We start from the raw sequence: 124797 nt of genomic DNA on the forward strand, positions 1-124797 counted from the left end.
TCATAAACACATTTTAATGCAAAATGAACAAATCAACCATCAGTCGATTCAAGATGAGCATCAGCGGTTTTCTAGTGGAAAAACCATCGAAGAGCTTGTCAGGCAAGCAGTTATCTCAAAGTGGGCACTCTTTTTTAAATGAAACGTTAAAACTATAAATCCTCTTCAAGCCATTGTCCCTGCCTGGACTCTGGCAGTTGTACAGCAATCTCTCTTATGGACAGATCAATTTAGGTGACCAAGGGGACTGGATGAAAAGCATGCTGTGATCGTATCTGTGATCACTGTGACCTCACTCACACATGTCCTCCTGACGCATTAGGTTACCACTCTGGTTCATAATACTCGGTTGTAATACTCTGCTATCCAGATTGGTGTCAGTGATTAGTAAAATAACATACAGTCTAGGGTATAGCTGTAGACAGACTTGCCTCATCAAACTTATGTGATGTTTTTACTATGCAAATTCTCTAAATAATGTTATGGTGATCACTGGAAGTAATGAACCTGCTTTGCTGCTTTCTCTAGCTGCTTGGTGTGCATCCAAAATGGCACCCTATTCCTTACATAGTGCACTACAATCAAATCAAATGTATTTATATAGCCCTTCGTACATCAGCTGATATCTCAAAGGGCTGTACAGAAACCCAGCCTAAAACCCCAAACAGCAAGCAATGCAGGTGTAGAAGCACGGTGGCTAGGAAAAACTCCCTAGAAAGGCAGGAACCTAGGAAGAAACCTAGAGAGGAACCAGGCTATGAGGGGTGGCCAGTCCTCTTCTGGCTGTGCCGGGTGGAGATTATAACAGAACATGGCCAAGGTGTTTAAATGTTCATAAATGACCAGCAAGGTCAAATAATAATAATCACAGTAGTTGTCGAGGGTGCAGCAAGTCAGCACCTCAGGAGTAAATGTCAGTTGGCTTTTCATAGCCGATAATTAAGAGTATCTCTACCACTCCTGCTGTCTCTAGAGAGTTGAAAACAGCAGTTCTGGGACAGGTAGCACGTCCGGTGAACAGGTGAGGATTCCATAGCCGCAGGCAGAACAGTTGAAACTGGAGCAGCAGCACGGCCAGGTGGACTGGGAACAGCAAGGAGTCATCATGCCAGGTAGTCCTGAGGTATGGTCCTAGGGCTCAGGTCCTCGGAGAGAGAGAATTAGAGAGAGCATACTTAAATTCACACAGGACACCGGTTAAGACAGGAGAAGTACTCCAGATATAACAAACTGACCCCCCCCCCCCCCCAAGTACTGGAGGCTGAGACAGGAGGGGTCAGGAGACACTGTGGCCCCATCCGATGATACCCCCGGACAAGGCCAAACAGGAAGGATATAACCCCACCCACTTTCCCAAAGCACATCCCCCACACCACTAGAGGGATATCTTCAACCACCAACTTACCATCCTGAGACAAGGCCGAGTATAGCCCACAAATATCTACAATGGCACCCTATTCCTTACATAGTGCACTACAATGGGAATAGTGTGCTATGTGGGACGTTACCTTGGAGTTGATCCTCCCGCCGACACGTCCATCAATATTAACGGTGAATTATAATTACTGAAGACCACAAGAGCAAAGCAGCTAAACTCTTCTTAATTGCTGAAGGCCACAAGGGCAGAGCAGCTAAACTCCTCTCCTGTCTGACTAGATGCAGGGAAGTCAATCATGTGAGTGAAAAGATGGGATTATGTTCTAGCTCAGGAAATATATTATTGGTTTCTTCTGAGGTTTTTGCCGTATATTGATGACCATAAGATAAGTCTCAAAAGGATTGATTCACTGAATAGACTGGAGCCAACAAGTATTACTTAGATTATTATAAAAGGCATGTACATACATTTCAGCTTTCCATTTTTAATTAACTTTTCTAAAAACATAATTCCACTTTAACATCATGGGCTATTGTGTGTGTGTGGATCAGCGACACAATCTAAATGGAATCCATTTTAATTTCGGGCTATACACAAAATGTAGAAAGTGCAGACTTTCTGAAGTATTCAGTACATGCTATCTGAATTCAGACCTTTCTAAAGTATTCAGTACATGCTATCTGAATTCAGACCTTTCTGAAGTATTCAGTACATGCTATCTGAATTCAGACCTTTCTGAAGTATTCAGTACATGCTATCTGAATTCAGACCTTTCTGAAGTATTCAGTACATGCTATCTGAATTCAGACTTTCTGAAGTATTCAGTACATGCTATCTGAATTCAGACCATTCTGAAGTATTCAGTACATGCTATCTGAATTCAGACCTTTCTGAAGTATTCAGTAGATGTTATCTGAATTCAGACCTTTCTGAAGTATTCAGTACATGCTATCTGAATTCAGACCTTTCTGAAGTATTCAGTACATGCTATCTGAATTCAGACCTTTCTGAAGTATTCAGTACATGCTATCTGAATTCAGACCTTTCTGAAGTATTCAGTACATGCTATCTGAATTCAGACCTTTCTGAAGTATTCAGTACATGCTATCTGAATTCAGACCTTTCTGAAGTATTCAGTACATGCTATCTGAATTCAGACCTTTCTGAAGTATTCAGTACATGCTATCTGAATTCAGACTTTCTGAAGTATTCAGTACATGCTATCTGAATTCAGACCTTTCTGAAGTATTCAGTACATGCTATCTGAATTCAGACCTTTCTGAAGTATTCAGTAGATGTTATCTGAATTCAGACCTTTCTGAAGTATTCAGTACATGCTATCTGAATTCAGACCTTTCTGAAGTATTCAGTACATGCTATCTGAATTCAGACCTTTCTGAAGTATTCAGTACATGCTATCTGAATTCAGACCTTTCTGAAGTATTCAGTACATGTTATCTGAATTCAGACCTTTCTGAAGTATTCAGTACATGCTATCTGAATTCAGACTTGACTCTGGGCCCATCCATATTCCAACGAGCCTTTCAATGGAAGCACATTATTCAGACATGGACTTGCACTGGCATTGCTTATCATAACATAAATTGCAGTTGTCAGAGGTCAGAGGAAACTAATATTTAGTTTCCTATCGATGTAATGCTCTTAACAAGTTTGTCTCTTCAAAGAGGATCATACTCGACCTACAGTTGATAAATGACTTATTCCGTGTGCGACATTATTCAATGACCGTCCATACATTTGATTACACACCCAAATAAAAGGTGTAGATGACAATGACGCATTTCCTGACTTTAAATCTCAACATGAAATCAGCATTGTTCATGTCAAACACTGAAGACTAGTTAAGTAGGCATATATATATATCTATATCCTGGTTTAACGTTTGGCAAAGTGCTATATTACCCATCCCTGAACTCTTTTCCTTGCAGTCTGAGGTGAACATTACTTATGTGTTATTTTGGGCACCCCCCCCTCCCCTCTCCTCCAAATGCGCTCCCTGCCACAGATATAAAACTCACAGGATGCTTGCTGCCAAACACAGTTGCGAGCACAGAACAGTCATTCAACGAAAAACCATCTCCAGTCTTCACAACATAAAGTGAGTAAAAAGCACTTTTCTATTGCTGACTATTTGCCTTTTTATAGACTTCCAGGATTTTTGTAAAGTTGCTCTTGATTGAATTACTAAAGAAAATATTTGTCCTCTGGAAAACCTTGTTTTCTGCACATTCAAAATATAAGAGTTGGTTAATATTTTTTCAGTTGGTTATTAAAGATGATGGAATATTGTTTTGGATAACAAGGTGTCGTTGGCTTTATGGTTCATTTTATAAGTTATTACGCACAGTAGCAAATAAAAATAATTGCATTTTATTGGCTACAATATGAACTAAGGACAGGAGCGTAGTCACAGTGCATTTGTTTTCTAGTTTGTTTCTTTTGTGTGTTTTAGATGCGCGCTAACGCAGCGATGTCTCTGGGTATGCTGGCCGTGTACTTGCTGATATGCATGTCCAATCTGATGGCCGCGTATCCATCCAAACCCGTCATTCCCGCAGAAGATGCGCCTGGCGAGGACTTCGCCAAGTACTTCTCTGCACTCAGACACTACATCAACCAAATCACTCGACAGCGGTGAGTTCTCCATCTGGTGAGGGTGAAGGTACAGCACATGATGAAGATTATTATTTGGAGTAAACAATGAAAGGCATACATTAAACAAGATGTGCATTTGATCCCAGAAGATAACACTTGAAAAACACATCTCCAAAGTGGTTCTGATGCTTCTGTTTTTGTTGCCTTTCACCTAATATCTGTATTTCATATAAGGTTTAACTTTCTAAATGTTTTCCTTTTTATTTGTACTCGTTACCTCTCTCTCAGGTATGGGAAAAGATCCAGCCCTGATATGGTGTTCTCTGACCTGCTACAGAGGGAGAGCACAGAGAGCGTCCCACTAGCAAGCTATGGAAGGTGGGTGTAAAAACATACCGAGGATACCGATATACCTGTCCCCAGAATGATCAGCTTTAGACATCCTCTTTTTGGGGGTGAGGATTAGTAGCCTAAATCTAATCCATTCTTGTTTCAAGTAGTTTCATACTGTCAGAGATGCTGTTCCTCATTGTTTATTGGGCCACTATAACCTATAGGCTATAGTATATTGTGCATTTGAGAGTAACAGACACAGCAATAGTCAATGACTTATTAGTCAATGGACCAATATAATAATGGACCAACGTTTATGAACACTTTGCTTGTGTCTCCTGACAGATATGAGGATCTACCGTTGTGGTGGTGAAGCCAGTGTATTATGGACTTCCATACCAGTCCCTTTCAACAACAACACACTGCCTGTTTGTCACAGCACCACAACAACACCACACTGCCTGTTGGTCACAGCACCACAACAACACCACAACAACACCACACTGCCTGTTGGTCACCGACTCGACCTGGACTTTAATGGATATCTACAGCCTGCATGCAACCACCTCCCTGTCTGTCTGTCATAGTAGAAGTGTCCTGTACATATGTTACTTTCTCCTTTTGTGCATCACACTGTACTGTAAACCAAAATAAACATTTACTGGTTGGATCAAATACATCATATAAAGTACCTTGGATCAATGTTTTAGAATGTGACTCTGTTTTAAGTATATAAACAAGAAAATCCTAGGACTCCAGAATCAGAAAGTAAGCAAAGTGGTCTTTCTTAAAGAAAAACATTTCTAGTGTGTTTTTTTTTTAAACACTTATTGGATACTAGTTGTTCCTGCCACAACCAGGACGAGGACCTACACCTAGAACCAGTGCTGCACAGGGTTCTCTTTGTTCCCACAGGTTTTACTAAGATATACTGCCCTCTTCTGGACTGGCCTTAGTACTCTGACACCATTATACTCCAGCTTGGACTGTAGCCTTCAAACAGCTGTCTGGGGTGAGAGGTGAGAATAACAAGCTATTAATTCTGTCCATTATTTCAATGTGTAACATTGTTAATCTTTCACTGGTCTGTGTGGATTTTGATTGTGTACAATCGTTCTATATAACAGCACCTTGCCTAACGTGAAAACAGATTTTAAGGTGTAGAATCATTAAGTGGCCTGGGATCCCTATGGATCCCTGGTCGAAAGTAGTTCACTATGGAATAGGGCGCGATTTGGGACACTGACCTGGTTACCTCCAAAGGGACATGAGATAATGAGATCTGGTGCATGAACCCAGTTACCTAACTCTGTACTAAATGGCACCCTCTGTAGTGCACTATTTATCGCCTGGTAGGGTACCACTTGGGACTAAGTCCTGTTTTAGAAGATAGAACAGTCCCTGCATACTAATGGGTTCATTGTTCTAGAATGCTCAAATGTAACACAAGGTTATGTCCCAAATTGGCACCCTGTTCTCTATATTGTGGACTACTTTTGACCAGGGCTCAGTAGTGCACTATGTATGGAATAGGGTGCCAATTTGAGATGTAGACATACAGTAGGATTCTTTATGTTGACGGCCAGATAATCATGTCAGGTCATATGTTATGTCTTTGGCTGTACTGAATAAATAGGATACTGCTGTCTCTGGTTTTTAATGCTTATTTATTTCACAAGGAGTATGAATGTGTAACAGTGGCTAGTCATGTTGTGTAACTAACATAGGGCTTTTACGTCCCAAATGGCACCCTATTCCCTATATAGTGCTCTACTTTTGACCAGGACCCATAGTGGGCTTTACTATATAGGGTGCCATTTGAGATGTTTATGTGTGGGTTAAAACGGTTTGTGGAGCGCAGGAGACCCAGATGATCATAGTCGATGTCAAATGCAGAATCTATAATTTATGAAATAATTACTCCTATTGAAAACTATATGAACAGAAAAGAGCAAGTCTGAAGTTCTCACACCGATATCTGTAGTACGTTAAACGAGTGGGTGGGAACTACATTAACTAGCTCCTCGTCTCTAAAAGTGGACTTCGAGATCAAGCGTCATTCGGCGGCATGTCTCCAGGACAGGAGTCGACTGTTGCGCGCAAGGAAAAGTAGCCTCGTCTGGGGTGCAGGGAACCTATGGAGACTTGAAAGTCTGACAGAAGGACACGGAGAACGTCAGGTAAAGTCATACATTTTTTTTATGACCATCTTCTTCGAAACCGCATGAGGGGCTTAGTGCCACGAAAAGGGGTTCAAATAGCGAAACGCAAGTCAGGTTAGCAATCCACTCACCGTTCTGGCAACACTCGCTAGCTAGCTAACACTAGCTGGATCCAGTCAGGCTGGGACTCCGTTGATTGCTAGCAAGCTAATAATAACACGCTAGCTACCACTGCTAACCTAACAAAGAGCATATTTCTAGGCTAGATTTGAACTAGTTGGCTAGCTAAGCCAGATATCCAGTTAGATTGTTATGCCACAAGTTATGACGTGGAATTGTGCCAAATGCTCCGCTGTTATTTTGTTTAGCTCTAAATAGCTCAAATACAAATTTAGTTTAATTGACCATAAAAGTGGTTGTATTTGCTTGATACCTAACGGGACAGTTTACTAATAAAGTTAGCAAACCACAAGGAAGGTGTCCCATGCGACCTCTCATCTGCTCGGTCTCAGCCGAACGGGAAACCAAAAATGTCTGCACGTGTTCCGCAGCCCGCACAGGAAGCTAGCTGATAGTGTGTGTGCCTTACTCTAACGAGTTGTGTGTGTGCCTTACTCTAACGAGGTGTGAGTCCCAAATGTGTTATTTGGAGTGTAACTCGTGTGTTTGTGAGATATGTGTTGGCTTTCTGGAAGGTTCCACGTGTTGAGCTGTAAGGGTCAGACATGTTAGACACATTGAGAAAGAACACTCTAGTGTCAACAATGGAGAGAGTAGTCAAATGTTTTGCTTTGCATGGATCGGGCCTTTTTTTTGTTGGCTATGTGTAGTTAGTTACCCTATACATTATTCTGTCAGTGCCGGCTTGCTCACACAATGAGCCCATCATTTCACCACGACTTGGACGTTTCCATTGCCACAATGAATGATAAAACAGATTGTCCCATCTAACAACTTTGGATACCTCGTGGTGTCCCAAATGATACCCAATTCGCTACATAGTACACTAGGTGGCCTGGTCAAACTTGGCGTCACTGTACAGGGAAAGGGTTTCAGGTGGGACGGATGTCTTTTTATTTTTAATGCCTTTATTTGGGAGACGTGATCTGTTTTGGATCAACAGTAAAACACAGACCAGAAATGGTCATGCCGAATTTGGACCTCTTCCTGTAATCAGTGTGTTTTTTTGTTCTTCATTCCTGTGGTAGTGTTCAAATCCTTGTTTGCGTCTGAGGTTGAGCTATATACATCTTTCAACTTTAAAAAGCCTTATGAAATGGTGTAAAGCTGAGGGGGCGGTCCAGGAGACAGACGGGTGGCTTATTCAATGGAGTACAGTAGTACGATCCTTCAGATAGGAAAGCATACTTTTCTATTGAAATGGTCTGTAACATTACACTGAAGCACTCTCCTGAATAAGCCTCTGGTCTGACAGTGAAACCCATTCATCCCTGTAGCCTGCTGCTTATTATATGGGGTGGCAGGGTAGCCTAGTGGTTAGAGCGTTGGACTAGTAACCGGAAGTTCATATCCCCGAGCTGACATGGTACAAATCTGTCGTTCTGCCCCTGAACAGGCAGTTAACCCACTTTTCCTAGGCCGTCATTGAAAATAAGAGTTTGTTCTTAACTGCCTTCCCCATGGTCCCTGGCTGCGTCCCTTCACCCGGGTACTTAGCTTGGTCCCTTTCCTTAGTTGAGTCCCTGGTCTGGTCCTTTCCCCCTGGTCCCTGGCTGGTCTGGTCCTTTCCCCCTGGTCCCTGGCTGGGACGCTGGCCTGGTCCTTTCCCCCTGGTCCCTGGCTGGGACGCTGGCTGGCTTCAGGGTTTAATTGAGGTGTTGGAGAATCCAGAGAATTTCAGCCTCTGTGGGAATGCTGCTGGCGAGAGCAGCAGTGTGTATCACACCCTGGTTGTCTCCCAAATGGCAAAGGGTGCTATTTGGGAGACAACCAGCGTGTGAATTCTGATTCCCTCTGAAGTGTGTAGTCAGTGTGTACTGCACTCATTCACTCCCCCTCACATACAGTATTTGAAAAGGAATGGACTGGTGTGAACCTGGAGTCCTCCGTTGAAACAATAACAAAGTGGCCCACCCCGCCTCGGGTTTGTTCAGACGCTGAGGGAAGAGCCTGGATAAATGTAACCACTCTCAAATGCATAGACAGAGCTATGGATGCAAAGACTGACCATCCATGATATCAACATTATAGGTTTAACCATGTTTTGAGGCTATACAGTGTTTGTTTCCATTTACATTGTTTACAAACATTGGGAGTTTATATTTTTGTGTTCTGATGGGGGTACAACAGGTGAACTAAGCTCATGAGACACAAGTTAGCCTATATTCTTCAAGAATCAATGTGTGTATATAGCATTCATTTAGAAGTCAACAAATGAATGTAGCAACTAAGGATTCTAGCTTTAAGGAATATGGTGGATATAATCCCCTCTCAAATTCATGCTTAAACCCATCCAGCGCTCTAATTTAAACCCACATAAAAAAATACCACACTTTACTATGTAATACTATAGTACTTACTATAGAATTCTGTAGTAAAACTTAGTATACTACATACTGTAGTAGTACAATTCCCTCGATCATGTGTAGTACTTAGTATAGAATTGTGTAGTATAGTGTACAATGCTGTAATACATATTAAGGTATTATCCACACAAAAAAACACTAGTAAATACTACAGTATTTAATTTGCATATACCCTGCCCATTTCCCCCTCCCCCATATCACAATTTGTGCCACCCGTAAGTCAGAAACCTACATGACAAGTACAAAGCATATAATGTGTTCCCTTTGGTTATAGAAAAGAGTAGAAGCTCTGAACTCCCCGTTCAGAACCCAGTCCTACCTATCTACAGGTTATCTGCTCTTTTAGTCTTTCTCCAGTATTTTTCCTCAAGGAGAAAGCTCCCCACTTCTGTCTCAAAGATAAACAAAAACACTTCAGTAAATACTACATACAGTAATGTCCCCAAAAACACTTCAGAAAATACTACAATATACTACAGTCTGCAAAAAACACTACAGTAATTACTGTTTCTATATAATACAAATACTACAGGATTTGTACTATAGTAAACTGTAAACACTACAGTATATATTAATGTTGGGCGATACCCTGATTTTCATACCGTCATATTGATTCTGTACTGTTTACTATAGTAAACAGGGATTTATTTGACACAGATTTATTGTAGTTAGTTAATAAGCAGTGGTGTAGGCACTCACCCTCAGTCCAGTGTGCGGGGGTGTATGTATGTCCAGCGTGCGGGGGTGTATGTATGTCCAGTGTGCGGGGGTTGGGGCCCCAACCCCAAAATAAGTCATTTTTTAAAACGGTATTGAAAATCATACTGTCAATATTTTGAAATACCCCGGTATATCGCCCAAGACTAGTAGTGTTTTTGCAACACTACAGTGAATACTACAGTATTCCTACCATAGTATACACTATAGTATTTATTTCATGTGGGAACCCACAAGGTGGAGTGAGTTAAGTACACACACCTCAGGGAGAAGGCCTGGGTAGAGAATCTGGATGGTTTGAATGTTCGCTTTAAATGCTACTGATCCCCGTGGTGATGAAAACCAACCTGACAAATATAGGCCACACAATGATACCAGGGACTTGGCAGCTCTGGAGTTGACTACTTGCACTCTTGACCTCTAGGGTAATCAACATAATGCGATTAATGCTTTTCAGTCCCCCCCCCCCAGACCGGTATGACCACATGACTTTCTTTGTCCAATCAGAAAGCACACACTAAGAGTGAGGAATGAAAGCCCTCTGGAGTGGCAGTAATCTGACCAAATGGAAACTGTTGAACATTACAGCATGTTGTCTACAGCAAGACTAAAATGGTTGGACTATTGTCCTTTAAAGGTCGACGCGGCCATTTCAGATGAGTCACTCTGAAGCTATTTAAGTTGGAAAGCAAGCATTTCAGGTTAGCTAGCAATCCCGTATTATTGGGCATTGGGTAATAAATAACAAGGTGTTGTCTCCCTGTGTTCCTTTTCAGGTTCTTCTGTGTTGCCACAGGCAGGCAGGCAGGCCACCAGATGACTGGTGTGTACTGGGAGTAGGGCTTTCAGCCGCTGCGCTGCGTTGGAGCACAATTCACAGGTGAGTGTCAGAGGTTCACTTCCTGCTTTACTACTTCCATTCTTCTGTCACGTACGTCCACCCCTTTTTTTTTAACACTGATTGGTTAAACATTAATCTATGTTTGAAACAATGCTCCCTTCATGAGGATGTCTGAGTAACTAAGGTGTGAAGAGGGACAACAATGTGTCTGTTGTGGAAATGTCTTTTCTGCTGTGTGTGTCCATCCATCTGGACAACCCAGCCACAGTGTGTTTGATTAGGCCAGTTTGTACTCTGCTCTGTCCCGACAGTGGGGTTGGATCGGGCAGTTTGTACTCTCCTCTGTCTGGACAGCGGGTTGGTTCGGCCAGTTTGTACTCTCCTCTGTCTGGACAGTGGGGTTGGTTCGGCCAGTTTGTACTCTCCTCTGTCTGGACAGTGGGGTTGGTTCGGCCAGTTTGTACTCTCCTCTGTCTGGACAGTGGGGTTGGTTAGGCCAGTTTGTACTCTCCTCTGTCCGGACAGTGGGGTTGGTTAGGCCAGTTTGTACTCTCCTCTGTCCGGACAGTGGGGTTGGTTAGGCCAGTTTGTACTCTCCTCTGTCCGGACAGTGGGGTTGGTTAGGCCAGTTTGTACTCTCCTCTGTCCTGACAGTGGGGTTGGTTAGGCCAGTTTGTACTCTCCTCTGTCTGGACAGTGGGGTTGGTTAGGCCAGTTTGTACTCTTTTCCCTTTATAGGGAACTACTTCTGACCAGGGCTCATAAGGTGCTTTTTGGGGCACAACCTTTATCCAGGAGGAGTGGGGGAGAAACCCATCCTCTCCACCAAGACTTTGAAACTATGTAAAAAAAAAAAGAGTGATCAATGTTGTTGTTAACATCCTGGTTGGTAGCTGATGAAGTGGAAACCCTTTGGGTCCCCTACCCTCTCCAGCCTTCCAGGTGCTGTGTTGTCTGTGAGTCTGCCTGAGGTGAGGGCAGACAGACTGGTTTTGATATAGGGTGAAGTTGCCCTTAGACACTCATCTTGGAACAGTTTAGCATTTTCCCCCACTAATGGTTAAGGTTAGGATTGGAGGCTGAGAAGCCTATCATAGATCTGTACCTAGGGGAAAGTTCATCCTGTAGTGTTATTGTTCCTTTCAAATGTCTCTCAAAAACATATTATTTACAAGGTGTTATAATGAATGGGCTGCTGTTGTTTGCATTGTGGCTACATGGGGTTTGTTTACATGTCAGATTGTTGTATAATACACCTGAGGATACCACACCTTAGGAACACCTGACCTAATATTGAGTCTCGAAGGATCATAGGGGTTTAAAGGGTGTGTCTCAGTCACCAGATCTCAACCCAATTTCAACACTTATGGAAGATTCTGGAGCGGCGCCTGAGACTGTGTTTTCCACCACCTTTATCAATACACCAAATGATGGAATTTCTCATGGAAGAATGGTGTCACATCCCTCGAATAGAGTTCAAGATACTTGTAGAATCTTTGCCTTGGTGCATTGAAGCTGTTCTGTTGGCTCGTGGTGCCCAACGCCCTAATTTGGGCTTTCCTTTATTTTGTTACCTCTATGTTAGTGTGTGCAAGTCAAAGTCCTTGTGATTCTGTCATGATGTTTCTTGTGAAGATTAGAACGTAGACCAGAGAAAGCTGTCAGTAGGCTGTGACAAGCCTTGGTTTGAGTGTTTCACCAGTAACCACTTATAGGCTTGAATTGGGAAACGGTTCTGTTCTCTTATATAGTTAATGTTGGAGACATCTACCAGTGGGACCTGTCAATGTCTGTCCCAAATGGCACCCTATTCCCTATATAGTGCACTATGATGGGTCTTGGTCAAAAGTAGTGCACTATAAAGGGAATAGGATGCCATTTGGAACTTCTCCATTGTTTTAGCGAGTTGCTTGTTGGGGTTATGGAAATGAAGGCTTTTCGTACTGAATCACTCCATTGATGGTCGCTTACCGCTCCAGTTGTTTCACCCTTGTTATGCCGGGTATTTTACATCAAGACCCTACATTTGTGTTTGATCTTGATTTTTTGGGAATTTGTCACTGTGCACTCATTAATATCCAAATCAAATGTTGTTACCATAGAAGTTAAAATAGACAGTTTAAAGGGCCGTGACGTGTTTCATCAACATCCATCTTGAATTATACAAAGGGTGGATCTAATCCTGAATGCTGGTTGGTTAAAACTGCATTCCACCCGGTGTCTATTCCATAAGTTACCACCGGCTAAATCTATGACTTTAAATTGAATCTGTTCTTTCTGACTACACAATCCACTGTTTCATCAGCCCAGCCAGGCAATTTATAAACTTAACCTCCACTATAAAAAGTATGTAGACATTATCTCGCGTTTCTTTTAGGCTAACATTTAGTTTACAACAGTGGGTATTTGTATAAACCTCGCTGTCTGTCTCTCCGACATTTAAATATTGAAACAATGTAATATCCAGCTGTCCCATAGTAATGAAGGAGTCGGGACGAGACAGGAGGCAGCTTTTCTCAGCCAGTCGAAATCATGAATCAGCTGGCATCATTTTTATGGTTTGTTCGTTCTAAATGTTCTATTGCCATACTGGCTGACAACGTTCTTATCCCTTGCTTGCTTGCTAGCCAACTACGGATAACTTACAATCAGGTCAAACAGCAAAGGAGATGCATTTGCATTTGTTTAAGCTGTTTTCTAGTGATTGGATACATCCAATGCGCTAATGAGGCGTGATTTCACCTGGCATAGAAAATGTGTTCTCTTGTCAGGACACTGTTGTTCATAGGAGCTAGGCAACAGCACAGCTAACACAATCACATCAAACTGAAGCTGGAAAGACTGGAAACTAGCTGCTCTTTGTTTCATTTGACATTTTTTCAATTGACATTTCTTTTTGTGCGTGTATATACACTGCTCAAAAAAATAAAGGGAACACTTAAACAACACAATGTAATTCCAAGTCAATCACACTTCTGTGAAATCAAACTGTCCACTTAGGAAGCAACACTGATTGACAATAAATTTCACATGCTGTTGTGCAAATGGAATAGACAACAGGTGGAAATTATAGGCAATTAGCAAGACACCCCCAATAAAGGAGTGGTTCTGCAGACCACTTCTCAGTTCCTATGCTTCCTGGCTGATGTTTTGGTCACTTTTGAATGCTGGCGGTGCTTTCACTCTAGTGGTAGCATGAGACGGAGTCTACAACCCACACAAGTGGCTCAGGTAGTGCAGCTCATCCAGGATGGCACATCAATGCGAGCTGTGGCAATAAGGTTTGCTGTGCCTGTCAGCGTAGTGTCCAGAGCATGGAGGGGCTACCAGGAGACAGGCCAGTACATCAGGAGACGTGGAGGAGGCCGTAGGAGGGCAACAACCCAGCAGCAGGACCGCTACCTCCGCCTTTGTGCAAGGATGAGCAGGAGGAGCACTGCCAGAGCCCTGCATAATGACCTCCAGCAGGCCACAAATGTGCATGTGTCTGCTCAAACGGTCAGAAACAGACTCCATGAGGGTGGTATGAGGGCCCGACGTCCACAGGTGGGGGTTGTGCTTACAGCCCAACACAGTGCAGGACGCTTTTCATTTGCCAGAGATTGGCAAATTCGCCACTGGCGCCCTGTGCTCTTCACAGAGGAAAGCAGGTTCACACTGAGCACATGTGACAGACGTGACAGTCTGGAGATGCCGTGGAGAACATTCTGCTGCCTGCAACATCCTCCAGCATGACCGGTTTGGCGGTGGGTCAGTCATGGTGTGGGGTGGCATTTCTTTGGGGGGCCGCACAGCCCTCCATGTGCTCGCCAGAGGTCGCCTGACTGCCATTAGGTACCGAGATGAGATCCTCAGACCCCTTGTGAGACCATATGCTGGTGCGGATGGCCCTGGGTTCCTCCTAATACAAGACCATGCTAGACCTCATGTGGCTGGAGTGTGTCAGCAGTTCCTGCAAGAGGAAGGCATTGATGCTATGGACTGGCCCGCCCATTCCCCAGACCTGAATCCAATTGAGCACATCTGGGACACCACCTCATCAGGAGCATGCCCAGGCGTTGTAGGGAGGTCATACAGGCATGTGGAGGCCACACCCACACTACTGAGCCTCATTATGACTTGTTTTAAGGACATTACATCAAAGTTGGATCAGCCTGTAGTGTGGTTTTCCACTTTAATTTTGAGTGTCACTCCAAATCCAGACCTCCATGGGTTGATAAATTTGATTTCCATTGATAATGTGTGATTATGTTGTCCGCACATTCAACTATGTAAAGAAAAAAGTATTTAATAAGAATATTTCATTCATTCAGATCCAGGACGTGTTATTTTAGTGTTCCCTTTATTTTTTGAGCAGTGTATATATGTATGTAAAAAATGATGCCAGCTGATTCATGATTTCAACTGGCTGAGAAATGCTGCCTGCCTCCCTGTTTGTCTCGTGTGGACTCGTTTATTACTATGGGACAGCTGGCGGTCGAATTTGAATATTGAAAACATTTAGCAAATGCTCAGAGAGACAGACAGGAAGGTTTATATAAATCTCTGCTGTTGAAAACTAAATGTTAGTCTAAAATAAATGGTAGATAATGTCTAGATGCTTTTTATAGTGGAGATCAACTTTATAAATTACCTGGCTGGGCTGATGAGACAGTGGATTCAGCAGTCAGATGGAACAGAGTAAATAGGCATTTTAACTTCATAGATTTAGCCAGTGGTAACTTGTGGAATAGACACAGGCTGGAATGTGTTTCAGGATTAGACCGACTCGTTGTATAAAACTAGACATGATCGCCTGGTCTTCCCGATATCTACTAAGGTGTGAGACAGGCCGTTCATACAAGGACCTGTACATACAGTGCATTTGGAAAGTATTCAGACCCCTTGACCTTTTCCACGTTTTGTTACATTACAGCCTTATTCTAAATATATATATATTTTTTTTAAATTATCAATCTTTAAAAAAAATTTTTAATGTAACCTAACTAGGCAAATCAGTTAAGAACAAAAATGAAATATCACATTCACATACACTACCGTTCAAAAGTTTGGGGTCACTTAGAAGGCCCTTGTTTTTGAAAGAAAATCATATTTTTTTTGTCCATATAACATTAAATTGATCAGAAATACAGTGTAGACATTGTTAATGTTGTAAATGACTATTGTAGCTGGAAACGGCTGATTTTCTTTTTTATGGAATATCTACGTAGGGGTACAGAGGCCCATTATCAGCAACCATCACCCCTGTGTTCCAATGGCACGTTGTTAGCTAATCCAAGTTTATAATTTTAAAAGGCTACTTGATCATTAGAAAACCCTTTTGGAATTATGTTAGCACAGCTGAAAACTGCTGATTTAAAGAAACAATAAAACTGGCCTTCTTTAGACTAGTTGTGTCTGGCGCATCAGCATTTGTGGGTGCGATTACAGGCTAAAAATGGCCAGAAACAAATACATTTTCTTCTGAAATTCATCACTTTTCTTGTTCTAAGAAATGAAGGCTATTCCATGTGAGAAATTGCCAAGAAACTGAAGATCTCGTAAAATGCTGTGTACCATTCCCTTCACAGAGCAGCGCAAACTGGCTCTAACCAGAATAGAAAGAGGGGTGAGAGGCCCCGGTGCACAACTGAGCAAGAGGACAAGTACATTAGTGTCTAGTTTGAGAAACAGACGCCTCACAAGTCCTCAACTGCCAGCTTCATTAAATAGTACCCACAAAACACCAGTCTCAACGTCAACAGTGAAGAGGCGACTCCAGGATGCTGACCTTCTAGGCAGAGTTGCAAAGAAAAAGCCTGATGCTGCCGCCACCATGCTTCACCATATGGATGGTGCCAGGTTTCCTCCAGATGTGACGCTTGGCAATCAGGCCAAACAGTTTTGGTTTAATCAGACCAGAGAATCTTCGCCTTTACAGTGCAAAAGTATTCATCCCCCTTGGCGTTTTTTCCTATTTTTGTTGAATTTCAACCTGTAATTTAAATACATTTTTATTTGGATTTAATGTAATGTACATACACAAAATAGTCCAAATTGGTGAAGTGAAATGAAAAAAATAACTTATTTAAAAAAGAAAGAAAAAGTGGTGTGGTGTGTACAAATATATTCACCCCTTTGCTTTGAAGCCCCTAAATAAGATCTGGTGAAACCAATTACCTTCAGAAGTCTCACAATTAGTTAAAGTCCACCTGTGTGCAATCTGTGTCACAGAGTCTGCAACACCACAAAGCAAGGGGCACCACCAAGCAAGCGGGGCCATGAAGACCAAGGAGCTCTCCAAACAGGTCAGGGATAACGTTGTGGAGAAGTACAGATCAGGGTTGGGTTATAAAAATAAAAAAATCCCTAAACTTTACATCCCACGGAGCACCATTTAAATCCATTATTAAAAAATGGAGAGAATATGGCACCACGACAAACCTGCCAAAAGAGGGCCGCCCACCTAAACTCACGGACCAGGCAAGGAGGGCATTAATCAGAGGGGCAACAAAGAGACCAAAGATAACCCTGAAGGAGCTACAAAGCTCCACAGTGGAGATTGGAGTATCTGTTCATAGGACCACTTTAAGCCGTACACTCCACAGAGCTGGGCTTTACGGAAGAGTGGCCAGAAAAAATACATTGCTTAAAGAAAAAAATAGGCAAACACGTTTGGTGTTCACCAAAAGGCATGTAGGAGACTCCCCAGACATATGGAAGAAGGTACATTGGTCAGATGAGGCAATTTTTTGGGGATTTTTCGCCATCAATGAAAATGCTATGTCTGGTGCAAACCCCACACCTCTCATCACCCCGACGTCACCATCCCCACAGTGAAGCGTGGTGGTGGCAGCATCATGCTGTGGGAATGTTTTTCAACCTCCACTGGTCAGAATGATGGATGGCGCTAAATACCGGGAAATTCTTGAGGGAATCCTGTTTAAGTCTTCCAGAGATTTGAGACTGGGACAGAGGTTCACCTTCCATCAGGGCAATTACCCTAAGCATACTGCTAATGCAACAATCGACTGGTTTAAAGGGAAACATTTAAATGTCTTGGAATGACCTGGTCAAAGCCCAGACCTCAATCCAATTTAGGATCTGTGGTATGACTTAGATTGCACCAGTGGAACCCATCCAACTTGAAGGAGCTGGAGCAGTTTTGCCTTGAAGAATGAGCAAAAATCCCAGTGGCTAGATGTGTCAAGCAAGTTGAGACATACCCCAAGAGACTTGTAGCTGTAATTGCTGCAAAAGGTGGCTCTACAAAATATTGACTTTGGGGGGGTGAATAGTTATGCACGCTCAAGTTTTAGTTTTTTTGCGTGTCTTAATTCTTGTTTGTTTCATAATAAAAAAATATTTTGCATCTTCAAAGTGTTGTGTAAATCAAGTGATACAAACCACAAAAAACTCTATTTTAATTCCAGGTTTTAAGGCAACAAAATGGGGAAAATGCCAAGGGGGGTGAATACTTTCGCAAGCCACTGTAGGGGCCTTTTGGCAAACTCTAAACGGGCTGTCATGTGCCTTTTTCTTGATGAGTGACTTCCGTCTGGCCTGTCCACCATAAAGGCCTGATTGGTGGAGTGCTGTAGAGATAGTCACTCTGAGAACCTTCCAGAAGGACAACTATCAGGTTCTTTGTCACGTCCCTGACCAAGGCCCTTCTCCCCCGATTGCTCAGTTTGTCCGGGCGGCCAACTCTAGGAAGAGTCTTGGTGGCTCCAAGCTTCTTCCATTTTCAAGAATGATGGAGGCCACTGTGTTCTTGGGGATCTTCAATGCTGCAGACATTTTTTGGTACCCTTCCCCCAGATCTGTGTCTCAACACAATCCTGTCTCAGAGCTATACGGACAATTCCTTCGACCTCATGGCTTGGTTTTTGATCTGACATGCACTGTCAACTGTGGGACCTTTTATATAGACAGGTGTGTGTGTGTGGCTTTCCAATCAATTGAAATTACCATTGGTAGAATCCAATCAAGTTGTAGAAACATCTCAAGGATGATCAATGGAAACAGGATGCACCTGACCTCAATTTCAAGTCTCATAGCAAAGGGTCTGAATACTTATGTAAAGAAGGTATTTCTGTTTTTTAGTTGTAATAAATTGACAAACATTTCTCAGCCTGTTTATGGTTTATTGTGTGTAGATTGATGAGGAAAGGAAATAAATATGTAATCAATTTTAGAATAAGTCTGTAACGTAACAACGTGGACGAAGTGAATGGTTGTGAATACTTTCTGATTGCACTGTAGCTAGACATGACCGCCTGGTCTTCCTGGTAGCTAACTAGGTCAGACAGGAAGTCTCACCATCAGTGCACATTTACAAACATTCTCTAGTCAGAACATTCTGGTTTGATGTGTGTTCTTATGTACCAAATATGCCAGGTGTTGTTGTGGGGGAAGGCCAGAGGGGGGAGGAATATTTTTTTTTTATCCCTACGTGGAGCAGACGTTCGCTACCAAGTTTCTGCCGTATCACGACAACAGTCTAGGTTATCAGTGCTGATGTTTGGGAGTCTCTGCCATGTACATAGGCTTACATTACGTGGTCTTCTGATTGCAAGTCTGCATAGAACTATTAATTTTGTGGATATAAAAATAGTATTTTTATTTTATTTTTTTTAAACATTTTGTGTTTTTCCTCCAGCCATGCAGCAGGTGCTGGATAACCTGAGAGACATGCCTCCCACCACGGGGGCCAAAGACATCGACCTCCTCTTCCTCAAGGGAATCATAGAGAGCCCCATAGTCCGCTCCCTCGCCAAGGTAACATACACACTCCATCTTATCATCAGTTAAGAGAGGGGAGAGGAAGAGGCACTCAGTGCCACCATATAAATGTCTCCTCCGTCTTGTCAGAACGGACTGTGCCAATAACGGCCATGAGTCAAACAACAGCAGTCTGGAACGTTTTGGCCACGAGTGTTTGAATGTATGGTATGGCCAATTAGCCAGCCAGTCTGCCAGTACACGGCGCAACTGGCCAGCAATTATAGTTGCTTGCAACCGAGTTGTTTGTTGGTTGCTTGGGGAAACACCCCCCCTGCAACCAATAAGCATCTCATCTGCAACTTGGTTGAATCCAGTTCAAACTTTGTGCAACTAGTTGCAAGCAACAGCCAATCAAAACAAACACTTTTGTCACATGATCCATTTGAAGGTTTGGAATTCCGACCCAATTGTCATGTCAACACAGCTGTTCGTGCTGCGCAGAACAACCCGCAATCAGGGTTGACAGAACAGAGACTAACACAACAGGAATTGTATACAAGTTATTTGTACATGCTTTAGCAGTCAATACATGTAATTTCGAAGAGAAGCCAAACCTCTCCTTGACCAGTTTCAACTGAAATTGTCCACCATGAACTGGTTAGCTCGTTGTTAACTAGCTAGGTGTTGGTGTTTGCCGTGTCATTTTGGCTAGCTAGCTGTGTTGGTGTTTGCCATGTCCTTTAGGCTAACTAGCTAAATTGTACAGGCTGCATTTCTACGGTGTCCTTGCTGTCACTATAACCAAACCGTTGGGTGAACACATTAGTGAAACCACGACATAATGCAGCAGATGACATGGGTTGAGTTTAGAATTCTCAAACCATCCGCTTCAATTTGATTGGCTGTTGCTTGCAATTTTAATCACATTTGAGTTGCTTCATGTAACCAACCGCAAAGTTGCTTGAGATTACGTCACTTGCAACTGCAACTAGAATTGCGTTAAAGTGGCTTTGTGTAAGTAACCCCAGCCTAAGTCTCGGTGGTTACTGCCGGGTGCATGGGGTTAACAGCTGCACATCTATGTTTAACACTGCAGTGAAATGTCATCTACAACGTGTTTCAGAGGGCCAGCCATGTCACAGAGTCTGTAGAGGCCAGGGGCCTAATGCCTCATTTATAAACCGCAGTGGTGTTAAAGTACTTAAGTATAAATACTTTACAATTGAAGCAGTTTTTGTGGGTGTCTGTCCTTTACTTTAAAACCGGTTTCTGCACCTGGGCTGTATGGGTGAGAGGGAGTGTGGACAGTACACTGTGCAGTTGTCCCTTGGTCGTATTTGATTCTATTTTTTCCACTTTTGTAGTGGTGTAAAGTATTTTTACTAAAGTTTTTTGGGGGTGAATCTGTACTATAGTAATCATATTTTTTGACTAATTTTACTTCATTACATTCCTAAAATGTCTTTACTTATTACTCCATACATTTTCCATGACACCCAAAAGTACTCATTATGTTTTGAATGCTTAGTAGGACAGGAAAATTATCTAATTGACAATTGACTTATCAAGAGAACATTCCTGGTCATCCCTACTGCCTCTGATCTGGGGGACGCACTAAACAGAGAATATCCCTGGTCATCCCTACTGCCTCTGATCTGGAGGACTCACTAAACAGAGAACATCCCTGGTCATCCCTACTGCCTCTGATCTGGGGGACTCACTAAACAGAGAATATCCCTGGTCATCCCTACTGCCTCTGATCTGGGGGACTCACTAAACAGAGAACATCCTTGGTCATCCCTACTGCCTCTGATCTGGGGGACTCACTAAACAGAGAACATCCCTGGTCATCCTTACTGCCTCTAATCTGGAGGACTCACTAAACAGAGAACATCCTTGGTCATCCCTACTGCCTCTGATCTGGTGGACTCACTAAACAGAGAACATCCCTGGTCATCCCTACTGCCTCTGATCTGGCAAACTCACTAAACAGAGAACATCATTGGTCATCCCTACTGCCTCTGATCTGGTGGACTCACTAAACAGAGAACATCCCTGGTCATCCCTACTGCCTCTGATCTGGCGGACTCACTAAACAGAGAACATCCCTGGTCATCCCTACTGCCTCTGATCTGGAGGACACACTAAACAGAGAACATCCCTGGTCATCCCTACTGCCTCTGATCTGGAGGACTCACTAAACAGAGAACATCCCTGGTCATCCCTACTGCCTCTGATCTGGAGGACACACTAAACACATCTTTGAAATGCAAGAGAAAGGCCATAAGGAGTAGTGTGTTTGTTTGTTGTGACATGCTGACATCTGGTGGACATTTTACACTAGGTTTTTCTTTTCACAGGGAAACTGACCAGGGCACGCATAAATTAAATCAGGATTTATTTCTACAGCATGGAATGCAACACAATGTGCTTCATAGGAAAAAAACAAACAAATAAAACCTGAAATATTTCATATTTACTACACAACAAATGAAAGAACAACAATAACTGACCGACTAAAAAGCACCCCAAGGAAAAGCTCAACTTAAAAGCTGTTTTAAGATCTCTTTTACATATGTCCACAGTTTCAGCCCCCCTCAGGTTCTCTGGCAGGCTGTTCCAGAGGCTGGGGGCAGAATAACTGGTCCTGGGCGTTGGGATAGTTAAAACCTGAACTAAATACTGTGTGTATTAATGTGTGTCTCTGCAGGCCCATGAGAGGCTGGCGGATGTGAAGCTGGAGGCTGTGAGAGACAACAACCAGCAGCTGGTCTCAGAGATCCTAGACTCCCTCACAGGACTGAGTAGTAGAGACGCCTCCGCTGAGGAACTAACCAACATCCTCCAGGAACCACACTTCAAGGTACCCAAACACACACACAGTACCGTTGAGTTGTTAGAGCTAGCCTGAAAGTAGACTAGAGAATGACTGTCCTGTCAGAGCTGTTTACAGCAACAATCACCATATTACTCCTGAAGTCTCTGCCTCGCTGTCTCTGCCTCGCTGTCTCTGTCTCTCTGCCTCGCTGTCTCTGTCTCTCTGCCTCGCTGTCTCTGCCTCGCTGTCTCTGTCTCTCTGCCTCGCTGTCTCTGCCTCACTGTCTCTGTCTCTCTGCCTCGCTGTCTCTGCCTCGCTGTCTCTGTCTCTCTGCCTCGCTGTCTCTGCCTCTCTCTCTCTCTCTCAAGATTCAATTAATTTCTATTTGCTTTATTGTCATTATGTAACAATGTACATGTTGCCAAAGTTTTCTTTGGAGATTTAACATTATTATTATAATAATAATAATCTCTCTCTCTCTGGTTGGAACTACACTACATGGTCAAAAGTATGTGGACACGTGCTCGTCGAACATCTCATTCCAAAATCACAGGCATTAATATGGATTTGGTTCCCCTTTGCTGCTATATCAGCCTTCACTCTTCTGGGAATTCTTTCCACTAGATGTTAGAACATTACTGCAGGGATTTGCTTCTATTCAGCCACAAGACCATTAGTGATGTCAGCACTGATGTTGGGTGATTAGGCCTGGCTCGCAGTCGGGGTTCCAATTCAACCCAAAGGTGTTATATGGGGTTGAGGTCAGGGCTCTGTGCAGGCCAGTCATGTTCTTCCACACAGATCTTGACAAATGATTTCTGCGTGGACCTCGCTTTGTGCACAGGGGCATTGCCATGCTGAAACAGGAAAGGGCCTTCCCCCAAACTGTTGCCACAAAGTTGGAAACACAGAATTGTCTAGAATGTCATTGTATGCTGTAGCGTTAAGTTTTCCCTTCAATGGAACTAAGGGGCCCGAACCATGAAAAACAGCCCCAGACCATTATTCCTCCTCCACAAAACTTTACAGTTGTCGCTATGCATTGGGACAGGTAGTGTTCTCCTGGCATCCGCCAAATCCAGATTCGTCTGTCAGACTGCCAGATGGTGAAACGTGATTCATCTTTTAAGAGAGTGATTGTTCACTGCTCCAGAGTCTAATGGCGGTGAGCTTTACACCACTCCAGCCGACGCTTGGCATTGCGCATGGTGATATCAGGCTTGTGTGCGGCCATGGCAACCCATTTCATGAAGCTCCCGACGAACAGTTCTTGTGCTGACGTTGCTTCCAGAGGCAGTTTGGAACTCAGTAGTGAGTGTTTCCTTTATTTAACTAGGCAAGCCGGTTAAGAAAAAAAATCTTATTTTCAATGACGGCCTAGGAACAATGGGTTAGATTTGTACCTTGTCAGCTCAGGGATTTGAACTTGCAACCTTCCGGTTACTAGTCCAACGCTCTAACCACTAGGCTACCCTGCCGCCCCAACCAAGGACAGGCGGTCTTTACACGCTTCAGCACTCGGCGGTCTCGTTCTGTGAGCTTGTGGCCTACCACTTCGCGGCTGAGACGTTGTTGCTCCTAGACGTTTCCACTTCACAATAACAGCATTTAAAAGTTGACCGGGGGGCAGCTCCGGCAGAGCAGACATTTGACGAACTGACTTCCTATGACGGTGCCACGTTTAAAGTAACTGAGCTCTTCAGTAAGGCCATTCTACTGCCAATGTTTGTCTATGGAGATTGCATGGCGGTGTGCTCGATTCTATAGACCTGTCAGCAACGGGTGTGGCTGAAATAGCTGTATCCACTCATTTGAAGGGGTGTCCACATACTTTTGTGTACAGTATCGATCAGTCAGGCAGGACACAATGTGGGCTTTCTGATGGTGTCAAGTTACCTCGATATTACTAAAGGTGTCCTGTAGGGGTCTATTTTGGGACCTGTCCTCTTTGCTATTTATATACGGTCTATCTGCAAAAACCTGTAACATTCATCTGTATGCAGATGACACTGTTGTGTACGCTAATGGCCTTACGGCTGACCAGACTGCAGTCTGATTTTGTCACCTAGCAGAAAGTCCTTGTTGATTTTTAAAATTGGTACTTCATGCATTACAAACTAAATGTATGATGTTTTGTAATTCTCGTAGAAATACTTGAGATGGTTTACACATTTATGCATTGGATGGTTCTTTCATCGAGCAGGTTCCTGCCTAATAAATATCTGGGCTTTTGGATTGAAAATAATTTGACCCGGATGAGCTAGTTTTAAAGGAAAAATTCCACCACAAAACTATATTTTAGTATCTGTTTCATTAGTCCATTGTTGACATCGTCCCAAAAGGTTTTCAAGATATGTAACTTTCAAAATACATAACTCATCCCTGTATGATGCATTTACCATCACATGGTTCTGTATGTCACTGGACTAATGAAACAAATACCAAAAGAAGCTGAGATTTTAAAGTAGTCTTCTTTTTATATAAATAGATTATGTCTCTCCCTAAACAGCAGGAAGGAGATTGTACAGTCAACTCCTTCTGCCAGTTCTTGACTACGGTGACACCATTCATGGGAGTGTAGCAGCCACTAATCTTAAACCATTGGATGTCGTCAGTCTACCGTGGCGCCCTTCACTTTATCACAGGTGACACCATTCATGGGAGTGTAGCAGCCACTAATCTTAAACCATTGGATGCCGTCAGTCTACCGTAGCACCCTTCACTTTATCACAGGTGACACCATTCATGGGAGTGTAGCAGCCACTAATCTTAAACCATTGGATGCCGTCAGTCTACCGTAGCATCCTTCACTTTATCACAGGTGACAGTTTTAATATGCATCACTGCATCCTGTATCAGAAGGTTGGCTGCTCCTCCTTAAAGTCCTGTACATCACTTCATTACTGTCTTTCTGTTGACAAAGCTCTACTATACAAGCTTCTGATGCTCCTCACGTCACTGTTAAAACCCGTTCACAGGGATGGTGAACCCTCGAGGTTCCACTAGTACGTACCGATTTAGAAAAGCCTTCAGAACGTCATACATATTGACTCTCTGGTGCCTCTACGGCAGTTAGAGCTGTGACTCTCTGGTGCCTCTACGGCAGTTAGAGCTGTGACTCTCTGGTGCCTCTACGGCAGTTAGAGCTGTGACTCTCTGGTGCCTCTACGGCAGCTAGAGCTGTGACTCTCTGGTGCCTCTACGGCAGTTAGAGCTGTGACTCTCTGGTGCCTCTACGGCAGTTAGAGCTGTGACTCTCTGGTGCCTCTACGGCAGTTAGAGCTGTGACTCTCTGGTGCCTCTATTGCAGTTAGAGCTGTGACTCTCTGATGCCTCTACGGCAGTTAGAGCTGTGACTCTCTGGTGCCTCTACGGCAGTTAGAGCTGTGACTCTCTGGTGCCTCTACGGCAGTTAGAGCTGTGACTCTCTGGTGCCTCTACGGCAGTTAGAGCTGTGACTCTCTGGTGCCTCTACGGCAGTTAGAGCTGTGACTCTCTGGTGCCTCTACGGTAGTTAGAGCTGTGACTCTCTGGTGCCTCTACGGCAGTTAGAGCTGTGACTCTCTGGTGCCTCTATGGCAGTTAGAGCTGTGACTCTCTGGTGCCTCTACGGCAGTTAGAGCTGTGACTCTCTGGTGCCTCTATGGCAGTTAGAGCTGTGACTCTCTGGTGCCTCTATGGCAGTTAGAGCTGTGACTCTCTGGTGCCTCTATGGCAGTTAGAGCTGTGACTCTCTGGTGCCTCTATGGCAGTTAGAGCTGTGACTCTCTGGTGCCTCTATGGCAGTTAGAGCTGTGACTCTCTGGTGCCTCTATGGCAGTTAGAGCTGTGACTCTCTGGTGCCTCTATGGCAGTTAGAGCTGTGGCTCTCTGGTGCCTCTACGGCAGTTAGAGCTGTGGCTCTCTGGTGCCTCTACGGCAGTTAGTGCTGTGACTCTCTGGTGCCTCTACGGCAGTTAGAGCTGTGGCTTTCTGGTGCCTCTACGGCAGTTAGAGCTGTGGCTCTCTGGTGCCTCTACGGCAGTTAGAGCTGTGACTCTCTGGTGCCTCTACGGCAGTTAGAGCTGTGACTCTCTGGTGCCTCTACGGCAGTTAGAGCTGTGACTCTCTGGTGCCTCTATGGCAGTTAGAGCTGTGACTCTTTGGTGCCTCTATGGCAGTTAGAGCTGTGACTCTCTGGTGCCTCTACGGCAGCTAGAGCTGTGACTCTCTGGTGCCTCTATGGCAGTTAGAGCTGTAATACTGAATGTGTTTAAGGAGAACTGTTTGGATTGAATCATTGTTTTTGTGGTGTTGGAAGCTGTTGTGTTAATTTTTATTATTATTATTATTGTTATTAAGAAATTGTTTTCCTCAGGGCACCATTGTAAATGAGACCCTGGTATCAATTGGTTATAATAATCTGTCTTTGACTCTCTCTCTCTGCCTCTGCTACTTGCCCCTCCTAGAGATAAAAAAAAAAAAATTGCCTATTCTGTCTGGACCAATGAGAAACTGCGGCCTGAGGGGGGCTATGTCCCTGGTCCAATGGGAGTGGAGGGGTCAAGTGGGGGAGGTAGACGCACATTTCTGGGTTAGGGAGTTCTATCATGTGTGAACCAGATCTGCACTGATGCATGTTACTGCTCTCTCGGTCTCTCTGTCTCTCTCGGTCTCTCTGTCTCTGTCTCTCGGTCTCTCTGTCTCTGTCTCCCGGTCTCTCGGTCTTTCTGTCTCTGTTTTTCTCTCTGTCTCCCTCTGTTTCTTTCTATCTCTGTCTCTCTGTCCCTGTTTCTGTCTCTGTGTGTGTGTCAGATATTCATCCTGTGATATGGCTGCTCTGCAGGTGAGAACTTAACAGTCTTGTTCCTCCTTTCCTTCCTGTGGGACTGATTCATGATTGTATTTCCTGCATGCTACATTTGGTCTTAAACATGCACTGGTTGTGAAGAAGTGTGGTCTACTTGTGAAGAAGAGCTGTGATTGGTTCATATACACTGGAGGGGCAGTTACCCAGTAGGTTGTGTGTTTCTCTCTTGTCAGTTGGTAGTAAATCAATGAGTGTTGCTGCTTGACTACGACATGATGAAATAGTGTTGTTGAGGAGGAGGGTGTGGAGACAGCTCTGTGTGATATGTTGAGGAGGAGGGTGTGGAGACGGCTCTGTGTGATGTGTTGAGGAGGAGGGTGTGGAGACGGCTCTGTGTGATATGTGGATGATGAGGGTGTGGAGACAGGTCTGTGTGATATGTTGAGGAGGAGGGTGTGGAGACAGGTCTGTGTGATGTGTTGAGGAGGAGGGTGTGGAGACGGCTCTGTGTGATATGTTGAGGAGGAGGGTGTGGAGACAGGTCTGTGTGATATGTGGAGGAGGAGGGTGTGGAGACAGGTCTGTGTGATATGTTGAGGAGGAGGGTGTGGAGACACGTCTGTGTGATGTGTGGAGGAGGAGGGTGTGGAGACAGGTCTGCGTGATGTGTTGAGGAGGAGGGTGTGGAGACAGGTCTGTGTGATATGTTGAGGAGGAGGGTGTGGAGACAGGTCTGTGTGATGTGTGGAGGAGGAGGGTGTGGAGACAGGTCTGTGTGATATGTTGAGGAGGAGGGTGTGGAGACAGGTCTGTGTGATATGTTGAGGAGGAGGGTGTGGAGACAGGTCTGTGTGATGTGTGGAGGAGGAGGGTGTGGAGACAGGTCTGTGTGATGTGTTGAGGAGGAGGGTGTGGAGACAGGTCTGTGTGAAGTGTTGAGGAGGAGGGTGTGGAGACAGCTCTGTGTGATGTGTTGAGGAGGAGGGTGTGGAGACCGCTCTGTGTGATGTGTTAAGGAGGAGGGTGTGGAGACAGCTCTGTGTGATGTGTTGAGGAGGAGGGTGTGGAGACAGGTCTGTGTGATGTGTTGAGGAGGAGGGTGTGGAGACAGGTCTGTGTGATGTGTTGAGGAGGAGGGTGTGGAGACAGGTCTGTGTGATATGTGGAGGAGGAGGGTGTGGAGACAGGTCTGTGTGATGTGTTGAGGAGGAGGGTGTGGAGACAGGTCTGTGTGATATGTGGAGGATGAGGGTGTGGAGACAGGTTTGTACTTGATTAACAGTGTCACGTCCTTCCCTGTCCTTGTCCCTTACCGGGCTGCAACCAGGGATCCTCTGCCTCACAAACAAACATGACCACACACTTGACAATGTCTTAGCAGAACGGCTCTATAGAAATGTGAGCCATTGTTTTCATTTTTTTCTAGCGTGAGTGGGGACGTGTTCAGCTGGGGAGTGAGGTTACGAATCCAACTGTTTTACACTGTTTCCTTTCTGTGTGGTGATGTTTTTTCCTCGTTGGCTTAGTGTTCTACTGTTTTACACTGTTTCCTTTCTGTGTGGTGATGTTTTTTCCTCGTTGGCTTAGTGTTCTACTGTTTTACCCTGTTTCCTTTCTGTGTGGTGATGTTTTTTCCTCGTTGGCTTAGTGTTCTACTGTTTTACACTGTTTCCTTTCTGTGTGGTGATGTTTTTTCCTCGTTGGCTTCTACTGGAATAATACAATCACTCTTCAATAATCATGTCTCCCTCTCTCCTCCAGTCTCTCTCCTCCAGTCCCTCTCCTCCAGTCTCTCTCCTCCAGTCCCTCTCCTCCAGTCCCTCTCCTCCAGTCTCTCTCCTCCAGTCTCTCTCCTCCAGTCCCTCTCCTCCAGTCCCTCTCCTCCAGTCTCTCTCCTCCAGTCTCTCTCTCCTCCAGTCCCTCTCCTCCAGTCTCTCTCCTCCAGTCTCTCTCCTCCAGTCTCTCTCCTCCAGTCTCTCTCCTCCAGTCCCTCTCCTCCAGTCTCTCTCCTCCAGTCTCTCTCCTCCAGTCTCTCTCCTCCAGTCTCTCTCCTCCAGTCTCTCTCCTCCAGTCTCTCTCCTCCAGTCTCTCTCCTCCAGTCCCTCTCCTCCAGTCTCTCTCCTCCAGTCTCTCTCCTCCAGTCTCTCTCCTCCAGTCTCTCTCCTCCAGTCTCTCTCCTCCAGTCTCTCTCCTCCAGTCTCTCTCCTCCAGTCCCTCTCCTCCAGTCTCTCTCCTCCAGTCTCTCTCCTCCAGTCTCTCTCCTCCAGTCCCTCTCCTCCAGTCCCTCTCCTCCAGTCTCTCTCCTCCAGTCTCTCTCCTCCAGTCTCTCTCCTCCAGTCTCTCTCCTCCAGTCTCTCTCCTCCAGTCTCTCTCCTCCAGTCCCTCTCCTCCAGTCCCTCTCCTCCAGTCTCTCTCCTCCAGTCTCTCTCCTCCAGTCTCTCTCCTCCAGCCTCTCTCCTCCAGTCTCTCTCCTCCAGTGTCTCTCTCCTCCAGTCTCTCTCTCCTCCAGTCTCTCTCCTCCAGTCTCTCTCCTCCAGTCTCTCTCCTCCAGTCCCTCTCCTCCAGTCTCTCTCCTCCAGTCTCTCTCCTCCAGTCTCTCTCCTCCAGTCTCTCTCCTCCAGTCTCTCTCCTCCAGTCTCTCTCCTCCAGTCTCTCTCCTCCAGTCTCTCTCCTCCAGTCTCTCTCCACCAGTCTCTCTCCTCCAGTCCCTCTCCTCCAGTCTCTCTCCTCCAGTCTCTCTCCTCCAGTCTCTCTCCTCCAGTCTCTCTCCTCCAGTCTCTCTCCTCCAGTCCCTCTCCTCCAGTCCCTCTCCTCCAGTCTCTCTCCTCCAGTCTCTCTCCTCCAGTCTCTCTCCTCCAGTCCCTCTCCTCCAGTCTCTCTCCTCCAGTCCCTCTCCTCCAGTCTCTCTCCTCCAGTCCCTCTCCTCCAGTCTCTCTCCTCCAGTCCCTCTCCTCCAGTCCCTCTCCTCCAGTCTCTCTCCTCCAGTCTCTCTCCTCCAGTCTCTCTCCTCCAGTCTCTCTCTCCTCCAGTCTCTCTCCTCCAGTCCCTCTCCTCCAGTCTCTCTCCTCCAGTCTCTCTCCTCCAGTCTCTCTCCTCCAGTCCCTCTCCTCCAGTCCCTCTCCTCCAGTCTCTCTCCTCCAGTCTCTCTCCTCCAGTCTCTCTCCTCCAGTCTCTCTCTCCTCCAGTCTCTCTCTCCTCCAGTCTCTCTCCTCCAGCCTCTCTCCTCCAGTCTCTCTCCTCCAGTCTCTCTCCTCCAGTCCCTCTCCTCCAGTCCCTCTCCTCCAGTCTCTCTCCTCCAGTCTCTCTCCTCCAGTCTCTCTCCTCCAGTCTCTCTCCTCCAGTCCCTCTCCTCCAGTCTCTCTCCTCCAGTCTCTCTCCTCCAGTCTCTCTCCTCCAGTCCCTCTCCTCCAGTCTCTCTCCTCCAGTCTCTCTCCTCCAGTCTCTCTCCTCCAGTCTCTCTCCTCCAGTCCCTCTCCTCCAGTCTCTCTCCTCCAGTCTCTCTCCTCCAGTCTCTCTCCTCCAGTCTCTCTCCTCCAGTCTCTCTCCTCCAGTCCCTCTCCTCCAGTCTCTCTCCTCCAGTCTCTCTCCTCCAGTCTCTCTCCTCCAGTCTCTCTCCTCCAGCCTCTCTCCTCCAGCCTCTCTCCTCCAGCCTCTCTCCTCCAGTCTCTCTCCTCCAGTCTCTCTCCTCCAGTCTCTCTCCTCCAGTCTCTCTCCTCCAGTCCCTCTCCTCCAGTCTCTCTCCTCCAGTCTCTCTCCTCCAGTCTCTCTCCTCCAGTCCCTCTCCTCCAGTCTCTCTCCTCCAGTCTCTCTCCTCCAGTCCCTCTCCTCCAGTCCCTCTCCTCCAGTCTCTCTCCTCCAGTCTCTCTCCTCCAGTCTCTCTCCTCCAGTCTCTCTCCTCCAGTCCCTCTCCTCCAGTCTCTCTCCTCCAGTCTCTCTCCTCCAGTCTCTCTCCTCCAGTCTCTCTCCTCCAGTCTCTCTCCTCCAGCCTCTCTCCTCCAGTCTCTCTCCTCCAGTCTCTCTCCTCCAGTCCCTCTCCTCCAGTCCCTCTCCTCCAGTCTCTCTCCTCCAGTCTCTCTCCTCCAGTCTCTCTCCTCCAGTCTCTCTCCTCCAGTCTCTCTCCTCCAGTCTCTCTCCTCCAGTCTCTCTCCTCCAGTCTCTCTCCTCCAGTCCCTCTCCTCCAGTCCCTCTCCTCCAGTCTCTCTCCTCCAGTCTCTCTCCTCCAGTCTCTCTCCTCCAGTCTCTCTCCTCCAGTCTCTCTCCTCCAGTCTCTCTCCTCCAGTCTCTCTCCTCCAGTCCCTCTCCTCCAGTCTCTCTCCTCCAGTCTCTCTCCTCCAGTCTCTCTCCTCCAGTCTCTCTCCTCCAGTCTCTCTCCTCCAGTCCCTCTCCTCCAGTCTCTCTCCTCCAGTCTCTCTCCTCCAGTCTCTCTCCTCCAGTCTCTCTCCTCCAGTCTCTCTCCTCCAGTCCCTCTCCTCCAGTCTCTCTCCTCCAGTCTCTCTCCTCCAGTCTCTCTCCTCCAGTCTCTCTCCTCCAGTCTCTCTCCTCCAGTCTCTCTCCTCCAGTCCCTCTCCTCCAGTCTCTCTCCTCCAGTCTCTCTCCTCCAGTCTCTCTCCTCCAGTCCCTCTCCTCCAGTCTCTCTCCTCCAGTCTCTCTCCTCCAGTCTCTCTCCTCCAGTCTCTCTCCTCCAGTCTCTCTCCTCCAGTCCCTCTCCTCCAGTCTCTCTCCTCCAGTCTCTCTCCTCCAGTCTCTCTCCTCCAGTCTCTCTCCTCCAGTCTCTCTCCTCCAGCCTCTCTCCTCCAGTCTCTCTCCTCCAGTCTCTCTCCTCCAGTCTCTCTCCTCCAGTCTCTCTCCTCCAGTCTCTCTCCTCCAGTCCCTCTCCTCCAGTCTCTCTCCTCCAGTCTCTCTCCTCCAGTCTCTCTCCTCCAGTCTCTCTCCTCCAGTCTCTCTCCTCCAGTCTCTCTCCTCCAGTCCCTCTCCTCCAGTCCCTCTCCTCCAGTCCCTCTCCTCCAGTCCCTCTCCTCCAGTCTCTCTCCTCCAGTCTCTCTCCTCCAGTCTCTCTCCTCCAGTCTCTCTCCTCCAGTCCCTCTCCTCCAGTCTCTCTCCTCCAGTCTCTCTCCTCCAGTCTCTCTCCTCCAGTCTCTCTCCTCCAGCCTCTCTCCTCCAGTCTCTCTCCTCCAGTCTCTCTCCTCCAGTCTCTCTCCTCCAGTCCCTCTCCTCCAGTCTCTCTCCTCCAGTCTCTCTCCTCCAGTCTCTCTCCTCCAGTCTCTCTCCTCCAGTCTCTCTCCTCCAGTCTCTCTCCTCCAGTCTCTCTCCTCCAGTCTCTCTCCTCCAGTCTCTCTCCTCCAGTCTCTCTCCTCCAGTCCCTCTCCTCCAGTCCCTCTCCTCCAGTCTCTCTCCTCCAGTCTCTCTCCTCCAGTCTCTCTCCTCCAGTCTCTCTCCTCCAGTCTCTCTCCTCCAGTCTCTCTCCTCCAGTCTCTCTCCTCCAGTCTCTCTCCCCCAGTCTCTCTCCCCCAGTCTCTCTCCCCCAGTCTCTCTCCTCCAGTCTCTCTCCTCCAGTCTCTCTCCCCCAGTCTCTCTCCTCCAGTCTCTCTCCTCCAGTCTCTCTCTCCTCCAGTCTCTCTCCTCCAGTCTCTCTCCTCCAGTCTCTCTCCCCCAGTCTCTCTCCTCCAGTCTCTCTCTCCTCCAGTCTCTCTCTCCTCCAGTCTCTCTCCTCCAGTCTCTCTCCTCCAGTCCCTCTCCTCCAGTCCCTCTCCTCCAGTCCCTCTCCTCCAGTCTCTCTCCTCCAGTCTCTCTCCTCCAGTCTCTCTCCTCCAGTCTCTCTCCTCCAGTCTCTCTCCTCCAGTCTCTCTCCCCCAGTCTCTCTCCTCCAGTCTCTCTCCTTTCCAGTCTCTCTCCTTTCCAGTCTCTCTCCTCCAGTCTCTCTCCTCCAGTCTCTCTCCTCCAGTCTCTCTCCTCCAGTCTCTCTCCTCCAGTCTCTCTCCTCCAGTCCCTCTCCTCCAGTCTCTCTCCTCCAGTCTCTCTCCTCCAGTCTCTCTCCTCCAGTCTCTCTCCTCCAGTCTCTCTCCTCCAGTCTCTCTCCTCCAGTCTCTCTCCTCCAGTCTCTCTCCTCCAGTCCCTCTCCTCCAGTCTCTCTCCTCCAGTCTCTCTCCTCCAGTCTCTCTCCTCCAGTCTCTCTCCTCCAGTCTCTCTCCTCCAGTCCCTCTCCTCCAGTCCCTCTCCTCCAGTCTCTCTCCTCCAGTCTCTCTCCTCCAGTCTCTCTCCTCCAGTCTCTCTCCTCCAGTCTCTCTCCTCCAGTCTCTCTCCTCCAGTCTCTCTCCTCCAGTCTCTCTCCTCCAGTCCCTCTCCTCCAGTCTCTCTCCTCCAGTCCCTCTCCTCCAGTCTCTCTCCTCCAGTCTCTCTCCTCCAGTCTCTCTCCTCCAGTCTCTCTCCTCCAGTCCCTCTCCTCCAGTCCCTCTCCTCCAGTCTCTCTCCTCCAGTCTCTCTCCTCCAGTCTCTCTCTCCTCCAGTCTCTCTCTCCTCCAGTCTCTCTCTCCTCCAGTCTCTCTCTCCTCCAGTCTCTCTCTCCTCCAGTCTCTCTCTCCTCCAGTCTCTCTCTCCTCCAGTCTCTCTCTCCTCCAGTCTCTCTCTCCTCCAGTCTCTCTCCTTTCCAGTCTCTCTCTTCTTTCCAGTCTCTGATCAAGGCCCATGACAAGGTGGCAGCTAACTGTCTCTCTCTGTTTTTCTCTCTCTCTCCAGTCTCTGATTGAGGCCCATGACAAGGTGGCAGCTAACTGTCTCTCTCTGTTTTTCTCTCTCTCTCCAGTCTCTGATTGTGGCCCATGACAAGGTGGCAGCTAACTGTCTCTCTCTCTCTCCAGTCTCTGATTGTGGCCCATGACAAGGTGGCAGCTAACTGTCTCTCTCTCTCTCCAGTCTCTGATTGAGGCCCATGACAAGGTGGCAGCTAACTGTCTCTCTCTCTCTCCAGTCTCTGATTGAGGCCCATGACAAGGTGGCAGCTAACTGTCTCTCTCTCGCTCCAGTCTCTGATTGAGGCCCATGACAAGGTGGCAGCTAACTGTCTCTCTGTTTCTCTCTCTCTCCAGTCTTTGATTGAGGCCCATGACAAGGTGGCAGCTAAATGTTATGAGATGCCGTCGGAGGTGAACAGTAATGCCATGGCGACCGGCCCCCTCATGCCCGCCGACGCTGTCAGGATAATTGGCATTCAGAAGAAGGCTGGCGAACCACTGGTGAGTTAATGACTGAGTCACAAATGGCACCCTATTCCTTATATAGTGCACTACTTTTGACCAGGGACCAATAGCCGGGCTCCGGTCAATAGTGGTGCACTATGTAGGGAACAGGGTACCATTTAGGACGTCGTCTCAGACATTACCAATCAATCTGCAAGATCTGGGTGACTGTTCATAGTTTGTAGTTAGCAGGTTAGGTACATGGAATATTTAAATCCCTTCTCATGCATTAACCTCCTCTCTCTGTCTCTGTCTCTCTCTCATTCTCTCAATCCCCCTCTCTTCCTCTTCTCCTCCTCAGGGCGTGACGTTCAGGGTGGAACGCGGGGAGCTGGTGATTGCCAGGATCCTGCACGGCAGTATGATCGACCGGCAGGGCATGCTGCACGCGGGCGACGTGATCAGGGAGGTGAACGGGCGCGAGGTGGGCAGCGATCCCAAGGAGCTGCTGGAGCTGCTGAGGGACTGCCAGGGGGGCGTCACCCTCAAGATCCTGCCCAGCTACCGCGACACTCCAGCACCCCCACAGGTGAGAACAGGGTCATATTTATTAGTGAACCGTAGCAAAATGTTTTACAACAGAAAACAAAAATGTTTCTTGTTGGCCAGATTTCAGGTAGGTCCCTCAGTGTCAGTTAGCTTCCATTCACATCCTAATGACAACAACATGGGTGGCTAATCATCCTCCTCTTGGAGGGACATTGGGAATGTAGAGTTTTTGCAGCAACACACCCGATTCAGTTCATTGAGGTGATTCAGCCGATTAGTAGAGTCAGATGTGTTAAAGCAGGGCTGGACCAAAAGCCTGCCCCAACAAGTAACTCTTCAGGAAGAGGGCTGGTTCCCCACTAGGTCAGAGGGGCTGTAATAATGATACTGTTAGATATTAGGAGGAGGGCTGGTTCCCCACTAGGTCAGAGGGGCTGTAATAATGATACTGTTAGATATTAGGAGGAGGACTGGTTCCCCACTAGGTCAGAGAGGCTGTAATAATGATACTGTTAGATATTAGGAGGAGGGCTGGTTCCCCACTAGGTCAGAGAGGCTGTAATAATGATACTGTTAGATATTAGGAGGACGTCTGGTTCCCCACTAGGTCAGAGGGGCTGTAATAATGATACTGTTAGATATTAGGAGGAGGACTGGTTCCCCACTAGGTCAGAGAGGCTGTAATAATGATACTGTTAGATATTAGGAGGACGGCTGGTTCCCCACTAGGTCAGAGGGGCTGTAATAATGATACTGTTAGATATTAGGAGGAGGGCTGGTTCCCCACTAGGTCAGAGAGGCTGTAATAATGATACTGTTAAATATTAGGAGGATGGCTGGTTCCCCACTAGGTCAGAGGGGCTGTAATAATGATACTGTTAGATATTAGAAAGACCATGCCCCTATCTCCTATTAAGAACCTGTTTCTGCACCTGGGCTGTACAGGTCAGAGGAAGTGTGTACAGTACATACACTGCAGTTGTCTCTTGGTCGTATTTGATTTTTGCTTTAGCAGTGTAGATTATGTTTTGGGGGGGAATCTGTACTTTACTATTGATGTTTTTGACAACTTTAACTTCACTGCATTCTTAAAGAAAATATGTACTTTTTACTCCAAACATTTCCCCTGACACCCAGAAAGTACTTGTTACATTTCAAATGCTTAGCAGGAAAAAGGTCCAATTCACACACTTCCCAACTGCCTCTGATCGGGCAGACTTGCTCATCACAAATGCTTAGCAGGACAGGAAATGGTCCCATTCACACACTTCCCAACTGCCTCTGATCTGGCAGACTTGCTCATCACAAATGCTTAGCAGGACAGGAAATGGTCCCATTCACACACTTCCCAACTGCCTCTGATCTGGCAGACTTGCTCATCACAAATGCTTAGCAGGACAGGAAATGGTCCCATTCACACACTTCCCAACTGCCTCTGATCTGGCAGACTTGCTCATCACAAATGCTTAGCAGGACAGGAAATGGTCCCATTCACACACTTCCCAACTGCCTCTGATCTGGCAGACTTGCTCATCACAAATGCTTAGCAGGACAGGAAATGGTCCAATTCACACACTTCCCAACTGCCTCTGATCTGGCAGACTTGCTCATCACAAATGCTTCATTTGTAAAGGATGTCTGAGTGTTGGAGTGTGCCCCTGGCTAGCCGTACATTTACAGAACAAGAACCTGGTGCTGTCTGCTTTTCTATAGTAACAAATCATTTGAAATGATTTATACTTTTACATTTTGATACTTTAAGTATATTTTAGCAATTACATTTCATTTTGATACATGTTTATAACCAAACACTTCGACTCAAGTAGAATTTTACTGGGTGACTTACTTGAGTCATTTTCTATGAAGTTATCTATGACTTTCCATCACTGTGTTTTTGAACCTGTCAGGGTGGTTGAGGGGGAGACGGGGTTGACCTGGTCCTAACCCAGAATGACAGGGCACGCAGCTGGAACTGTTACCCTGCCTGGGACACACTGGTCCTATTAATACACTTCATGGGATAACTGGGGCACTGAGGAGAGGGAGGGAGAGAGGGAGGAGGGAGAGAGGAGAGGAGGAGGAGGGAGAGAGGAGAGGAGGAGGAGGGGGGAGAGAGTGTATGAAAGAGAAAGAAAGCCTATCTGGGACAGGGCTCTCCAACCCTGTTCCTGGAGAGATACAGTCCCGTAGGACAGGGCTCTCCAACCCTGTTCCTGGAGAGATACAGTCCCGTAGGGCAGGGCTCTCCAACCCTGTTCCTGGAGAGATACAGTCCCGTAGGACAGGGCTCTCCAACCCTGTTCCTGGAGAGATACAGTCCCGTAGGGCAGGGCTCTCCAACCCTGTTCCTGGAGAGATACAGTCCCGTAGGGCAGGGCTCTCCAACCCTGTTCCTGGAGAGATACAGTCCCGTAGGGCAGGGCTCTCCAACCCTGTTCCTGGAGAGATACAGTCCCGTAGGACAGGGCTCTCCAACCCTGTTCCTGGAGAGATACAGTCCCGTAGGGCAGGGCTCTCCAACCCTGTTTCTGGAGAGATACAGTCCCGTAGGGCAGGGCTCTCCAACCCTGTTCCTGGAGAGATACAGTCCCGTAGGACAGGGCTCTCCAACCCTGTTCCTGGAGAGATACAGTCCCGTAGGACAGGGCTCTCCAACCCTGTTCCTGGAGAGATACAGTCCCGTAGGGCAGGGCTCTCCAACCCTGTTCCTGGAGAGATACAGTCCCGTAGGACAGGGCTCTCCAACCCTGTTCCTGGAGAGATACAGTCCCGTAGGACAGGGCTCTCCAACCCTGTTCCTGGAGAGATACAGTCCCGTAGGACAGGGCTCTCCAACCCTGTTCCTGGAGAGATACAGTCCCGTAGTACAGGGCTCTCCAACCCTGTTCCTGGAGAGATGCAGTCTTGTAGATTGTTTGTTTCTCTCTGTAGGTTCTCACAGTACAGACTGTAGAGCATTGGGCTGTTGGTGATTTACAATCTGAAGATGTTGTTGTTAAACACCCCTCCTATTTCCTTTTTTCTACCTGAAGCTGTAACTATGGTAACACAGACCTTGTTTTCTAGGTGCACCTGAAACCCCACTTTAACTACAGCCCAGCCACAGACAACCTGATCCCCTGTAAGGAGGCTGGCCTGGCCTTCTCTAAAGGAGATGTTTTGCACATTGTCAACAGAGAGGACCCTAACTGGTGGCAGGTAGGTACTGCTGACCACAGAACAGCCCTTAGCTGTGTGTTATTCATCCATAATCCACAGGTCCTCATGCCTTACTGCTCAACTATATGGCTCTGCTACTACTTTCAGAGGAACGTTCTCTTAGACTCAGGGTTGAATTACTTTCCCACATCCACCCCTAGGCACTTGATCTGAAACAACTGGATGGAGAGATGCAGTGTAAGCAATATGGTAATAGGTCCGTGCTCCATCTTGCCTTCTGATTGGCTAGGTGGACATTTTAATTAGTGATGCACGATAAATCGGAATCAGCCGATATTAGCTAAAAATGCCAACGCCACGTAAAATGTAGCGCTACACGTGCAACACAGCATTCCTAACCTAGCCCACAATGTCTTCTGTGTGGATGGAGCAGTCAACAAGTCCAGCAGTCATTTGAAAGAGTAAGAACATTTCAGAGAGACAACTCAAAGGTGAAATCCATTAGTGGCAAGATAATGGAATTCATTGCCCTTGACCATCAACCGTTCTCTGTCGTGGATGATGTTGGCTTTCGCCGACTGGTTGAGCACCGGTACACACTACCAAGTGTGCTGTTGTTCAGATGTTGCCCTACCGGAGTTACATAGTAATGGCTTCACCACATGCTATGGAACACCGTTTGGGTCTTTTCGTGTCAAATAAGATACACGTCAAATAACACTTCCACAATAACACTATTTGATAATAACACTATTTGATTAATTAAATAAGCTTTTAATTTGCCATGTAAAATAATACCGTTCTATTGGAGAATGTTGTGTGTTCTGAGTTTACAAGCCAAGCACCACCACTACTATCAGTAGCACTGTCAAAGCTGTACAAGGTTCTGAGTTTACAAGCCAAGCACCACCACTACTACCAGTAGCACTGTCAAAGCTGTACAAGGTTCTGAGTTTACAAGCCAAGCACCACCACTACTACCAGTAGCACTGTCAAAGCTGTACAAGGTTCTGAGTTTACAAGCCAAGCACCACCACTACTATCAGTAGCACTGTCAAAGCTGTACAAGGTTCTGAGTTTACAAGCCAAGCACCACCACTACTATCAGTAGCACTGTCAAAGCTGTACAAGAAAAGTCTGCAAACACCGGCCACGAACGATGTGTTTACAATACCGCGTTGGTAATAAAGCATCATTTGTTCAACCGCAACTTCTGGGGCAGCTAGCTTTAGCTTGGTGCCTAGCTAGCACCAGTACAACCAGCCTGAAAACAATGACCAGTAGAACCTGCTGTCAATTTTTCTATTCTTAGCGATGATTTAGGAATCCTTGTGAGTAAGTATTAGCTAGGTAGTCTCTTGTTGTTCCCCTATTGAAATTGAACTTCAGTTAGCCAGCGACCTAACCTTGTTTCCCATAGCTATATTATAAGCAGCCAGCTAGCTAGTGAGTCTCAACGGGACCGGGTTATTTGCTGTGAAGCTAGCCGCAATAAGGATTAGGCACAATAGAGGAATTTGCGGTTTGCCTTCAAAATAAAAGTACCTCTTTGAAAGTGATGCAGAAGGTTACAATTGGTGGAATCATGCCATATTTCGACTAGATAATGTTAAACAAGATTGGAATGTGGAGCAATGAAATGGGGTATCAGTTTACTCGGTGACACCCACAGAACACAACTGTGAAGTTGTGAAGAGTTTACGCAAATATTAGCGTTGTAGCTCTTATCGCGGGACGTAGCTCTTATCGCGGGACTGTGACTGTGTGAAATCATCTCCACAGTCAGCCTATTGTGTGTGTTGACATTCATATTGCACTGTACCTAAGGATTGGGGATCAATGAAATGGGGTATCGGTCTACTCAATACCCAATATATTTTTTCCTAATGTCCTCCTCAGTTATCAGACTCCAAAACATCCACACAGTATAGGTTGACAATAAATGTGGCTCAATTCGCAGTTGTTTCAGAGTCCCGCAATAAGAGCTAATGTTCTCTGGGCGTCACGGAGTAGACTGATACCCCATGTCATTGATCCACAATCCATTGGTAAGGCTGTACAGTGAAATAAGTATGCCCACAATGCAATTCTAAAGTATTTTATTTATTTTTTATTTTACCTTTATTTAACTAGGCAAGTCAGTTAAGAACAAATTTAAGAAGATATCGGACATCGGCCAAAAATGTAATATCGGTGCGTCATTACTTTTACTCATATTGCTTCCAGCTGTCCTAACTCCCCGGCCCTAACTCCCCGGCCCTAACTCCCCGGCCCTGACCACCCTAATGGAATAGGGGCTAGGATTCCATTTCTGACTTTAATTTACAAAACAATAACTGATCCTTAGGAGTAGAGCAAGAGAAACAGGAAGTAGCATGTCTCTGACCTCACATCCTGTCCCTCAGGCAGTCAACATTGTGGGAGGAGCCACAGGACTGATCCCCAGTCAGTTCTTGGAGGAGAAGAGGAAGGCCTTTGTGAGGAGAGAATGGAATGGATCAGGTACATTTCTGACTGTAAAGTGACATTGGGTGTTTTGAAAAGTGCTTCAAATGTAATTATTATTATTATTACGTAGTTAGACTTCTTTACACCCGCCTATATAACTCAACACTGCCTGGTTCAACTAAGGTGAAATGGAATTGTAACACACATCTTTATACTCAACAAAGTACTGACATCTACCCCAAAATTGTATCTTCTTCCCACCTGTTTGTGTCCCAAATGGATCCCTTTACCCTATATAGTGAAAGGTAGTGTACTATATACACATAGCCTCTATACCCATCACAGTTTATTTCTCAAATTATCACATTTGGCAGCAAACTGCCATGAAAGTATAGGCTGAATCCACACTCTAATAAATACCCCCCTCACCCACTACTTACCCTCTACTTGTGTCCACAACTCAGACGTACTTAGGAAATATGTTTACTCTGGTGCCCTCTTGTGGTTCAGTGAACTTTTAATGTGTTTTGTTCCTCCCAGGTGTTCTCTGTGGGACATTAACAGGAAAGAAGAAGAAGAAGAAGATGATGTACCTGATGTCCAAGAATGCAGGTGAGTTCAGCAGCCATTAGACCTCTCTGATCCAGCCGTTAGACCTCTCTGATCCAGCTGTTAGACCTCTCTGATCCAGCCGTTAGACCTCTCTGATCCAGCCGTTAGACCTCTCTGATCCAGCCGTTAGACCTCTCTGATCCAGCCGTTAGACCTCTCTGATCCAGCCGTTAGACCTCTCTGATCCAGCCGTTAGACCTCTCTGATCCAGCCGTTAGACCTCTCTGATCCAGCCGTTAGACCTCTCTGATCCAGCCGTTAGACCTCTCTGATCCAGCCGTTAGACCTCTCTGATCCAGCCGTTAGACCTCTCTGATCCAGCCGTTAGACCTCTCTGATCCAGCCGTTAGACCTCTCTGATCCAGCCGTTAGACCTCTCTGATCCAGCCGTTAGACCTCTCTGATCCAGCCGTTAGACCTCTCTGATCCAGCCGTTAGACCTCTCTGATCCAGCCGTTAGACCTCTCTGATCCAGCCGTTAGACCTCTCTGATCCAGCCGTTAGACCTCTCTGATCCAGCCGTTAGACCTCTCTGATCCAGCCGTTAGACCTCTCTGATCCAGCAGTTAGACCTCTCTGATCCAGCCGTTAGACCTCTCTGATCCAGCCGTTAGACCTCTCTGATCCAGCCGTTAGACCTCTCTGATCCAGCCGTTAGACCTCTCTGTTCTTGCTCTAGCGGGCTTCAGTTCACCATGTGGGTGGTGTTATACTGATAACAGTAGTGGGGGTTGTTATACTGATAACAGTAGTGGGCAGTGTTATACTGATAACAGTAGTGGGGGTTGTTATACTGATAACAGTAGTGGGTGGTGTTATACTGATAACAGTAGTGGGCGTTGTTATACTGATAACAGTAGTGGGCGGTGTTATACTGATAACAGTAGTGGGCGGTGTTATACTGATAACAGTAGTGGGCGGTGTTATACTGATAACAGTAGTGGGCGGTGTTATACTGATAACAGTAGTGGGCGGTGTTATACTGATAACAGTAGTGGGCGGTGTTATACTGATAACAGTAGTGGGCGGTGTTATACTGATAACAGTAGTGGGCGGTGTTATACTGATAACAGTAGTGGGCGGTGTTATACTGATAACAGTAGTGGGCGGTGTTATACTGATAACAGTAGTGGGCGGTGTTATACTGATAACAGTAGTGGGCGGTGTTATACTGATAACAGTAGTGGGCGGTGTTATACTGATAACAGTAGTGGGCGGTGTTATACTGATAACAGTAGTGGGCGGTGTTATACTGATAACAGTAGTGGGCGGTGTTATACTGATAACAGTAGTGGGCGGTGTTATACTGATAACAGTAGTGGGCGGTGTTATACTGATAACAGTAGTGGGCGGTGTTATACTGATAACAGTAGTGGGCGGTGTTATACTGATAACAGTAGTGGGTGTTGTTATACTGATAACAGTAGTGGGTGGTGTTATACTGATAACAGTAGTGGGTGGTGTTATACTGATAACAGTAGTGGGTGGTGTTATACTGATAACAGTAGTGGGTGGTGTTATACTGATAACAGTAGTGGGTGGTGTTATACTGATAACAGTAGTGGGGGTTGTTATACTGATAACAGTAGTGGGTGGTGTTATACTGATAACAGTAGTGGGTGGTGTTATACTGATAACAGTAGTGGGTGGTGTTATACTGATAACAGTAGTGGGTGGTGTTATACTGATAACAGTAGTGGGTGGTGTTATACTGATAACAGTAGTGGGGGTTGTTATACTGATAACAGTAGTGGGTGGTGTTATACTGATAACAGTAGTGGGTGGTGTTATACTGATAACAGTAGTGGGGGTTGTTATACTGATAACAGTAGTGGGTGGTGTTATACTGATAACAGTAGTGGGTGGTGTTATACTGATAACAGTAGTGGGTGGTGTTATACTGATAACAGTAGTGGGTGTTGTTATACTGATACAGTAGTGGGTGTTGTTATACTGATAACAGTAGTGGGTGGTGTTATACTGATAACAGTAGTGGGTGGTGTTATACTGATAACAGTAGTGGGGGTTGTTATACTGATAACAGTAGTGGGTGGTGTTATACTGATAACAGTAGTGGGTGGTGTTATACTGATAACAGTAGTGGGTGTTGTTCCACTGATAACAGTAGTGGGTGTTGTTCTACTGATAACAGTAGTGGGTGGTGTTATACTGATAACAGTAGTGGGTGGTGTTATACTGATAACAGTAGTGGGTGGTGTTATACTGATAACTGTAGTGGGTGGTGTTATACTGATAACAGTAGTGGGTGGTGTTATACTGATGACAGTAGTGGGCGGTGTTATACTGATAACAGTAGTGGGGGTTGTTATACTGATAACAGTAGTGGGTGGTGTTATACTGATAACAGTAGTGGGTGGTGTTATACTGATAACAGTAGTGGGTGGTGTTATACTGATAACAGTAGTGGGTGGTGTTATACTGATAACAGTAGTGGGTGTTGTTATACTGATAACAGTAGTGGGTGGTGTTATACTGATAACAGTAGTGGGGGGTGTTATACTGATAACAGTAGTGGGTGTTGTTATACTGATAACAGTAGTGGGTGGTGTTATACTGATAACAGTAGTGGGTGGTGTTATACTGATAACAGTAGTGGGGGTTGTTCTACTGATAACAGTAGTGGGTGGTGTTATACTGATAACAGTAGTGGGTGGTGTTATACTGATAACAGTAGTGGGTGGTGTTATACTGATAACAGTAGTGGGTGGTGTTATACTGATAACAGTAGTGGGTGGTGTTATACTGATGACAGTAGTGGGCGGTGTTATACTGATAACAGTAGTGGGGGTTGTTATACTGATAACAGTAGTGGGGGTTGTTATACTGATAACAGTAGTGGGTGGTGTTATACTGATAACAGTAGTGGGCGGTGTTATACTGATAACAGTAGTGGGCGTTGTTATACTGATAACAGTAGTGGGGGTTGTTATACTGATAACAGTAGTGGGTGGTGTTATACTGATAACAGTAGTGGGTGGTGTTATACTGATAACAGTAGTGGGGGTTGTTATACTGATAACAGTAGTGGGGGTTGTTATACTGATAACAGTAGTGGGTGGTGTTATACTGATAACAGTAGTGGGCGTTGTTATACTGATAACAGTAGTGGGTGGTGTTATACTGATAACAGTAGTGGGTGGTGTTATACTGATAACAGTAGTGGGGGTTGTTATACTGATAACAGTAGTGGGGGTTGTTATACTGATAACAGTAGTGGGTGGTGTTATACTGATAACAGTAGTGGGCGTTGTTATACTGATAACAGTAGTGGGGGTTGTTATACTGATAACAGTAGTGGGTGGTGTTATACTGATAACAGTAGTGGGGGTTGTTATACTGATAACAGTAGTGGGCGTTGTTATACTGATAACAGTAGTGGGGGTTGTTATACTGATAACAGTAGTGGGTGGTGTTATACTGATAACAGTAGTGGGTGTTGCTATCAGTAACATGTTGTTGGCCAGAGCTGTCTCCTAATGCATATCAAAGCAAAGAGCAGCTGGATAATACCTCTGTCTCTCATTATTGGCAGACATTCATTTAATATTTCAGTGATATGAAAGTGTACTACAGTAGAGCCAAACTAATACGTATGTGTGGAGTAGGTTCATTTTCCATCTATTGTGGGCTCTACACCGAGTGTACAAAACATTAGGAACACCTGCTCTTTCCATTCCATATACTGACCAGGTGTCACTTGTTAAATCCACTTTGATCAGTGTAGCTGAAGGGGAAGCAACTCAATAGTAGGAAGGTGTTCTTTAATGTTTTGAACACTCAGTGTATATAACGGTAGTATAGATGACTGTATATAATACTGAACACAAATATAAATGCACCGTGTAAAATGTTGGTTTCATGAGCAGAAAGAAAAGATCTCAGAAATGTTCCATACGCACAAAAAGCTTATTTCTCTCAAATGTTGTGCACAAATGTGTTTACATCCCTGTTAGTGAGCATATCTCCCTTGCCAAGATAATCCATCCACCTGACAGTTGTGGCATATCAAGAAGCTGATTAAATAGCATGATCAGTACACAGGTGCACCTTGTGCTGGGGACAAAAGACCACTCTAAAATGTGCCGTTTTGTCACACAACACAATGCCACAGAATTGAATGTACATGTTTCTACCATAAGCCACCTTCAACGTCGTTTTAGAGAATATGTCAGTACGTTGAACCGGCCTCACAAACGCAGACCACGCCATCCCAAGACCTCCACATCCGGCTTCTTTACCTGCGGGATCGTCTGAGACCAGCCAACGGGACAGCTGACGAAACTGAGGATTATTTCTGTCTGTAATAAAGCCCTTTTTGTGGGGGGAAAACTCATTCTGATTGGCTGGGCCTGGCTCCCCAGTGGGTGATTCTATGCCGAACCATGGCTGTGCCCCTGCCCAGTCATGTGAAATCCTTAAATTAGGGTCTAATGAATTTATTTAAATTGACAGTTGTTAACTAACTCAGTAAAATCGTTGTATGTTGTGTTTTTATATTTTTGTTCAGTAGTTGTGTTAGTTTTATTACTGAGCAAACTAAGCTGATGGTGGTAGTGTGTCTGTTGTCGTGACGACCAGAGTTTGACCGCCACGAGCTGCAGATCTACGAAGAGGTGGCCAAGATGCCTCCATTCCAGAGGAAGACCCTGGTTCTGATTGGTGCTCAGGGAGTGGGCCGGCGCAGTCTGAAGAACAGACTGATCGTCATCAACCCCATGCTCTATGGAACCACCGTCCCCTGTGAGTCCCAGTCCCCCCTGTGTGTGTGTGTATATCAACCCCCTGCTCTATGGAACCACCGTCCCCTGTGAGTCCCAGTCCCCCCTGTGTGTGTGTGTGTGTGTGTGTGTATATCAACCCCCTGCTCTATGGAACCACCGTCCCCTGTGAGTCCCAGTCCCCCCTGTGTGTGTGTGTGTGTGTGTGTGTGTGTGTATATCAACCCCCTGCTCTATGGAACCACCGTCCCCTGTGAGTCCCAGTCCCCCCTGTGTGTGTGTGTGTGTGTGTGTGTGTGTGTATGTATCAGGGGTACAGCAGAAGACAAACTTCAGTCTCCTATGGATGAATGAGATTTTTCCTCACCCCTCTTTCTCTCCTCACCCCCCTCTTTCTCTCCTCACCCCCCTCTTTCTCTCCTCACCCCCCCCTCCTTACCTCCCACCATTTCCTCACCTCCCTCCAGTCACGTCTCGGCCTGCTCGGGAGGAGGAGAGAGACGGCCAGTCGTACTGCTTTGTGTCTCGGTCCCAGATGGAGACAGACATTAAGGCCCGTCGCTACCTGGAGCACGGAGAGTACGATGGAAACCTCTACGGAACCAAGATGAACTCCATCCACGAGGTGGTGGACGCAGGACGTACCTGCATACTGGACGTTAACCCACAGGTAGGTCTGACACACACACACATTTCACACAGTCAGGATCTATTCATTTTAAAGGTCCAGTTCCATCAAAAATGTGATTTTCCTGTGTCCTTATATTACTGCACTTAGGTTGGAATAATACTGTAATGTGAACATTATGATCATGCCTTTTTAGTGTAAGAGCTGATTGAAAAGACCGCCTGAAATTTCAGCTTGTTTTTGTGGGATTGAGTTTTGGCCTGCCTGGTGACATCGCCATGTGGAAAGTTAGTTTAACAGACCAATAAGAAAGAGAGTTCCAAACCTCTCTGCCAATAACAGCTAGTTCTCAGTTTTCCCCAACCAGACCACTCCCAGACAGTCTTGGCTAAATTCTTTGAGAAATTGTTTTTGCTAAGAAGCTATTTTTTGTTTCTTTTTGACTATTTTGATTGAAAATAATGACAGTAAGGGACCTCATTTGTTACCCAGAAATCATTTGATATTGAGATAAAGACAGCTGCGTGGATCATAAGCAAAACCTGAATAAGCATGATGTTTGTTGATGGGTCGTGTGTGTGTGTGTGTTGATGGGTCGTGTGTGTGTGTTGATGGGTCGTGTGTGTGTGTGTTGATGGGTCGTGTGTGTGTGTGTTGATGGGTCGTGTGTGTGTGTTGATGGGTCGTGTGTGTGTGTGTGTTGATGGGTCGTGTGTGTGTGTTGGTGGGTCGTGTGTGTGTTGGTGTGTGTGTGTGTGTTGATGGGTCGTGTGTGTGTGTGTTGATGGGTCGTGTGTGTGTGTGTTGGTGGGTCGTGTGTGTGTGTGTGTGTTGGTGGGTCGTGTGTGTGTGTGTGTGTTGATGGGTCGTGTGTGTGTGTGTGTGTGTGTTGATGGGTCGTGTGTGTGTGTGTGTGTGTGTTGATGGGTCGTGTGTGTGTGTGTGTGTTGATGGGTTGTGTGTGTGTGTGTTGATGGGTTGTGTGTGTGTGTTGATGGGTTGTGTGTGTTGATGGGTTGTGTGTGTGTGTGTCGTCAGGCGCTGAAGCAGTTGAAGACAGCAGAGTTCATGCCGTTTGTGGTGTTTGTTGCTGCTCCACCACTGGACACACTAAGAGCTATGCACAAAGCCGTGGTGGACGCTGGACTCACCACCAAACTGCTCACGGTCAGTCTCTGGATGTTGGTGGATCTGTGCACAATTCTGACTGTTGTAGTTATACAGAAGATAATCACTGATGGAAACCTCTCTCACTCTCTCCCCTTCCACTCTCTCCCCCTCCACTCTCTCTCCCTCCCCTCTCTCCCCATTCTCTTCTGCTCCCTCTCTCCCCCTCCCCTTCTCCCTCCCTCTCTCTCTCCCTCTCTCTCTCTCTCTCTCTCCCCTTCTCTCTCTCCCCCTCTCCCCCTCTCCCCCTCCTCTCTCTCTTTCTCCCCCTCCACTCTCTTTCTCCCCCTCCACTCTCTTTCTCCCCCTCCTCTCTCTCTCCCCATTCTCTTCTGCTCCCTCTCTCTCTCCCACTCCCCTTCTCCCTCTCTCTCTCTCCCCCTCCACTTCTCCCTCTCTCTCTCTCCCCCTCCACTCTCTCCCAGGAGACAGATCTGAAGAAGACGGTGGATGAGAGCGCCAGGATCCGCCGGGCCTACAGCCACTACTTTGACCTGACCATCGTTAACGACAACCTGGACAAGGCCTTTGAACAGCTGCAGGCGGCCGTGGAGCAGCTGTGTTCTGAGCCCCAGTGGGTCCCTGTCAGCTGGGTGTACTGAGAGACACAGCCTGGTTAGGCTGCTCCCTACTGGGCTGGAGGACACGCCACCCGCTGCTGGGCCCAGGAGCACATGGAGACTTGGAAGAGGTTGTCCCTAACCACCACGGTTGGGGTCAATTTTAATTCTGGATTTTCAGGAAGTAGATGAACTACAATTCCACATTTTTCCCATTGAGGAAAAGTGGAATGTCAGTGAACTTCCTAAATTGACCCCTACAGGGATGTGAGAGCTAAGGACCCATTGAGACTTATGTTTGTATGGCAGCCCCAGTGGAGCCTAGCCTCACCTAGCCCCACCCCGTCTAGCACCACCCTGCCTAGCACCACCCCGCCTCACCTAGCACCACCCCGCCTAGCCCCACCCTGCCTAGCCCCTCCAGGCTCAGTCTGCTCTGCACCACAGGCCCCATCTGTACACTATGCAACTCTCTGGATACGTCCCAAATAGCACCCTATTCCCTATGTAGTGCACTACTTCTGACCAGCACTACATAGGGAGTAGGGAGCCATTCGGAATAGAACCAATGTTCACAATACACAAGAAGAACTTTATTTATTGAACATAGTTTTCTAACTTTAACTTGACTACCTTTCTGTTCATATGGATATATGTAACGAGAAACAAAATCATGGAGTTGAGGATATTTTAAAAATATTTAATGTTTTATTTTATCACTGTTGGTTGCTCATAACGTTTAGAACAATAATACAAGCGTATTTATTCTGAAAGGAGATGTGAGGAGGGCTTGCTTTGTGACGATACCTCAGTGTGTTAAAACTCTTCTCAGTTTACATTGCATACAATACTTCATCTCCTGGCCACTATGTCCCAAATGACACCCTATTCCTTATATAGTGCACTACTTTCACCGGAGCCTTATCAGCCCTGGTCATAAGTAGTGCACAACATAGAGAATAGGGTGCCATTTGAGATGCACACCCGGTCTCATCTCTGAACCCTCCATGTAGAATAACAGCCATGTTCTCTTTAAGGCAGACTAAGGGCTGAGAGAGAGGTGGTAATATCACACCACATCTGTGATATAAAGGTCTTTGTTGCTGTTTCTTGGATGAGACCATAATGTAGGCTAATACAACCCCCCCCCCCCCCCTTGTTACGCCGCTTTCTGTGTGACGAGATTGTGAATGGTTTCATTAAAGGTCGACTCAGCGAGATGTCGTTGCGTGCACAAAGTTAACATGTAGTGGATCCATTTCCTCCACAACTAGGGAGCATGGAGCACGAGGTTAAACTACTCCGCTGTTTTGGTCCTGTAGCTACCACGTTGTAGCAGCGTGAAGCGCACATGCTTTGTGTGACTGTATCTCAATCAAATCAATCAATCAAATTTATTTTATATAGCCCTTCGTACATCAGCTGATATCTCAAAGTGCTGTACAGAAACCCAGCCTAAAACCCCAAACAGCAAGCAATGCAGGTGAAGAAGCACGGTGGCTAGGAAAAACTCCCTAGAAAGGCCAAAACCTAGGAAGAAACCTAGAGAGGAACCAGGCTATGTGGGGTGGCCAGTCCTCTTCTGGCTGTGCCGGGTGGAGATTATAACAAAACATGGTCAAGATGTTCAAATGTTCATAAATGACCAGCATGGTCGAATAATAATAATAAGGCAGAATAGTTGAAACTGGAGCAGCAGCACAGTCAGGTGGACTGGGGACAGCAAAGAGTCATCATGTCAGGTATTCCTGGGGCATGGTCCTAGGGCTCAGGTCCTCCGAGAGCGAGAAAGAAAGAGAGAATTAGAGAGAGCATATGTGGGATGGCCAGTCCTCTTCTGGCTGTGCCGGGTGGAGATTATAACAGAACATGGCCAAGATGTTCAAATGTTCATAAGTGATCAGCATGGTTGAATAATAATAAGGCAGAACAGTTGAAACTGGAGCAGCAGCACAGCCAGGTGGACTGGGGACAGCAAGGAGTCATCATGTCAGGTAGTCCTGGGGCTACCTATCTCACTCATCTCTATATCTTCGTTGCAACGTCATCTCGAGGAGTCTACTTTTAATTCCATCGAATCGTCAGCGGACGGTCTCCCAGTTGGGTCAGTACTCTTGTCAGTACATGTCTGTATGGTGCTGTGTTTTATGTTGGAATAATACTTCCAGGAGACTGGACCTTGACAGCGTACTGCATCTGAGAACTATCTCTTTGTGATATTACTGAAACTTAACCAACTGCCATATCTACTTAAAAGTTATATATTTTACAATTTCAACAGAGCAAAACATTGTATTTTCAGATGTGTCAAATAAACTTTTTTTTTTTTTTTTTTTTACAACTTGTACTTATCTCAGGTCATATTTATCATATCCAGAGTGTGTATAACATTTGACTTAATTTATTTCACAGAAGGGTACATTTGTTTATTTAAACAAATCCTATTTCAAAGGTGTAAATGTCTCCCATATTAGTCAATAGAAACAACCATTTGGCTTAGTTCATTAAATGTCAGTAGTTACAGTGCCTTCAGGAAGCATTCACAACCCTCAACTTTTCACACATTTTGTTGTTACAGCCTGAATTTGTTTTTTTATTTACATTTAGATTTTATCACTGGCCAGCACATAACACCCCATAATGTCAAAGTGGAATTGTTTATTTTTTACAAATGAACTAAAAATTTAAAGCTGAAATGTCTATAAGAATTGAAAAGTCAATAAGAATTCAACCCCTTTATGGCAAGCCTACCAAGACAGTGGCCAAGTTACAATTTTAACTTAAATCTATGGCTTTACCTGAAAACGGTGGTCTAGCAATGATTAACAACCAATTTGACAGCTTGGAGAATTGAGAAAATAATGTGCAGATGTTTCACTATCCAGGTGTGGAAAGTGCTTAAGACTTACCCAGAAACACTCACACCTGTAATCACTGTCAAAGGTGCTTCTACAACACAGTGACTCAGGTGTGAAAACTCATGTAAATTATATTTATATATATATTTAATTTAAGTAAATTTGAAAACGTGTTTATTATGGGGTATTTGTGTCTAGATGGGTGAGGGGGAAACATCTATATTATCCAGGCTATAACAAAACGTGGAATAAATCCATGGGTATAAATACTTTCTGAAGACACTATAACAAACATATAAAACACAACATGTAAAGTTTTGGTCCCAGGTTTCATGAGCTGAAATAAAAGATCCCAGAAATGTTCCATGTGCACAAAACGTTTCTCAAATGATGTGCACATTAGTTAACATCCTTGTCAGTGAGCATTTCTCCTTTTTGCCAATTTAATCCATCCATCTGACAGGAGTGGCATATCAAGAAGCTCATTAAACAGCATGATCATTACACAGGTGCACCTTGTGTTCAAGGTTTGAGGGAGAGTGCAATTGGTATGCTGACTGCAGGAATGTCCGCCAGAGCTTTCAATGTTTATTTCTCTACCATAAGCTGCTTTCGTTTTAGAGAATTTGTCAGTATGTTGAACCGGCCTCACAACCGCGGCCCACTTGTAACCACACCGTCCCAGGACCTCCACATCCGGCTTCTTCACCTGCGGGATCGTCTGAGACCAGCCATCCGAACAGCTGATGAAACTGTAGGTTTGCACAACTGAATCATTTCTGCACAAACTGTCAGAAACCGTCTCGTGGAAGCTCATCTACGAGCTCGTCCTCCTCAGTCAACCTCATTGCAGTTTGGTGTCGTGACTGATTTCAGTGGGCAAATGCTCACCTTCGATAGGCACTGACACGCTGGAGAAGTGTGCTCTTCAGGGATGAATCCCGGTTTCAACTGTACCGGGCAGATGGCAGGCAGCATGTATGGCTTTGTGTGGGCGAGCGGTTTGCTGATGTCAACGTTGTGAACAGAGTGCCCCATGGTGGCGGTGGGGTTATGGCATATGATACGGACAACTAACACAATTGCATTTTATCGATGGCAATTTGAATGCACAGAGATACAGTGACGAGATCCTGAGGCCCATTGTTGTGCCATTCATCTGCCGCAATCACCTCGTTTCAGCACGATAACGCACGGCCCCATATCCCAGGGATCTGTACACAATTCCTGGAAGCTGAAAATGTCCCAGTTCTTCCATGGCCTGCATACTCACCAGACATGTCACCCATTGAGCATGTTTGGAATGCTCTGTATCGACGTGTAGGACGGTGTGTTCCAGTTCCCGCCAATATCCAGGAACTTCACACAGCCATTGAAGAGAAGTGGGACAACGTTCCGCAGGCCAACAGCCTGATCAACTCTATTTTTAAAGTATTCCCAGTCGTGAAATCCATAGATTAGGTCCTAATGAATTTATTTCAATTGAACGATTTCCTTATATGAACTAACTCGGTAAAACCTTTGAAATTATTGTTTATATTTTTGTTCAGTGTAGCTTTGCTGGAGGCCATTTTCCCTGAAAAGCCTCACAATTGATGTTTGGTCCATACAGTACCATGTTACCAGACCCCCTGTTTTCCTCCAAACTACTCTCTACTTTTATAAAGCCAGTAGAGTCGACCAACTGTCCATTCATTGCCATTTTTACATTTAAATGTACTGTAGGTCATTTAGCCAACACTTATCTAGAGTGACCTGAATATATGGCGTGATAAACACCAGTAAAACAGAAAGGAAAATCCTACCACTGCTGCTCAGGCTCCCAGGTGATTTATAACGTTGTGACCCTGGGAGCGTAAGCAGTGGTGAGCAGCGTTTTCCAGGAGTTTTCCTTACAACTCCAGGACCTGCGGAAAGCACCTGGATGTCCGTACGTTCTCCAGCTGTTGTAGATGGGAAACATCAGTATAATAATAATGGTGTAAAGTGTTTTAATTAAATGACTGTCCTTGTAACTTGCCACGCAGGAGAAAAGGTAAACAAAGAACGGTGGACTAAAGCTCTATTCAGTCTACATCACTGAAGAGTTACAGATTGCACAGTAGAATTTAAGGAAATATTCCCGATTTAAGCCAACTTTTAGCGCTTGCCACGAATGCATTCTCTGCTAAAGAAGGAACATTGCCTTTAAATTTAAATCACGCTGGAATGCTGAACTTTTGCGATGCGGATTGAATAGGTCCCTTGACACGCTCCCAATTCTGAGCAGTAGTTTTAGGCCAGGATTCAATCCAAGCTGCGTTATCATAGAGCAGTGACTTTTAAAGGTCATTTACACTTGATGCACCTTTTGCCGTGAATGATAATGTCCACAAACAAAAAAATGCCTTTAAAAGGATCATGGTCAGCTGTCCAGTGCACTACTCTAACACACTTTGGATTGAATACTGGCTTTTAAAACACTCAACAGTTCTTGGGTGTAGAGTCCTAATACTGATCCTGTAAGGTCTTATTACTGATCCTGTAAGGTTATATCACTCCTATTGGCCATGACAACGTCGTCCGGTAATAGTGCCTTCAGAAAGACTTCACACCTCTTGACTTTTTTTCACGTTGTTACAACCTGATTACATTGAGATTGTGTCACTGATCTACATACTGATCCCCAATGTCACAGTGGAATTGTTTACAAAGGAATTAAAAATGAAAAACTGGTTATGGTAAGCCTAAATAATCACAAGTTGCATGGACTGTGTGCAATAATAGTGTTTAATATGATTTTTGAATGACGACCCCACACACAGTTAACTGTAAGGTCCCTCAGTCGAGCAGTGAATTTCAAGCACAGGTTTACCAATGGTTCGCAAAGAAGGGCACCTATTGGTAGATGTTTTTTTTTAAAAGCAGACCTTGAATATCCCTTTGAGCATTGTGAAGTTATTAATTACACTTTGGATGGTGTATCAATACACCCAGTCACTACAAAGATACAAGGAAACCGCTCCTCCCTCTCTTACTCAGTCTCTCCTTACACTAAAGAGGCCAGGCCTTTCACAGTGATACTCATGACTAGAGGAAGGTATCTAGGCTGGTCCTTCATCTCTGTCCTCAGTGTGTCCTCTTCTCTCTTCAGTGTAACTTCAGAGAGACCAAAGAGACTCTCTGTCCTCTGATACAGCTCCTCCTCAGTCAGAACAGCCAGACCAGCATCTCTCAGAGAGAGGGTCTCCCCACTCCCTGCTGCCACATGCTGCACCTGGAGGACAAGCAGCACAGGAATATGATCAGATACTGCGATGTCATGTCTGTAAGATGCAATGACCATTTCAAAATGGAGAATGAAGTATTGTAATAACGTGGGAGTGTTTATTTGTCCTGTTACACACGTGTTGGTAATGGAAAGGTGTTTGTTGCATATCCCAACTCCCCCTGGGACACCCACAGGGAGTGAGGTCACGGCCAGGGTTACTGGCCCAACGCTCTAACTGCAAGGCTACTTATCCTGTGAGGTCTTCATACTGATCCTTACAGCCGCCCTTAATCTATTCCAAACAACTATTGAATTAATTGAACCTTTATTTAGCTTAGCCAAGTGGTGAACAGGCCAAGTGGTGAACAGGCCAAGTGGTGAACAGGCCAAGTGGTGAACAGGCCAAGTGGTGAACAGGCCAAGTGGTGAACAGGCCAAGTGGTGAACAGGCCAAGTGGTGAACAGGCCAAGTGGTGAACAGGCCAAGTGGTGAACAGGCCAAGTGGTGAACAGGTCACACAGTACTATATTTTTGAAGTATACAGACTTGTTAACCAGACAGTGTAGTCTTTATTTTTTACCCCCTTTTTCTCCCCAATTTCGTGGTATCCAATTGTTAGTAGTTACTGTCTTGTCTCGTCGCTGCAACTCCCGTACGGGCTCGGGAGAGACGAAGGTCGAGAGTCATGCATCCTCTGAAACACAACCCAACCAAGCACGCATCCAACCCGGAAGCCAGCCGCACCAATGTGTCGGAGGAAACACCGTACACCTAGCGACCTGGTCAGCGTGCACAGCGCCCGGCCCGCCACAGGAGTCGCTAGTGCGCGATAAGACAAGGATATCCCTACCGGCCAAACCCTCCCTAACCCGGACGACGCTAGGCCAATTTTGTGTCGCCCCATGGACCTCCAGGTCGAGGCTGGCTGTGACAGAGCCTGGGCTCGAACCCAGAGTCTCTGGTGGCACAGATGCGATGCAGTGCCTTTGACAACTGCGCCACCCGGGAGGCCCATAGGTTGTTTGTAAGTGTACAGTATTTTTGAAGAAGTATAGACTTGTTTTTACCAGGCTAAGTGTAACAAAAGGAGAAATGTGAACTCACCAGGATCTGCAGGGCCTGTAAGACTGGAGGACTGCAACAGGATCCCAACACAGAGAGACACTCATCTGTCATTCCTGAGAAATAAAGATTCACAGATGGTGTGAAACAGGAAGTGGTTTTCAGGGCATTGTGGGTTCTGAGAAAATAAAATGTTCATGAAGTGAGATGCCAGTTTTCCTGATAAATGCAGTGGCTGGAGACTGTTGTGACAATGAACTGGCACTTAATATTCAACTAGTCAACTAATATTCACTGCTCAGTGTCTCACCATCCATGGCACTGATAATGAGATGAGTGGCATTGAGGAGGGATGGTGTCTGGCTGGAATCACTGAGGAGGGACCGTGTCTGGCTGGAATCACTGAGGAGGGAGGGTGTCTGGCTGGAATCACTGAGGAGGGAGGGTGTCTGGCTGGAATCACTGAGGAGGGACCGTGTTGGGCTGGAGTCCGAATGCTCCAGAAGGTTCAGAATGGCCTGGACTGTCTGCATCTGAGACGCTTCCTTAACCTCCCCCAGGTCAGCTGTCTTACCTGTGCACATCTGGTCCAGCTGTGAGAAGAGCCATTATTAGAAAGAATAGGTGAGATGTGTGGTTTGTTTTTTCCTGCTAAACTTAGTTGAATGTACTGACTGTAAGTCTCTCTGGATAAGAGTGTCTGGTAAATGACTCGAAGGTTCGAGACAGAAGATATTTAGGATACTATGGTAGATTATAATGATGACAGACCGAACGTAATGAGAAGTTAGTATGTTCAGCATTTTCAGAAAGCTGATGATTCTTGCCAGTAATCCGCTCATAGAAAATAACTGTAGGACTGTGTGTGTTTGTGCCCTGTTTCTGTACGCCTCACTCACCACACTCTCCAGCACACTGACTGCCTCTTTGTCCTCCATGGTTGTCTTGAGGAGCTGGAACAGAGAGGAACGTGTGTCTACTGGCAGGACTGACAGCAGCTGGAAATGACCCCTCAGTTTCTCCAGTTCTGTCAACACACAAACACTTTGCATCTAGCGGAAGTTTGACTCAGCTGCCACCGTATCACAGAGATTTCACAACCAGAAAACTATCATATGTAAGATTTATTCTGCAACCACAATGGGACAAATGTATGAATTTATTTATTTTAATGAATTGTTAGAGGAAACAGTGATCTCTCCAAGGCAGTGCTATAACCTTTTACATGATCCTCCTGATGAGCTCTTTTGTTCATATGACCGATGTATTTATTCATCTAGGCAAGAAGGTGAAGAACAAATCCTTATTTACAACAGGATACGCTAGACATCGGCCCTGTACACTCATGTTGTATGTACAACGCATATGGCACAAGGTTTTTGGACCAAAACAATTACACAAGTGTTGTGGACTGTGGAGCCACGGCACAATGATTGAGTAAACATTTCTGTGCAGACAATTTATCACAAAAATAACAGTTGTATCACAACAACCATTGTGTTAAATGTGTTGTAAATCAGTTCTACAACCTGAATGTGACGGGGTCATTAAGAGTTTTACATAAAGAACAACATGTAACATTCCATTCAGTATATGTCCACCACTAGACCAGGGACCTCTTCCACCACTAGACCAGGGACCTCTTCCACCACTAGACCAGGGACCTCTTCCACCACTAGACCAGGGACGTCTTCTACCACTAGACCAGGGACGCCTTCTACCACTAGACCAGGGACGTCTTCTACCACTAGACCAGGGACGCCTTCTACCACTAACGTCTTGCACCACTAGACCAGGGACGTCTTCTAGCACTAACGTCTTCTACCACTAACGTCTTGCACCACTAGACCAGGGACGTCTTCTAGCACTAACGTCTTCTACCACTAACGTCTTGCACCACTAGACCAGGGACGTCTTCTACCACTAACGTCTTCTACCACTGGACCAGGGACGCCTTCTACCACTAGACCAGGGACGTCTTCTACCACTAACGTCTTCTACCACTAGACCAGGGACACCTTCTACCACTAACGTCTTCTACCACTAGACCAGGGACACCTTCTACCACTAACGTCTTCTACCACTAGACCAGGGACGCCTTCTACCACTAGACCAGGGACGCCTTCTACCACTAGACCAGGGACGTCTTCTACCACTAGACCAGGGACGTCTTTTACCACTAGACCAGGGATGCCTTCTACCACTAGACCAGGGACACCTACCACTAGACCAGGGACACCTACCACTAGACCAGGGACACCTACCACTAGACCAGGGACGTCTTCTACCACTGGACCAGGGACGTCTTCTACCACTGGACCAGGGACGTCTTCTACCACTAACCTCTTCTACCACTAACGTTTTCTAACGTTTTGAGCCACAACCAATTGTGTATTCTACTATTCTACCGCTCAACAGTAAGTTGAGACCCCGACTGAGTTCCCCTGACAGAAATCTAATGATAATAACAACAATTTAAATTGGTACGTGGGCCTACAAAAAGGAGGGGAACTTCCATTAGTCTCGTTACCTCTCTGAAAGCAGCTCTTCTTTGGGGTGTCGTCGCGAGCGCCAGACACCCCCACTAAGCTCTTCTTAACAGGCCCATCCACCTCGAACCCCCCAAGAGTGTCGGACATTAGGCACAGCTCTGAGGAACAAGAGTGTGGGACATTAGGCACAGCTCTGAGGAACAAGAGTGTGGGACATTAGGCACAGCTCTGAGGAACAAGAGTGTGGGACATTAGGCACAGCTCTGAGGAACAAGAGTGTGGGACATTAGGCACAGCTCTGAGGAACAAGAGTGTGGGACATTAGGCACAGCTCTAAGGAACAAGAGTGTGGGACATTAGGCACAGCTCTGAGGAACAAGAGTGTGGGACATTAGGCACAGCTCTGAGCACAAGACAAGGAGACAGTAGTATGAACCTATTAATACAGACACTCATTCAAATACATTGGACATACTGAACATTAACAGAGACCATGCACTTGATAAGGCTTTGTAATATACAACCTACATGGTCTGATGATGGGTCCAGGTGAGGGTTTACAGTTTAAAACGTGTGTTGTTGCCTGAGAAACAGGAAAATAAAGGCTCCCTCACCATAGTGTCCGTTGAGTTTGATCTCCAGCTCTATAATGCCGTAAGCGATGACGGTGTGGGCAGGAATCTCCAGAGACACGTTGCTGTCTTTGTGCAGGCTGCTGTTCTCCTTTACAGACGCCTGTGGAAAGTGGTACTTCAGTCATCTTTGGGGGGTGTCTGTACTTTACTATTCATATTGTTGACAACTTTTACTTTCACTTCACTACATTCCTGAAGAAAATAAGGTACTTTTTACTCCATACATTTTCCCTGACACTCAAAAGTACTCGCTACATTTTGAATGGTCCAATTCACACACTTATCAAGAGAACATCCCTGGTCATCCCTACTGCCTCTGATTTGACACACTCAATAAAACACCAATGCTTCATTTGTAAATTATTGTGTTGGAGTGTGCCCCTGGCTATCCGTAAATTAAATTAAAAAAGAAAATGGAACCATCTGGTTTGCTTAATATAAGGAATTTGAAATTATTGATACTTTTACTACTTAAGTATATTTTAGCAATTACTTTTGATACTTAAGTATATTTAAAACCAAATAGTTTTAGACTTTTACTTAAGTAGTATTTTACTGGGTGACTTTCACTTGAGTCATTTTCCTTCAAACCAGTCAAGGGAAGTGAACAAGTGGACATGACGACATAGAATGAGAGCCTAACATGATAAGGCAGTGTTAATAAATCCTGATCAGCCATTCATATGACTGATCTACTGTAGTAGTCTATGTAGTAGTCATTCATATGACTGGTCTACTGTAGTAGTCTATGTAGTAGTCATTCATATGACTGATCTACTGTAGTAGTCTATGTAGTAGTCATTCATATGACTGATATTCTGTAGTAGTCTATGTAGTAGTCATTCATATGACTGATCTACTGTAGTAGTCTATGTAGTAGTCATTCATATGACTGATCTACTGTAGTAGTCTATGTAGTAGTCATTCATATGACTGATCTACTGTAGTAGTCTATGTAGTAGTCATTCATATGACTGATATTCTGTAGTAGTCTATGTAGTAGTCATTCATATGACTGATCTACTGTAGTAGTCTATGTAGTAGTCATTCATATGACTGATCTACTGTAGTAGTCTATGTAGTAGTCATTCATATGACTGGTCTACTGTAGTAGTCATTCATATGACTGATCTACTGTAGTAGTCTATGTAGTAGTCATTCATATGACTGATCTACTGTAGTAGTCTATGTAGTAGTCATTCATATGACTGATCTACTGTAGTAGTCTATGTAGTAGTCATTCATATGACTGATCTACTGTAGTAGTCTATGTAATAGTCATTCATATGACTGATCTACTGTAGTAGTCTATGTAGTAGTCATTCATATGACTGATCTACTGTAGTAGTCTATGTAGTAGTCATTCATATGACTGATCTACTGTAGTGGTCTATTCACGCTTCACTACTCGTTTTGCTCCACATACATTAAAAATCATTAATCTGTGGCCTTGCTGGTCCAGCAGTAATGCTGCAGCCTCCAGCACACATAGGCCTGTCTGCAGCGTTGTCATAGGTCCAATCCAGCCTCCAGCACACATAGGCCTGTCTGCAGCGTTGTCATAGGTCCAATCCAGCCTCCAGCACACATAGGCCTGTCTGCAGTGTTGTCATAGGTCCAGTCCAGCCTCCAGCACACATAGGCCTGTCTGCAGCGTTGTCATAGGTCCAATCCAGCCTGCAGCCTCCAGCACACATAGGCCTGTCTGCAGTGTTGTCATTTGTCCAATCCAGCCTGTAGCCTCCAGCACACATAGGCCTGTCTGCAGTGTTGTCATAGGTCCAATCCAGCCTCCAGCACACATAGGCCTGTCTGCAGCGTTGTCATAGGTCCAATCCAGCCTGCAGCCTCCAGCACACATAGGCCTGTCTGCAGCGTTGTCATTGGTCCAATCCAGCCTGTAGCCTCCAGCACACATAGGCCTGTCTGCAGCGTTGTCATAGGTCCAATCCAGCCTGCAGCCTCCAGCACACATAGGCCTGTGCAGTGTTGTCATAGGTCCAATCCAGCCTGCAGCCTCCAGCACACATAGGCCTGTCTGCAGTGTTGTCATAGGTCCAATCCAGCCTGCAGCCTCCAGCACACATAGGCCTGTGCAGTGTTGTCATAGGTCCAATCCAGCCTGCAGCCTCCAGCACACATACGCCTGTCTGCAGCGTTGTCATAGGTCCATCCAGCCTGCAGCCTCCAGCACACATAGGCCTGTGCAGTGTTGTCATAGGTCCAATCCAGCCTGCAGCCTCCAGCACACATAGGCCTGTCTGCAGTGTTGTCATAGGTCCAATCCAGCCTGCAGCCTCCAGCACACATAGGCCTGTGCAGTGTTGTCATAGGTCCAATCCAGCCTGCAGCCTCCAGCACACATAGGCCTGTCTGCAGTGTTGTCATAGGTCCAATCCAGCCTGCAGCCTCCAGCACACATAGGCCTGTGCAGTGTTGTCATAGGTCCAATCCAGCCTGCAGCCTCCAGCACACATAGGCCTGTCTGCAGTGTTGTCATAGGTCCAATCCAGCCTGCAGCACACATAGGCCTGTCTGCAGTGTTGTCATAGGTCCAATCCAGCCTGCAGCTTCCAGCACACATAGGCCTGTCTGCAGCGTTGTCATAGGTCCATCCAGCCTGCAGCCTCCAGCACACATAGGCCTGTCTGCAGTGTTGTCATAGGTCCAATCCAGCCTGCAGCTTCCAGCACACATAGGCCTGTCTGCAGTGTTGTCATAGGTCCAATCCAGCCTGCAGCTTCCAGCACACATAGGCCTGTCTGCAGTGTTGTCATAGGTCCAATCCAGCCTGCAGCCTCCAGCACACATAGGCCTGTCTGCAGTGTTGTCATAGGTCCAATCCAGCTTCCAGCACACATAGGCCTGTCTGCAGTGTTGTCATAGGTCCAATCCAGCCTGCAGATTCCAGCACACATAGGCCTGTCTGCAGTGTTGTCATAGGTCCAATCCAGCCTGCAGCCTCCAGCACACATAGGCCTGTCTGCAGTGTTGTCATAGGTCCAATCCAGCTTCCAGCACACATAGGCCTGTCTGCAGTGTTGTCATAGGTCCAATCCAGCCTGCTGCCCTTTGAGTCAACCTCTTCCCTATTTTCCCTGCTAAAGATTCATCTATACAGGGTAAACCACATGGTTAACTTCAACTCTTGTAATATATAATATCCCAGCCTAACAAATAGAGATGATTAATGTAACAAATCCTACAACGCTCTTCATCTCTCTCCATCTACCTGGGTGCTCTTGGGCCCACAGAAGCTCAGCAGCTCCCCTAACTGCCCCCCCTGCTGGACCTCCTCTTTGACCGAACACGGCTGGGTCGTCACAATCCTCTCCTTCACCACCGCAAACACCTCCCTGGACTTCTCACGGGTCTGCTGGATCAGACAGTGGGACATGTCCAAAAGCCTGCAGGAGAGACAAATAAATCAGAGAATTGTCCTTTGATGAGGGCAAAGATGATTCAAGTTATGTTTCTTGGATGATTATAAAGTAGCTTGGAGAAATTCAGTCTGTTTGTGACAACATGCCACTCCTCATTGTGCCAAACATGACAAGCAGTGGCAAGGAGTAGAATGGTGTGGGGTGGGGGCTGTGCTTTGGCAAAGTGGGTGGGGTTATATCCTGCCTGTTTGGCCCGGTCCGTGGGTATCATCGGATGGGGTCACAGTGTCTCCTGACCCCTCCTGTCTCAGCCTCCAGTATTTATGCTGCAGTAGTTTGTGTCGGGGGGCTAGGGTCAGTCTGTTATATCTGGAGTACTTCTCCTGTCTTATCTGGTGTCCTGTGTGATATTAAGTATGCTCTCTCTAATTCTCTCTCTCAGATGACCTGAGCCCTAGGACCATGCCCCAGGACTACCTGGCCTGATGACTCCTTGTTGTCCCCAGTCCACCTGGCCGTGCTGCTGCTCCAGTTTCAACTGTTCTGCCTGCGGCTATGGAACCCTGACCTGTTCACTGTGATTACTATTATTTGACCATGCTGGTCATTTATGAACATTTGAACATCTTGGCCATGTTCTGTTATAATCTCCACCCGGCACAGCCAGAAGAGGACTGGCCACCCCTCATAGCCTGGTTCCTCTCTAGGTTTCTTCCTAGGTTTTGGCCTTTCTAGGGAGTTTTTCCTAGCCACTGTGCTTCTACACCTGCATTGCTTGCAGTTTGGGGTTTTATGCCAGGTTTCTGTACAGCACTTTGAGATATCAGCTGATGTAAGAAGGGCTATATAAATAAATTTGAATGTTAGCACAGACAGACTGGATTTCTCCAGGCTACGCATAAAGCAGTGTTCAGCTTCATTAATACATTTACTGGTATTATAAATCTATTTTTATTTTTTAACTATAGCATACATATGGTGTTGGGCAGTCAGAATACAGTCCGCCCATATGGTATTGGTAGTCAGAATATAGTCCGCCCATATGGTGTTGGTAGTTAGAATACGGTCAGCCCATATGGTGTTGGGTTGTTAGAATACAGTCAGCCCATATGGTGTTGGTAGTTAGAATACGGTCAGCCCATATGGTGTTGGGTTGTTAGAATACAGTCAGTGCATATGGTAGAATATAGTCACTGCATACAGTTTGCAAAGAAGAAACACTGATCATGAGGAAAGATGCTGTGATATACAGGGCATTCGGAAAGTATTCAGACCCCTTGACTTTTTCCACATTTCGTTACAGCCTTATTCTAAAATTGGTTAAATAGTTTTTTCCCCTCGTAAATCTACATATAATACCCCAGAATGACAAAGCAAAAAGTTTTTTTTCAATAAAAAATGTATAAAACATTAACTTAAAAATGCACAGTTATAAAGGTAATCAGACCCATTACTCAGTACTTTGTTGAAGCACTTTTGGCAGAGATTACAGCCTAGAGTCTTCTTGGGTATGATGCTACAAGCCTGGCACACCTGTATTTGTTGTGTTTACTAGTCTCCCAGTCCCTGCTACTGAAAAACATCCCCACAACATGATGCTGCCACCTCCATGCTTCACTGTAGGGATGGTACCTGGTTTATTCCAGACGTGACGCTTGGTATTCAGGCCAAAGAGTAAAATCTTGGTTGTAGTATCATACCCAAGACTCTAGGCTGCAATCGCTGCCAAAGGTGCTTCAACAAAGTACTGAGTAAAGGGTCTGAATACTTATGTAAATATAATATTTGTGTTTAAAAAATGTTTTTATTAGCAAACAAAATTAAAAAGCTGTTTTTGATTTGTCATTATGGGATATTGTGTGTAGAAGTTTGCTGCTTCAGTGTCTTCAGATATTTTGGTCAGATGTTACTATGGAATACTGAAGTATAATTACAAGCATTTCATAAGTGTCAAAGGCTTTTATTGACAATTACATGAAGTTGATGCAAAGAGTCAATATTTGCAGTGTTGACCCTTCTTTTTCAAGACCTCTGCAATCTGCCCTGGCATGCTGTCAATTAACTTCTGGGCCACACTGATGGCAGCCCATTCTTGCGTAATCAATGCTTGGAGTTTGTCCAAATTTTTGGGTTTATGTTTGTCCACCCACCTCTTGAGGATTAACCACAAGTTCTCAATGGGATTAAGGTCTGGGGAGTTTCCTGGCCATGGACCAAAAATATAGAGGTTTTGTTCCCCGAGCCACTTAGTTATTATGGCAAGGTGCTCCATCATGCTGGAAAAGGCATTGTTCGTCACCAAACTGTTCCTGGATGGTTCGGAGAAGTTGCTCTCCGAGGATGTGTTGGTACCACTTTATTCATGGCTGTGTTCTTAGGCAAAATTGTGAGTGAGCCAACTCCCTTGGTGGAGATGCAACCCCACACATGAATGGTCTCAGGATGCTTTACTGTTGGCATGACACAGGACTGATGGTAGCGCTCACCTTGTCTTCTCCGGACAAGCTTTTTTTCCGGATGCCCCAAACAATCGGAAAGGGGATTCATCAGAGAAAATGACTTTACCCCAGTCCTCAGCAGTCCAATCCCTGTACCTTTTGCAGAATATCAGTCTGTCCCTGATGTTTTTCCTGGAGAGAAGTGGCTTCTTTGCAGTCCTTCTTGACACCAGGCCATCCTCCAAAAGTCTTCTCCTCACCATGCGTGCAGATGCACACGTGCCTGTTGCCATTCCTGATCAAGCTCTGTACTGGTGGTGCCCCGATCCCGCAGCTGAATCAACTTTAGGAGACGGTCCTGGCGCTTGCTGGAATGTCTTGGGCGCCCTGAAGCCTTCTTCACAACAATTGAACCGCTCTCTTTGAAGTTCTTGATGATCCGATAAATGGTTGATTTTGGTGCAATCTTACTGGCAGCAATATCCTTGCCTGTGAAGCCCTTTTTGTGCAAAACAATGATGACGGCACGTGTCTCCTTGCAGGTAACCACAGCTGACAGAGGAAGAACAGTGATTCCAAGCACCACCCTCCTTTTGAAGCTTCCAGTCTGTTATTAGAATTCAATCAGCATGACAGAGTGATCTCCAGCCTTGTCCTCGTCAACACTCACACCTGTGTGAACGAGAGAATCACTGACATGATGTCAGCTGGTCCTTTTGTGGCAGGGCTGAAATGTAGTGGAAATGTTTTTTTGGGATTCAGTTCATTTACATGGCAAAGAGGGACTTTGCAAATAATTGCAGTTCATCTGATCTCTCTTCATAACATTCTGGAGTATATGCAAATTGCCATTATACAAACTGAGGCAGCAAACTTTGAAAATTCATATTTGTGTCATTCTCAAAACTTTTGGCCACGACTATATATAAGGAATAGGGTGCTATTTGAGATTCAGCCTGTGTGTTTTCCTTTCACTAACCACTGACACTACTGTAGGAAGAGGTGAACTGAGTGTAACCTGGGGTTACTGTAGGAAGAGGTGAACTGAGTGTAGCCTGGGGTTACTGTAGGAAGAGGTGAACTGAGTGTAACCTGGGGTTACTGTAGGTACAGGTGAACTGAGTGTAACCTGGGGTTACTGTAGGAAGAGGTGAACTGAATGTAACCTGGGGTTACTGTAGGTACAGGTGAACTGAGTGTAACCTGGGGTTACTGTAGGAAGAGGTGAACTGAGTGTAACCTGGGGTTACTGTAGGTACAGGTGAACTGAGTGTAACCTGGGGTTACTGTAGGAAGAGGTGAACTGAGTGTAACCTGGGGTTACTGTAGGAAGAGGTGAACTGAGTGTAACCTGGGGTTACTGTAGGAAGAGGTGAACTGAGTGTAACCTGGGGTTACTGTAGGTACAGGTGAACTGAGTGTAACCTGGGGTTACTGTAGGAAGAGGTGAACTGAATGTAACCTGGGGTTACTGTAGGTACAGGTGAACTGAGTGTAACCTGGGGTTACTGTAGGAAGAGGTGAACTGAATGTAACCTGGGGTTACTGTAGGAAGAGGTGAACTGAGTGTAGCCTGGGGTTACTGTAGGAAGAGGTGAACTGAGTGTAGCCTGGGGTTACTGTAGGATGAGGTGAACTGAATGTAACCTGGGGTTACTGTAGGTACAGGTGAACTGAGTGTAACCTGGGGTTACTGTAGGAAGAGGTGAACTGAGTGTAGCCTGGGGTTACTGTACGAAGAGGTGAACTGAATGTAACCTGGGGTTACTGTAGGAAGAGGTGAACTGAATGTAACCTGGGGTTACTGTAGGAAGAGGTGAACTGAGTGTAGCCTGGGGTTACTGTAGGAAGAGGTGAACTGAGTGTAGCCTGGGGTTACTGTAGGAAGAGGTGAACTGAATGTAACCTGGGGTTACTGTAGGAAGAGGTGAACTGAGTGTAGCCTGGGGTTACTGTAGGAAGAGGTGAACTGAGTGTAGCCTGGGGTTACTGTAGGAAGAGGTGAACTGAGTGTAGCCTGGGGTTACTGTAGGAAGAGGTGAACTGAGTGTAGCCTGGGGTTACTGTAGGAAGAGGTGAACTGAATGTAACCTGGGGTTACTGTAGGAAGAGGTGAACTGAGTGTAGCCTGGGGTTACTGTAGGAAGAGGTGAACTGAATGTAACCTGGGGTTACTGTAGGAAGAGGTGAACTGAGTGTAGCCTGGGGTTACTGTAGGAAGAGGTGAACTGAGTGTAACCTGGGGTTACTGTAGGAAGAGGTGAACTGAGTGTAACCTGGGGTTACTGTAGGAAGAGGTGAACTGAGTGTAACCTGGGGTTACTGTAGGAAGAGGTGAACTGAGTGTAACCTGGGGTTACTGTAGGTACAGGTGAACAGTGTAACCTGGGGTTACTGTAGGTACAGGTGAACTGAGTGTAACCTGGGGTTACTGTAGGAAGAGGTGAACTGAATGTAACCTGGGGTTACTGTAGGTACAGGTGAACAGTGTAACCTGGGGTTACTGTAGGAAGAGGTGAACTGAGTGTAACCTGGGGTTACTGTAGGAAGAGGTGAAATGAGTGTAACCTGGAGTTACTATAGGAAGAGGTGAACTGAGTGTAACCTGGGGTTACTGTAGGAAGAGGTGAACTGAGTGTAACCTGGGGTTACTGTAGGTACAGGTGAACAGTGTAACCTGGGGTTACTGTAGGAAGAGGTGAACTGAGTGTAACCTGGGGTTACTGTAGGAAGAGGTGAACTGAGTGTAACCTGGGGTTACTGTAGGTACAGGTGAACTGAATGTAACCTGGGGTTACTGTACGTACAGATGAACTGAATGTAACCTGGGGTTACTATAGGTACAGGTGAACTGAGTGTAACCTGGGGTTACTGTAGGTACAGGTGAACTGAGTGTAACCTGGGGTTATTGTGGGTACAGGTGAACTGAGTGTAACCTGGGGTTACTGTGGGTACAGGTGAACTGAGTGTAACCTGGGGTTACTGTAGGTACAGGTGAACTGAGTGTAACCTGGGGTTACTGTAGGTACAGGTGAACTGAGTGTAACCTGGGGTTACTGTAGGTACAGGTGAACTGAGTGTAACCTGGGGTTACTGTAGGTACAGGTGAACTGAGTGTAACCTGGGGTTACTGTACGTACAGGTGAACTGAGTGTAACCTGGGGTTACTGTACGTACAGCTGAACTGAGTGTAACCTGGGTTTACTGTACGTACAGGTGAACTGAGTGTAGCCTGGGGTTACTGTGGGTACAGGTGAACTGAGTGTAGCCTGGGGTTACTGTAGGTACAGGTGAACTGAGTGTAACCTGGGGTTACTGTAGGTACAGGTGAACTGAGTGTAACCTGGGGTTACTGTAGGTACAGGTGAACTGAGTGTAACCTGGGGTTACTGTAGGTACAGGTGAACTGAGTGTAACCTGGGGTTACTGTAGGTACAGGTGAACTGAGTGTAACCTGGGGTTACTGTAGGTACAGGTGAACTGAGTGTAACCTGGGGTTACTGTACGTACAGGTGAACTGAGTGTAACCTGGGGTTACTGTAGGTACAGGTGAACCGAGTGTAACCCGGGGTTACTGTAGGTACAGGTGAACCGAGTGTAACCCGGGGTTACTGTAGGTACAGGTGAACCGAGTGTAACCCGGGGTTACTGTAGGTACAGGTGAACCGAGTGTAACCCGGGGTTACTGTAGGTACAGGTGAACCGAGTGTAACCCGGGGTTACTGTAGGTACAGGTGAACCGAGTGTAACCCGGGGTTACTGTAGGTACAGGTGAACCGAGTGTAACCCGGGGTTACTGTAGGTACAGGTGAACTGAGTGTAACCTGGGGTTACTGTATGTACAGCTGAACAGAGTGTAACCTGGGGTTACTGTAGGTACACATTAGAGAGAGAGGAACTCACTTGTCTTTGGAGTCGCGCAGCAACTTCTGTACATCCACCTCCTCTTTCTTCAGGCTGCCGAAGGACGACTGGAGTTTAGATGTGTCTTTCCCCTCCACTTTAAGGTTTACAGCAACCAAATTCGACTCAAAGTTTCCTGATTTGTTGTCACCAAATGTCCCTTGGTACTTTAGGAAATCAGTCTTGACCACAACTGTAGGAGAGGGAAGCAACAATGTTTTTTAAAATTCTTCTAGCTCTGTCAAATTGGTTTTTGATCATAGTTTTATCTTAAATCTACTTGAAAATCTAACTCGGCCACTCAGTGACATTCACTGTCTTTTTGGTAAGCAACTCCAGTGTTTATTTGGCCTTGTGTTTTAGGTTAGTGTCCTGCTAAAATGTGAATCTGCCTGTGCTTAGCTCCATTCCGTGTATTTTTTATCCTGAAAAACTCCCCAGTCCTTAACGATTACAAACATACCCATAACGTGATGCAGCCACCACTATGCTGGAAAATATGGAGAGTGGTATTCAGTAATGTGTTGGATTGGATTTGCCCCAAACATAACAATTTGTCTTCAGGACAAAAATTGAATTGCTGTACATTTTTTGCAGTATTACTTTAGTGGCTTGTTGCATTCACACTTCCTTCTTTTCACTCTGTCAATTAGGCTAGTATTCTGGAGTAATTACAATGTTGTTGAACCATCCTCAGCTATCTATTATCACAGCTATTAAACTCTAACTGTTTTAAAGTCATCATTGGCCTCATGGTGAAATCCCTGAGCAGTTTTCTTCCTCTCTGGCAACTGAGTTAGGAAGGGTGCCTGTATCTTTATAGCGACTGGGTGAATTGATACACCATCCAAAGTGTAATTAATAACTTCACCATGCTCAAAGGGACATTCAATGACTGCTTTTTTTTTACCCATCTACCAATAGGTGCAAAAACCTCCCTGGTCTTTGTGGTTGAATCTGTGTTTGAAATGCACTACTCAACTGAGGGACCTAACAGATAAACATAATTCCACTGTGACATTATGGGGTATTGTGTTCAGGCCATTATGGGGTATTGTGTTTAGGCCATTGACAAAACAAATCTACATGTAATCCATTTTAAATTCCGGCTGTAACACAACAAAATGTTGAAAAAGTCAGGGGGTGTGAATACTTCTGAAGTCACTGTATGTATCATTATGTATCATGATAGGATCCTCTTCATAATCTTTCCAGTAACATGGATAACAGAATCGACACTCAGATCTTTCACAAGGAACACATTCACACAGTATCACACTGAGGGAGAGCGGAGCCTATACCTGCAAACAAACAGGTAGCAAGTACAGGTGTGCAGCCTATCATTTCAACTGAGGGGCTGATCTTGTGTTTACCTGGAGTTAAGGGTGTGTCTCCAGTCAGCACATCACTGAGGGTAAAATCAGTGGGCAGGTACTTGGGTTTCTGCCAAATCCAAAAACGCTTGTGTTTCACAACCAGTGAGAGAGGGACCAGTTTGTCTGAGTCAATCAGACTGGACACAGGGATCAAGCTGCCATCATCATCAATCTCCTCCACAAAGTTTCTTGTGGCCGTGGAAAACATCTTCAATGGGAGACAGACACAGAAATGGTCGAGGATGATGTCTCTGTTTGCAACTGATAACAAACACGACAAGAACACAAGATTAATAATACGATAATATTCACATTGAAAAAGTTCCCATTAATTTACTATCTAAAAAAATAAAACGTTAAAGCCATGACCTATGAGCCATATGAGTAGCAGACTGGATACGCTAAGAAATCAGACATTACAGAGTCAAAATACTGTGGTTGTTATTCGTAAACGTTCATAGACGTCTATCTATGCGTTCATAATTCACGACTCAATATGTTCAAAATTGAAACTACTGCTACCTACAAGAGCAATATGTTTTACCGTTTATCCTGGCTATGTCCTAGCCGCACGCGAAAGACCGTTCCAGGTTAGAGTTACCCGTTTAGATAAAGGTAGACATTTCTGTCGCAACAACGGAATAAGTACGGTGATAACAAAGAGTTTCGCTCCACCCCTTTCTCCAGCCACGTGCACTGGGAGTGTTTTGGGGGAACCCCCTCACGTTTGGTTCTATCTCTCTGTGCTTCCATCTCCACCTCCTGTCCAACCAAACATGTTCTCATTGTTCTATCTGTGGTAAAACATTACAAAATAATGTAGCCATGATGATAATATTTTATTACATGTAACGGAACTTTCAATGCATAGATAGACAAGCTTGGCTCCACTGAAGACACCTATGATACATATTAAAGTATAAGTTAATTATGCCCCATCAAGAGCCCCCTTATTTACATAAGTATTCAGACCCTTTTGCTATGAGAATAGAAATTGAGCTCAGGTGCATCCTGTTTCAATTGCTTGTCCTTGATATGTTTCTACAACTTGATTGGAGTCCACCTGTAGTATATTCAATTGATTGGACATGATTTGGAAAGGCACAAACCTGTCTATATAAGGTCCCACAGTTGACAGTGCATGTCAGAGAAAAAACCAAGCCATGAGGCCGAAGGAATTGGCTTTAGAGCTCCGAGACTCTGACAGAGCTCCAGAGTTCCTCTGTGGAGATGTGAGAATCTTCCAGAAGGACAACCATCTCTGCAGCATTCCCCCAAACAGGCCTTTATGGTAGAGTTGCCAGATGGTAGCCACTCCTCAGTAAAAGGTACAGTGCCTTGCGAAAGTATTCGGCCCCCTTGAACTTTGCGACCTTTTGCCACATTTCAGGCTTCAAACATAAAGAATCCAATTGTGTAGTAGCTACTATCTTGTCTCATCGCTACAACTCCCGTACGGGCTCGGGAGAGACGAAGGTTGAAAGTCATGCGTCCTCCGATACACAACCAACCAAGCCGCTGCTTCTTTAACACAGCGCACATCCAACCCGGAAGCCAGCCGCACCAATGCGCCGGAGGAAACACCGTGCACCTGGCCACCTTGGCTAGCGTACACTGCGCCCAGCCCGCCACAGGAGTCGCTGGTGCGCGATGAGACAAGGACACCCCTACCGACCAAGCCCTCCCTAACCCGGGCGACGCTAGGCCAATTGTGCGTCGCCCCACGGACCTCCCGGTCGCGGCCGGTTACGACAGAGCCTGGGCGCAAACCCAGGACTCTGATGGCACAGCTGGCGCTGCAGTACAGCGCCCTTAACCACTGCGCCACCCGGGAGGCCCAAAACTGTATTTTTTTGTGAAGAATCAACAAGTGGGACACAATCATGAAGTGGAACGACATTTATTGGATATTTCAAACTTTTTTAACAAATCAAAAACTGAAAAATTGGGCGTGCACTTAGGTTGGAGTCATTAAAACTTGTTTTTCAGGCCGGGTGGCGCAGTGGTTAAGGGCGCTGTACTACAGCGCCAGCTGTGCCATCAGAGTCCCTGGGTTCGCGCTCAGGCTCTGTCGTAACCGGCCGCGACCGGGAGGTCCTAGTGTCGTCCGGGTTAGGGAGGGCTTGGTCGGTAGGGGTGTCCTTGTCTCATCGGGCACCTGTGGCGGGCCGGGCGCAGTGCGCGCTAACCAAGGTGGCCAGGTGCACGGTGTTTCCTCCGACACATTGGTGCGGCTGGCTTCCGGGTTGGATGCGTGCTGTGTTAAGAAGCAGTGGTTGGGTTGTGTATCGGAGGACGCATGACTTTCCACCTTCGTCTCTCCCGAGCCCGTACGGGAGTTGTAGCGATGAGACAAGATAGTACAACAATTGGACACCACGAAATTGGGGAGAAAAAGGGGTAAAAAAAAACAAAAAAACTTGCTTTTCAACCACTCCACAAATGTCTTGTTAACTATAGTTTTGGCAAGTCAGATAGGACATCTACTTTGTGCATTACACAAGTCATTTTTCAAACAATTGTTAACAGAGATTATTCACAATTCCAGTGGGTGAGAAGTTTACATACACTAAGTTGACTGAGCCTTTAAACAGCTTGGAAAATTCCAGAAAATGATGTCATGGCTTTAGAAGCTTCTGATAGGCTAATTGACATAATTTGAGTACATTTGAGGTGTACCTGTGGATGTATTTCAAGGCCTACCTTCAAACCCAGTGCCTCTTTGCTTGACATCATGGGAAAATCAAAAGAAATCAGCCAAGAAATCAGCCAAGAAATCAGCCAAGAGCAATTTCAAAATGCCTGAAGGTACCACGTTCATCTGTACAAAAAATAGTACGTAAGTATAAACACCATGGGACCACGCAGCCGACATACCACTCAGGAAGGAGACGCGTTCTGTCTCCTAGAGATGAACATACTTTGGTGTGAAAAGTGCAGATCGATCCCAGAACAACAGCAAAGGACCTTGTGAAGATGCTGGAGGAAACAGGTACAAAAGTATCTATATCCACAGTGAAACGAGTCCTATATTGACATAACCTAAAAGGCCGCTCAGCAAGGAAGAAGCCACTGCTCCAAAACCGCCATAAAAATGCCAGACTACGGTTTGCAGCTGCACATGGGGACAAAGATCGTACTTTTTGGAGAAATGTCCTCTGGTCTGATGAAACAAAAATAGAACTGTTTGGCCATTATGACCATCATTATGTTTGGAGGAAAAAGGGGGAGGCTTGCAAGCCGAAGAACACCATCCCAACCGTGGGGGTGCTTTGCTGCAAGAGGGACTGGTGCACTTCACAAAATAGTTGGCATCATGAGGAAGGAAAATGGTGTGGATATATTGAAGCAACATCTCAAGACATCAGTCAGGAAGTTAAAGCTTGGTTGCAAATGGGTCTTCCAAATGGACAATGACCCCAAGCATACTTCCAAAGTTGTGGCAAAATGGCTTAAGGACAACAAACTCAACGTATTGGAGTGGCCATCACAAAGCTCTGACCTCAATCCTATAGAGAATTTGTGGGTAGAACTGAAAAAGCATGTGCGAGCAAGGAGGCCTACAAACCTGACTCAGTTACACCAGCTCTGTCAGGAGGAATGGGCCAAAATTCACCCAATATATAATAATGTATATAATTGTACATATAGGGCCTAAAAAGTAGCCCATTACCACTTTAAGAATAATGTATTTTTTAGGCCTTGCCAATGCAATGGGGGTAGTAACTCAAACTATGGGGGTAGTATTTCAAACTATGGGGAATTACTACTATGGGGGTAGTAATTCAAACTAAGTGGATAGTATTTCAAACTATGGGGGTAGTAACTCAAACTATGGGGGTAGTATTTCAAACTATGGGGAATTACTACTATGGGGGTAGTATTTCAAACTATGGGGAATTACTACTATGGGGGTAGAAACTCAAACTATGGGGGTAGTATTTCAAACTATGGGGAATTACTACTATGGGGGTAGTAATTCAAACTAAGTGGATAGTATTTCAAACTATGGGGGTAGAAACTCAAACTATGGGTGTAGAAACTCAAACTATGGGTGTAGAAACTCAAACTATGGGTGTAGAAACTCAAACTATGGGTGTAGAAACTCAAACTATGGGTGTAGAAACTCAAACTATGGGGGCATTTGGAATGCATCTCCTGTTTCGTTGTTGTTGTTGTTTTTGTGAAAGATATTTGATTGTATTATTTATGTTAGTCTATGTCTGAATAGATTATGAAAATTATCATGTCATGGATGTGGCTGTTACAGATAGGTGTTCTGTGGCATAATAGAGTCCGTGGTCACGGTGAACTTTCCCTCAGCTGGAGAGGAGAGTGACATTGTGGACCACAGTGGGACATTTTGTGACAGCGGAGAAGCCAGCGTAGACATGGGGACAAAATTGGTGGCAGATGCAGTGGATTTAAACTTGAATTCTGGGACTGAACACGTCTTTCACACTCGAGTCGTCCTTTGAAGAAAGAGGAAGTGATACTGAAGAAAGAGGAAGTGGAAGTAAAAGGGTTACTTAGCAAAGACAAGTAAGTTACCCTCTTATATATGTGGAAGAGGACGTTTAAAAAGAAAAGTAGCATCTTTATAAACACACACTATATGATCGGTGAAAGATGCTGTGCTGGTTTACAGTACCAAACTGAAAGCCGATGCCCAGAGTTACCCATGATGTTACACAGTGATTGAAGTCAATAATTGTCAGACTCAATAGGACCTGAAGGAAGAAACTGTGAAAAACTGTAAGTATTGAAGCTCTTGCAGGTTATGAAATGCTACAATGAAATACTGCTCTTTCAGGTCATGTTTTGGATACAGATATGCATTGGAGAGCTGTGCCATCATTGATATTAGAATGTTGGAAGTTTAGCCACACACAGAAGAAGGTGCTGTCTAGAACCTAAAAGGGTTCTTCGGCTGTCTCCATAGGATAACCCTTTGAAGAACCCTTGTTTGTTTCAGGTAGAACCCTTTTGATTCCCAGTAGGACCGTTTTAGGGTTCCATGTAGAAGCCTTTCTACAGAAGGTTCTACAAGGAACCCAAAATGGTTCTACCTGGAACTAAAAAAGGGTTCTATGGTGACAGACTGAAGAACCCTTTTGGAATTTTCTTTCTAAGAGTGTAGATTTATGTGACTGGGTGTAGTCGCACATGCATAACCACAGATGTAGGCTGTCTAAAGTGGTAGGCTATACTTCTGTGGTTAGCACAAAGCCTTAGTGTCAAGTCTGTGAGTTCACTTGTAACGGAAGTTGGACTGATATTTTCAACCACTCATTTGGTAGATGAGCCAAATTCAAAGGCGTTATCTTGCATCTTATCTAATCAGTATCTGTTCATTGCTTATTTGAATCAAGATCAAACTATTTTCAACTCTCAAAGTAAAGGGTAAGAAGTGTGGTTATTTTAGTTTCCTCTGCTGGTTTATTTTATACCCTTTGTTGTCAGAGCATACATACAACTTTCATTACAAGTGAACGTTAGGTTGTTTGCTTTCTGTTGAATGTTAATAAAAAAAAAATCCTGACTTGAAATCCTAATTTAGGTGTCAGGTATTCGGCAAATGATCTATGAGGAACATTAGATTATGAGGTTAAAAAGTGGTGGCATTCTCCTTTAAGTTTGTACAGGGCTAATGTCAAGGCTCAGATTATAATGGGTCCCTCCTGCAGAGTTCTGGACATGTCCCATCCTGTGATCAAGCAGACCCGCGTAAATCCCAGAGCAGTGTTAGGCATCTTGACGGAGAGGATTATGACATCACTACCTTGCTTGGTCACAAAAAATGTTCAGAAGCAGTAACTTGGCATGTACCAAGAACCTAAACACGGATGACAAGCCATTTCCCTGAACCCTGCATTTTAGACATTCTAGTATGTAATTCTTAATAACAAACTGTATCTTTACAATTTATCAATGTCAAAAGGACCCAGAGGAAGAATACTAAAGCTGATTTTTGCGATATAAAAAGGAAGTAGAAAAATCTACAGCATGCTGTGGATAGCCTTGAATGATACACAACCAATGTTTTTGACTGAAATTATATCCTGTTTGTGTTTATATCCTGTTTCCTGTCTTGTCAAAAGCAATGCTACTCTGTTCTGATCCACTCTTTTCCCAGGGAAAGTGAACCTTTCAAAGAGATTGTGTTTTGCATTATTGAGTGTGTTGCCAACTGTGAAATGTATTTAGAATGCTCTTCTGAAGATGTTGTATTGAGTGTTCATGTGTTCATCCTAGTTTTGTTTCTTAGACATCTTTGTCATTTGTGTCTTTGTCATCTGCTGCAGCCAGAAACACGATCCATCACCATCTCTCAGATGTTTGCCAAAGCCACAAAAGCCTTCGTGAAGGACACAGATCATGCGGGTCGCCTGATCCCTGTGCCCAGTCTGAATGACACAGACAAACTGAATCTCCGATCACTCATTGTCAAGACCAGGCACAGATGCTTCTGGCAGGAACCCAAATACCAGTCCCCTGGCTTTACCCTCGGTGATGTTCTGGAGCCTGGAGAGCCTGGAAACACACCTTTAAGCCCAAGTAAGCACCAGAGCCTCCCGCTAGTGACAAATAGCACAAATCCCGCTAGTGAAAAAAAAAATAACTATGGGTTGTTGTTGTTCTAAAATATCTGACCATTGGTTTAAATATTTATCCTACTCTTGTTTTTCTGAGCAGAATAGGAAAATGATAATGTCATGGATGTGTCTGTTATAGATATGTGCTGGATGTGTCTGTTATAGATATGTAATGGATGTGTCTGTTATAGATATGTGATGGATGTGTCTGTTATAGATATGTGATGGATGTGTCTGTTATAGATATGTCATGGATGTGTCTGTTATAGATATGTGCTGTGGTATAATAGCATAGAGTCCATTCAAATGTTGAACTTTCCCTCAGCTGTCAAGGAGTCTGACTTTGTGGACTACAGTGGGACATTTGGTGACAAGAAAGAAATGAACGCAGACGGAAACGTGGAGGCAAAGTTGGCTGATTTCAACCTGACCATCGGAGGGAAATGGTCCACCAAACAGAAGCTGTCCCTTGGCAGCCTGAACAAAGAGAAGGTTGATGTGAAGGACTTACACAACTACTCAAAAAACAGGTGAGTTACCCTATACTATACATATGTTCAATACATCATAATACATCATAATACAGTCATTATACATCATAATACAGTCATAATACATCATAATACATCATAATACATCATAATACAGCCATAATACATCATAATACATCATAATACAGTCATTATACATCATAATACAGTCATTATACAGTCATAATACATCATAATACAGTCATAATACAGTCATAATACAGTCATAATACAGTCATAATATATCATAATACAGTCATAATACAGTCACAATACACCATAATACATCATAATACAGTCATAATACATCATAATACAGTCATAATACATCATAATACATCATAATACAGTCATAATACAGTCACAATACAGTCATTATACAGTCATAATAGTCATACTACATCATAATACAGTCATAATACAGTCCTAATTGTCATACTACATCATAATACAGTCATAATAGTCATAATACAGTCATAATAGTCATACTACAGTCATAACACAGTCACAATAGAGTCATAATACAGTCATAATAGTCATAACACAGTCACAATACGTCATAATACAGTCATATACAGTCATAATAGTCACAATACAGTCGAATACAGTCATAATAGTCATAATAGTCATAATACAGTCATAATTGTCATAGCACAGTCATAATACGTCATACTACAGTCATATACAGTCATAATAGTCACAATACAGTCATATACAGTCATAATAGTCATAACACAGACATAATACTTCATAATACAGCCATATACAGTCATAATACAGTCATAATACAGTCATAATACAGCCATAATACAGTCATATACAGTCATAATACTTCATAATACAGCCATATACAGTCATAATACAGTCATAATACAATCATAATACATCCTAATATAGTCATAATACAGTCATAATACAGTCATAATACAATCATAATACATCCTAATATAGTCATAATACAGTCATAATACAGTCATAATACAGCCAAAATAGTCATAACACAGACATAATACTTCATAATACAGCCATATACAGTCATAATACAGTCATAATACAGTCATATACAGTCATAATACAGCCATATACAGTCATAATACTTCATAATACAGCCATATACAGTCATAATACAGTCATAATACAGTCATAATACAATCATAATACAGTCATAATACAATCATAATACATCCTAATATAGTCATAATACAGTCATAATACAGTCATAATACAATCATAATACATCCTAATATAGTCATAATACAGTCATAATACAGTCATAATACAATCATAATACATCCTAATATAGTCATAATACAGTCATAATACAGTCATAATACAGTCATAATATAGTCATATATAGTCATACTACATCATAATACAGTCATAATATAGTCATGTATATACAGTCATAATAGTCATAACACAGTCATTATACAGTCATAATAGTCATAATAGTCATAATACAGTCATAATAGTCATAGCACAGTCATAATACATAATAGTCACAATACAGTCATATACAGTCATAATAGTCGTAACACAGTCATAATACAGTCATACCAAGTCATAATAGTCATAATAAAGTCATAATCGTCATACTACGTCATAATACAGTCATAATATAGTCATATATATATAGTCATAACACAGTCATAATACAGTCATAATATAGTCATAATAGTCATAATAGTCATAATACAGTCATAATACATCATAATACAGTCATATACAGTCATAATACAGTCATATATATATATATAGTCATAATAGTCATAACACAGTCATAATACATCATAATACAGTCATATACAGTCATAATACAGTCATACCAAGTCATATTGCAGTCATATACAGTCATAATAGTCATACTACAGTCATAATAGTCACAATACAGTCATATACAGTCATAAGTCATTATACAGTTATATTCAGTCATAATAGTCACAATACAGTCATATACACTCATAATAGACATAATACAGTCATACGAGTCATAATACAATAATTTTCATTCATATACAGTCATAATACAGTCATAATACTGTCATAATACATCATAATGCAGCCATAATACAGTCATATATATATAGTCATAATAGTCATAACACAGTCATAATACAGTCATAATATAGTCATAATAGTCATAATAGTCATAATACAGTCATAATACATCATAATACAGTCATATACAGTCATAATACAGTCATACCAAGTCATATTGCAGTCATATACAGTCATAATAGTCATACTACAGTCATAATAGTCACAATACAGTCATATACAGTCATAAGTCATTATACAGTTATATTCAGTCATAATAGTCACAATACAGTCATATACACTCATAATAGACATAATACAGTCATACGAGTCATAATACAATAATTTTCATTCATATACAGTCATAATACAGTCATAATACTGTCATAATACATCATAATGCAGCCATAATACAGTCATATACAGTCAGGATACAGTCATAACAGTAATATATAGTCTTTACAGTCATAACAGTCATAACAGTCATAATACAGTCATAATAGATCATACAGCTCACCTTCCCAAGGAGTCCAAGACCCAAGACCAGCGAGCAAAACTGGTTGCAATGACTTCAGGCAGATATCTTTTGTGTAAAAAGGACATTTTCAGGTTGAAGTGATTTCAGACAAGAAAGAAGTGGAACTGTACTGGTTTAGCAACTTCCTTAAACTTAAACTACCTCCTCACTGTTTTCACTACTAGCTTAGTTTAAAGAGACAATCTGTGATTGGTACATCCATTTGTTTACTTTTAAAGTAGCTTTCCAGTGTTTCCAGATTTCTATGAAATATGACCTAAAATGTGTCCCTCCTGCAGAGTTCTGGACATGTCCCATCCTGTGATCAAGCAGACCCGTGCGAATCCCAGGGCAGTGTTAGGTGTCTTGACGGAGAGGATTATGACGTCACTACCTTGCCCGGTCACAAACAATGTCCTTAAGCATGGCAATGTAGGAGCCAACGTGAGCGCCTGTGTGTTCCTGAGCGGGAAGGTAGGAAGAAAGATTACCAAGTGTTCTACTGAAGTGAATTATATTTTCCTCATATTTTACTGGTAACTCAGATTTAGACAATCTCTGTTGTAAAATAGATTTTTAATCTCAATAATCTCACTTCATGATAGCTAGGCCTTCATAAATAAAGTCAATGTCAGGACCATATTGACAGATCACAGATGTCTGTTCAGTAGTGGTAATACTCACAGTTGTCTGTCTGTTCGGTAGTGGTAATACTCACAGATGTCTGTTCAGTAGTGGTAATACTCACAGATGTCTGTTCAGTAGTGGTAATACTCACAGATGTCTGTTCAGTAGTGGTAATACTCACAGATGTCTGTCCAGTAGTGGTAATACTCACAGATGTCTGTCCAGTAGTGGTAATACTCACAGATGTCTGTTCAGTAGTCGTAATACTCACAGATGTCTGTTCAGTAGTGGTAATACTCACAGATGTCTGTTCAGTAGTCGTAATACTCACAGATGTCTGTCTGTTCGGTTGTGGTAATACTCACAGATGTCTGTCTGTTCGGTTGTGGTAATACTCACAGATGTCTGTCTGTTCGGTTGTCGTAATACTCACAGATGTCTGTCTGTTCGGTTGTGGTAATACTCACAAATGTCTGTCCAGTAGTGGTAATACTCACAGATGTCTGTTCAGTAGTGGTAATACTCACAAATGTCTGTTCAGTCGTGGTAATACTCACAGATGTCTGTTCAGTCGTGGTAATACTCACAGATGTCTGTTCAGTAGTCGTAATACTCACAGATGTCTGTTCAGTAGTGGTAATACTCACAGATGTCTGTTCAGTAGTGGTAATATTCACAGATGTCTGTTCAGTAGTGGTAATACTCACAGATGTCTGTTCAGTAGTCGTAATACTCACAGATGTCTGTCTGTTCGGTTGTGGTAATACTCACAGATGTCTGTCTGTTCGGTTGTGGTAATACTCACAGATGTCTGTCTGTTCAGTAGTCGTAATACTCACAAATGTCTGTCCAGTAGTGGTAATACTCACAGATGTCTGTTCAGTAGTGGTAATACTCACAAATGTCTGTTCAGTCGTGGTAATACTCACAGATGTCTGTTCAGTCGTGGTAATACTCACAGATGTCTGTCTGTTCGGTTGTGGTAATACTCACAGATGTCTGTCTGTTCGGTTGTGGTAATACTCACAGATGTCTGTCTGTTCGGTTGTCGTAATACTCACAGATGTCTGTCTGTTCAGTAGTGGTAATATTCACAGATGTCTGTTCAGTAGTCGTAATACTCACAGATGTCTGTTCAGTAGTCTTAATACTCACAGATGTCTGTTCAGTAGTCGTAATACTCACAGATGTCTGTTCAGTAGTGGTAATACTCACAAATGTCTGTTCAGTCGTGGTAATATTCACAGATGTCTGTTCAGTAGTGGTAATACTCACAGATGTCTGTTCAGTAGTCGTAATACTCACAGATGTCTGTCTGTTCGGTTGTGGTAATACTCACAGATGTCTGTCTGTTCGGTTGTGGTAATACTCACAGATGTCTGTCTGTTCGGTTGTCGTAATACTCACAGATGTCTGTCTGTTCAGTAGTGATAATATTCACAGATGTCTGTTCAGTAGTCGTAATACTCACAGATGTCTGTTCAGTAGTGGTAATACTCACAGATGTCTGTTCAGTAGTCTTAATACTCACAGATGTCTGTTCAGTAGTCGTAATACTCACAGATGTCTGTTCAGTAGTGGTAATACTCACAAATGTCTGTTCAGTCGTGGTAATACTCACAGATGTCTGTTCAGTCGTGGTAATACTCACAGATGTCTGTTCAGTAGTCGTAATACTCACAGATGTCTGTTCAGTAGTGGTAATACTCACAGATGTCTGTTCAGTCGTGGTAATACTCACAGATGTCTGTTCAGTAGTCTTAATACTCACAGATGTCTGTTCAGTAGTGGTAATACTCACAGATGTCTGTTCAGTAGTGGTAATACTCACAGATGTCTGTTCAGTCGTGGTAATACTCACAGATGTCTGTTCAGTAGTGGTAATATTCACAGATGTCTGTTCAGTAGTCGTAATATTCACAGTTGTCTGTTCAGTAGTCGTAATACTCACAGATGTCTGTTCAGTAGTCTTAATACTCACAGATGTCTGTTCAGTAGTCGTAATACTCACAGATGTTTGTTCAGTAGTCGTAATACTCACAGAGTACCTTTGATATTTTCAATATTTTCAATTTTTCTTTTGAAGACTTTCTAAAATGCCACAATTCAGCATTTTGACTGTGACTTCTGGAAAATGTTTAACCCACTTATCCCAACATTTCTCCACGTTTTCACCATCATTGAAAAAGCCCTAGTTCTTTTGTTGTTTTGACAAAGTCATTTCTGAAGATTTGTTTACGTGAACTCTCGTTTTAATATGGTGAAACTGTTTTCTAAAGAAATATTCAACATCTAATAGTTAAATCATGGTGTAAAAACTGGTTCTCCTCCTTTAGTTAATTTTCTGGTGTTTTGTGGTGGAAAACTGAGTGGGTTGAGCGTAACACTTCAAACCTGTTCTCCATAGATTTAAACAAATAAATGGGGGGCTTGCTTTCCATTGCCACTCCCTGCGAACAGGCTTCCATTACCCCTGTCATAAGGATATTTATGGCTGATTTAAAATGGTCAACCCTGATATGGTCAACCTTACTTAATAGGCACTTACTATAGTCATTAAAAAAATACCTCTTGAGATGGGAAAACATAATTTTTTACGAAGTTGAACCTATGCTCTTTATGAGAGGCTGTTCAAATTAGGTGAAATCCCTAAATACATTTGAGCAAGTTACACTTCTCAAAAGGCAGCAAATCGTGTTTTTATCATTAGAACCACTTCCTGAAAATGTGGTGGTGTAGAATATGTGACTGTCTGGGTTAGAATCTGGGTCGTCTGGGCACCAAACGTCTCTGACTAATTTAAAATGTTCTCCACAGGCCTCTATGAAGCAGATCGGCAGTACACAGACAGAAAGTGATGTGTCACTGGGTATTCCTGCAAATACTGTCATGGCCTACAGTCTGATTGAGCTCTACGTCAAATGCAATGGACAGTTTGGTGAGGAAGTGTATGGTTTGTCAATGTCCCAGGCATAGCTGCATGGTTAAATACCATGGTAAAGTACACAGCCAGCGTCTATGTTCCTCAGTGTATTTAGTATATCCCACTGTATTTAGTATAGCCACTGTATTTAGTACAGCCACTGTATTGAGTATAGCCACTGCATTTAGTAGCAACTGTATTTAGTACAGCCACTGTATTTAGTACAGCCACTGTATTTAGTATAGCCACTGTATTTAGTAGTAGAGCCACTGTATTGAGTATAGCCACTGTATTGAGTATAGCCACTGTATTGAGTATAGCCACTGTATTGAGTATAGCCACTGTATTGAGTATAGCCACTGTATTTAGTATAGCCACTGTATTTAGTATAGCCACTGTATTTAGTACAGCCACTGTATCTGTCTGTGTGTGACTGGTAATGACTGTTGTCTGCTCTTGCCCACAGAGCTGTGCCTCATCCGCAACAATGGGGGCTTTGAAAAGGTTTGGTCAAAGGATGAGATTGAAGAGGATGGAATTATGGACCTGAGAGGCGACTTTGATGCCAACAGCCCCTTAAATCTGAACAAAGGTAATAATGCCAGTGGATTGTAATGCCTCCTTTTTAGCGGTCAACATGTAGTCTACTGAATGGAACGTCTGGTCAACATGTAGTCTACTGAAAGGAATGTCTGGTCAACATGTAATGTAGTCTACTGAATGGAACATCTGGTCAACATGTAGTCTACTGAATGGAATGTCTGGTCAACATGTAGTCTACTGAATGGAATGTCTGGTCAACATGTAATGTAGTCTACTGAATGGAACGTCTGGTCAACATGTAATGTAGTCTACTGAATGGAACGTCTGGTCAACATGTAATGTAGTCTACTGAATGGAACGTCTGGTCAACATGTAATGTAGTCTACTGAATGGAACATCTGGTCAACATGTAATGTAGTCTACTGAATGGAGCGTCTGGTCAACATGTAATGTAGTCTACTGAATGGAATGTCTGGTCAACATGTAGTCTACTGAATGGAATGTCTGGTCAACATGTAATGTAGTCTACTGAATGGAATGTCTGGTCAACATGTAGTCTACTGAATGGAACGTCTGGTCAACATGTAGTCTACTGAATGGAACGTCTGGTCAACATGTAATGTAGTCTACTGGATGGAACGTCTGGTCAACATGTAATGTAGTCTACTGAATGGAATGTCTGGTCAGCATGTAATGTAGTCTACTGAATGGAATGTCTGGTCAACATGTAATGTAGTCTACTGAATGGAACGTCTGTCCAACATGTAATGCAGCCTACTGAATGGAACATCTGGTCAACATGTAATGTAGTCTACTGAATGGAACGTCTGGTCAACATGTAGTCTACTGAATAGAACGTCTGGTCAACATGTAATGTAGTCTACTGAATGGAACGTCTGGTCAACATGTAATGTAGTCTACTGAATGGAACGTCTGGTCAACATGTAATGTAGTCTACTGAATGGAACGTCTGGTCAACATGTACTGTAGTCTACTGAATGGAACGTCCGGTCAACATGTAATGTAGTCTACTGAATGGAATGTCTGGTCAACATGTAATGTAGTCTACTGAATGGAACGTCTGGTCAACATGTAGTCTACTGAATGGAACATCTGGTCAACATGTAATGTAGTCTACTGAATGGAACGTCCGGTCAACATGTAATGTAGTCTACTGAATGGAACGTCTGGTCAACATGTAATGTAGTCTACTGAATGGAACGTCTGGTCAACATGTAATGTAGTCTACTGAATAGAACATCTGGTCAACATGTAATGTAGTCTACTGAATGGAACGTCTGGTCAACATGTAGTCTACTGAATAGAACATCTGGTCAACATGTAATGTAGTCTACTGAATGGAACGTCCGGCCAACATGTAATGAAGTCTACTGAATGGAACATCTGGTCAACATGTAATGTAGTCTACTGAATGGAACGTCTGGTCAACATGTAGTCTACTGAATGGAATGTCTGGTCAACATGTAATGTAGTCTACTGAATTGAACATCTGGTCAACATGTAATGTAGTCTACTGAATGGAACGTCTGGTCAACATGTAATGTAGTCTACTGAATGGAACTTCTGGTCAACATGTAATGTAGTCTACTGAATGGAGCGTCTGGTCAACATGTAATGTAGTCTACTGAATGGAATGTCTGGTCAACATGTAGTCTACTGAATGGAATGTCTGGTCAACATGTAATGTAGTCTACTGAATGGAATGTCTGGTCAACATGTAGTCTACTGAATGGAACGTCTGGTCAACATGTAGTCTACTGAATGGAACGTCTGGTCAACATGTAATTTAGTCTACTGAATGGAACGTCTGGTCAACATGTAATGTAGTCTACTGAATGGAATGTCTGGTCAGCATGTAATGTAGTCTACTGAATGGAATGTCTGGTCAACATGTAATGTAGTCTACTGAATGGAACGTCTGTCCAACATGTAATGTAGCCTACTGAATGGAACATCTGGTCAACATGTAATGTAGTCTACTGAATGGAACGTCTGGTCAACATTTAATGTAGTCTACTGAATGGAACGTCTGGTCAACATGTAATGTAGTCTACTGAATGGAACGTCTGGTCAACATGTAATGTAGTCTACTGAATGGAACGTCTGGTCAACATGTACTGTAGTCTACTGAATGGAACGTCCGGTCAACATGTAATGTAGTCTACTGAATGGAATGTCTGGTCAACATGTAATGTAGTCTACTGAATGGAACGTCTGGTCAACATGTAGTCTACTGAATGGAACATCTGGTCAACATGTAATGTAGTCTACTGAATGGAACGTCCGGTCAACATGTAATGTAGTCTACTGAATGGAATGTCTGGTCAGCATGTAATGTAGTCTACTGAATGGAACGTCTGGTCAACATGTAGTCTACTGAATGGAATGTCTGGTCAACATGTAATGTAGTCTACTGAATAGAACATCTGGTCAACATGTAATGTAGTCTACTGAATGGAACGTCTGGTCAACATGTAGTCTACTGAATAGAACATCTGGTCAACATGTAATGTAGTCTACTGAATGGAACGTCCGGCCAACATGTAATGAAGTCTACTGAATGGAACATCTGGTCAACATGTAATGTAGTCTACTGAATGGAACGTCTGGTCAACATGTAGTCTACTGAATGGAATGTCTGGTCAACATGTAATGTAGTCTACTGAATTGAACATCTGGTCAACATGTAATGTAGTCTACTGAATGGAATGTCTGGTCAACATGTAATGTAGTCTACTGAATGGAACGTCTGGTCAACATGTAGTCTACTGAATGGAACATCTGGTCAACATGTAATGTAGTCTACTGAATGGAATGTCTGGTCAACATGTAATGTAGTCTACTGAATGGAACGTCTGGTCAACATGTAGTCTACTGAATGTAATGTAGTCTACTGAATGGAATGTAGTCTACTGAATGGAATGCAGAATGTCTGGTCAACATGTAATGTAGTCTACTGAATGGAATGTTCCATATTTAAATTGTTCTCTTTGATTAGTAATTACAATGTTTCCACACTTTTGGAATATAAAAATAAATGATTTGCTACATAAAAATATGACACTTTGACAAAATGGTCTCTGTGTTGTTTGTGTGTTGATAGAACTGGACAAACTGAGTGGTCATTTCCAGCTGCTTTCAGTCCTGCCGGTGGCCAAACGCTCCTCTCTGCTCCAGCTCCTCAAGACAACCATGGAGGACAGAGAGACAGTCAGTGTGCTGGAGAGTGTGGTGAGTGGTAGAGGTCTTCACGGGTCCAACAGATCCGAAATCCGATCCGAAATCCGACCCGGGACCTGAGTGGGTTTGGGTCCTAAATTCTGACTTTTGTCTCGGCTCTGGGTCGGGTCTGATCTAATTGCCACAGGTTTCTGGGTATGTGTAATTACAACTGATTTACCAAATGGACCTGATTGGACCCGTCCTCTTGTTGTCTGTTTCAGCCAATTGCAACTCAATAAAATGTATAGCTTATGTCCAACTGAAACTGATAGTCCTATAGTAGTAGTCCTATAATAGTAGCCCTATAGTAGTAGTCCTATAGTAGTAGTCATATAGTAGTAGCCCTATAGTAGTAACCCTATAGTAGTAGTCCTATAGTAACCCTATAGTAGTAGTCCTATAGTAGTAGCCCTATAGTAGTAGCTCTATTGTAGTCCTATAGTAACCCTATAGTAGTAGCACTATAGTCGTAGTATTCCTATAGTAGTATCCCTATAGTAGTAGCCCTATAGTAGTAGCCCTATAGCAGTAGTCCTATAGTAGTAGCCTTATAGTAGTAGTCCTATAGTAGTAGCCCTATAGTAGTAACCCTATAGTAGTAACCCTACTATAGTAGTAGACCTATAGTAGTAGCGCTATATGAGTAGTCCTATAGTAGCCCTATAGTAGTAGTCCTATAGTAGTAGTCCTATAGTAGTATTCCTATAGTAGTATCCCTATAGTAGTAACCTTATAGTAGTAGCCCTATAGTAGTAGCCCTATAGTAGTAACCCTATAGTAGTAGCCCCATAGTAGTAACCCTATAGTAGTAGCCCTATAGTAGTAACCCTATAGTAGTAACCCTATAGTAGTAGCCCTATAGTAGTAACCCTATAGTAGTAGTCATATAGTAGTAGTCCTATAGTAGTAACCCTATAGTAGTAGTCATATAGTAGTAGTCCTATAGTAGTAACCCTATAGTAGTAGTCCTATAGTAGTAGCCCTATGGTAGTAGTCCTATAGTAGTAACCCTATAGTAGTAGTCCTATAGTAGTAGCCCTATAGTAGTAACCCTATAGTAGTAACCCTATAGAAGTAACCCTATAGTAGTAGCCCTATAGTAGTAACCCTATAGTAGTAGCCCTATTGTAGTCCTATAGTAACCCTATAGTAGTAGCACTATAGTAGTAGTCATATAGTAGTAGCCACACACACACACACACACCCCTACCTAACTACCTACCCACCTACCCACCTACCTACTTACCTACCTACCTAATGGCAGGAATGAATATATTTCTCTCTCTCTCTCTCTCTCTCTCTCGTCACAGCTGGATCAGATGTGTGATGGTGAGACTCCTGACCTGGGTGATCTGGAAGAGTCTGAGAGGGAAACAGTCCAGGCCATACTGGATCTTGTAGACCAATGTGTTGGGAAGGATGAGGACGAGATCAGATCCTCACTTCTCAGTGCCGTCCACCTCATTGTCAGTGCCATGGACGGTGAGATAGAGAGCAGTTTTCACAGGATTCTCCAGTTATTATTTGATCAGTTCCTGGGAAACTAGGTTCACTACTGTGGTTTTATGTGTGTATATTTATATCTTCAGGAATGACAGATGAAGGTCTCTCTGTGTTGGGATCCTGTTGCAGTCCTCCAGTCTTACAGGCCCTGCAGATCCTGGTGAGTTCACACCTGCTTGATTGAGCCTCCAGTCCTGTATGACCTGGAGTTCATTTTTCTAGGTTTTTGTTTATGTAAATGTGTTTGGGTTTATGTAAATGTATTTAGGTTTATGTAAATGTATTTGGGTTTATGTAAATGTATTTGGGTTTATGTAAATGTCTTTAGGTTTATGTAAATGTATTTGGGTTTATGTAAATGTATTTGGGTTTATGTAAATGTATTTGGGTTTATGTAAATGTATTTGGGTTTATGTAAATGTTTTGGGTTTATGTAAATGTATTTGGGTTTATGTAAATGTATTTGGGTTTATGTAAATGTATTTGGGTTTATGTAAATGTATTTAGGTTTATGTAAATGTATTTGGGTTTATGTAAATGTATTTGGGTTTATGTAAATGTATTTGGGTTTATGTGAATGTATTTAGGTTTATGTAAATGTATTTGGGTTTATGTAAATGTATTTGGGTTTATGTAAATGTATTTGGGTTTATGTAAATGTATTTGGGTTTATGTAAATGTATTTGGGTTTATGTAAATGTATTTGGGTTTATGTAAATGTATTTGGGTTTATGTAAATGTATTTGGGTTTATGTAAATGTATTTGGGTTTATGTAAATGTATTTAGGTTTATGTAAATGTATTTGGGTTAATGTAAATGTATTTAGGTTTATGTAAATGTATCTTCCCATGTTAAACAAACTGATATTTCTACCATTATGATAACATTGTACCACCAGTAGCAGTACTGACACCAATGACGGTAACCAGTGGCGATTTTTAACAAAAATATTGGTGTGGCAAACTCAATTAAAAAAGTGAATATGCATCGATACATTACTACACTAAACATTGAATGCACCATCATAAATAATTACCAATCCCAGAAATTAGTTTTGAGCCACACACAAAAAACGTTATAGCATAGCATGGAACCCAAACCGGCTGCATGCGCCATCGTGCATAAAGGTATTTTGTCTCTCCACACCAAACGAGATTATGACACGCAGGTTAAGATATCAAAACAAACTCTGAACCAATTACATTATTTTAGGGACAGGTCGAAAAGCATTAAACATTTATGACAATTTAGCTAGCTAGCTTGCACGTGCTAGCTAATTTGTCCTATTTTGCTAGCTTGCTGTTGCTAGCTAATTTGTACTGGGATATAAACATTGAGTTGTTATTTCACCTGAAATGCACAAGGTCCTTTATTCCGACAATTAATCCTCAATAAAATGGTCAACCGAATCGTTTCTAGTCATCTCTCCTCCTTCTAGGCCTTTTCTTCTCTTGACTTTATATTGCGATTGGCAACTTTCATAACTTAGGTCCATTACCGCCACTGACCTCGTTCGTCTTTCAGTTACCCACGTGGGTATAACCAATGAGGAGATGGCACGTGGGTACCTGCTTCTATAAACCAATGAGGAGAAGAGAGAGGCAGGACTTGCAGCGCGATCTGCGTCAGAAATAGAACTGACTTCTGTTTTAACCTTTGGCAACGCAGACGCTCGTTGGTGCGCGCGAGCAGTGTGGTTGCAATAATTTAATAATCTAGATTTCTAAATGTATTTTGCAACGCTCGCGCACCCGACGACGTGAGCGGTGTAGTCAGCTGATTACAGGCTAACTACACCGCTTGCGTCACGTGAGCAGTGTAGTCAGCTGATTACAGGCTAACTACACCGCTTGCGTCACGTGAGCAGTGTAGTCAGCTGATTACAGGCTAACTACACCGCTTGCGTCACGTGAGCAGTGTAGTCAGCTGATTACAGGCTAACTACACCGCTTGCGTCACGTGAGCAGTGTAGTCAGCTGATTACAGGCTAACTACACCGCTTGCGTCACGTGAGCAGTGTAGTCAGCTGATTACAGGCTAACTACACCGCTTGCGTCACGTGAGCAGTGTAGTCAGCTGATTACAGGCTAACTACACCGCTTGCGTCACGTGCGCGAGCGTTGCAAATTAAATTGGGTTCCGTGGGTTATGACCAGTGTATATGCTACTGCCCATATCTTTGGCTCCTATTGCAAGGAAGACCACGGTAGTCCGGCATACTTTATAGAGTAAAGTCTATTTTACTTCAGAATCAATATCAGCATCGGTCTGCAATATTGCTAATCACTGTTAGAGTGATGGGACGCAGCAGAACACCATTCTGAGTGCAGTTGCCTCTGCCTGTCTGTTAACAAGATGTTCAGGTTATGAATTTAGCAACAATGTTTATAAAGCTACTCTCTGCCTCACTTCAACCATTGCATAGATACAGTTCCATGGGTTTTTATATTCTGACATCAATCATTAACAACAACACGTAGTAGCTAGCTAGCTACCTCAAACAGCAGCTGTTAGCCACCGCAAGTTCCATCCAAACCACTCAGGTTGAATTATTTTCTAACTTGCTCTATTTTAACTGAGGCCTGTTCAGTGGTTGATGAGCACCAAGATGTTTTATCTCTACAAGTTTTAAAATAATTTGCTAGGAGATTGTTGACATGATTCATGATGACTTTTCAGCTAGCTAACTAGAAGACGATAAACAACTATGAAATTTCTACCAGAGATAAGATGTCTATTTATCTTTGGGAAATGACATCAATCCTTCTTGGGCGGACACTACTAATGAATCTCTATGGCAGCACCCAAGTGGGCTACAGCTGACTGAGTCCCCAGGCTAGCCTCTCCATAACAGATCACAGAGGGAGGCTGAAACAGCTGCATTAGGGAGCTGCCTTTCCTCAAATCAAATTGACCAAAATAACAATACAACAGGGAACGAGCATGTACTGTGTGCTTTATTAGCTCAAGCAATTACAAATCAAATGTGTTTGAATGAAATCCAGAATGACATGCAGAACAGCGCCATCTCCCGGATAGTGGTGGGGCTGCCCTGAATGATGTATTGCATCAAAGTATAGGTCACATCAATTACACGTTTATAAGTCATTTAGGAGTTTCTTAAATGGAGGCCACCGATCTCAAATCTGAAGTAATTTAACCTTTAAAAGTAATTTACTTAATCATTTACTAAAGAGATTTGATGAATCATTTTGCTCAGTGTAATTTCCCTTCATTTAAATTGAGTAACACCAATTACACGTTTTATTTAAACACACCAAATGATCACTGGAATCATAACATGTATGACATACTAAAAGGGTCTGATTAGCCAATCATTTGATTTAATATAGACCCCTCTCCTGATAACAGTTTGCCACTGGAAAGAATGCTTAAGGTCCTTGTATATCTTTGTAATGAGTGATCTACAAGGCTGTAACACTAATGATATTAAATACATTTGTTTATTTTATAGCATTCAAAATAATATATCTCTAACTCTCCAAAATAACTCTACTCATCAATACTGGGACAAGCCTATTTGCTTCTAAGTATTTTAAACAATGCATACAAATCAAGTTTTGCAGTATAAAGGACTTTCATTATGTTTTCACATTGATAAACAGTTCAATATCAATTAAAACATGTATAATGTCTAACTATTTGTCATTTTAAAGTGTTTATCATTGTTGCAAATTCTAGGGATGCAGATGCCACCTTAATTCCTGTGCTGCTTGTCCTCCAGGTGCAGCATGTGGCAGCAGGGAGTGGGGAGACCCTCTCTCTGAGAGATGCAGGTCTGGCTGTTCTGACTGAGGAGGAGCTGTATCAGAGGACAGAGAGTCTCTTTGGTCACTCTAAAGTTACACTGAAGAGAGAGGAGGACACACTGAGGACAGAGATGAAGGACCAGCCTGGATACCTTCCTCTAGTCATGAGTATCACTGTGAAAGGCCTGGCCTCTTTAGTGTAAGGAGGGAGAAAGAGGGAGAGAGAGAGAGAGAGAGACCATGCAACTTGTAAATCCTGTTTGAACTGATACACTCAGTATTCCATTCCATGTCTTACTCTTGCACTAGTTGAGCTACAGAACTAGTGAACAACAGTGAATGTATCCTTGTAATGTTTTCAGTAAAGTTCAACAAACGATATCAGACGTCCCGACCTCCATTCTTCTAGTCATTAGATAATACAACATAAAGTGGGACATTACAGAGGGAGGGGGGAGGGGGGGTTAGTTTATTAGGATCCCCATTACATAATACAACATAAAGTGGGACATGAGGGAGGGAGGGAGGGAGGGAGGGAGGGAGGGAGGGAGGGAGGGATGGAGGGAGGGAGGGAGGGAGGGAGGGAGGGAGGGAGGGAGGGAGGGAGGGAGGAGGGTGGGGATCCTACACATTGTCAAGTGGCCCGTATGACAACAGAAACAGAATCCTGTTCAAAATAATCATGTCCCAAAACAAGTCTGTTATTGTTGTAGACTCATTTGAAAGTGTCAACGTTCTCACATTACTGTGCTACCAGGTTCAAAAAGTATAAGAGGAAGTCCAGCACCCTGGTAATCTTGATGTCTAGAATACCAGGGTGATGAAGTTGTTCTTATTTTTAACAATAATTGCATACTCAAAGATAGATAAAGATGCTGAATATGTGGAGTCAGTATAATGGTCCATTCCTGTGATGTCTGATTCACAGTGTTTGAACAACATAGACATTTTGTCATCACCTATGCGATGTGTGTGTGTGTGTGTGTGTGTGTGTGTGTGTGTGTGTGTGTGTGTGTGTGTGTGTGTGTGTGTGTGTGTGTGTGTGTGTGTGTGTGTGTGTGTGTGTGTGTGTGTGTGTGTGTGAGAGAGAGAGAGAGGGGGTATGAGTGGGTGTATGTGTGGGTATGTGTCTGTGCATATGAATGGGAGAGTGAAGGAGGGTGAATATGAATATTTGTAGGAGGGTGGGAGAGAATGGGTGTGTGGAGGACTACGCTATATGTTGTGTGTGAATGAAGGAGAATGGATGAGGAAGTAGGTGTATAGAGGGGTGTACAATAGATGTGTTTGAGAAGAAGGGATGGGGGAAAGACAGAGGTGCTGATAAACTGGGTCTGGTGGGTAAGAGAGGACAAGGAGGGGAGGTGCTGATAAACTGGGTCTGGTGGATAAGAGAGGACAAGGAGGGGAGGTGCTGATAAACTGGGTCTGGTGGATAAGAGAGGACAAGGAGGGGAGGTGCTGATAAACTGGGTCTGCTGGGTAAGAGAGGACAAGGAGGGGAGGTGCTGATAAACTGGGTCTGGTGGATAAGAGAGGACAAGGAGGGGAGGTGCTGATAAACTGGGTCTGGTGGGTAAGAGAGGACAAGGAGGGGAGGTGCTGATAAACTGGGTCTGGTGGATAAGAGAGGACAAGGAGGGGAGGTGCTGATAAACTGGGTCTGGTGGGTAAGAGAGGACAAGGAGGGGAGGTGCTGATAAACTGGGTCTGGTGGGTAAGAGAGGACAAGGAGGGGAGGTGCTGATAAACTGGGTCTGGTGGATAAGAGAGGACAAGGAGGGGAGGTGCTGATAAACTGGGTCTGGTGGATAAGAGAGGACAAGGAGGGGAGGTGCTGATAAACTGGGTCTGGTGGATAAGAGAGGACAAGGAGGGGAGGTGCTGATAAACTGGGTCTGGTGGGTAAGAGAGGACAAGGAGGGGAGGTGCTGATAAACTGGGTCTGGTGGGTAAGAGAGGACAAGGAGGGGAGGTGCTGATAAACTAGGTCTGGTGGGTAAGAGAGGACAAGGAGGGGAGGTGCTGATAAACTGGGTCTGGTGGGTAAGAGAGGACAAGGAGGGGAGGTGCTGATAAACTAGGTCTGGTGGGTAAGAGAGGACAAGGAGGGGAGGTGCTGATAAACTGGGTCTGGTGGGTAAGAGAGGACAAGGAGGGGAGGTGCTGATAAACTGTGTCTGGTGGGTAAGAGAGGACAAGGAGGGGAGGTGCTGATAAACTGGGTCTGGTGGATAAGAGAGGACAAGGAGGGGAGGTGCTGATAAACTGGGTCTGGTGGATAAGAGAGGACAAGGAGGGGAGGTGCTGATAAACTGGGTCTGGTGGATAAGAGAGGACAAGGAGGGGAGGTGCTGATAAACTGGGTCTGGTGGGTAAGAGAGGACAAGGAGGGGAGGTGCTGATAAACTGGGTCTGGTGGATAAGAGAGGACAAGGAGGGGAGGTGCTGATAAACTGGGTCTGGTGGGTAAGAGAGGACAAGGAGGGGAGGTGCTGATAAACTGGGTCTGGTGGATAAGAGAGGACAAGGAGGGGAGGTGCTGATAAACTGGGTCTGCTGGGTAAGAGAGGACAAGGAGGGGAGGTGCTGATAATCTGGTTCTGCTGGGTAAGAGAGGACAAGGAGGGGAGGTGCTGATAAACTGGGTCTGCTGGGTAAGAGAGGACAAGGAGGGGAGGTGCTGATAAACTGGGTCTGCTGGGTAAGAGAGGACAAGGAGGGGAGGTGCTGATAAACTGGGTCTGGTGGGTAAGAGAGGACAAGGAGGGGAGGTGCTGATAAACTGGGTCTGGTGGGTAAGAGAGGACAAGGAGGGGAGGTGCTGATAAACTGGGTCTGGTGGATAAGAGAGGACAAGGAGGGGAGGTGCTGATAAACTGGGTCGGGTGGGTAAGAGAGGACAAGGAGGGGAGGTGCTGATAAACTGGGTCTGGTGGGTAAGAGAGGACAAGGAGGGGAGGTGCTGATAAACTGGGTCTGGTGGGTAAGAGAGGACAAGGAGGGGAGGTGCTGATAAACTGGGTCTGGTGGATAAGAGAGGACAAGGAGGGGAGGTGCTGATAAACTGGGTCTGCTGGATAAGAGAGGACAAGGAGGGGAGGTGCTGATAAACTGGGTCTGGTGGGTAAGAGAGGACAAGGAGGGGAGGTGCTGATAAACTGGGTCTGCTGGGTAAGAGAGGACAAGGAGGGGAGGTGCTGATAAACTGGGTCTGGTGGGTAAGAGAGGACAAGGAGGGGAGGTGCTGATAAACTGGGTCTGGTGGATAAGAGAGGACAAGGAGGGGAGGTGCTGATAAACTGGGTCTGCTGGGTAAGAGAGGACAAGGAGGGGAGGTGCTGATAAACTGGGTCTGGTGGATAAGAGAGGACAAGGAGGGGAGGTGCTGATAAACTGGGTCTGGTGGATAAGAGAGGACAAGGAGGGGAGGTGCTGATAAACTGTGTCTGCTGGGTAAGAGAGGACAAGGAGGGGAGGTGCTGATAAACTGGGTCTGGTGGATAAGAGAGGACAAGGAGGGGAGGTGCTGATAAACTGGGTCTGGTGGGTAAGAGAGGACAAGGAGGGGAGGTGCTGATAAACTGGGTCTGGTGGGTAAGAGAGGACAAGGAGGGGAGGTGCTGATAAACTAGGTCTGGTGGATAAGAGAGGACAAGGAGGGGAGGTGCTGATAAACTGGGTCTGGTGGGTAAGAGAGGACAAGGAGGGGAGGTGCTGATAAACTAGGTCTGGTGGATAAGAGAGGACAAGGAGGGGAGGTGCTGATAAACTGGGTCTGGTGGGTAAGAGAGGACAAGGAGGGGAGGTGCTGATAAACTGGGTCTGGTGGGTAAGAGAGGACAAGGAGGGGAAGTGCTGATAAACTGGGTCTGCTGGGTAAGAGAGGACAAGGAGGGGAGGTGCTGATAAACTGGTTCTGCTGGGTAAGAGAGGACAAGGAGGGGAGGTGCTGATAAACTGGGTCTGGTGGGTAAGAGAGGACAAGGAGGGGAGGTGCTGATAAACTGGGTCTGCTGGGTAAGAGAGGACAAGGAGGGGAGGTGCTGATAATCTGGTTCTGCTGGGTAAGAGAGGACAAGGAGGGGAGGTGCTGATAAACTGGGTCTGCTGGGTAAGAGAGGACAAGGAGGGGAGGTGCTGATAAACTGGGTCTGGTGGGTAAGAGAGGACAAGGAGGGGAGGTGCTGATAAACTGGGTCTGGTGGGTAAGAGAGGACAAGGAGGGGAGGTGCTGATAAACTGGGTCTGGTGGGTAAGAGAGGACAAGGAGGGGAGGTGCTGATAAACTGGGTCTGGTGGATAAGAGAGGACAAGGAGGGGAGGTGCTGATAAACTGGGTCTGGTGGGTAAGAGAGGACAAGGAGGGGAGGTGCTGATAAACTGGGTCTGGTGGATAAGAGAGGACAAGGAGGGGAGGTGCTGATAAACTGGGTCTGCTGGGTAAGAGAGGACAAGGAGGGGAGGTGCTGATAAACTGGGTCTGGTGGATAAGAGAGGACAAGGAGGGGAGGTGCTGATAAACTGGGTCTGGTGGATAAGAGAGGACAAGGAGGGGAGGTGCTGATAAACTGTGTCTGCTGGGTAAGAGAGGACAAGGAGGGGAGGTGCTGATAAACTGGGTCTGGTGGATAAGAGAGGACAAGGAGGGGAGGTGCTGATAAACTGGGTCTGGTGGGTAAGAGAGGACAAGGAGGGGAGGTGCTGATAAACTGGGTCTGGTGGATAAGAGAGGACAAGGAGGGCAGGTGCTGATATATATATATATGGACTTGGTCGTTTACCAAATAGGGCTATCTTCTGTATACCCCCCACCTTGTCACAACACAAATGATTGGCTCAAACGCATTAAGAAGGAAGGAAATTCCACAAATGAACTTTTAAGGCACACCTGTTAATTGAAATGCATTCCAGGTGATTACCTCATGGCACTGGTTGAGAGAATGCCAAGAGTGTGCAAAGCTGTCATCAAGGCAAAGGGTGGCTATTTGAAGAATCTCAAATATACAATACATTTTGATTTGTTTAACACTTTTTTGGTTACTACATAATTCCATATGTGTTATTTCATAGTTTTGATGGCTTCACTATTATTCTACAATGTAGAAAATAGTACAACTTATTAAAACCCTTTAATGAGTAGGTGTGTCCAAACTTTTGACTGGTACTGTATATTTATTTGTTTTCATAATATATGTATTTTTTATTGCACTCAAGATAGAAAATGTATACGAACAACTACTAACAGGCGCACACAGATAATGACTACATCTCATCTGCCCAGACCTGCATGCTCACACCACCATCCCTAGTGCGTGCATGATTGTTTGCCACTTGGCCCTTAACATGCTTTTCTCGTATGCCAAAGATGATTCAAATATATTATTTTTCTTGGCTGATAATAATGTATTCTGGAGAAATCCAGTCTGTTTGTGCCAACATTCCACTCCTTGCCACTCCTCATTGTGCTAGACATGACGAACAGTGGCAAGGAGTGTAATGTTAGCACAGACAGACTGGATTTCTCCAGGTTACTTATACAGCTGTATTCAGATGCATTAAGACATTTACTGGTCTTATACCTCTATTTAAAAAAAAAACTATAGCACAACCAAGTATTTTGACTAAAGTACATTACACGACTAATCGCTCACGCCTGTCAGGCACTGTTTTTCCTGTTAAAACCTGTTGAGGCTAGGGGGCAGCATTTTCACTTTTGGATGAAAGGTGTGCCCAGAGTAAACCGCCTCCTACTCTTTCCCAGATGGGAATATATGCATATTATTATTACTGGTGGATTTGGATTGAAAACACTCGGAAGTTTCTAAAACTGTTTGAATTATGTCTGTGAGTATAACAGAACTCATATGGCAGACAAAAACCTGAGAAGAAATCCAAACAGGAAGTGAGAACTCAATTTTGAAAACAGTGCCATTTGATGTCCATCTTAGATATGGATGAGCAAGCACTTCCTAGGGCTTCCACAAGATGTCACCGTCTTTAGATTCTGGTTGTATGATTCTACCATAAAGGAGGGGCTCATAATAGCTCTTTTACTGAGTGGTCTGGCAGAAAGCCTCGGTCTCATTGCGCTCGGTCACGAGAGAGTGTTCTTGCTTTCCAATGCGTTTCTTCAGATAATGAAATTCTCCGGTTGGAATCTTATTGCTGATTCATTAAAACATCCTAAATATGGATTGCATACATCATTTGACTTGTTTCTACGACCTGTAACGGAACTTTTTGAGTTTGTCTGGAGGAATTGCTCGTGCTTTTTGAGGATTGAATGCTGGGCTGAACAAGCTAACAACAAGTGGATAAATAGTGGGCTTTATGGAACAAATCAGTCATTTATTGTCGAACTGGGATTCCTGGAACTGCCTTCTGATGAAGATATTCAAAGGTAAGTGAATATTTATAGTGTTTTTTGTAGCTTCTGTTGACGGCAAAATGGCAGCTATTTCTTTGGGTTCTGAGCGCTGTTCTCAGATTATTCTTTTTCCGTAAAGTTTTTTAAAAATCTGACACAGCGGTTGCATAGAGGATACGTTTATCTTTAATTCTGTGAATAACACTAGCATCTTTTATCAATGTTTATTGTGAGTATTTCCGCAAAATCACTGGATGTTTTGGAATCAAAACATTACTGCACGTAACGCGCCAATGTAAACTGAGATTTTTACATATGTATATATATATACAGTATATATGCACATTATCGAACAAAACACACAATACATGTATAACATGATGTCCTATGAGTGTCATCTGATGGAGATAATCATAGGTTAGTTATTCATTTTATCTATATTTCTGCTTTTGTGACTGGGAAAAATGAATTTGGTGGTCATCTAACATACATATATGTTGTGTTTTCGCTGTAAAATATTTTTAAAATCGGACACGATGGGTAGATTAACAAGATGTTTATCTTTCATTTGCTGTATTGGACTTGTTAATGTGTGAAAGTTAACTATTTTTAAATAAAAAAAAATTCAGCTGAAGGTGAAGGGGTGTTCCCTTTAGGGAACTCCTTGCCATAACAAGTTTAATGATGGCGAGGGCAGGTGTTTGGCAGGCATGAGCGAAGGACACTGTGTGCTAACTAGCTAGTCCGTGGAGGACTCCGGTACACAGCAAGCGGAAGGCCTGGGGTGACGGGGTGACACCGTGTGCTAGCTAATTAGATAACTAGCAAGCTAACTAGCTCATGGTGTCGCAAGCTAGCTAGAACACAGTGATGCCCCAGCCTCCTGCCCGCTGTGTACTCCGGTACACAGCAGGCAGGGGGACACTGTGTGCTAGCTAGCAGGACTCCGGTACACAGCAGGCAGGGGGACACTGTGTGCTAGCTAGCAGGACTCCTGTCCTGGTCAGTCCCTGGATGGGAGACCAGATAGTGCTGGAAGTGGTGTTGGAGGGCCAGTAGGAGGCACTCTTTCCTCTGGTCTAAAAAAATATCCCAATGCCCCATGGCAGTGCCCCCAATATAACATATATTTAGATTTCTTGAACACCTTTTTGATTACTACATGATACCAGATGTGTTATTTCATAGTTTTGATGTCTTCACTATTATTCTACAATGTACAAATATAGAAAAAACCTGGAATTAGTAGGTGTGTCCAAACTTTTGACTGGTACTATGTATATATTTATTTGTTTTCATATTATTATAATGTTTTATTCCACTCCAGATAGGAAACATATATATACGAACAACAAATGACAGATGCCCACAAACAATGACTACATCTCATCTACCCAGACCCGGTTGCTCACACATCCCTAGTGTCTGCATTAATGTTTGCCACTTGGCCTGAAATTGTACCAATTTGATTTTCTCGCTTGCCCATGCTAAATCAATGATGGCCCCCTGGTCGGTAATTCAGACCATGATCACTACAAGTTTAGATAGCTGGCTAGACTAATTTACTAATCTAAAACATGTTTGCTGACATGGGTAAGTGACTGTCAGTGACTGAAATAAGAAGAAGACTGCTGATGCAAAACCACATTTCGAAATTGCACCTTGTGTAGTCTACTATTCCAAGCCTATTCCCTATATAGTGCACTACTTTTGACAGGTCCATAGGGCTCCATTGAAGGGAAAAAGCCAAAGGAAACACTGCCTTCTTTCATTGGTCTCGTTACCTCTCTGAAAGCAGCTCTTCTTTGGGGTGTTGTCGCGGGTGCCAGACCCCCCCACTACGCTCTTCTTAACAGGCCCATCCACCTCAAACCCCCCAAGAGTGTGGGACATTAGGCACAGCTCTGAGGAACAAGAGTGTGGGACATTAGGCACAGCTCTGAGGAACAAGAGTGTGGGACATTAGGCACAGCTCTGAGCACAAGACAAGGAGACAGTAGTGTGAACCTATTAATACAGACACTCATTCAAATACATTGGACATACTGAACATTAACAGAGACCATGCACTTGATAAGGCTTTGTAATATACAACCTACATGGTCTGATTATGGGTCCAGGTGAGGGTTTACAGTTTAAAATGTGTGTTGTTGCCTGAGAAACTGGAAAATAAAGGCATATGCTCCTTCACCATAGTGTCCATTGAGTTTGATCTCTATCTCAATAACGCAGTAAGTGATGACAGTATGGGCAGGAATCTCCAGAAACAGACTGCTGTCATTGAGCAGACTGCTGTTCTCCTTCACAGACACCTGTGGGTTGACAAGACAGAAACCTCACATCTGGGGTGTATTAACTACGAACCAAACGGGACAAAACAAGGAGGGACCTACCTGAATTGGTCCAGTAAGAAACTCAGCTTTTGTTGCAAAACTCTTTCTATAGTAAGTCACTGCCTATATGCACAATTTATAGACACCATCGCATGAGCCTGAAGTCACAGACTGGCCAAACTCCTGTTTCTAAAAATGAATTCAAAGGCACTAATGAAACATCTTTCGTTTAATTTGTATTTAATTCTCAGTAAGTCACAGCCTACATGCACAATTTATAGACTATAATGATTTAATACAACTAAATGTTGTTTAAATGCTGCACACTTTATGTACCTACAAGCCTACTGTGTCGCACATGCAAATGCTTCACAATATATTTCTTTGTAGGCTATAGACTTGACATCATTAAAATAATATAGCCTAAATAATTCCCTGTCTGGCTCCTGACCTATTTAGAGTGTTTGTGTAGCCTATTTGAAATTATGTTTGCCTCTTACGTTCACTTGTCCTTGTTCATTCAAATACTTTTCTTATGGTTTGGTTTCAATACTTAAAAACCAATTAGTAGTTTTAAAATAGATATGTGTTGGTTAAAATGTGGTTTTAATGCACAATCGAGAGCATCCTGTCGGGCTGTATCACCGCCTGGTACGGTCACTGCCCTGCCCACAACCGCAAGGCTCTCCAGAGGGTAGTGAGGTCTGCACAACGCATCACCGGGGGCAAACTACCTGACCTCCAGGACACCTACACCACCCGATGTCACAGGAAGGCCATAAAGATCATCAAGGACAACAACCAACCGAGCCACTGCCTGTTCACCCCGCTATCATCCAGAAGGGGAGGTCAGTACAGGTGCATCAAAGCAGGGACCGAGAGACTGAAAAACAGCTTCTATCTCAAGGCCATCAGACTGTTAAACAGCCACCACTAACATTGAGTGGCTGCTGCCAACATACTGACTCAATCTCTAGCCACATTAATAATTAAAACGGGATGTAATAAATGTATCACTAGTCACTTGGCTGTGTTTGTGTAACCCGTAGTGATAGTATACATTCCACATGAAGTGCTGTTTGTCTGTAATCTCTCCGCTGGGCATGAATAAACATAAATTAATTTAAGCTTGACACCACGACAGTGTGACAGTTGAACAAAGTTCCTAAGTTATATTCTTGAATAATCAATGGGCAACAAGGGTCCTTATTACAGTGTAATTGCATGTGTAACAAGTAGTGTAGTTAAGTGTAACAACTCATAATTACAGTGTAATAACAACATGTAACTAACTGGTGGTTAATTGCGGTCTGGAACTACAGAACAAGACATTTGTGGAGTGGTTGAAAAACGTGTTTTAATGACTCCAACCTAAGTGTATGTATAAACCTACCAGTCTGCCTCTATGACCTTTGCAACAATTTATAATTTGACAAATGTGACCTCTCCCATGCCAGTAGGCCAACCCGGAAGCCAGCCGCACCAATGTGTCGGAGGAAACACCGTGCACCTGGCCACCTTGGTTAGCGCACACTGCGCCCAGCCCGCCACAGGAGTCGCTGGTGCGCGATGAGACAAGGACACCCCTACCGACCAAGCCCTCCCTAACCCGGGCGACGCTAGGCCAATTGCACGTCGCCCCACGGACCTCCCGGTCGCGGCCGGTTACGACAGAGTCTGGGCGCGAACCCAGGGACTCTAATGGCACAGCTGGCGCTGCAGTACAGCGCCCTTAACCACTGCGCCACCCAGGAGGCCTGAAAATCTATTTTTGACCCAGGTCTGGTAATATGATCTCTCTACATTGTATGACAACTTTACAACCATTTAGAACACTAACACTGCGCTCTACTTTCAAATTGACATTCCTTTGCACAAATAAAATATTTGCACTGTTACACTGGTAAAATACATTAGCCAAAGAAACCAGGCTTTAGGTTAACAACAAACGGGCACTTTATACTAACATTATACAATTACCACTCCTGTATGATTAGTATGCTTACCAGGAATTATTGTTCAGGAAAGCTGCAAGTCTTCAAATGATCAGAAAACAATGCTGGTCTCTTTCTTGAGTTGAAGAAGTGAAGCCACACCCCCAGGTTTAAAACTCCTACGTTCCACCTCCATCCGTTGAGGAAGGAAGAGAAGGTGCAGACCAGTATAACAACATCACACTGCCATCTAGCCAAATAATTTGTTTTTTGTTCAACTTTCAATGTGAATAGTCTCTTGGTATTGTGGGTGCAAAACGGTACATATAGGGACAAACAATACATCAGACCACAGGAGAAGAGAGAGAGAGACACATAGTCTACGAGTCCTAATAAGGACAGACATACCAAAGAACATACCAAACTAAACATAGGATAAGATGTCGTGTATTATTAATAGGATAGGAAGATGCTGAAGGAATGTTAGAATGGACACATAGTCTACGAGTCCTAATAAGGAAAGAACACACCGAGCTAAACAGAAGGATAAGATGGGCATATATTATTTTTGGGATAGGAGGAGGTCCTGCCACCATTATAAGCTTAACCAAAGCGGATATGGGCGTTATTGGGCGTGAAGAAGCAGGATGGACAGATTGAAAGATAATGGTGGCGGATGGACTAAGGGAGGTTACCACATTTGCATGTGGGATGGACTCATATGTTGTATGTGTATAAATCAGAGCGAGTGCTCTGGAAAAGGGTGTGTTCCGCGGACCATCTAGGCTTCTGATATGTTTGTATTAAAAGCCTATATTGAATTCACAAGTTCTTGTAAGTGTTATATTTTGAAACGATCCTCAACCACAGTTGAACATTCAGTGAGTTGTACATTTAAGTCTATCTCTCATTGGTACACATTTGTTTTCTGGTCCACAAAAAGCTCTGTAGCATAAAGAGTATAAATGCTATAAATGTGAGACAAGTTGCAGTTTTAATAAGATTTTTTTTTTGTAAGCCTCCAATGTAGAATGCCAATATCTCATTTTTTGGAGAATATCAATTATGGATATATACGCATAGATTTCTTGAAGAGTACAATCTCATCCCATCGGAACTCAAAATATAATACAAATCAAATCATATTTTATTGGTCACACACGCATGTTTAGCAGATGTTATTGCGGGTGTAGCGAAATGCTTGTGTTTCTAGCTCCAACAGTGCAGTAATATCTAACAATTCACAACAATACACACACATCTAAAAGTAAAAGAATGGAATTAAGAAATGTATAAATATTAGGACGAGCAATGTCGGAATGGCATTGACTAAATACAGTAGAATATAGTATATACATATGAGATGAGAAAAGCAATATGTAAACATTATTAAAGTGACTAGTGTTCCATTATTAAAGTATCTGGTTATTCCATGTCTATGTATATAGGGCAGCAGCCTCTAAGGTACAGGGTTACGTAACCAGGTGGAAGCCGCATAGTCATGGCTAGTCAGACCCCGCCCATATTTCCGTTGAAAATGAGGTGAATAGAATGCTCTTCAAGCCAATCAGAAAGGAGTATTCAACAATGCCATTGCATAATGTATGATAACTCCCAACTAAGGGCTGTTCGCCTAGAGCCGGTGACAACTCTTAGGGGGGAGTTATCACACGCTAATCCCTGGGTTCGAGGGCATTATTCCTTATAAAACAGTTGGCAACATATTTATAAACATCTTAAATGTTTTCATTAAAAACCTTATTTTTTTCAATTTAAAGTTTTATTAAGTTTTCTTGTTTTTCAATCAACCAACAAAACACATTCCACATTCACAGATGTGACAGGCTTTAAAAAAATAAAAAATAAAAAAATAATAATAAGATTGAAAAAATTAAAATACAATTAAAATGAATGATAAAGTCAAATAAAAGCATTTATTTTTCTTAATCTATATATTTTCCTTGGTACATATATATATATACATACATACATACATACGCACGTACATACATACGTACATACATACACACATATACATACACACACACACCTACGCACACGTACTCAAAAACTAAATTAAAACAAACACACAAAAAAAAAAACATAACACTTGCAGCAGCACTATCAAGGTTCTTATCAGCTATTTCAAGCATTCGCTGAGACGACGGGCCAATAATTCGTTTTGAGGTTTTACAGTACCTTACACAACATCTGTATCTGCACATTTCCCTAGTCACCCCGTTCACTCTGTCCAGTTTGAAATATAGTTGAATAGTGGAGACCAGAGTCTATCAAACTTGGGCTGTCTCTTGTGGAGGTCATAAGTGAGCTTTTCAAGAGGAAGAAAGTCAACAATCTGGTCAATCCACATTTGAAATGTAGGAGGGGTATTAGAGGCCCACAATAGAAGAATACATTTCTTAGCAAAGTATGTAATAGTCATAAGCAAATTTTCTCTGTCAGGATCAAGAACAAAGTCCTGCTGGGCATTAAGAAGATAGATACACGGGGTCATATCAAACTGTACCTCTAGTATTTTCTGTGCAGCAATATGTACAGAATGCCAGAATCTGGCATTCTCCCTACAGCTCCAAAATACATGCATATAGGTTCCACTTTCAGAGGTACATCTTTTACAGTTAGGAGACATATCTGTTTTCATTCTATGGAGTCTCAAAGGAGTATAATAAAATTTGTACAAAAATTTGTAATTAGATTCTTTCATTTTTACACTGGTAGAGGAGCAGTATACCCTGTCGCAAACCTCCGCCCATAACTCATCACTGATAGTCAGACCAAGGTCCTTTTCCCAGATTATTTTCAAAGGAGTAAAGGAGGAGCTTCCTTTCTCAGAAAGGAGTCTAAAGATGTAAGATATTTTGCCTTTAATGGATTGTACTGTAGCGAGAAGGGTTTCAACTTCATTCAACTGAGTTCTAAACCTCCTCTTGGAGGTAAATGAGGAAATTACATGTCTAATTTGAAGATATTTAAAAAAATGGGATCTTGGCACATCGAATTCACTGCAGAGCTCTTGAAAGGATTTCAGTGTAGTGGTTTTCTGATGAAATAGGTCTGAAAAGGTCCTGATTCCTAGAGTATGCCAAAGATTAAAGTTGGCATCCCTCAGGGCTTTTGGCAAGTCTGGGTTGCCTACTATAGGCGAGTGAGAACATATTTGGGAGGAAATGCCCAGGTATTTCTTACAGTCCCTCCACGCTAGTAGGGTGCTGTAAATCGCAAAGGTTTTGGCTATGTTGCCCACTTCACTAAAGTTATTAATGAATATAATTGAACTTAAGGGCAATGAACCACAGGATTGGGCTTCTATCTGAATCCACGTTGACTCTTGTCTGTTTGTGATCCATGTTAGCATGTTGCGGATTTGGGCAGACCAGTAGTACAGTTGAAGGGAGGGAAGGGCAAGACCACCTTTAGATTCAGGTTTTGATAAAGTGGAAAACTTGATCCTAGGTTTTTTATTGCCCCATATAAATTTGGTGGTGCTTTGGTTAGTTGTTTTGAAGAAGGAAACTGGGAGATAGCATGGGAGCATCTGAAATAAGTCGTTTAGTCTAGGGAGGACGTTCATACGGATTACATTAATTCTTCCTACTAAGCTAATTGGGAGGGAGATCCAGGTTTGGAGATCGTTCTTGATTCGATCCAGGAGTGGAAGATAATTTTCCTTAAAAAGGCTATTCAGATCTGGTGTTATGAAGATCCCGAGGTATTGAAACCCGTGTGTTTTCCATTGGAAAGGACAAAGTGTCTTCATAGAGCTGGTGAGTGTAATATTGAGAGGGCAGACAGTGGATTTGTTAAAATTGATCTTATAACCTGAAAACTTGCCATACTGAGCAATTGTGTCTAAAATGAGAGGGAGGGATTTCTCAGGGTTGGATATGTAGAGCAAGACATCATCCGCGTAAAGCGAAATCTTGTGCTGCAGGCCGCCTGCAGAAACACCCATAATACTTGGATTGCTCCTTATCAGCTCTGCCAGAGGCTCCGCCCCCAACAAGTAGAGCAGCGGGGACAGCGAGCACCCTTGTCTTGTGCCCCGTTCCAGAGGGAATCTGTCAGAGTTCAGTCCATTAGTAGTCACCATGGCATTTGGATGAGAGTATAGTGATTTAATCCATTTAATAAAATTTGGGCCCATATTGAACTTTTCTAAGACTGAAAACAGAAAGCTCCACTCCATCCTGTCAAACGCCTTCTCAGCATCCAGTGAAGCCAGCAGGACAGGGGTCTTTTGTGCGTTTACTTGATCAATAATATCAAAAAGACGGCGAATGTTATCAGAAGAGTATCTGTCTCTAATAAATCCAGTTTGGTCCGCTTTTATTATTTTGGGAAGAAGAGTGTTTAGTCTTTTGGCGAGCAATTTGGTAATTATTTTATAGTCGAAATCCAACAAGCTTATGGGCCGGAAGGACGAGCAGGATAGGGGGTCCTTGTCCTTTTTTAGCAACACTGTAATGCGAGCTGTGTGCATTGAGTCTGGGAGAACTCCGTTTTTGCAAAAATCCTCCAGCATTGGCATGAAGATAGGGCTGAGCTGGGGCCAAAAAGCTTTGTAGAACTCTCTGGGGAATCCATCTGGGCCTGGGGACTTATTAGGTGGCATGGAGGTAATTGCCTCCAGGATCTCCTCAGGAGTGAAGGGGGAGTTGAGATCTTCCTGGTCGGTCTCTGATAGTTTAGGTAGCGAGATTCCCTCTAGGAAAGAGTGGAGTTCTGCCTCTGTGTGTTTTCTCTCAGAGGTATATAGTTTGCAGTAAAAATCATGAAAAGTTAAATTGATCTTTTTTGGGTCATATGTGACCTCGTCCTCTGCTGTTCGGATAGCCATGATTGTACGCTCTGACTGCTCCTTTTTTAATTGGTAAGCAAGCAATCTACTGGGCCTATTGCTATACTCATGGCATTTCTGTTTAGTAAAGAAAACTCTTTTTTTTATCTCGCGAGTGTAGTCCAAATTCAGTTTGGCTTTGGCTGCTTTAAGTTGACTCCAGGAGGTGCTGTCTGGGGATTGTTTATGTATTTTTTCACAGCGTTCCAGCTCCCTCTCAAGATCTAGCCTGTGTGCTTCCATTGCTTTTTTCTTAGAGGAAGCATATGCAATTAGATGACCTCTTAGTGTGGCTTTAGCAGCGTCCCACATTGTGGCCGGAGAAACAGGAGAGTCTTTATTGTCTTGTGTGTAGTTGTCTATCCATGTAGTTACCAATGTATGGAACTCGTCATTTAATAGCATGGAGGTGTTGAATTTCCAGCTCTTTGACCTCGGGATGTTTTTGCAGAGGTCAAAGCAGAGGTGGACAAAGGCGTGATCTGAAAGTGCTATGGGTCCGATTGTACATGTGGCTGAATTTATGAAACTCTTTGGGATAAAAATGTAATCTATACGGGAGTAGGTGTTATGGACATTAGAGTAGTATGTATAGTCCATAGATGAGCTATTAGTCTCTCTCCAGATATCTATCAGTCCCATCTCTTTAGTAAGAGAGTTCAACATCTTTGCAGATCTAGGATTTGTGGTGGGGACTTGAGATGATTTGTCTAGGGTTGGGTTAAGGGTACAATTAAAATCTCCGGCCACCACGCCAAAGGAGACACAATGCTCATTGAACAGGGTTATAATTTTTGACATGAAGGCAGGAGTATCTGTGTTAGGGGCGTGCGTATATGTTTAATATAGTAATTGGTTGACCATATAGTGAGTGACCCAGTTATCAAAATAAATCTCCCCTCCGGATCAGATATGTTTTTGTCAATTATGAATGGAAAATGTTTATGGATAAGTATGGCTGTGCCTCTACTGTTTGATTTGAAAGATGAGAAATACACCTGTCCCACCCAAGCTCTGCGGAGTTTGGCATGTTCAGCATCACAGAGGTGTGTCTCTTGTAATAGCGCAATGTCTGCTTTTTCCTTTTTTAGAGCACATAGTATCTTTTCCCGTTTTATTGCATGCCCTAGACCATGGCAGTTCCATGTCAATAGATTTAAGGTACTAGTCATCGTCATCGAGCAGCAATCGAACTTTAGTGCAAGTCATCGCTGGGTAAAAGTGGATAGTAATTACAGCTGGGTTCACATAAAAGGAAAATAAATGGTGTACATAAAATAATAATATCTGAACACCCCAGCCGAGTTCCCAAACAACTCGACACATCCCGTTGGATCTATTACCCCCCCGCTCAGTCTCAATTCTGTGTTCCGAATAAAACAAAAACCGGGAACAGTTAGCAACGCACAACGTCTCCTTCTCCCCACCAAAGAAATGCCTCATCCTCTCCACCCCACATTGAGTAAATAACATAGTTGCCCTCGTCCAGACCACAGTAAAAGAGGGGAGAAAAATAAAATCAATAGCCCAGCCTACATATGCCTCCCCCAAGGGACATAGGGAACCCCAGGTAATAATAGCAACAACAACAAAAAACAGGGAAATAAAAGTAGGCTGAAACATTAGTAGGCCTAGGTTAGGCTATACAGCCCATCCCTCTCAGTTAAAGGACAATAAGTATAAATTGGACGGCTATAATGACATTTAGGGGGTGGATCTCTGGATATCGGCTATCTGTCGTCTTACCTCCTTTAGTAATGGCATTAATCGCATTTAGTCATTGGTCTGTTTCTCATTGGCCAGGATTGTCTTTCAAAAAACGTTTTGCCTCTTCGGGAGTTTTGAAGTGTCGCAAGGCTCCTTGGTGAAGAATCCTGAGCTCATTTGGGTATTTGAATCCCCTGAAGATGGTCAATGGAGTATTTCTTCACTTCGTCAAATTCTCGGCGCTTTCGTCGTATTCCAGCTGACAGGTCCTGGTGTAAAGCGAGTTTGGCGTTTCCCACTGTGATGGTGTTGTTTTTCGCCGCCTGTAGGACTCGTTCCTTGTCGGTAAATCTCAGGAAACGTATGGTGATTGGGCGCGGTGGTTGTCCGGCTGCTGGAGGGGGCCTCAGTGCTCGGTGAGCTCTCTCGAGTTCTATGGGCCTGACGGTGGGCAGGTGGAGCCACTCGGGAAGTTTGTCTTGCAGGTAGCGGATCAGTGGCATGTTTCCCTCTTCTTTTTCGCCCAGATTGAATGGAACACAATTATTCCTTCGCCCCCTGTTTTCCAGGTCCTCTGTTTTCTCTTCCAGATGCTCGATTTTCTTTTTAGCATATGCTATTGTTTCCATGGCATCTGTCAATAAGTTTTCCATGGATAGGATTCGCCCCTCTGCCTCGTCCAGGCGCATCTTGCTGTTGATGTCAGGCAAAGCGCTTTCCAGGATTGTCACCTTGCCCCCTATCGCACTGAGCTGAGAATTAATGGCATCTAATTTAGTGTTTAGTTCTGTACGTTGGGATCTCAACTCAGAAAGGATGTCTTCGACAGAGTGCGAGGTTGGCATTCGTTGTGCCTCGTGGGGGAGCGGGTTCTCTTGCTCCTGGCTAATGGCGCTAGTTTTTTCTGAAGCTAGCTTCTTCTTGGAGGCTTTTTCCGTCGCTAATACTCGAGTCCGGGTAAAAATGTCACCTGTAGTGTCGCCTTTTGTAGCCGCCATGACTTTTTCTTACTAAAGCTAGATGAGTGTGAACTTGGAGTGGAGGTAAGATTAGGAATTGGAAACTACTTGTGCGGAGCTCTTAGTTCATGCGGCCATCTCGTTCAAGGGTCACGTGATCCCCAAAAAACCTTATTTTAACAAGTAAATTAGTTTTTTATTTTGAAGTTGCCATCCAAGAGGGCTGGTCTTAAGTTATTCACTCATTTGACATGTAGTTATCTAGAAGAGATTCAATGATGAGACAGAAGAACTTCAATAAATAATTATTTTAATAAATATCCAAAATGCTGCACTGGTTAATTCATTAAAGGAATTCTGATTGCATACGGTTTTCCTGGTGAATTATTAGTTTCATGTTCATTCTTGGGCTTGCTATCCTACTGGCACGGTAGAGATCGCATTTGTAAATACATTTTTGCACAGGTCAGAGGCAAATTGGTAGTTTTATACAACCCCTAACTGTTGCAAATAATGTATAGATGCTTTTTTTCAGAGGGAGAATACGTTTATTCATGTTCTGCCTTGTACAGTGCTGCTGCGGTACAGTAGAATTATGAGATTAACACATGGTACTTTGTGGGAGTTGTTGTCCCACAATTCCTGCATATCAACCAATCAGCATCCAGGATCCGAACCTCCCATTTTATATTATTATTATTATTATTATTATCATTGCATTGTTGGGAAAGAGCTCACATAGTATGCATTTCACACTATTAAACCTGTTGTATCCTGTGCACATGGCAAATGAACTTTGAACTTGAATGAAGCAGCAAAATGCAGATTTTTACAGTATATCTGAACTGGATAACTTTATTCATTTTAACATTGGTGTCAAGACAGATACTCTGTGTAAAATAAAAACAACATACATTTCATTAGTTCAGTATAATGTTTGCCTTGTTTTCATAAAGTCAGAACCAAACCCAATCTCAGTTTAGTTTGCCATTTATTGATTAGTATTTAAGTTATTCTGGAAACATCACATTGAAATTGCTAATTGAACTTCGGATCTTCACATATGAGTCATACAGTTAGACACCATCAGTGTTTTAAGGTTAGTAATGACTACACTCTCAACTGTCACACACCTCCACCTTCATGACTGCACGACTACCGCATGACATGGAGGCCTTGATGGTCACATGATCACCTTTATAAGTGATACTGGAGCCATCTCCTTCACCCCTAACAAATTTTCTCTCCACACTGTTATACATCTCATGATAAAGAGCTTGATCACATAGTTTGCAGTTGTTGAAGATTCCCACTGCAAACCAGTTGGAGTACCAGTTATAGTCAAAGGGCACAGAGAACATGACAGCTATTATCTCAGTTTCATTATTATTGGAGGGATTGAAGAGCTCATAGGTGAAAACACCAACAGCTCCCCTTGCTTTACCGGCGGTCTTGGTGAACGTGCTGACGTCTCTCTTTGAGGGTCCTACAGTAGGCTCCAAGGGACTTAAGTTGTAGCCACTGTGCATGTGGACCCTAATGATAGATAAAAACATCACAAGGTTACTCCAAAAGGCACCAAAATAGAAGCCAATCACACTTTTTGTAAGAGCAAATTGGAGGCAGAAGGCGTAAGTGATATCCTGCGCTAAAACTACACAAATAATGCATTGGTAAATGAGCAACGAGAGTTTCATGAAGCTGAACCTCCCGAATCCCTTTACCCACATACAGTGAAGTATTCAGACCCATTGACTTTCTACATTTTGTTACGTTAGTCTCATTCTAAAATGTATGAACAAATATATGTAATCCATCTACACACTATCCCATAATGACAAAGCAAAAACAGGTTTGTAGAAGTTCTCTCCAATATATTTAAAATTAAACAATTACATTATTTACATAAGTATTCATAAGTATGCTATGAGACTCTAAATTGAGCTCAGGTGCATCCTGTTTCCAATGATCATCTTTGAGATGTTTCCACAACTTGATTGGAGTCCACCTTTGGTAAATTCAATTGATTGGACATGATTTGGAAAGGGACACAGCTCCCACAGTTGAAAGTGCATGTCAGAGCAAAAACCAAGACATGAGGTCAAAGGAATTGTCTGTAGAGCTCCGAAGGTCTCCAAAAACATAGTGGCCATCGTCATTCTTCAATGGAAGAAGTTTGGAACCCCCAAGACTCCTCCTACAGCTGGCCGCAGGCCAAACTGAGCAGTCGGGTGAGAAGGGCCTTGATCAGGGAGGTGACCAAGAACCCGATGGTCACTCTGACAGAGCCCCAGAGTTCCTCTGTGGAGATGCGAGAACCTTCCAGAAGGACAACCATCTCAGCAGCACTCCACCAATCATGCCTTTATGGTAGAGTGGCCAGACGGAAGCTATGACAGCCTGCTTGGAGTTTGCCAAAAGGCACCTACATAACTCTCAGACCATGAGAAACACGATTATCTAGTCTGATGAAAACAATATTGAACTCTTTGGCCTGAATGCCAAGTGTCACGTCTGGAGGAAACCTGGCCCCATCCCTACGGTGAAGCATGGTGTTGGACGCATCATGGAGTGGGGATGTTATTCAGAGGCAGGGACTGGTAGATCAGTCAGTATTGAGGGAAAGATGAACGGAGCAAAGTACAGAGATCCTTGATGAAAACCTGCTCCAGAGCAGTCAGGACGTCAGACTGGGGCGAATGTTCACCTTCAAACAGGATAACAACCCTAAGCACACAGCCAAGACAATGCAGGAGTGGCTTCTGGACAAGTCTCTGAATGTCCTTGAGTGGCCCAACCAGAGACCGGACTTGAACCTGATCGAACATCTCTGGAGAGACGTGAAAATAGAGAAGAATGGGAGAAACTCCCCAAATACAGGTGTGTCAAGCTTGTAGCATCCAAATACCCAAGAAGACTCAAGGTTGTAATCGCTGCCAAAGGTGCTTCAACAAAGTACTGAGTAAAGGGTCTGAATACTTATGTAAGTGTCACATTTCCATTTTGTTTTTTTATACATTTGCAAAAATGTCAAAAAATCTGTTTGTTTTGTAATTATGGGGTATTGTGTGTAAATTGATGAGGTGCGGAAAACGATTTTAATACATTTTAGAATAAGGCTGTAACGAAAGAAAAATGTGGAAAAAGTTAAGGGGTCTGAATACACTGTAGGTTAGGCCAGCCTATCGGTTTCTGAATGAATGCTGATTGGCCTGATTGTGTCTACAATTTGGCAGTCTTCTGGGTTTGAAGTGCTGTCAGACACTGAATCACCAATTAAAATAATAATACTGGGAGGAATGAACAATTCATAGGCTGGGCCAGGCAAAGTAAATGCTACCAAGAGGATACTGTCATTTTCTCAATAACCAAAATGTGGGTGTGAAAACTGATTGGATGGACTGAAAGGAGTCTGGGATAGTGGTAAATGAGATACGATTCTTCAAATCAATAACCTTTTAAGTATTGTGGCTCTGACTCTAACCTCCAGTCTACACTATAAGCAGCGCGCAGGCTGATCCATGCCAAACAGAGCCGCCACGGCAACGGTGAAGTCTGGGGGTTAGAGATCACAGAATAAAAAAAGTAGTTACTTTGGGTTGACGAGAACATGGGAACTGCAATCATTTGTAGTCTCAATGGTGCAGTTCCGGTTAGTCGGAATGCTTGAAGAAATCGCCATAAGCGACTCAGCCCGGGTAGGAATAGACATGATGGCGGTTGTAATAGCGATAGTGGCCCTTAGCCTGTGGAGACAGACACAGCACAATGGCACAACAACATTCAGTTACACGTTCACCTATAGTTTCACCTAGCAGTATACAACTCCTATTGACAACTATAGTTTCACCTAGCAGTATACAACTCCTATTGACAACTATAGTTTCACCTAGCAGTATAAAACTCCTATTGACAACTATAGTTTCACCTAGCCGTATGAAACTCCCGTTGACACCTACCGTTTCACCTATTAGTATAGAACTCCTATAAATCAGTCAATTTATGGCATAAATGATAAGAGCTGTAAAGTCAACCTCTAACAATACATTATTGTTAGTTATATGCAGAGCTGGATCAAATTCCAACATGTTTGCATTGCTATTTGAACATTTTATTCATTATTTTAATTAATAAATAACCAAAACAACCACTTGTATTAACAGTATATAAGAGCAGCGTCAACTCCCCATCAGTACGACCAAGAATATGACTTTCGCGAAGCGGATCCTGTCTTCTGCCTTTCACCCAGGACAGCGGAATGGATCCCAGCCGGCGAACCAAAAAAACGACTTCGTAAAAGAGGGAAACGTAGCGGTCTTCTGGTCAGACTCCGGAGACGGACACATCGTGCACCACTCCCCAGTATACTTCTCGCCAATGTCCAGTCTCTTGACAACAAGGTTGATGAAATCCGAGCAAGGGTTGCATTCCAGAGGGACATCAGAGACTGTAACATTCTTTGCTTCACGGAAACATGGCTCACTGGAGAGACGCTATCGGAGGCGGTGCAGCCAGCGGGTTTCTCCACGCATCGCGCCGACAGAAACAAACATCTTTCTGGTAAGAAGGGGGGCGGGGGCGTATGCCTTATGGCTAACGAGACGTGGTGTGGTCACAAAAGCATACAGGAACTCAAGTCCTTCTGTTCACCTGATTTAGAATTCCTCACAATCAAATATCGACCGCATTATCTACCAAGGGAATTCTCTTCGATTATAATCACAGCCGTATATATTCCCCCCCAAGCAGACACATCGATGGCTCTGAACAAACTTTATTTGACTCTTTGCAAACTGGAATCCATACATCCTGAGGCTGCATTCATTGTAGCTGGGGATTTTAACAAGGCTAATCTGAAAACAAGACTCCCTAAATTGTATCAGCATATCGATTGCGCAACTAGGGCTGGCAAAACCTTGGATCACTGCTATTCTAACTTCCGCGACGCATATAAGGCCCTGCCCCGCCCTCCTTTCGGAAAAGCTGACCACGACTCCATTTTGTTGATCCCTGCCTACAGACAGAAACTAAAACAAGAAGCTCCCGCGCTGAGGTCTGTTCAACGCTGGTCCGACCAATCTGATTCCACACTCCATGACTGCTTCCATCACGTGGACTGGGATATGTTTCGTATTGCGTCAGACAACAACATTGCCGAATACGCTGATTCGGTGTGCTAGTTCATTAGAACGTGCGTTGAAGATGTCGTTCCCATAGCAACGATTAAAACATTCCCAAACCAGAAACCGTGGATTGATGGCAGCATTCGCGTGAAACTGAAAGCGCGAACCACTGCTTTTAATCAGGGCAAGGTGACCGGAAACATGACCGAATACAAACAGTGTAGCTATTCCCTTCGCAAGGCAATCAAACAAGCTAAGCGTCAGTATAGAGACAAAGTAGAATCTCAATTCAACGGCTCAGACACAAGAGGTATGTGGCAGGGTCTACAGTCAATCACGGATTACAAAAAGAAAACCAGCCCCGTCACGGACCAGGATGTCTTTCTCCCAGGCAGACTAAATAACTTTTTTGCCCGCTTTGAGGACAATACAGTGCCACTGACACGGCCTGCAAACAAAACATGCGGCCTCTCCTTCACTGCAGCCGAGGTGAGTAAAACATTTAAACGTGTTAACCCTCGCAAGGCTGCAGGCCCAGACGGCATCCCCAGCCGTGCCCTCAGAGCATGCGCAGACCAGCTGGCTGGTGTGTTTACGGACATATTCAATAAATCCCTATCCCAGTCTGCTGTTCCCACATGCTTCAAGAGGGCCACCATTGTTCCTGTTCCCAAGAAAGCTAAGGTAACTGAGCTAAACGACTACCGCCCTGTAGCACTCACTTCAGTCATCATGAAGTGCTTTGAGAGGCTAGTCAAGGACCATATCACCTCCACCCTACCTGACACCCTAGACCCACTCCAATTTGCTTACCGCCCAAATAGGTCCACAGACGATGCAATCTCAACCACACTGCACACTGCCCTAACCCATCTGGACAAGAGGAATACCTATGTGAGAATGCTGTTCATCGACTACAGCTCGGCATTTAACACCATAGTACCCTCCAAGCTCGTCATCAAGCTCGAGACCCTGGGTCTCGATCCCGCCCTGTGCAACTGGGTACTGGACTTCCTGACGGGCCGCCCCCAGGTGGTGAGGGTAGGCAACAACATCTCCACCCCGCTGATCCTCAACACTGGGGCCCCTCAAGGGTGCGTTCTGAGCCCTCTCCTGTACTCCCTGTTCACCCACGACTGCGTGGCCACGCACGCCTCCAACTCAATCATCAAGTTTGCGGACGACACAACAGTGGTAGGCTTGATTACCAACAACGACGAGACGGCCTACAGGGAGGAGGTGAGGGCCCTCGGAGTGTGGTGTCAGGAAAATAACCTCACACTCAACGTCAACAAAACTAAGGAGATGATTGTGGACTTCAGGAAACAGCAGAGGGAACACCCCCCTATCCACATTGATGGAACAGTAGTGGAGAAGGTAGCAAGTTTTAAGTTCCTTGGCATACACATCACAGACAAACTGAATTGGTCCACCCACACAGACAGCATCGTGAAGAAGGCGCAGCAGCGCCTCTTCAACCTCAGGAGGCTGAAGAAATTTGGCTTGTCACCAAAAGCACTCACAAGCTTCTACAGATGCACAATTGAGAGCATCCTGGCGGGCTGTATCACCGCCTGGTACGGCAACTGCTCCACCCACAACCGTAAGGCTCTCCAGAGGGTAGTGAGGTCTGCACAACGCATCAACGGGGGCAAACTACCTGCCCTCCAGGACACCTACACCACCCGATGTCACAGGAAGGCCATAAAGATCATCAAGGACAACAACCACCCGAGCCACTGCCTGTTCACCCCGCTATCATCCAGAAGGCGAGGTCAGTACAGGTGCATCAAAGCTGGGACCGAGAGACTGAAAAACAGCTTCTATCTCAAGGCCATCAGACTGTTAAACAGCCACCACTAACATTGAGTGGCTGCTGCCAACACACTGACTCAACTCCAGCCACTTTAATAATGGGAATTGATGGGAAATGATGTAAAATATATCACTAGCCACTTTAAACAATGCTACCTAATATAATGTTTACATACCCTACATTATTCATCTCATATGTATACGTATATACTGTACTCTATATCATCTACTGCATCTTTATGTAATACATGTATCACTAGCCACTTTAACAATGCCACTTTGTTTACATACTCATCTCATATGTATATACTGTACTCGATACCATCTACTGTATCTTGCCTATGCCGCTCTGTACCATCACTCATTCATATATCTTTATGTACATATTCTTTATCCCTTTACACTTGTGTGTATAAGACAGTAGTTTTGGAATTGTTAGTTAGATTACTTGTTGGTTATTACTGCATTGTCGGAACTAGAAGCACAAGCATTTCCCTACACTCGCATTAACATCTGCTAACCATGTGTATGTGACCATTAACATCTGCTAACCATGTGTATGTGACCATTAACATCTGCTAACCATGTGTATGTGACCATTAACATCTGCTAACCATGTGTATGTGACCATTAACATCTGCTAACCATGTGTATGTGACCATTAACATCTGCTAACCATGTGTATGTGACCAATAACATTTTATTTGATTTGATTTGAGTATTTGTTAATTCAAATACTCTTCCAAATATATTATTTTCTGTTCCTTTTTAAACCTCTGAAATTATTATTTTTTCGGCATTGTCACGCCCTGACCATAGTTTGCTTTGTATGTTTCTATGTTTTGTTTGGTCAGGGTGTGATCTGAGTGGGCATTTTATGTTGTATGTCTGTTAGTTGATTGTGTCAGCACAGTTCTTATGATAGCTTCACGGTCGTTGCTCGTTTATTATTTTGTATATTTTGTTTAGTGTTTATTAAATTCACGATGAACACATACCACGCTGCATTTTGGTCCTCCGATCCTTCCAACTACTCCTCCTCAGACGAGGAGGACGACGATCGTGACAGGTATATTTAGCTTGTCATTAAGGGTGGGTTGCACCAACATGGAATAACTCTTAAACTGGGTTAAAATCCAGGTTTATCGATTAATCTTGTTGCACCAAATTTTAAATCTGGTTCTAAATTAATCCAGGTTCAATTAAATCCTTCCTCTAATCTACATTTAGTTTCCACTTTAAACCTAGATTAATATTAAGCCTGTTGCTAAATAAAATAAAAATATATACATTTAGATTGGAGATGAATTCTAAACTGCCACTTGAGGTGGTTGAACTGATGAAATGTCAGCATATCTACTGTGGAGAGACCCAAACGACAGAGTTCCTCAGAGAATGATTAGAGACAGGTTGAATCCTGTTGAGTTTTATGATAATGATGAGTTTTAAAGGAGATACAGAGTCCTTGGAGAAGCGGTAATGCAACTAGAAAGAAGGGTTGAACCAACCATTAAGCATGGGAGTGAAAGGAACACGGCTGTACCTCCTGGTGGCCCTATGGTTCTACACACCTGGATGTTTCCAGATGGTGGATGGGGACCTTTTTGGACTCCACAAGTCAACCGTCTGCTAGATTGTAATCCCTGTCCAGTGCTATTGCCGGTCTGAAGGATCAGTACATAACGTTCAATTCTACAGAGGAAACGGCAGCTGGATTTTACAAGAGAGCTAGATTCCCAGGTGTATTAGGGGCAATAGACTTTACACACATTCCTATTCCCAACTATTCCGTATTCTGAAAGGTTACTGCTCCATCAACATGCAGGCTGTCTGTGATGACAGATGTCAGCTCTCCAACATCCTACTGCTCCGTCAACGTGCAGGCTGTCTGTGATGACAGATGTCAGCTCTCCAACATCGTAGCTAGATGGCATGAGGTCTCAGAGTTTTTGGAGTGTGGAAAAATAGATTCCCGTGCCTACAGGAGGGGCTCCGCATGACGATGGACACTACAATGACAATCATTATTGCAGTGGCAGTTCTGTATAACTTTGGCAGGAGACTGAGGAGGACCTACCTGAGGAGAATGGAGAGAGCCAGGTGCAACAATGGAAATAGAACTCTGTGAGGAAAATCTTGATTGAGAATCATTTTGCAGTCTAAGGTGTATAATGCAGCATTGGTAACATGTAAAAAGCAATATTGTATTTTGATAACCTAATTAGCAATTGTACGTGTCTATCTGTATTAAAATGTATTATTAAGACTTATTCTCAATATCATACAGGGTGAAACTGGAGGCACCAGAACACAAGAGTGGGGACAAGACTGGAGGACAGCAAATTACTTGGGAAAGGATTGTTTTAATAAATAATTGTTTAAATAAATAAAAAGATCAGCATTAAGCATTTGTTTCCCTGAAGGAGTTTTTGTTTCTGAATTTGCAGTAACTCTTTTTGTAAATTCAGGACCTTAATCTGCAGTAGATTCTTCTCTCCAGCTCCAAAACATCAATATGAGCTTGATTTCTGTCAGTTCTGGGGCGTCTCCTTGGCCTGTGACGTTTTTGCTGATGTTGCAAGATCCACGCACTGCTGTTTCTCCATGGCACAGGCTCAACTAAAGGAAATAAAGAAAATTAACTCATTATTAGTAGGCTATTTACGTGCCCATTTGGTACATTAATTGAATTGAGGCTTATGATATGCCCAGCCTTGGTACAAATGATGTTATGCAACATGCTGTAACGGGCCTGATTACGGTAACATTGTAGTAAAGTAGCATTAACGTTAGTTTTAACGTGCATTATAGTCATTCATATTTACCAGTTATTTATGCTTACTAAATATTGGTGGGTCGATTTTTCCACTGTCATCATAGGGGGGGCAAACTGCTGGGGAATCATCTCGCATATCTTCTGGAAGAGAGGATCCATTCCTTTGGACGGAGGCCCCCTCCCGTCAGAAATAGCCCCCGCCTCTCTCTGCCGCATCTTTTTTTGCCTTTCGCTTTTAAGTTTTTCCAGCACGCCTTCATCCCTCTTCTCTTTAATCCGAATCGATCCATTAAATCTGTCGCATAAAATGGCCCGTGTCTTCCTTTTTTTTGACAGTTATGTTGTCTGTCTTTTTATCTTCCAGTACATTACTAAATTCCTCCCATCACATATTTTACGTACCATGATCAGGTGGCTAGCAGACAAATAATACATGACTAAACAACAATGTTAAGTAATGACAATATTAAGTTATATTTCATGCTAGCTAGCTTGGTTTATAATCTAGCTAGCTACAGTAGCTAACGTTAGCTACCGAATGACTTTTCTGTCTAGTACTGGCAAATGATGGAATATATTTCAAATCAGCCAACCCATGAGATCCTTTCACGATGGAGTTGCAGTACTTCTACATTGTTATTATTTAATCAAGGAACAGCACCTTTGTGGCCTCATTTGCCAAGTAGGCTAGCTACATCGTTTCAACTCATGAAATACCTAATATATTGGTGTAACATGTCACTACTCAGAGTTTAAATCCATGAATCATACATTTACTGATCCAGATTTTAAATTAAGTGGTGCAACACATATCTGATTAATTATAAACCTAGATTTACAAATCCTAGTAGATTAGTTCTAATCCTAGATTAATTTTCACCGTGTTGGTGCAACCCACCCTAAGAGTAGATTATTTAATCATAATGAAAATCAAACACACACATTGTGTTGCCAGTCACAGTGTAGGGCGCAAGATGCAACTGAAAATTTGCAGCTGTGGAGAAAGCAAAAAGGATGGAGGAAACTTGCCTTGAAGTGTCGTAGAAATATTGGTTCAGTAATATCTCTCAGATACCGAAACTTGTGAATTCAAAATAGACTTTATTTCAAAGTAATAAGCCGAGTTGGTCCATGGAGCAACTGCCAGTCCCAGACTCAGAGATCTCTTTACATCCACAGCTTCAGTCTGACGCAACATACAGTACACAGCCACTCCTCTTTATAGAAATTATCTTCACCCTTTGGTGTTCAGACACTATCATCACTTTGTTCAATCCCATCTTCCCTTATTAGCACATACTTCAGGGCATAGTTTCTATTGGTGGCGGAACCATAGCAATGATACAAAAATACAGACATACACAATGCAAGTGCATGTCTTAAGGATACTTATAGGATTAGGTAATGGCTTTCCCTAGGCCTATGATGACACAGACATACATACATATATACATAATGGCTTCTCTTAATCCTATATTGATTTGTATTACTACTCTGAGATGCATAATATATGTACTGGAAAATCACCCATAGAAGAGCTGGGCATCTTGTTATGACATGCATTATCTGAATTAGTTCCACATAGTTAAACCTATGGAGAAGCGGCTTCTATGGAGGATCTTTGACTATCTTTTAACCTCTGAGTTGGTTTAACGTTGGACCAGAGCAAACGTTACTTAGCTAACTAGCTAGTGTGCAGAGCAGCACTATAATTAAAAACACATCTTACCTTTTTGCAGTTAATGAATCCAATGTGAAGTGTGATAACTATAGCACAGAGAGCACAATGCCTGCAGTCCGAACACTTAAAAGACACACCCTATCCCCTCAGCCCTCAAATGAAGTGGACACTTCTGATGACGCATCATGACTGCTTAAAAGACGCACCCTATCCCCTCAGCCCTCAGCCCTCAGCCCTCAAATGAAGTGGACACTTCTGATGACGCATCATGACGTCTGACGACGTCACACTTGCAAGGCGAAGGGCGAGAGAGGAAGGAATGACTTTTTAAATGGACCACCCTTGGCCTGAAATTCTTCACTTGTTCATCCCGCGATGATTGTGTTTTCAGCCACCGGTATCTTGTGGGTGCTTTATATGCACTACAGTTAATTATGATTGCATGTCTACTTATATTAACTATATAAATATTAATATACACCTACTGTATGATAGCTAGCAAATAAATTAGCTAACTAACGTTAGCATATCTAGCGGGAACTTCTGAAGGAAAATGTTTTATTTCTCCAATTTCCAAAAGATAACCAAACAAATACATATGTACTTTTTACGAGATGTTTGTGCCGTCAAGTGCATTAGTAGCACAGTTTCTAACTTATTTGTATTTGTTTTTACTTCCACTTGTATGTTGACTTCTCCATTGATGTTGTTTTTATGTTTTCGCAGACTTTTCTTAGCGGACGTACAATCGTCACAAATTGAATTCATGGGGAGTTTCAGGTCCCGGAGTGAACATCATTGTACACTCGCAAAGCCGACTAAAAAGGAGGGCTGAGGGTCTTACTTTGCAAACTTCCCTTGCTTGGCTAATCATTGGGACCGCCCGCCAAAATGGCGATGGGGATTCCCCCAAAGGAATAAGAGGGTAAGTGGACGAGGGTGTGTCTTCAAGTGTTTGGACCGCGAGCTATTAGACATATATTTCACCGGATGTATAAACGTGAAGCATCCGGTTGGCGTTTATGGCGGTGAGGAAGCCCAGTGACCGGCAGTGGGAGAAGATGGAGCGACTCGAGATGGATTTTGCCCGATATTCTGCTAATTTTATTATCAATGAAACATTTGATCGCCATACAGTTTTCTGTTTCCAAAACTAGAATCTGTAACTAAAAGAGTGCACAAAGTTTGGTGGACTTAACTCATTGTACATACAGTGAGTCTGGAAAGTATTCAGACCCCTTGACTTTTTCTACATTGTGTTACATTACAGCCTCAGAAATGTATTGTGTTTTTTTGTCATCAATCTACACACAATACCGCATAATGACAAAGTGAAAACAGGTTTTTAGAAATGTTTGCAAATGTATTAAAAATAAAAAACAAATCTTATTTACATCAGTTTTCAGACCCTTTGCTATTACTCGAAATTGAGCTCAGCTGCATCCTGTTTCCATTGATCATCCTTGATGTTTCTACAACTTGATTGGAGGCCACCTATGGTAAATTCAACTGGTTGGATATGATTGGGAAAGGCACACACCTGTCTATATAAGGTCCCACAGTTGACAGTGCATGTCAGAGCAAAAACCAAGTGATGAAGTCGAAGAAATTGTCCGTAGAGCTCCTAGACCGGATTGTGTCTAGGCACAGATCTGGGAATGGTACCAAAACATTTATGCAGCATTGAAGGTCCCCAATAACACAGTGGCCTCCATCATACCTAAGTGGAAGACGTTTAGAACAATCAAAACTCTTTCTAGAACTGGCCACCCGGCCAAACTGAGCGATCGGGGAGAAAGGCCTTGGTCAGAGAGGCGACCAGAAGGACAACCATGCAGCACTCCACCAATCAGTCCTTTATGGTAGAGTGGTCAGACGGAAGCACATGCTTCAACAAAGTACTGAGTAAAGGGTCTGAATGCTTATGTAAATGTAACATTTCCGGGGTTTTTTTTCCTATAAATTTGCTAGTGTTTTTAGTTTTTTTTGCTTGTCATTATGGGGTATTGTTTGTAGATTGATGGGGGGGACGGGACAATTGAATCCATTTTAGAATAAGGCTGTAATGTAACAAAATGTGGAAAAAGTCAGGGGGTCTGAATACTTTCGGAATCCACCGTAGAGGACTTTGTTTAGGACGGGTGCACTAGGTAGGATTTGTAATTTGAAACTAACTGATCCAGTAGTTTTATCCATTGAACTAACATTGTTCCAGTAGAAAGACAGAAGGAAACAAGAGTGACTTTTAAGTCTCAGATTTCCATTCATGTATTCCAAACAGAATGTTGTAGCTTTACTACATCGGAAAAGACCCAGGTAAAATGAAGAACCGTGTATTAACCTGTGTATCTTCTCTAGTAGTGCGCCAACGTTTCATTTCAGGACCACGGACAGCTACTGTTAGCTAGAGCAGGAGAAATGCAAGGCATGCCGTGACGAGTTCAGCACCACGGCAGTGGAGACTCTAGAGCGCCACTAACAACTAGGAAGACCACATGATGATTTTTGGACTACTGTACCCTCCAGGGGGCAGCAGCAACTTTCTCGAATGGCTGAGCCTGGTTGATAAGCACATCATGTTGCTGCCAATTAAGGTGATTGTGAGTCAGTGTCCCAGGTGGCAAGCCGTGAGGCTGCTGGGTTTGTTTGGTGGCCACATTTATGTTTCATCACCATATGAAAAATGATTATGCGCTTGGACTGGCAGACCAAGAGGACAAGACGGAGATGGCCCTGAACTCGGTAAGTGGCTGTCTCCTGGACACATGCGCATCCAACATCGTCGTCAAAAGCTAATTTCTCAAGTTAATGCACACATTCATTCAGGTTACAGACCGTGTAACTAGACCTAGGACCCCTAGACATAATGAGTCAGGTTACAGACCATGTAACTAGGCCTAGGACAGACCATGTAACTAGGCCTAGGACCCCTAGACGTAACGAGTCAGGTTACAGACCATGTAATTAGGCCTAGGACCCCTAGACGTAACGAGGCAGGTTACAGACCGTGTAACTAGGCCTAGGACCCCTAGACGTAACGAGTCAGGTTACAGACCATGTAATTAGGCCTAGGACCCCTAGACATAACAAGTCAGGTTACAGACCGTGTAACTAGGCCTAGGACAGACCATGTAACTAGGCCTAGGACCCCTAGACGTAACGAGTCTGGTTACAGACCATGTAACTAGACCTAGGACCCCTAGACGTAACGTTATGGGTTATGGGCTTCCTAACAATACATTAAAAAAGCATTATAACAACTATAAGCTATGCAAGTGACTCTGAAAATAGCCTTGTAGTTTTTGAATTTTGTACGCTTTTTGAATGGTCTTCAATGGGCAAAAACGTCATTAAAGGCATCTGGCAGAAGTAAATACAACTGCGTTTTGATGAAAAGCCATTATCACGGAAGTATGACGTAGGAATGTGTCATTAATTAATGTACAGTAGTTGGAATTTATGTATTGATTTATATGACAACAACTTGATCAAATGTGGACCTGAAGTTGAGATTTTTATCAATGATGACTAATTATGTATACATTTCAATCAGGACTGACTAATCAGAATACTATTATGTTACTGTATATGTACTAATCAGAATACTATTATG

General features: G+C 44.0%; 5 protein-coding genes across 13 annotated transcripts; 3 read left to right on the plus strand and 2 right to left on the minus strand.

Annotated features, from left to right (window-relative positions):
* The first annotated feature begins 3385 nt into the window (after positions 1-3385).
* On the plus strand, positions 3386-5975 carry LOC149984360 (pro-neuropeptide Y-like). The gene is made up of 4 exons (XM_090220860.1): positions 3386-3497; positions 3852-4033; positions 4283-4372; positions 4673-5975. The coding sequence occupies exons 2-4, from the start codon at positions 3852-3854 to the stop codon at positions 4698-4700; spliced, it is 300 nt and encodes a 99-aa protein (XP_090076986.1). The 5' UTR covers positions 3386-3497; the 3' UTR covers positions 4701-5975.
* Positions 5976-6128: 153 nt separating this feature from the next.
* On the plus strand, positions 6129-51161 carry pals2a (protein associated with LIN7 2, MAGUK p55 family member a). 2 transcript variants are annotated; one of them, XR_016491990.1, is made up of 13 exons: positions 6129-6507; positions 10529-10632; positions 19235-19353; positions 22010-22162; positions 33989-34135; positions 34440-34667; positions 37694-37825; positions 40192-40288; positions 40775-40846; positions 45422-45607; positions 46053-46255; positions 47252-47380; positions 47806-51161. XR_016491990.1 is itself a non-coding variant. In XM_090220840.1 (13 exons), the coding sequence occupies exons 3-13, from the start codon at positions 19237-19239 to the stop codon at positions 47980-47982; spliced, it is 1617 nt and encodes a 538-aa protein (XP_090076966.1). In that variant the 5' UTR covers positions 6129-6507; positions 10529-10632; positions 19235-19236; the 3' UTR covers positions 47983-51161. The 2 variants fall into 2 exon arrangements, 1 of the variants encoding a protein (XP_090076966.1); XM_090220840.1 differs by having other exon boundaries at positions 45446-45607.
* Positions 51162-53549: 2388 nt separating this feature from the next.
* LOC110534012 (gasdermin-E) lies at positions 53550-70042 on the minus strand. Of its 3 annotated transcripts, none has more exons than XM_090220853.1 (10): positions 69883-70042; positions 69336-69546; positions 67963-68155; positions 61471-61645; positions 58218-58338; positions 57642-57761; positions 56011-56138; positions 55422-55704; positions 55154-55227; positions 53550-54054 (listed from the first exon to the last, which is right to left on the minus strand). In XM_090220853.1, exons 2-10 carry the CDS (start codon positions 69544-69546, stop codon positions 53827-53829), a joined length of 1533 nt encoding a protein of 510 aa, XP_090076979.1. In that variant the 5' UTR covers positions 69883-70042; the 3' UTR covers positions 53550-53826. The 3 variants fall into 3 exon arrangements, with proteins under 3 accessions (XP_090076979.1, XP_090076971.1, XP_090076983.1); XM_090220845.1 differs by having other exon boundaries at positions 69336-69599; positions 69883-70036; XM_090220857.1 differs by lacking the exons at positions 53550-54054; positions 55154-55227; positions 55422-55704; positions 56011-56138; positions 57642-57761 and adding an exon at positions 57945-58006 and having other exon boundaries at positions 69336-69599; positions 69883-70006.
* A 551-nt stretch (positions 70043-70593) lies between these two features.
* Positions 70594-92009, plus strand: LOC110535127 (gasdermin-E). Of its 6 annotated transcripts, none has more exons than XM_090220881.1 (10): positions 70594-70666; positions 75644-75896; positions 76260-76464; positions 79318-79492; positions 82463-82583; positions 83035-83160; positions 86236-86363; positions 87665-87836; positions 87944-88017; positions 91604-92009. In XM_090220881.1, the coding sequence occupies exons 2-10, from the start codon at positions 75674-75676 to the stop codon at positions 91829-91831; spliced, it is 1452 nt and encodes a 483-aa protein (XP_090077007.1). In that variant the 5' UTR covers positions 70594-70666; positions 75644-75673; the 3' UTR covers positions 91832-92009. The 6 variants fall into 6 exon arrangements, with proteins under 6 accessions (XP_090077007.1, XP_090077017.1, XP_090076991.1 ...); XM_090220891.1 differs by lacking the exon at positions 70594-70666 and adding an exon at positions 73830-74093 and having other exon boundaries at positions 91561-92009; XM_090220865.1 differs by lacking the exon at positions 70594-70666 and adding an exon at positions 73830-74093.
* An 18616-nt stretch (positions 92010-110625) lies between these two features.
* LOC149984361 (DELTA-sagatoxin-Srs1a-like) lies at positions 110626-121323 on the minus strand. Its single transcript, XM_090220921.1, has 3 exons — positions 121233-121323; positions 113383-113535; positions 110626-111325 (listed from the first exon to the last, which is right to left on the minus strand). Exons 2-3 carry the CDS (start codon positions 113499-113501, stop codon positions 110908-110910), a joined length of 537 nt encoding a protein of 178 aa, XP_090077047.1. The 5' UTR covers positions 113502-113535; positions 121233-121323; the 3' UTR covers positions 110626-110907.
* Between the last annotated feature and the right edge of the window lie 3474 nt (positions 121324-124797).

The sequence above is a fragment of the Oncorhynchus mykiss genome, chromosome 3 (assembly GCF_057628025.1).
Source record: "Oncorhynchus mykiss isolate SJ-2025 chromosome 3, ASM5762802v1, whole genome shotgun sequence".
Lineage (NCBI taxonomy): Eukaryota > Metazoa > Chordata > Actinopteri > Salmoniformes > Salmonidae > Oncorhynchus > Oncorhynchus mykiss.

Excerpts from the sequence above, each read along its gene's own strand:
- LOC149984360 (XM_090220860.1), top strand. The coding sequence starts at position 3,852 with ATGCGCGCTAACGCAGCGATGTCTCTGGGTATGCTGGCCGTGTACTTG. Across the intron at positions 4,034-4,282 it reads AACCAAATCACTCGACAGCG|GTATGGGAAAAGATCCAGCC; the intron begins GTGAGTTCTCCA and ends CCTCTCTCTCAG. Across the intron at positions 4,373-4,672 it reads CCACTAGCAAGCTATGGAAG|ATATGAGGATCTACCGTTGT; the intron begins GTGGGTGTAAAA and ends GTCTCCTGACAG.
- pals2a (XM_090220840.1), top strand. The coding sequence starts at position 19,237 with ATGCAGCAGGTGCTGGATAACCTGAGAGACATGCCTCCCACCACGGGG. Across the intron at positions 37,826-40,191 it reads AGGACCCTAACTGGTGGCAG|GCAGTCAACATTGTGGGAGG; the intron begins GTAGGTACTGCT and ends CCTGTCCCTCAG. Across the intron at positions 40,847-45,445 it reads CCTGATGTCCAAGAATGCAG|AGTTTGACCGCCACGAGCTG; the intron begins GTGAGTTCAGCA and ends CGTGACGACCAG.
- LOC110534012 (XM_090220853.1), bottom strand. The coding sequence starts at position 69,546 with ATGTTTTCCACGGCCACAAGAAACTTTGTGGAGGAGATTGATGATGAT. Across the intron at positions 56,139-57,641 it reads GAAGAGCTGCTTTCAGAGAG|AACTGGAGAAACTGAGGGGT; the intron begins GTAACGAGACTA and ends GTGTGTTGACAG. Across the intron at positions 55,228-55,421 it reads CATTATCAGTGCCATGGATG|GAATGACAGATGAGTGTCTC; the intron begins GTGAGACACTGA and ends TTTATTTCTCAG.
- LOC110535127 (XM_090220881.1), top strand. The coding sequence starts at position 75,674 with ATGTTTGCCAAAGCCACAAAAGCCTTCGTGAAGGACACAGATCATGCG. Across the intron at positions 75,897-76,259 it reads AAACACACCTTTAAGCCCAA|CTGTCAAGGAGTCTGACTTT; the intron begins GTAAGCACCAGA and ends ACTTTCCCTCAG. Across the intron at positions 82,584-83,034 it reads CAAATGCAATGGACAGTTTG|AGCTGTGCCTCATCCGCAAC; the intron begins GTGAGGAAGTGT and ends TCTTGCCCACAG.
- LOC149984361 (XM_090220921.1), bottom strand. The coding sequence starts at position 113,501 with ATGTCTATTCCTACCCGGGCTGAGTCGCTTATGGCGATTTCTTCAAGC. Across the intron at positions 111,326-113,382 it reads CATGTTCTCGTCAACCCAAA|GGTCCACATGCACAGTGGCT; the intron begins GTAACTACTTTT and ends ATCTATCATTAG.